Genomic DNA, 141061 nt, shown 5'->3' on the forward strand with positions numbered 1-141061 from the left:
AATAGAAAACTAATTAATTAATGTAAACCCATATTATAGAAAATTTCCAACAAAAGAGAGATAGAGCATGAAGCTTCAATAGAAAGAACTCGAACATGGAGAGTTTTGAACGTGGAGCAAGGGGGAAAATAGATGAAGCCCAAGTGAACGAGTTTTCTATCATTTCAGCCATGTCAAATAAAAAATAGTATTGTTTTCCTTCACTTAATCCACATTAGCGTCACTCCAGCACCATTTGAAATTCGTCGTTCAAGTCACCAGTGATTTCAAACATAATAACGAAAAGCAAATATGTGACATGAGTACAATTTTGAAGTTTTTTTTTTTTATCATAAAAAGAGCTTTTAGTAAATGTGTCACAATTGATATAATTAATAGTTTTCAGTGTTATGACAAAGGTTCAAAAAAACTCTCTTTTTGGTTTTATGAAATGCATGAACTTTGACTTTTCAAATGTTAAATATCTAAAATCTATCAAAATACACAAATATTATTGTCCATAAAATTTTCAGCGACCTTCAGTTTAAGTGGTCAAATATCCGATCCGCAACCTGAGCGAATGAGTCATAAATGTCTAATCTAATTCTGAGTGATCTTAGTTACTATCCTCAGGTGACGCGCATTAATGAAACTATTTCCATGTGTTCGCGAGAGCTAGTGGAGCACGAATTATGAAATCGAGTATGACCGGAAGAAGCAAACAAAAAGATAGCACAAGAAACAGGAATCGGAGAACCTTTTTGGTGGGGAAGAGAAACGGGTCACCATCACAGCTGTGACCTTCTCGTGTTGTTTAGTCCTTAAGGTTGGGGACATTTTGCTAAGAGTGGTCCTCTTGGCCAGGATTTGAAAAATCTCGGAAGGACGAAGTTGCACATAGCGAGGATTAGTGGCCCAATTAACGAAAAACCTTAAATTTTCTAAACCTCCGACATATACACGGAGAGAGAAAGAGAGAGAGAGAGAAGAGTATACCCTCCTGCGATCACACCCCACTTCGACCCGAGTGTCAAAGACCATACCCCTGTTTTCTCATTTGCGTGCACGAAGTCCGTACCCTTCTATGAAAAGAGAGTGCTCTTGAAGTGCCTGGTGACTTGACCAGGGTGAGGTGAGGCCCAATGCAGCAGTAAATCTTAAGATTGAACAGTTGCGACATGCTAGATTTCTCGCGAAATCATGATATGAATTCACAACTTTATGAGTCACAAGTCATTTCTATGGGACTTCACTTGTAGAGAAACAACAAAAGGTCGTATTCATGGGAAAAGTGTTAAAAAAACCTAAACCTTTTTTATTTATGTCAATTTAGTTTTAAACATTTTTTGATGTCAATTTAGTCCTAAATTTTTTTATTTAGTGCCGATTCAGTTCTTTCCGGCCAATTTTTTAGCCGGATTTTGCTAACCTGGACGCCGGCACGTGATGACCCGATCAATGCTAACGTAGACAACTTTTAATAATATTTTAATATTTTTTCTTTTTTTCTTTTTTCCTTCCCCTCCTCCAGCGACCCTTGCCAGACACCTCACTAGTGGCCGCAAGGGCGGCCTCGCCGGCCATCTCGCTAGTGGCTGCGAGGGCGAGCCTCGCCCATGGCCGCCGCCCGACTAGCGAGGCTCAACCTAGCGTGAGGCTAGCGAGGCTCGACCTTGCCAAATCGCGGCCCGGCGCGGCGCGAGGGCGAGCCTCGCCATGGCCGCGAGGCTCAACCTCGCCAAATCGCGGCCTAGGCAAATACGCCGGTGAGGGTGAGCCTCGCCTCCCAATGCGAGGCTACCCTCGCGGCCACCGGCAATGGCAAGGGCAAGCCTCACCACCCGGTGCGAGGCTGCCCTTGCAGCCACTAGAGAGGTGGCCGGCGAGGTCCGGTGAGGTTGAACTCGCCGGCCGTCGCCTCTAGCCGGTCGACGAGGTCTAGCGACCAATTAGAGGAGGGGAAGAAAAATAAAATAAAATATATATTGTTCAAATATAAAATATTGTTCAAAGTTATTCACGTTAGTACCGATTAAACCACGTCAGCCAACCGGCATCCGGTTAGCAAAATCCAATCAAAATTGGCCGGAAAATGACTGAATCGGCACTACGTAAAAAAGTTTAGGACTAACTTGGCACCAAAAAAAGGTTTAGAACTAAATTGGCACAAATACAAAATGTTTGAGACTTTTTTAACACTTTTCCCTCATATTCATGGTTATGGAAATTATTTGATGAAGTTCTGTTCACGACCTTCTTTCCCCGCTCGGATTATGAAATAGGGAGATTATGAGCGCACAGCGGCAGAACGGGAAACAATGAAAAAAGCAGCAACGATAAGGTTCACCCGGAAGAACACCAAATAATTCAAATGAATTGTATCAGGTACATAAATTTCAAATTTGATTAGAAAGGCTTCATTAAGTATAGAAAACAATCTTCCCAGACTTGGGTTTTAAGAGTGAGCGCCGAGGATGGATCTAGAAGTTTCTCTTGGTTGGACAAGATTTGATCGTTTAGAAATTAAATAATCAATCCACCATACATTTAAAAAAAAAATAATCATATAAGTTTTGTTTGTCCATGGTAACTATGTTTTAAAATGAAAGATATCTACTTTTCACGTAGCTGTATATTTCCAAGAAATTTAATGGAGGCGCGAGTTGTTCCTTAGCCAAAAGTAACTTAGTAATAGTTTAAAAACTTTGAACATATTCGAAAGTTTTGCCGAAATGAGGCAGGGCGAGAGGCCCGCTACTCTAAAGCTAAGTCCGTCCCCGGTGAGATCTCAAAGCCATCAAGGTAGAAGAAAGTCGATATCTAGCATAAATTCCAGAATTACGCTTCCTCTAACATATTTGACATGACATTTTTCCAACAACTATGTTACCTAGTGTAAAGACATTGTTTAAAGCAGGAACTGCTAACAACACATTATGTTATCACCAGCTAAAGTTATTGCAAATGTCAAAATTTCTAAAAGGTACGTTTTGCAGAAGAATTATATAAGCCAAAAAATTTTCATCATTTGACCTTCATATTTGAATTTTAATAAAAATAATAATTAAATAAAATAAAAGAACTAAATTTATTTTTAAAAAAAAACAACAGTAAAGCGTTTGGCGAGGGTCTGCAACCCCTCGCCCAACTCTTGGCCCGATTGGGCTAGGGCGATGGCCCTCACTAGATCCAGGGGACCTCATCAAATCTAGGGGACCTCATCCTAGATCTGGGATGTACAATTTGAACGAGGGCCGCAACTCTCATCCTAGATTTAAATGAGGGCTTGTAGGCCCTCACTGACAATCGATCAAGGTCGTCGACCCGTACCCAAGGCAAGATGATCCTAACTTATCCTTCCCTCACTATTGTTAGCCCTACTAGCAATGGTGGGGCGATGGTGGCAAAGGCTGTACAAGTCCTCACCGAATGCCACACCTTTAATTTTTTTTATTTGTTTTTTTAATTTATTTTAATTAATATATACATTAGAATTTGATTTTTGGGTTAAAATAGCGTGGTTTTGCATTTTTGTTCTTGAGTCAACTTTTTAGTGTATCACATTGACCACTTATATTATTAAAAATATATCACACTGGATTTTTGGCCATATTTGCCAAACTTGGCACTTAAATGGCACCGTTTTTTTTTTAAATAATAACTAAATATATTTTTTGGAAATTTTAACACTTAACCATCCACCTATGTCAAATTTTGACAATTGCGCTATACTTTAGCCTGTATGACCTATGATTTGAAAAATACCTATATCACTAATTAGAACATTATACTAAGGGTGATTGGCTTCACATTGGGTAAATTCTAGACCTAAAACCTATCCCTGGAACCTCTCATATTTCTCCGATCTGATTCCACACCTGAGAACCCTCTTTTGTTCCTTTTTCTTCTTTTCATTTTCTTAGCAAAATAATTTGCCTATGATACAAGCAGGGGAAAACAAAAACAAAATTTGCTATAGGTATGTTATCCCATACACACGACCTTTCCTCAACCTTAGAATAGGGTATGTTATTCCATACAAATGGCCTTTCCTCAACCTTAGAATAGGGATTGCCTATTGGTCATTAAATTTATTTTCATTTTTTGACTCATATCATAGAAAATTTTAAGATAGCAAAATTCTGAAGGCAAGTACAGAGCATACTACCAGGATTAGTCCGCACATTCCTAATTTTAAAGAATCATACCTTCCAAAAGGGAAGAGAGGAGAGAGTTTTAAAGATTTATAGCAAACCACACAATATTACTCGGTAGTATTAGTCCGCACAAGGAGAGAGTTTTAGAGATTTATAGCAAACCACACACTATTACTTGGTAGTATTAGTCCGCACATTCCTAATTTTAAAGAATCATACCATTCAAAAAGGAAGAGAGGAGAGAGTTTTAGGATTTATAACAAACCACACAATATTATTTCTAGAGAGGGTGTGTTTTGTCCCTTAGCATTTACAAGCATTGTCTTACACAGGCAAACACTTTAGTAAAAGATGAACAATAAAAATCCCTTGTATCCAAAAGCGACAACCCATAAGATGACACGTAGTCACATGCAAGTATTAACGACAAAAAGTTCAACACACTATATAAGACCAATTATAAAACTTCATTCCTCCTTCGTCCATCAAGATTATTGCTTCAAATTCTAACTACCTGAAAACAAAACAAACAACATAGTTAATCACTCAATGATAGTTTTAACTAAGGGCGGGTCAAGAATGAGCGAGAGTTGCCAGGCTCAAACAAGCGACAATGAGCCGCAAGGAGTAAGGAGGGTGAGTTGTGCGCGCACGAGAGAGAGAGAGAGAGAGAGAGAGTTATGAAGTGTCCGAGTGAGGTGGGAGCCTTGGAGAGAAAAGAGATAAAGAGAGATAGAGGAAAAGATGCCAAGAAAAATCTAGGGTTTTTAGGCTTTATAAAACTGGTTCCAAAACCGGTCTACTTCTCAAGTGGTTCTTCACTTAGAACTAAGAATCGGACCGGATCAGAAAATCTGAATCGTGAACTGGACCGGTTCAAAATATTTAAAACTAGGAACCAGACCGATTCTAATAGGTAACTGGAATCGGAACGATTCTCAGGGTAGTCCAGTCCAGTTCACATGTAGAACTGGTCCCAATTGCACAGCCCTAATTTGGACCGAAAGCAGTGAATAAGTTTACTCAAATAATACATGGCAACAAGATGTTCAACAAACCTGGGGACCAGCGATAAGCATTGAGCTCTTCTTCCAGCTGCAGACTTCTTGCCAATTGTTCATCACTACAACATAGAAGTGTTCGCACTCTTAGCAAAAGGCTCAAGTAGTTAAAATGTATTTAATTTATGTGCCACGAAGAGAGAGGCTTTAATAAACAAGAAACACTCAAACTGAAGAGACATATCTTCGAACCAAAAAGTTCCAAAAGCTTATGCAGAGAGCATGAGACTACTAAGAAATAACGATTCCTTCAAATGGTGCGGTGCAAATAACAAGACCACTGATGTCACTTGGCAAAATACAGTAAGATTGTTAATATTGCTCGACCTAGTCTAATCCATCTAAAATATAAAACCATAAGAATCTAATAAGTAAGGATTTTTTACTTTGTGGTCTCTACCGAAAGTGTTGCATCGTTCATGCTGCCAACATAGTCCTGCAGCACATGAGGGTAATATGGTTGAAGGTCATGGCAAAATTCAGAAAATAAGATAAAAATAGATACATCTGTCCTGGCCATGGCATTAAGCTCATCCCATGTATCATTTGTATGACTCACCATCGTACATTCCTTAAAATTGCTGGACACGTACACGTTGCCCCCTTTGACCTGAAAATACAGTGCCAGTGCTTAAAAGAAACATCATGCAGAGCATCCACATGGGAAAAGGCAACATAATTAGTTCAGTCTAATGACACACACACATACACACACATTGAAAGATCATCTTTAAAGTAGCTTATTTGCCGGAAAGACTAACAGTAACAAAATGCTGTATAACACAACAACAAAGAAGGCATGTGAGGTGAAGTATAGATTGTTGGGAGGGTAGGGGGATATACTTCAAGCATCACAAGTGAAAAATAGAGTTTCAAGGGGAAGTCCATCCCACAACCTATAATTGGGATGGGTAAACTTGAAAAGGTACTCTATTCACCTTCCTAAAAACTAGGATAGCACTCTCATTCAGTTTGGATCCGGATATGAGAATATCAGAAAGTGTTCACAGTTGAGCCAAGTCATGTAAAAAATGTAATACTTGTAAGGAAAATCAAAAGTTTGGAAAGGGAGAGAAATGACAAATAAAAATATAAAATAAAAATAAAAATCCATCATGTTTAGTAGCTGTCGCATAATTTATGACTGCAATTATCATTAATCAAATTGCATTACTTGTTCATAACATATATTTTCCCCCTGCAATTCTCATTAATCAAATTGCATTACTTATTCATAGCATATCTTAGTTGTGGTAAAAAGAGAGAAAATCCCATCACTTAAAAATGTCCATTTCACTTAACCATGTGAGGTTACAGACGTGAAGTAGAACTAGAAAACTAGTCCTGTTTGGAACAAATTTCACCTTCGTTTCAAAATCATTGAGTTCACAACCAAATTTGGCAGTTACCTACCACCATCATAAGAATAGGTTATGCACTGATTAAATGACCTCACCCTTTTCTATGACCAGATTAAATGGTCATAGCTACGTCTTGGATTCACTTAAGAAATCCAAATAATGACACTCAAAAACCACAAACCCAATAAAACAGCTTCAGTTTCAAGGCAGGGAAACGGATGAAATCAGAACAACGAAAAGTTCTCAATTACAATGGAATCACACTTCTTACCTTTTCTAATTTCTCCCACACATGATTAGGCAAAACTAGGAAAGATTTGTCTGTAGCTAATAGATATAGTTCACCTTGATACTGCAAATGACATGAAAATTAATTAAAAAGAAATTTCTTCTATCATCTGGCACAAACAGATGCAATGTCCAATGTTCACAGTAACAATAAAAACATAAAAGAGATACAAAACGAAGCCCATGACTGACCTTAAACATGGTACTGAAATGTTCGTTATGAAAGAGCACACAGAGCTCTCCTTCTCCAACATCACGTCGTAGACAAGAAAGGCTGCATTGTTCATGGAGAATTATTATTCAGGATAGAAAATTCATCCACATAGTCCTTGATGGCCAACTGATAATTGATAGAAAAATAATAGAGGATAGCAAATTCATACACGTACCCATAGGGGGTCAGACTGGCTTTGCTCTTCACGAATTTCTGGAATAATTTTCCTAAGAGCAAATTTGACAGAAGGAGATATAGCATCATGACAAACTTGAAAGTAAATTGAACGTCCAGTTGATTACAAAACCTCTTACTCTTTTCTGGGGTCATATTTTGGGCAACAAGGTCATCCTCAAGCTCATCCGCAAGCTCATCCGAAAGATCATCATATGACTTGGATCCAATTGCAATTGCAGTATCATCCTAAGAAAGATGTAAATAGAAGGATACAAAGGCAAAGGCAGCATTAGAAAATGTTGACAGGAGGGAGGAGGACAGAGAACTAAAACTAAGGGGAATTTAATCGAACTCTAGATACCAGAAAAGGAAGTGCAGACTTCTTTCGCCTGCCTATGCAAGGGGCTAAGTACCAAAATACAGAAAGATCATATACAATACTTCTATCCTAAGAAGAATTTGAATGCAATGAAATGAGATTGGCAGACATTTGATCATAAAGCAAACCACAGTGGTTTCCCCATGTAATCATCAAGCAACCTAGAGTTGGTTTTTTGGTTTTCGAATAAATCAATAATCCGAATCAGCAGAAGTTAAACATCACCCTAGATAGAAACTGCTTGTAATCCAAATAAAAATCCTCAAAAGACAAATAGTTTCCACCTTTGATACTAAAGCCACGAATATGCTGCATCTGTTAACCATTTTAATAATAGACAGCAAATGAGGATTATCACTTTCATCCAGATGAAGCATACATTCACAAGTCACTTGAGAATTTGCACCTAAAAAAGTCACAAGGCAATTGGTACAAAAGCACAGAAACTGAAAAGTTAAAGCACCTGGGGATTGACAATGCAACCATGGTAGAGTGGAATGCGCAGCAGATGAAAGATTTCAAGTTCTGGGGTGTTTACAAAGTCCTTTATGCTGCAATTAAGAGAATATATCCATTTAAAACCTATAAAAGCATAATGATGCAGGCTACTACTTGAATACTTGTCACAAAGTCAATTCAACCTGTGGAACTTTATATTTACATAAAGGCCAGTCGCAAGACCAGTAGCAGTTCAAATGGGTCCTCAGTTTCCTGTCCATGATATTCTTCATAGCCAGCATCCTCATTCTGCAATATTTCCAAAGAGGGAAAAAGAAGAGAATTGACATTCATCATAAGAGAGAAACACGAGACTTACAGGGGACAAGAAAAGGCCATTACCTCAATATTGCTATTGGAATCAATCAGTGCATTGCCCACCGAATTCAGCAATTCTTTTAGAGAAAACTCATCTCTATTTTGATCCAGCACCCCCATGCCTCGTAATATAAGACAATTACCTGCACGATCCCAACATTCCCTGAGTCGCCATCACCCAGAATAAACTCTTCACACACCACCGACGCACCCAATAAAATTGCACGAGCTAAGAGAACTTTCTTGTATTGTCATGAAGCGAACGCGAACCACACCAAACTCCCCTCTCGCCGATTTCTTAACCAGACCCAGTTACAGAATCCATGATCGCCACGTTGGGATCGCAGCAACTAAAAACGGAAAGCAATCAAATTCAATTTCATCCCCAATGAAAACACCAGTCCCACAATCAAGCAAACAAAATTAATAATAAAAAATAATAATAATAATAATCACGTGTGAATTTTTAATATACGGTAAGAATAATAGTTTATTATGAAGAATAAAAAATCAAATCATAAATAATTATGAATTGTTATCAAACCCCCTTCTTTTCTCAGAATTTATGACTTATAATACATTGATCCAAGTATTCTGTTTATGCTAGCAAAGATGAAAGCATCGATTGGGAAGCCAAAGAACGGCGAAACCCTAGAGACCCGCAATTAAAGAGGACGAGAGAGAGAGAGAGATGTTACAGATCGGCGAGGAGAGAACAAGGGCCATTCTTGTCCTGAAGGATGATTCGCGCCCGCTCACGGAAGAATTTGATGAGCTTCGTCTTGTGGAGGCATTCTTCCTCCATCGCCTCCGGAGGCGGAGCAGCGGGGGTTGGCATGGCAGCGCGCCGAGGACCGGAGCTTCCCGCGGAGGAGGAGGAGGCGACGCGAGCAGTGGACAGGAGACATGCGGAGGGGACTCACGGCGGGTTCGGCGGGAGGGGAAGGAGGGAGGGGAAGGACACCACTGCAGAGAAGCCAAAAGGGCCAAAGGGAGGAGAGCTAAATAGAAGTAGTACGGAGGAGGAGGAGGAGGAGGAGGATGAACGGGGCGAAGACGGAGGGAGGGCCTTTTGCCCCTCTGCCTTATCTTCGCCATGCCCGCCGCCGTGCCGTGCAAGTTAAGCTAGCGCCAGAGACGACTGTTGGTGCGTTTTTTGTGTTAAGTGGAGTGAATGATGGGAGTGGAGTGGCAACCTCAGCATGAGCTCTAAATTTTAATTGGTCGAGATCGAATAAAATGGGACAGCAGCAATTTTGTCGATTTCTGGACCGACCAAATGACCGACCGAATCCATTTTAAGATTTCGATAGAGGAAGGCGAGCGCACGGAATCCAGAGCCTCCACGAATTCCATCGAAATTGATTCTGCTTGTTCCTGTGCACCACTACCGTGACTAATTCAATACGACCGCTTTTGCCACCTGAATTTATATTGTTGACAAAGAATTTGAATAGTGTTTTTTTGGGGCCACATTTTTGCGTCCACCCGGGAGTTGAAAGTAGGCACGAGCGCGACTTCCTGGACAGGGACCATCGGTTTTGGCATTGATTAGCCGACATTTGCCCTTTGCAACCAAGCGGAACAGCATGTCCATGCGGAAGAGTATGAACAAAGGCGGACATCATCGTAGCAACAAGGTGACTTTCGGATGGACCCGATCGATGACGTGACCCAGGCAACTCGGGTCGAGCATCAGGCTAGAAAACTTTGTCTCCTCTCCGTCCTGCCCGTGATTGAACAGAGCAAGATGATATGAGGGTGTTCTTGGAATTTTCTGATTTTCTTGACTTTCATATATTTGGTTTATTGAAAAAAAAATCAGTCAACAAAAAGTCATTCATAATAAAATAAAATATGAATATTCAAGGTTAGGAAAATGAATCCCTTAACATAAAAGAAGAAAATGTGTTATTGGGACAATAATTTCCTAAAAAGTACTTTTCTTTATCATGAAATCTTTGCCTAAGATAAACACAGCTTATATATATTAAAGCGTATAGAGAGGACTGACTCCAGCACGACAAATAAAGATTCGCAGTCATCTGTCGGAGCTAAAAACTTTACGTAATCTACCCACTTGCCCGGAGAAAATTCAAAAAGCATCATCGAGACTCCGCTTTTGTCAAATCATGTCTATCTTGTTCCGATAAACACCGAAATTTGGATTAGCTTGCCAGCCTGGCGTAGGCAAGGGGGACGGACGGCAAACGCAAAGCAACCACTTGGACTTTTTGAGTGGCGTGGCATGGGCCACGTAGAGCGAGAGTCCGTGCGGTGCCGAAATTCGGTACAAAAGCCATCCGCCGTGTGGGTTCATGTTGCTTCCATCCGAACCGAGTCGATGAATATGTATGCGTGTATTTTGTCGGCCGGACTTTCTTTGTTCGTGTGGCGGACATTACATAGGGCACTTATGAGATTCAAGATTTATGTACCTGATATGTAGGAAAAGATATTGGCATGAAGTCATTGTCGTTGTGACTTGTTAGTGGATAATTATAACATTCATGAACGGCTTAATATTCCTGAATCTCGATTTACTCCCGTGCGTGTGGAGGTGATCTGAGTATACGTTACCCTAGTTCTATTTGCTACTATTTCTCTAATTTTGAAAAAGAACATCTTACCAAGCCCATGCCCCCACATTGATTGGCATTTTGAAGGGTTGGGTTGAGACCTTTTTTTTTTCCTTTTGCAAAGATATTGCAGCAAAGCAAACCAGCTTTGCTTATCTTGGCATGAAGTTTGGCATGGGTTTCGTTTATTAATGTATTCTTTTGCGTTGCATAGCCCCAGTCCATCATTGGACCGCAATGTCTAATTCGTTGTTTATATTCCAAACGTGCGGATCTATCATAAATCTCAAGTGGATTTCTACTTTTCAATTTTCTTTTTCCCATTTTATGAAATGCGTGGACTTTGACTCAAAATACACAAATATTATTGTCCGTAAAATTTTCCGTGACTTTCAATTTTTTTGGCAAAGGAGTTCTAGAAGAATTGGTTAAGGTGACGCCCATTAATGAAACTATTTCCAAGTGTTTGCGAGAACTTGTGGAGCACGAATCATGAAGTCAAGTATGATCGGAAGAAGCAAACAAAAGATAGCACATGAAACAGGAATCGGAGAACGTTTTTGGTGGGGAATAGAGGTGGGGTCACCATCGCAGCTCGTGTTCTTTAGTCGTAAGATTGGGGACATTTTGCTAAGAGCGGTCCCTCTTGGCCAGGATTTGAAAAATCTCGGAAGGACGAACTTGCACACACCGAGGATTAATGGCCCAACTAAGGAAAACCTTAAATTTCTAAACCTTTGACACAGAGAGGGAGGGAGGGAGAGGAGAGTGTATCCTCCTGCGATCACACCCCACTTCGACCTATGTGAGTGTCAAAGACCGTACCCCGATTTTCTCATTTGCATGGAAAGAGAGTACTCTTGAAGTGCTTGATGATTCTCGACCAGAGTGAAAGGAGGTCCAACACAGCAGTAAATCTTAAGATACACTCGCGGCATGCTAGATTTCTCGCGAAACCATGAGATGTACAAGTCACAAGTCATCTCTAGGGGACTTCACTTGTACAGAAACAACAAAAGGTCACTATTCATAGTTACGGAAATTATTTGATGTTCTGTTCACAACCTTCTTTTCCCCGCTCGGATTACGTAATAGGGAGATTATGACAACAAAAACTGGTTCCATCGAAGGAGCACACAACAATGACAAAAGTAGCAACAATAAGATTCCACCCAGAAGAACATCAAAGAATTCAAATGAATTGTATTAGGTACATAAATTTAAAATTTGATTAGAAAGGCTTCATCAAGTATAGAAAACAATCTTCCGAAAACTCATTCTTGAATCTTCCGTTACTTACATATCCAGATAAAGCCACCCAGCTTAAAGGGCCATAAGGTAATGTTTCTAGCAAAGTGAAACTGCCCAAAAGACCCGGTCACACAGATTCCTCAACTAAAATGAGCTTGGCCCTTTTACACTGTCTATTTCCTTTTCACACGAAACGACAAAGAAAGCAACACACCTCATTCGTCTGATGTCAAAATGGTAGAGGGATATCCAAGTTTCAACACTACAACACGCATGTAAGGAATTTGGAGCTCACACTCCTTGTCAACATCGATGTGACAAAACAAGACCAGCATTGAAACAAATCATCAGTAGCAAGAAAACCCACTGCATTAAGTTTTCTCAAATAATCAAATCCAGCTGCAGTATAGATGGCAGCGCTGTTCCCAACCTCTCCCCTCATATAATGTAAGAGCATATAACATGCATTCCCAAACTATCAAAGCCTTGAGTCACATGGCTCCATCTGTATCTCCTCAAATCCCGTATTATTCATGTATTCCCTTTCTATGCGATGATCCACATATTTCCATGTGATGCTTCATTACAAATGAAACAACAAAATCAAAGCTTCTTGGCTGCTAAAGGAATATGCAAGTCCTAGAAATCTATTTACAGCAGAAAATCAAAGATTGGGTGAAAATCCACATATATTTCCAGAAAGGTTGATTAATATCGTGACATACAATTGGAACAAGGCAAACCATTTACAACATGAACTCACCTACAATGCACACTGTTCACATAATGATACATCTATCCTTTGATTTTGCATCAGCCCTGTTCGAAGGTGATGGATTTCTCCCTCCATATCTTCCTACCTGCAGAGCACCATTAATGGCTGGTATAAGTCACGCCCAGGGGAAAAGTCAAATGAACACTATTTGATTGCATTGCAAATCATTATCCTTCATTAACATGCAACTGTAAACTACATAAAAAGACTAAAAATTCCTCAAATCAACTACACATGTATCTTGCAAGTTAGTTTCTCAGCCATGCAATATCACAACCAATATTCTAACTTCTATCATCTTCAAGATGTCATCGTGAAGGCAAAATGTTATCACAGATTAGTAGGAGGTCAAGGGAGAGAGCCACTCCATGAGATACCTAAAAGAATTGACCTAAATGAGAACTGGCATCTAGATTAAACAAGCAGCCCACTCCACCTTCACCCGCAACCCAACACCTCCAAATTGCTGTTTCATCAAATATGGAAGGACCATCCAAAACATAAGAAGTTGGAGCTCATCCTTAAATTCGACAAATTCTTGAACATGACAAGCTCCCCTGCCAACTTTCAAACCCCAGACTTGGGATTTAAGAGTGAGTGTCAGGGACAGATCTAGAAGTTTCTCTTAGTAGGGACAAGATTTGATCATTTAGGAATTTAATGATCGACTGCTCATATACTTAAAAGTACCCGAAAAAATTAATATTATATAATTTTTGCTTGTCCATATTGACTACGTTTTCAAAATTTTTGAATTGTATTTTTACCAATTTGTAGGGGAAAATTAAAATGAGAAAATATTTACTTTTCGTATAGCTGTTTATTTCTGAGAAATTTAATGGTGGCACAAGTTTTTAGGCCAAGAGTAATTTAGTAATAGTTTGAAAACCTTAACATATTCCAAAGTTCTGACGAAATGAGCAAGGGCGAGAGCCACCGCTACTCTAAAGCTAAGTTGGTCCCCGGTGAGCTCTCAAAGCCATCAGGCTAGAGGAAAGTTAATCTTGAGACAAGCGAAGTTCCGTGTTCTACATCTAACTTCTATGATTCGACAAATATGTACTTCCTTTTGTTACCTGCACGCATAATGTATTTGGACAACAACGAGAATGGAGTTCTTTAAGGTGGCACAGAAAACCTGGCTTGGGTGACTTTAGCAAGCAACTATGCAAGATGACCCAGTAAACTAATGACCACAAGTAAAGACACTGCTTCAAGCATGGAACTGCCAACAGCACATTATGTTATGGCTTATGACATGAAAAAGTAATTATATCTCCAATTAGAACTTTATACCAAAAGCGGCTAACAAGATTACTCAAATAAGACACAGCTACAAGATGTTCAACAAACCTGTGGACCAGTAATCAGCCTTGAAGAACCAGTTGGCTGTTGTTGCACATTATTGCGTTGTGGTTGTTGTCGCTCAAACTCTTGTTGCTGCAGAGCCATTGCCAATTGAAAGTCGGAACTACAACATTGAAGTGTTTGAACTCTTAGCAAAAGGCTCAAGTAGTCAATATGCAATTAATTAATGTGGCACGAAGAGAAAGGGGCTTTAATGGACAAGAAACACTCAAACTAAAGAGACAGATCTTCAACCTCCAGATAGTTCAAAAAGCCTAGCCAATTATCAACACAGTGTTGCAATTATGCAGAGAGAATGAGAATGCTTTTCTGAAGAAATAAACTATTTCTTCACATGGTGAGGTGCAAACAACAAGACCACTGATGTCACTTGGCAAAATCCAGTAAGACTGTTAACATTGCTCGTCCTAGTCTAATCCATCCGAACTGTAAAACAATAAGAATCCATTAAGTTAGGATTTTTTACTTCATATCCAAGCCTGCATGTGTTGTATTGTCGATGCTGGCAAGATAGTCCTGCAGCACATGAGGGAAATATTAGTTGAAGGCTATGGCATAATTCAGAGCACATAAGATTAAAATAGATACATACAGCTGTGCTGGCCATGGCATTATGCTCATCCCACGTATCATTTGTAGGACTTTCCATCTTAAACTCCTTAAAATTGCTGGTCATGAACACGGTGTCCCCATTGACCTGAAAACACAGTGCCAATGCTCAAAAGAAACATCATGCAAACCATCCATATCCGAAAAAGCAACATAATCAGTTCAGTCTAAATTCAAAAATCATCTCAAAAGTAACTTATTTGCAGGAAAGACTACCAGTAAACAAATGCTGTATAACACAACAACAACAAAGAAGGTATGTGAGGTCATGTATCGATTGCTGGAAGAGTATGAAGAAATACTTCAAGCTTCACAAGTGGAAAACTGGGATAGGTAAACTCGAAAAGGCACTCTATTCACCTTCCTAAAAACTTGGATAGCACCCTCATTCAGTTTGGATATGGACATGAGAATATCAGAATGTGTCCATGGTTGAGCCGAATCAAGTCACAAATGTAATACTTGTAAGGAAAATCAAAGTTTGGAAAGGGGAGAAATTACCCAAAAAAAAAAAAAAAAAAAAAAATTCCATCATCGATCAAATTGCTTTTCTTATTCATGACATATCTTTGCCCCATTCGACTTGCACAGTTATGCGTAAAAAGAGAGAAAATCCCATAACTTGAATAAGTCCATTTTTCTTAACCATGTGAGGTTATAGACGTGAAGTAGAACTAACAAATAGTCCTGTTTGGAACAAATTTCACCTTCGTCTCAAAATCATTGAGTTTATAACCAAATTTGGCAGTTGCCACCATAAGAATAGGTAATCCACTGATTACATGGCCGTACCTTTTTCTATGACCAGATTAAATTGCCTAAGCTACGTCTTGGATTCACTTAAGAAATCCAAATAATGACACTCATCAAAAACACCTCAAACCAGATAAAACAGCTTCAGTTTCAAGCAGGGAAAAGGATGAAATCAGAGCAAACTGATGAAAGTTCTCCTCGTGTGACAATGGAAAACATGCTTCTTACCTCATTCAATTTCTCCCACACCAAATCAGGCTGATTTAGGTAACCTTGGTCTGTAGCTAATAGATATAGTTGACCTTCATACTGCAGAAGACACAAAAATTAATTAAAAAGAGGTTTCTTCTCTCATATGGCACAAACAGATGCAATGTCCAACAGTTCACAGTAACAATAAAAACATACAAGAGATACAAGACGAAGCCCATGGCTGACCTTAAACATGGTACTGAAATGATTGTTACGAAAGAACACACAAAGCTCTCGCTCTTTAAGACCATCTTGTAGACAAAAAAGGCTGCATTGTTCATAGAGAATTATTATGGAGGATAGAAAATTCATACACATACCCATAGATGGTCCACTGATGATAGAAAAATTAAGGAGGATAGCAAAGTCATACACATACCCATATATGGTCAACTGATTGGCACTGCCATTCAAGAAATTCCGCACTAATTCCCCTAAAAGAAAATTTGACAAAAAGAGACATGGCATCATGACAAAGTTGATAGTAAACTCAATGTTGCAGTAGATTACAAAACGTCTTACCCTGTTGTGGGGTCATTTCATCCCTAATAACATTATAGGCATCTTCAGTTGCTTTGTCAGCTTGTTTAGCAAGAACCACCTCGCCTTCATATATAGGTTCTCTATCTTCACAGGCTGCTGTGCCAGAATCCAAAATGCATTCCTCTCCCTCATATATGGGTTCACTGCCATCAATGCTGGGTGTATAAGGTTCAGCAACATCTACGTGCTGCAATTTGCCACCAGAGGCATCTGAATCAACATTTGGCACAGAGACTCTCAAAAATCCCGCTGCGTCACATCCAGTCTGATGATCTGCTGCTTCAGCAGTATAAACTGGAGAAGCTGGTTTATCTACCTTCCCATTTAGTTGCAAAGATAAAATCGAACCCTCATCCATAGCACCATCCAGTTTAACAGGAGACAATACAGAAGGTTTTTCAACCTGGACTGAAGTGTCGACATCTCTCAGGTCAATCAAATCATCCTGAATGGCAGCATCCCCACTTTCTGCATGCTTAGACTGATGAATGTGGTCTGCGACATCCGTCTTTAAGGATGGAGGAACTACTTCCCCCAGACAAGTTCTGGCAGTCACTGGATAGTTCTCATCAGTCAGTGTAACATCAGCAACCACAAGAGGTGGTTCCAGCTGACGAGAGATATTTTCAACACCACTAGAGTCCTGTAATCTACCAAGTGCATCTGCATGCACAAACTCCTGGGCACAACTACCTTCGTCAAAGTCGCTAGAGTTATTAAATGTGCCATTATCCACGATGAATGAGTTACTTGACGAATTAGGTCCTTCAACCTCGACATCTTTAAAGCTATCATCAGCTCCGCTTTTTCTTCAAGATCCCCCTTCCTTGCTATCTGGGGTTCAGACCCTGAACGTGGAGAACCATCGAGTGAGCTGACCTTTGAAAGGGATGGAGAAGGCACTCCAAGAGCTGCAGTAGCTGCAGCAGCAAAATCAACACAATCTTCTCCACTGTCTTCCTTATGTTCTTCCATCATTCTTGTTTCTAGCGCAACAAGCTCACCCATAAGGGCATTATACGACTTGGATCCAATTGCCATTGCAGTATCATCATCCTAAGAAAAATGTTGATAGAAAGATACAAAGGCATAGGCAGCATCAGAATAAATTGATAGGAGAGAGAAGACAGAGGACTAAAACTGGGGGGATTTACTCAAACTCTAGATTCCAGTGTAGGAAGTACAGACTTCTTTTGCCTGCCTATGCAGGGACTAAGTACCAAAATAGAACAAGTGCCCAAGAAGAATTTAAATGCAATGTGAGACCGGCAGACATTTGATCATCAAGCAAACCACAGCAATTTCCCCATGTAATCATCAAGCAACCAACAGTTGGTTTTTGAATAAATCAATGATAATCCAAATCAGCAGAAGTTGAATATCACCCTAGATAGAAACTGCTCATAATCCAAAAAATAATCCTCAAAAGACAGAGAGTTTCCACCACTGATACTGAAAGCCACATAGATGCCACATCTGTTAACCATTTTAATAATAGACAGATGGTCACACCTAAGTATCTAAATGTATTAAGGTCCCTATCCAATGCTATTGAGGACTATCACTTTCATCCAGATGAAGCCGACATTCATGAGTTACTTGAGAATTTACTCCCAAATAAGTGACGAGGCAATTGGCATAAAAGCACATAAACCAAAAAGTTAAAGCACCTGGGGATCAACAATCCATCCATGATAGAGTGGAATGTCCAGCAGATCAAAGATTGCACATTCTCTGGTGAATTCAAAGTCATCTATCCTGCAATTAAGAGAATATATCTATTCAAGACCTATAAAAGCATAATGATTCAGGCTAAGGATTGAATACTTGTCATAAAGTCAATTCAACCTCCTGAACTTTATATTTACGTCAATGCCAGTCGCAAGGTGTGGCAGCAGATCAATTGCATCCGCAATGTTCTGTTGTTGATTTTCAACATAGCCCGCATCCTTATTCTGCAGCATATCAAAGAGGGGGAAAAAGGAATAGAAGATTAACATCCACCATAAACAGAGAAACACTCAAGACTTCCAGGGGATACGAAAAGGCCATTACATTAATATTGCTGTTGGAATCAATTAGTCGTTCGGCCACCAGAGACAGCAACTTTTCTTGAGAAACCTCAGCTGCATCAGGATTCAAGTTCAGGCTGTTCCGCAATAGAAGAATATTACCTGCATATGATCCCATATAAGAACATTCCCCGAGTCACCATCACCCACATAAAACTCTTCACACATCACCGACGCACCAAAAAAATAAAAATAAATAAACGCATGACCTAAGAGAACTTGTAATACGATGAAATGAACGTGAAAGACGCCAAATTCCCCTCGTGTCTGTTCGAGTACTGATTACACCACCCGATTTCTCAACCAGGCGAAGCTAGAATGCCCGATTGCCCCGGTTGACATTGCGGCAATTGAAAAAGAGAAGCCAGGCAACCGATTCGATTTCATCCCCAATGCAAACGCCGACCGCGAACCAAGCAAACGAAGACCGCGAACATCAATTGGAAGCCAGACAACCGCGAAACCCTAGAAGGACCCGCGAATAAAGAGGACGACCGAGCGAGAGAGAGAGAAGGAGACGTTACAGATGGCGAGGAGGGGGCAAGGGCCATTATCGTTCTGGAGGACGATTGGCGTGGAGCGGCCGAGGAACTGGACGAGCTTCGTCTTGTGGACGCATTCTTTCTCCGCCGCGTTCGGCGGCTGAGGCTGAACCTGAACCTCCTCCTGCTGCTGCAGGTGCTGCGGCGGCGGCGGCGGCGGCGGCTGCTGGTCCGGTCGTCCCGGCTGCTCGTCCGCCGCGGACGACGGCGGCGGCGGCGCGGTGGAAGTCGCCATGGCGATATCCCGAGGAATCGGAGGCCCTTTTTCCGCGGAGAAGACGACCGCCGGATCGGGAACGAGGACGGGGGGATTCGCGATTGGAACCAGCGCGAGGGGTGAAAAAAGTCGTTGAGCCGGGCGAAACGGAGGGATTTATAGTGGGGAGGGAGGGAAGGAAGGAAGGAGAGGAAGAAACAGAGGTTACTTAAAGAAACAAAAGAGAAAAAAGAAGGGAGGAAAAGATGAGGATATACCGCAAGTGCAACGCCTAAAGGGTTCTTTCAATCTCGTTCCATTTTTTATGACCTTATGAAATAAATAAAATATCTCATTGTGCACCAAGGCTAAAAGCCCCATTTAATTATGATTTACCCAAAAAAGGGCAATTTCTTCCGTATTTTTTTTTTTCTTTTTTTTTTCTATTTAATTTTTACATATCAAGCGTGTACATAAACGGCCTCGTCATTTGCAACTAGACCTAAATTTGGTGTCAGTAGAGCTTTTGAGACATCGATCTTATTCTTCGAGATGAGTAATTTTAGATTTCATTGCTTGATTTGAATTTTTTTCTTACATCGAAAGATTTTTAAAATTTTTTTTTTTATGTAGTAGTTGCAAATGGACTACCCATGATGAGGGAAGGAGTGGATTCGTTGAATTATAGGCTTCTCTCTTACGCTTGCAGAGTGGATTGCATCATTCGTATACGCGCATCGGACCGAACCTGTATTATATACTTGGCCGTTAAGCAAACGAGCGTGGAGGGTCAAAGTCAAAACGGCAATTAGAGTTGTGTAAATCGCGATCTTCCCCTTCTCTAAATGCTCGACAGGTGTCTCGAAACGTGCGGGGGGAAAAGAACTATAAAAAAAAATCGAACGCGTTCGAGCGTGCGAGATCGATCGATGACTCTGAAGCATCCTATATCGCCTGAGGTTAAGATAAAGACAAGGGACAGTGTACCTGTTTTGTCTCATCTATGGGTAAAGCAGAAACGCACGAGCAATGCGAATACGAAATGGCGGTCTCGGAAAAGGCTCCAGATGATGGAGACCGTCTGTTCAATTATTCCCGAAGGGGCATTGCCGAAAATGGACGGATACATCGATGACCCCATTGAAAAAATTTCATGCTTTTTTATTTGAGGATCATCAATTATATTTAGAGTTTTTGGGAAAAAGAGGGTTGATGGTGACTTTCACTTTTAAGTGCGACCAAAAGAGTTCAAGAATTCATTTAAAATTGATTCAAGTTACATCATACATCAGTTTTGAGGTGACAGACTAAATCTCGCATTTCATTTATTGAGTTCGGTGTTGTCATTATTTTTTATATATACTTTCTTTATTAAAGAGACTTATTGAAACAATTCATTTTACTTTGATATAGTTACTTTTGAACAAACGACACATGAAGATAATGTTGCATTGGGAGTTTTATACTATGAACAAACCAATTAAAAAGGGCTTGAAATTAATAAGAGTACAACTATAATATAATGGATAAATTCTATCGTTCTATCAGAAACGTCTAACCTTACATAAGTAAAGGTCTTTTCCTATTCTTGCACTAGAAAAGGAGTTCATTTGCATTTTATAGTAAGATGTGGCTAAACCAATGATATAATTGTGCGAAATTTGTCATTCAATTATGTTTTAGTGATGCTTTTAACAAGGCAAAAGCCATTCATGGTAGTCAAATATGCAAAATTTGGCGTTTAAGCTACATTGTAATGAGCATTTAATGTTTGGATTGAATATGCAACAGAGATAAAGGACTAACGCATGAAGAAAACTTATCCTAAAACCTCCTGTTTCTGAATTTATATTAATAAAAGGGGTTAAAAAGATTTCCTGGCCAAGAAAATAGCATCAGCCCAAAAGTTAAGGTACACATGTATTTACTGGCCCAAAAACAAAAAGTACACATGTATTAGGGCCAAGGGAAGAGGGACAACTTCCTAGACAGGATCATTAACTAGGCCGGCTTTGCAACATGGGCTTCGTAGGCCCAAGAAACTCATCAAACGTATCATCTGGTAACCTAAATACACAAATGTACCATCCCCATAACTCTCCCAAAAAGAGGTCCACTTCACTTTAACATCTTCTATTCAACCTGAGTCAGGCACGGCAGCCTCCCGAGAAGGTACATTCAAGACTCTTTTAAGTATTCCATTGGACGAGCACGAAAAGAAGAGAAAATCAGCGTAGTATATGCACATTGGGTGAGAAGAATTCGTCTTCTCTATGCCCTGCCCAAAATTTAAGGGTGTGCTTTTTGTCCGAAAGAATTTCCCGCAAATTAATTTCTAGGACTTTCATGTGTTTGGTCTATTGAAAATGATCTATCAACAGAAAATCATTTACAATTAAAAAATATATGCACGTTTAAAGTTAGGAAAATTGATTCCTTAATCTGAAAAGATGAAATTATTTCCCAAAAGAGTATTTTTCATTATCATGAAAGTTCTCCTGAAACAAACACACCTCGGCATAGTTATTATTATTAAAGTGAATCACTCAAGACCAATAAATCAGGAATGGGTTGTGCTTGTTCAAGTGGTCGAACATGTATGTCTAGTATATCGATTCGAAAATCTCCAGTTGAAGTATTGCACAGAGAGCAACATATATGAGAGTCCCAATTTAGTTCATATACGGCTCTTGAAAGTAAGTTAGAAGAGAAGACCATTAAAACTTATGCTAGAACGCCCACTAGCTAGTGGACCATGCGTGGATGGTTGGAGAGCCTAGAGCAAAGTGACCCCATGGATGAGAAGCCATTGAAGAAGAGCTTTGATTACATTGAAGGATGGTGCAGCGAAACCAAGGACTCGAGTGGAAGGGAAAACAGCCCACAGACTGGATCATCTCATTAAAACACCGGTCCTTCTCTAGCAGTGCAGTTCCATGCTTCATTCCTCTTCAGAGTTTGGCTCTCTTTAATTGGATTTAAGTTCTCTCTCCGTCGTTTTGAACAGCTCGCTCCATTTTGAACAACTGGGGTAGTTTTTGTTGGTGTGATCCTGCGGTCTCTTAGAATCCAACTCCCCGGATGTTCGAGTTTGGACCTGAGGGTAATCGTTGCTCCTCCTAAGGTCATCCGACACGCGGGATCGCATTGCAGATAGGGAGGTTGAAATTACATAGTGTGTTACTTTACTTGCATTCGCGCATCGGATGGAAATTGTATCTGTTAAGCAAGACAACATAAGTATGAGCAAAGAGGGTCGAATTACAATAGCTGTCGGAGTCATATAGATCGTGTTCTGAGACCTTTTCCCTTCTCTAAATACTTGACAAGTTTCTTGAAGCGTGTGGGCGGAGAAAAGCCAAAAGAAATCAAACATGTTTGAAGCGCGCAAGATCGATGACTCTGGAGAATCCTCTCGCATAAGGTAAGATAAAGACAAGGGAAAGTGTTCCCGTTTTATCTCATCTATGGCTGTGCGGGTGGGAGAATGATTCTTGCGCAGAGTACCCACCAAGCGGAAGCACATGAGCAATGTATACAAAATGGCGGTCTCAGAAAAAGCTTAAGATGATGTAGACCGTCTGCACAATTAATCCCGAAGGGGCAATCTCGAAAATGGACGAGTACATCGATGGCGTCTGTTGAAAAATTTTCAATTATTTATTTAACATAGACCGATTATATTTAGAGTTTTGGGAAATGCGGGTTGATGGTGATTTTCACTTTTCAATGTAATTAAATATTCCAAAAATTCATTTAAACTTGATTTGAGTTATCACTATGCATTGGTTTTGAGGCGACGGATAAGATCTTGCCTTTCATTTCTTGAGTTCGGCTTTGTCATTATTTTTATATGTACTTTAGAAAACAAGTCTTGATTAAGGATACTTAAAACAATTTGTTTTACTTTCATCGGTAACTTTTGGGCTGATGCATGAAGAGAACTGTTGGATTTAGTGGAAGCGTGCATGTGGAAGTCTGTGTAATATATGGCAAGGGATCTTAAAATTGGACAAGCGATGAGATGGGATAGTTCAAGGATAAAGAACATGGGATATAGTTTATCTAGTTGATGGAAATGGTAGTACAAGATGCTTTAGTGATGGAGGAGTATTTCATGGTATAGAAACTATCTTAGCTCTACTCTTCCACACGGTGGGGGTGTAAACCTCACACACCAAATGGATGAACTACAAGCCTATTTATAGGCAATTACAACCGACTCAGCCACCGCCCTATACAACTAGACAATTATTGGACCTTAGATAACTCATTTTAGTTGACATTTGTTTTGTCTCAGAAACCTTCTTCAACTAGGCTACTTCTTCTCTTGCACCTACTTAGATAGCATATTTCTAGCTGGAAGTTCAATGGTTCTAGTTGGTGTGCACGTTCTTGACTCTTCTTTCTTCATTGTTAAGCAGCCATTTTAAACTTATTTTCAAGGTTTCCTCAAGCTATCCACTGCCTAAGACTTTCTTCAAGATTACGCTAGTTGGCCACTTCTTGAGAATTCTAGAGAATGTGGAAAATGGATCACAATTTCCAATGAGAACTTATTCTAAAACCTCCTGTTGCTGAATTTATATTAGTAAGGGGATAAAAAGATTTCCTGGTCAAGAAAATATCATCAACCCAAAAATTAAAGTACACATAGATGTATTTACTGAACCCCCTAAAAAAAGGACATGAATTTGGGCCAAGGGAACGGGGGAAACTTCCTAGACATAATCATCAACTACGCCAGCATTGTAAGATGGGCTTCACAGGCCCAAGAAACTTATCCAATGTCTCATTTGGTAACCTAAATATACAAGTGTACCATCCCCACAACTCTCCCAGAAAGATGTCCACTTTATTCTAACATGCTCCATTCAACCTCAATCTGGTATGGCAACCTCTCGAGAAGTTAGATTCAAGACGTTAAGTATTCCCATCCAATGAAAGGGTTTGAACCTTCTATCGCCAAAGGCGAAAAGTCAATGTAATTGCTTGTGGATGCGGATTATGTCCTAGGTATATTTCAACATATATACGGAATCTTGGGTGAATTACGCGATGCATGAGTAGCTAGCTTTTTCAAGAAGTGCCTCTTTTGACCAGCTTGAAAAGCACATCAACACATAATTTGTGTAAGACTTTTCTTGATGTAGGCTATATTAATTGATATTATAATTTACCATTTTATGAATTAGCATAATAGATATAAGGATACTTAATTAGTCTAATATGAGTTGGCTAGTGTAGGTTGGGTTAAATTTGGCTCATAATGAGAAGACTTGACAAAAAAACTCTATAAATAATGCTCAAATGTCTCCTTTAACCCTAATGCACAAATATCTTCACGAGCGCTTACTAAACACTAAAGATGATGGGCAATTTTATTAAGCCAATGACATAGAGGGCAATAAAGGAAAAACTCTTAAATTTGAATAATCACTATTCCACAAAAGAATGATGGATTCCAAATCAAGTGTGCAAATCTCTTTACTTGATTACATATATGTTCTTAATTCTAGTTATGGAGATTTTGGGGTATGCTTTCATGGTTTACAATTCCAGCCTAGCAAATGGAATAGGTTTGGGCCGGGCACAATGCAATTGCTTGTTCAATTGATCAAACATGTATGTCTAGTATATTGATTCGAAAAACTCCAGTAAGTATTGCACAGAAAGAAACATATATGAGAGTCCCACTTTGGCTCAAATATGTGCTGTTGAAAGTAAGTTAGAACAGGACCATTAGAACTTACGCTAGAACCCCAACTAGCTAGTGGACCGTGCGTGGATGGTTAGAGAGCCTGTAGGAAAGTGACCACATGTATGAGAAGCCATTGAAGAAGAGCTCCGATGCTTTGAAGGATTCAAGGACTCAAGTGCAAGGGATGACAGCCCACAGATAGGGATATTCTCATAAAAGCCAGTCCTTCTCTAGCAGTGCAGTTCCATGCTTAATTCCCTTCTGGGGGTTGGCCCTTTTTAACTAGATTTAAGATCTCTGTGTTTTGAACGGTTCGCTTGATTTTGAACGCCTACCTGAAATTTTATTGGTGCAATCCCATGGTCCCTTAGAGTCCGACCTGTTGAATGTTCGAGTTTGGACCCGAGGGTAATTGGGTCTACTCCTAAGATCATCCGACATGCCGGATCGCATTGTAGTTGTAGATAGGGAGTCAAACCTATTCACCTCGAAGCGCGTGCCATAGTTGTGGGTGGTAGGAACTAGGAAGCTTTTCCATGGTAGAGTTCCCCAAGAGTCCAAAGCCTATCTAGCAGTCAGGAAGACCGGGAGGACCGCATCCTCGTTTTGATGGAGCAATGGAACTCAAGAAAGCTCGCTCCTCTCCGCACCCGCCGAAGCCGGGGACTTCGTGGTACGCGTTCTAATTCACCCGAGACATTGGTGCATGTGTGTCTTGATTAGGTAAACGATTTTTAGGTCTCTAATGCCTCGGTGAGGCAATATCGACGGGGCTCGCTCGCCTCGGACTTCGCCTCTTTGCAATTTTAGACATGAACTTTTCCATGATGGTTACAGAGAGTGGCCGCGTCCGGAGTTGTCCCCCCCCATTAAATTTTACTTGTTTCTTTCGCGCATCGAATCAGTGAAAACTTCAATTCAGAAACTGATCCGTACCCTCTCTTTCTCTCTGCATTTAGCAGAACAAAGCAGAGAATATATGCTTGCCACATGGGAGGAGGGATGCTGGCCTATTAATGGCCAGTCTAAAGACGCTCCCCCTCCCCTCCTCTTCCTTCTAGGCCTGGACCACAAGCAAAAGCGACGCAGCGCCAGACACGATGGTCATCTACTCCTGCGTGCGTGCTCGACCCGAGTGCGAGTAATTATTCTAATTCTCCTCCTGATCGCCACCTCTCAACCACTCAAATATCACATTTCCCATATAACTCGACACGAATCATGAAAGCCCTCGTTATAATATGCCACCGCTTGTGCTATCTGGGGCAGGGTGTTTATGCAAATAAAGACTCGCCATCGTATTATCTACCTGTGACCTCGGGGGAGGATTCAAAAGCATCGTCGAGGCTCACTCTGTCGAATCATGTATATTGCATATCAGGAACGGCGAGAATTAGATTAGCTTGACGAGCCTCGCGATGAGGAAGTACAGTTGATTTTCGTGGGCTGTGAGGGATTCGTATGATATTTTATTCCCAGTTTTAGGTTAAGGGGAGTGTGATTCATTTGAGTGGGGGTGGGAAGAGGATTAGATGGGACGGAGAGCTCAACTCAAGGGGCAAGAAGGACCACAAACTCAGAGCAGCCACTATGAACTGAGCCTGTTCTCAAGACTTTGGGCAGGCCACTCAGCATTCAGCTTTCCAACGCTTCCACTTTTGAGTGGCGGCATGGACCTTCGAGGCGTGGAAAAGCCATTTTGAAAGCCATTCATCGTATATCTTATATATACATACGGTCTCTCTGAAATAGCTAGTACGAGTACCAGGGGTGTGAATAGGTATATAAAAAATTTCTCGAAACTTGCACGATATTTAAACAATTAAAGAATTTGCAATGTGTTAAAAATTCAATCGCAAGACGAGTAAAGGAAAGAGAGAATTGAACACTCGGTTTATAGTGGTTCGAGCATTATTTCTCACGTCCACTCTTTTCGCACCGACAGCCGATTGGTGGATTCCACTATGATCAAAGAGTTGTTACAAAGTGTTGATCTTCCTTGATTTCTAGGTGTAGATGATCTACCACACTCGCTCAAGGCGTTACCAAGTATAAACACTCTCTCGTGTACAATTTCGCTCGCCTCGACTAACAATCAAGGATCTTCGACTGAATTTTTCTCGATCACACACTTAAAACAACTAGAACATCTTCCTTTTATATTCCTTCATGCCATCATAGCCGTTGGCACTTACCAAAGGAATTCCTCCAATCTACCCGTTGGACGGAATCAATCAAGAAGATCATCCGAGCTATTTAAGGAATCGATGATAGCCCATCAATCTGTTCGCCCATACAATCGGGATCTCGGTTTCAAGAATAGAATAATCCAAGATTATTTCGTTTACCATCGGATCTTCAATTGATCTTAGATAAGAATTAAAGAATCCGAAATGATTATCCAACCAAAGAATCTATTCCGAGGGATAGAATCAAATCCTCAACCATAAACCTCGACTTTGGATTTTCTTCAACACTGGATTAGAAAGACTGTCAGTGAGAATAATTTTGAGTCTTGAGTCTTGAGTCTTGAGTCTTGAGATAACAAAGTCTTGAGACTATAAAAGCTTGAGACTTTAACTATCGATATCCAGACTTAGACGATAGAAATGTTTTGTCGGCTTCAAAATATTCGGAAAGATTTCTCCAACAATCTCCCCTTTTTGATGGTGACAAAACTTTCTTGAAGATTTGAACAACTTTGACCCGCAAAACATTTCTCAAGCAATATGGCTAACTCATAAAGATTAATAAACAACCGGACTCGCATCCACAAAGAAATTGGTTAGTCTTTCATGAGTAATACCATGTAACAATACTTGATATAAATGCAACCGAGTCAAGCATCAAAATCCACAACCAATTCGATCTAACACTCAAGTTCAAGTTCTCAAGTCATACTCAAAAATAAACATAAACACAAAAGTCACTTCAAATAAAGTTTTAAAATAATGTTTGTTCAAATTGGTTCTCTCCCTTTTTGTCATCATTAAAAAGAGGGTGAGAAAGGAGTCATGTCGCTGGGAATGCGCACTATCCGGAAATCCCCAATTGACTGGACTACTCCTTCGAGCTTCTTCGGATCTTCTCGAGATGAGCTACCTCTTCTCTCTTCGCATTGGCTTGAAGTTGCAGAGCAAGGTCTTTGTATTTATCTTCCAGAGAGACTCAAGATGCTTGTCCAAAGATGCTTCAAAGCTTGGATTTCACATCCATTATATATATCGATTACGCATTTCCGGAAGAATATTCATGATACTACGAAGATCTAGAAATCATCCGTCTGTGTGCGGCATTGGCTTTCTCGGATGGTGTGTGTGCGACGATGGCGCTTCCGAACGGTCCGCAGATTTGGAATCGTCGTATCATCTTCTTCGGCAATTGAGAGACCCGAACGTCTTCGGGTCTTCCGGAGATTGTCTTAGATCTTCAGACAGATGAGGTGGAGACCTCTCTTGCTCGCTAACTCCCCGTCTCTAGGACATCGAAAGGGAAGAGTGATGATCATGCTCTTGATTTCCCTTCTCTCAGTTTATCGTCAGATCATTTCTTTTTCTTCTTCCTCAACTTCTTTCTCCTTCTCTCTCTGTTCTTCTTCTTCTCTCGCTCTCCGCTGAAGTTCGTCGGATAAGACACAAAACGTCTTGTTCTTGTTAGTGCTTTGGAATAGTGGGATCTTCATTATCTTCATCCTCATCCTCATCCTCCAGAATAAGAGTTCTTTTCCTCTTTTTTTTTTTTTCAGAAGAGGACAGTTGGGTCTGATGTGTCCCTTCTTTTTACATTCGAAGCAAACTACTTCTTTGTTTGGTTCCTCATCATCAACGACTTGGTCTCATGTCTCTCGAGAACTTTGTTTCTTTGGGATGAACCTTCCGCCTTTTCTATTCGGTTTTACGAATCTTCTTATCATGAGGGCGAGCTCCTCATCATCCATATCATCTTCGAATCTGCATCATCGAAATCATCATTTGATTTTAGTGCAATAGATTTCTTACCTCTTGGATCTTCGTCTTCATTAATTCGTTCCACTTCGTAAGAATGAAGAGTTCCAATCGGGATTCGTCTCTACGTATAATGGCATGATTCTTTGCGTCTCTCTTATTGAAGTCTTTATATGATTCCAATCCTTGGAGAGTCCACGTAGAAGCTTGTTCACCTTCATGGGATCAGAAATTTTTTGTCCTTGGTTCTCAAGACCATTGACAATATCGTAAAAACGACTAAACATGTCGGTTATTGATTCTCCCGGTTTCATTTTGAAGGATTCATATTGACCAAGAAGAATGTTAATTCCGGTCTCCTTCACTCGATCTGTCCTTCATAAGTGATATGTAACCCGTCCCAGGACTTCTTTTCTGTGACACAAGAAGATATTCTGTTATATTCATTGGTGACAAAGCACAATATAAAAGAATAAATTGCTTTAGCATCGAGTGCTTGTCTCTTGTTTATTTCTTCTTGAGACATTCCGCCGGTTTCAACGGTTTCTTTTCCTCTTTCGGTGATTGATGCAGCGGGGAGTGATTCCTTTTCCACTACGTCCCATTCCGTAGAGGATCCTTTGATCGTAGGAAAGCTTTCATCTTGTTTTTCCGGATGTTGTAATCCTTTCCATCAAGTAGGGAGGTCTGGTATTGCTTTGCCCCTCCATCGCCCCGGTGCTAGCATACTAGCCATGGATCTTTTACTCAAAGTAAAACACTTCAAACAAAGTAAGAACACGGGCTCTGATACCAATTGAAATAGCTAGTACGAGTACCTAGAGGGGGGTGAATAGGTATATAAAAAAATTTCTCGAAGCTTGCACGATATTTAAACAATTAAAGAATTTGCAACAGTTAAAAATTCAATCGCAAGACGAGTAAAGGAAAGAGAGAATTGAACACTCGGTTTATAGTGGTTCGGCTTGATTCAAGCCTACGTCCACTCTTCGCACCGATGCCGATTGGCTGGATTCCACTATGATCAAAGAGTTGTTACGGTGTTGATCTTCCTTGATTTCTAGGTGTAGATGATCTACCACACTCGCTCAAGGCGTTACCAAGTATAAACACTCTCTGTGTACAATTTCGCTCGCTCGACTAACAATCAAGGATCTTCGACTGGAATTTTTCTATCGATCACACACTTAAAACAACTAGAACATCTTCCTTTTATATTCCTTCATGCCATCATAGCCGTTGGCACTTACCAAAGGAATTCCTCCAATCTACCCGTTGGACGGAATCAATCAAGAAGATCATCCGAGCTATTTAAGGAATCGATGATAGCCCATCAATCATGTTCGCCCATACAATCAGGATCTCGGTTTCCAAGAATAGAATAATCCAAGATTATTTCGTTGACCATCGGATCTTCAATTGATCTTAGATAAGAATTAAAGAATCCGAAATGATTATCCAACCAAAGAATCTATTCTAGAGGATAGAATCAAATCCTCAACCATAAACCTCGACTTTGGATTTTCTTCAACACCGGATTAGAAAGACTGCATCGGTGAGAATAATTTTGAATCTTGAGTCTTGAGTCTTGAGTCTTGAGTCTTGAGATAACAAAGTCTTGAGACTATAAAAGCTTGAGACTTTAACTATCGATATCCGGATTTGGGGATAGAAATGTTTTGTCGAACTTCAAAATATTCGGAAAGATTTCTCCAACACTCTCTCCACTTATTAATTTAAATTTTCAAATTAGAGTTTCTAGTATGACATGAGAACTAGGTTTCTTCCCAATTTTTCTCTCATATCATAACTAGATTGCGTCATCTCATTTGTCATATTATATTATCGGTTTGCACCTCAAAAGGACAATCTTGAGTTGATTTCTTTTTGTATATCCTACCTAAACAGCGCACTCATTTATAACTCGTGCTTAGGCGTTGATTCACGCATTAAAGTGGTGATACGATGTCAGAATTCCACGTTGCTTTGAGTTGGACGTGTGTAATCTCGCCAATGAATAGCTTAAGTTATTCAAAGAATAGCAGTGCACAAAGTCATTAAATACTGACACCGTAAGATCATATTAAGTTTAGATCGGGTCGAATAATCCTCAAACTTCACGTGGGTTGTTTTAACCACTTTGTGCATGGAGAATTTACCCATATAACGAGGTAAATCCTTTTTTCTTACTTGTCCATGAAAAGAAAAATAGAGACGAATGTAAAAACCACCCTCGACTTAATTCCACAATTTGCGTCTCCCCAACCTACATAAACCTATTTGCTCTAATGGATACCCGAAATCTATTACCAAATAGTGAAATCCAATGAGGAGAATGGTGTACCTTGGAGGGGGGAAATATCAACTTCGTTAGTCATATATGTGTGAGAGATGCAACTTGAAATTCAATGCCATAGTAGTCGTAGGTGTTGAAATGTAAGAAGGGTATGATGACACTTGCAATTTTCCCGACAAAAGAAATATCTATCCACAAAAATAAGCTCGAGCTATTTTCCCCTCATTTTTGACACCTGACATCCCTTTTCGTGTTGAATGGATTATATTACCTCTTGCAGGTCTCACTCTTGACTTAAAATTATTTGCTACATTTTTGTCTTCTTCTTTTTCTTCTGTTTCAATTTTACTAAAAGACAGAACTACTCATACCATTTTCGAGCATTCTTTCCCCTAGTCGCTTCTTCCACACCCATTACATCAACATTTCCTTCGTGTTTGTCTTTTTATGATATTATTCTCCATTATTGTAATATGAGTAAGCACTAATGATATATCAAATTATTGTTTACTTGATTTCCCTAACTTATCCTCATGATCATAAATTTGACTTCAATATTATGGTTAATGTTGCATTATACACAATTTACTCATTTTTTATTATATTATTTTTTGTAGTGCAGTCACTTTGGAAGACAACATTATTTTTTGCTTTTGGAAGACAACATTATTTTTTGCTTAAATGTATTTGTAGATGATGAAACTATAAATGGGGAACAACAATTAAGCATGTCGACAAGTTTATTTGAAACTTTACTAGGTAATTTTCTAACACGAGAGTATTCTTCGAATAGTATGTGGGTGCATCTTCTTACTCAAGGTTATATTATCTTTATAAAAATATCAAAAAGTGACAAATATGTTCTTCTTGATTGCGATAGGGGAGGTGATTATCGTGATCAACATAATATTTCTACTACACGTCAAAGAAAAAAAAGACCAAATCTCATTTTATTGACTATCCTTTTGAAGTATGTTGTTATAAACAAAAAAATGGATGAAGATCACTTAAAATATTTAATGCATCACACAATAAGTAATTAAAAATTTGACTATTATATTCACTTAATAAAATGGAAATTGAGTAATTAATATACACGGATTCAACATAATGACACATACTAAAGTTATAATTAAAAGCAATGTGCACTAAATCCCAATAAAAAAGAAATATAAAAAAATTCATTAACACAATAATTAGTTAGTTATCTGCCAAATATTTTTTTTTTAAAGGAGGTACCAAAAATTTGTTTCAAATGGAGAAAGAAAAAGAAAAAAAAAAAAAGAAGAAAAAAAAGAAACAGTAATCTTAAATCAAGTGTAGGCCCCATATTTAACCAATGTTGTTTGAGAGAAATATGAATAGTTTCATTTTTAGTAAAATTGAAACAAAAGAAGAAGAAGGAAAAAAAAAAAAAAGACAAGAAATAATTTTAAGTTAAGAGTGGAACCTATGAGGGATAATGTGGTTAATTCAACATGAAAATGAGTGTTAGTAACCAATAAAAAGGTGAACATAGAGTAAGCCCAAAAATATTGCTGATCAATTTCGATTGTCAATATTTGCATGTTTAAGCAAAGAAAGGTAAATTTAGGAAAATGAAGACACACACTCTCAATAGAAAGAGAACTTTTTACAAACACTGTTCATCAAATTGAAGATATGGATGAATACGTCAAAGAATATCTTTTTGTTGATGTTATATGTTATATGTCATATATATCATAATCACTCGTGAAGTGAAACTATAGATGATCAGACTATATGAACGCGAATATGACTAAACCAAATTCTCCACCTAACGTGGCCTTTGTCATATTTGGCATAAGGCCTAAGTTACATATAAGTTGAGGAATCTTGTGTGACTAAAAATAATAGTTGTTAGCATTATTGTCGTTGATAAAGAGAACTTGGCCTATCAAGTGACTTTCACACGGTTCGCAGTCTTCCAATCGGTGGAAGTGATGTGAGTTCAAAACAAAGAAAGAAAATAAAAAGGGGTATATTCTACCATTTAGTGGAGTATGAAATGACATGAATTCAATTTAAATCGTAGAGAATATCTAGAGAAAACTTTTCCGTGATCATAAAATCGAGCAAATCTTGCATATTAAATTATGACTAGTGGAAAAGTGATGACCGGACGGATCGGTTGAGTTTGAGAATATTTGAGGATGAGAATTGTGGGTTTTGCCACGGAGAGTGCAATTGATCACTCTATAGTAATCGAGATCTTAATGATTGTCCACGCTTTTGGGCATTTTCCCTCCTAAAGAAGTCCTTTCTTTTTTGATTGTGTGATAAATAGAAATTCTAGTTGTGCAACCAGTTGTCCATTATGAGTACCTATTCTTACTAGCATAAATATCATGAAAATAATTTAACACAAGAAAAATCCACTAAAGATCTGAACATCGTATCATTGGTAATTTTCTTAGTTAAGAGTCGAAATTTGTGCCTCTATAGAAAAAGTTTATCTTGTATGATACACACTCTTATTTTGAGGGGAAGGAGATATTATTGTTTAGATTACAAATAGTTGAAATACACAACGTATCTGTGGATTGAATGATGTTCAAGTTCTTGATTTCACTATATTTCAAAGATCTAGTGAACTTCGTGCCTGTCCGATGTAACTTTGCTTTTTAGTAGTTGTGCTGACCTATAAATACATCATAAGGACTATAATTCGATATGAACTTATAAGATTAGCACTGAGTAAGTGAATTTTCTCACCGGAAAACATATTTCTCAAGATGTATATGTAGGGAACTTGCTAAAGACAATTAATTGATTAGAAAATGATTCCGGAATTTATTATGAATTGATTGAAGTCAAGTCACCAATTTCGACAAGAAGAGGCAAAACATAGAAAAGAAAAAAAGGGACAGATAAAATGTCACTCTCAATACAGAAAATCTTGGCTTCAACAATTAAATAGGAAAGGGACGCGCGTACCCTCCGGTGGTCCTCAGATTTCAGCACGTTTAGGGCACTGGAGGGGGAAAACACCACCAACTAAAAATCCAAAAAAAAAAAAAAAAAAAAAAAGAAAAAGAAAAGATTCTCGTTTATAAAAAAAACTTAAAAAATAATTAATAATGCTAACAAAGAAAAGAAAATGCCAAAAGGCCCACTGAGGATATTTTTAAAATGCGAAAGGAGAGACAAGTGAACGGAAAAGCGCCGCTGGTGCGCGGCACATGACACATGTCCAGCCCACGTGACACAGTACCCGATCTCTCAGAGCGCCCGACGCGTGGCGACATCCCATTGGCTAGGTCTCCGAGACGATGGTACGGACGCGCATCCGACGTGTCCATAAGCCTTCCGTACGGACGGGGGCGTAGTTTCCCGCAATAACTTTTATCGTCTCTCTTTAGAATTATTCCTTTCTTCTCTCTCTTTTTTTTTTTTTTTTTAAATAGAAAAATAAAGCCGGGGGAAAAAAAATTTGAAAAAAAAAGGGGGAGGAGCGCGCCCCAGAGCCGAACCGGGTACGTGCTTCTCAGGCTGGGTGCCTGTCTGGGTTTCACCGGATACCGACAGGAACGGTCACCGTCTGCGGGGTTCACGTGGCCCCGTGCCGCCCCGAGGGGTTACCGGACTGTAAAGCTGTCAGTCGAACTTTGCCCTAGGCGGTTTCTTCCGAGACGGTAGCACCGTAGCCCCCGTGCCTCAAAACCTCTGTTCATAGGCAAAAAAACAAGGGGCCAAACAGGATATTACGTGTCACGAAACGATTCGCGCCATGAGAAGATTTGTGACTTTTACGTAATCTCAGTGCTACGATCCACACCGTCCATCGCATGATATCTAAACCTAGCCCCGTCTTATTTTTCATTCAATAATCTTTTTTTGATCTCGGTGATGTTGTAAAAAGATTATTAATTCCACTAGGAAAAGAAAAGTCACAGCAAAATTTAAATTTTACGGTTATTTTATTGTGTATATATAAATATAAATTATGACTCTACTAGAAAGATATTTTATCCATCTTAAAATTAGTCATTGGTCCGCATTGCTTGAAAGAGAAGAAAACTCAATCGCAATTTAAAAAAAAAAAAAAAAAAAAACACTGAGGGGAGGGGATAAATCACAAGGCTTAATGTTTTAAGAGATGATAAATTGGGAAACGAAATAGTGCAGTCACCTTACACCCATTTTATAGGTTCGAGAGACTTAGGGCCATGGCAACTAATATCGAAGCCGATGCAAGCAGAAGTGATTAACTTAGAGGTGTACTCTAGGTCAAACGATGCCAATGGCGGGTAAAATAATAAGAAGAAATCCGTGAGGGATTTCCGGTCTTCCGCTCAATAATTTCGAAGACCATACCCATTCAGTTACTTTATTCGTAAGCATTTTCTATATATACATGTATATATAACAATTATCAGTGAGATATAGATATATATATATTTTTATCACCAATGTAGCAAAAATCCCATGTCTATGCATACGTAAATAATACATACATATCCTCTCGTGAATTATTATTCCGCATTTTCATGGGGTAGAGTTTTTTTTTTTTTTCCTACAGGTGGGGGTGTTAAGGGAAAATAAAAAGTGATACGAGAGAGAGAGAGGGCACAACTCGCCGGCGACACCACATCCACACACACGCCCAGAAATACTCCGCACTTATTCCCTGTTTCTTTTCTTTTTCTGGGAGTGCCTGTTTTGGCTGTGGCCTTGCCAAAAGGAGAAAGAAAGACGTCCGCTTTTCCTCCTCCTCCTCCCCCCCTATCTCCACCCACCTTTCTAGGGTTCATATAGGCTCTCTCTTCCAAAGCTCAAACCTCAAAGCTCAAGCTTAAGCTCGCAGGCGTAACCTCTCCCTCCCTCCTGCTCAATTTTCCTGCCCCGAATCGCCTAGGGTTTCCTGGATTGCTTTCTCTCTCTAGAATCCTCCGTTTCTCTCTCAACGAGCGCCTCCTCCCGGCGCCGTCTCCGATTTCCTGCTTTCCGGGACCTGATCCCCGCGACGCCCCCCGTTCCGCGGCCACTCCGATTCGGAGCTTCGATCGAGCGCTCGTCGCCGGCGATCAGTTCCCGCTCTTCTTCTTCTTCTTCCGATCTCTTTCTTTTTCTTCTTTTTTTAGTTTGTGGCTTGAGAGAGCGAGAGAGAGAGAGAGAGAGAGAGAGAGAGGGACGGGGGAAATGGTGAGGGGGAAGACGCAGATGAAGAGGATAGAGAACGACACGAGCAGGCAGGTGACGTTCTCGAAGCGCAGGAACGGGCTGCTGAAGAAGGCCTTCGAGCTCTCCGTCCTCTGCGACGCCGAGGTTGCACTCATCATCTTCTCCCCGAGGGGCAAGCTCTACGAGTTCTCGAGCTCGAGGTACGTTTTAATTTGATCCGCTCCCCCTCTCTTTCGTACTTGAATCGCGGGATCTCTTTTTCTTTCTCCCGAGGATTATAGATAATCTTCAGCCTTTGATTCGATGATCTTGGGTGCGCACTTAAACCAATGCAAAAGCTTCGCGATGAATCATGGATCGCGACTTGGGAACAGTGGGTAGGACTGGGGCTGGCTTTTAATTTTGCTGGACCCGAGTTTGTAGGAATCATCATCATTTGGATGAAGGAAAAAATGACGCAAGAAAAAGAAGGGAAGGAAGGATAAAACCAGAAATAGAGGATAGGCACATAATAGGCAAGTACTATGTCTATGCACTATGGAGTGCACAGCCTTGACACAAGGCTCTAGCTGTCAAAAGTGCTTCTTCTTATATCTCTCTCTCTCTCCCCCGTTTGGTTTCCCTTTTGGTACAGCTTGAATGGTTAGTGTTCTTTCCCTGGCGAAGACTAATGAATGCGGTTTTGGGTAGAGAAAAAGGAAAGACTGACTTGACTTGAATGCTATTTTCATCAGTTGGGTTGTTGTTTTTCTTGGTTCAATAAAGGTATCTTTTTATGGCTTTCGTTTACAAGAATGGCAATTTTTACCTTTTTGTCGTTGTGGTGTGTGCATGAGTCCTTGTTTTTGGTCAGTGTCCAAATGTCTCACAGCCTCGTACATACATTGACAGATAGGACCGGTGACATGAGACATGAATAATTTACACAGCACGAGACGAGTGACAAGACCCGAAACACTGAAGATGACTTGGTTACGGTTTCACACGTTATGCTTAACTCATAGAGAGAGAGAGAGAGATAGTCAGTCAGTCAGTCAGTCAGTCATGAGTCAGAAGTTTACTAGGGATATGCTTGAGTTTAAATCAAGAGGATTTTATGACTTGCCTAACCTGTACGTACAAAATAACTTAGGTATATCTGCATCATGGTCCATTGAAGCAGTGCATTACCCTACAAGCCACTCAAGTGGTTTTGGAACTCTGTGACCGTATGACCAACTGGGGCATGGCAGATGATTGCTCTTTGGTTTTGTTTTTGTTACTGTTTTTCGTTTCTCCAAGTCATGGCAGTTCAAGGCATTGTAGCTTTGATCTCCAAAAACCGTACAACACCCTTATATGTGTAAAATTAGCGGGTGACCATGACTATTTATCAGTAGCTTTTAGAAAATGACAATGAACTTGGAATGTTAGGTCTGTTTCCTTTGGGGGCCGGGGGGCTCTCGAAGAAGATGGACTTGGTGGTGTGTTTACCAATAAATACTGAATATGACATTAACTTTTCCATGATTTTTGTTTAATTGCCTCTGAAAAGAGTGGAACACCTACACCTACACCTCCCCCTCCCCCTCCCTTTCCCCCTCTACAAAGACCCCCGAATCCATATAAATATCTGTGCACATTGTTTTTGGCGCTATTAGCTTTATGGGTATTATGTGTTTGAATTGTGACCACATAATCTAATTTAATCCTAACTTACTCGGCGCCTTCTTAATGCGGAAACTACAGAAATCCAAGCCACGTAGGACTCTTTAGTTCGTTCCTTTTGACTATACAGTCGAAAACTCTAGTTAAAACTCTAGTTTTGGCAATTACTGTGGACAGTGGTCATTTCGGTTTCAAGGGGGTTTTCAGTGGGCAATGAGCCAATGACGAACAATGGAGATTCATTTTTGAGTTCTCCGACATGCAAATTAATTTTGATGAGTCCACATGGTATTATTTCATGCATGTTTCGGATTGCAGGCTCTCGGGTTTTTCGGTGCAATGCTCAAACAGTAGCATAGTGGTATCTGAAAAAGAAATTTGAGCCTTTACAAAGTTAATATGATCATCTAATGTAATGCAAAACATGACTTTTTTGGTTCACTTCTCTCCATGACCTTTTCTACAGCCCCTAAAAGCTTTCTAAACTAAATTTTCTTATGAGAATGGTGGAATTATTCCAATGATGTTGAGTTGTATGTCAGCTGATTCAATATCTTGCCCTAAGGTCTCCATTTTATATGAAAATAAAGCATATATATTTATATATATGTCTTTATCAGTTTCTTTGTATACTGTAGTTTTTTCCTTTGGAAAGATCGTGTATTGCAGTTAAGCTCTCTGATTCGTGTTTACTAAGTTGGTCTGAATCTTCAGTCACCTATTAGCTTATTATTATCCTCCTTGGACCAATCTGAGGAGTCTCTATTGAATAAAATTAACTTGAAGGTGAATTTTGCAATATTTTGAGGACATTGTCATGGATTATGCGAGTGGATTGATTTGAAGAAAATAATTAGCGAGAGTTACAATTAGTTTTGGAATGACAATAAAAACTTAGGACGCAAATGAGCATGCCATAAGAGACTGAGAGAATAGCCAAGTTTAATAAATTTTATATTTTGGCATTCAAGTCCAGTTTGAATAATCAATGAATCATACTAAGTCATACTCAGGCTTGAAGTACTCAGATGAGCAGCTTGTCAGCCTAATTTATTCATAGTTGGATTATAGAGTGTTTGATTTATATCTATATATAAGTTATAACCATATTACTGTCAGGACTTAATGACAATATAATATTTCTCACCATGATACAGATTTGAGTTTCTATGTTAGCTCAACTCGAGCTTTTATCAAAATGCGTTTTATCAAAAGTGTAAACATATAATGATTAGTTAGAGTGGAGCATGAGGTCGAAAATCAAGCTGTCATTGAGCTGAAGTCTGATATCGAGCTTTGAGTATTTGAAGATGAAGCCGACCTCAAGTAGAAAGTCATGTTGAGTTGACTCGTACTAAATAAAAGTTCCATGAGTGCATTTTGTCGTAAGGTACATGTGTGCTCACACATGAATACATGTGTATATTTATGTGTGTGTATTATTGTAATTTGGTTAGTTATTTAATTTGAGTATTCTGCATCTTTGATATTCTCTGATCTGATCAAGAAGTATCATAACATTATTTCCCATCCAATTTGTTCGTGTTCATGATGATAATCTATATATTATCATCAATAGATTATCTTCTTCCGGCTGGTGCTTATAAGTTCTTTTTCCATATGAGGGAGTTGAAAATGCCATATGCATAAGGTGTCAAAACTCAAAAGCAAAGCTACTAAGCTAGTACTGTCATGACGTAGAGCTAATGAACAAGGTAATTAATTGCTCTGGCACTTGAGTCTTAAGACTGATTAGTAGCAAGATGGCCTGAAATTTCTCGCAGTTATAGCTATAACCCCCACTTTTCTTAGACTGCATCGAACATACAATTTCTTTTGCGTTTTGGCTGTCGTTTAGTACGAAGTTCATGCATTTTTGTTTAAGTGTACGTTCTAGCTATGATTTGTAAATAACACTTTGCTCTCGCGGGGTGCTATGGAAATGCAGCTTGAGCAAGACAATAGAAAAGTATCAGAAGAGAGCCAAGGACATGGGAGCCAAAACTGCTGAAATTTCTATGCAGGTATGCTCCAACTTGAATATATGCATAAGACATATTTTAATGTCACCAATTATGTCTTTGGGATGGTGTGTCCATCCAAATAAATTTTATCCGGAAATGTTTTTGACCTGTAATAAAAGTTGGTAATCAGAAAACTACCATATAAACGTTGGTAATTAGAAAACGAATTATTAAGAGTTGGTAACTTGAGAAACCTTTAATTGTTGGACATTTAAGCACTTAATATCAAGTGAGTCTTTAAGGACTGAAAATGAAAATAAATTCTTATTCGATAACTGATGATAATTGAATAGAAAAAATTATGTTTTCTTAACAAGCATGGAATATTGAGCATTAATTGGATATTTTGACGACATAACCGGTAAGATTTTGCTTTTCATTGTATATTTCATCGCTTAACCAATTTACTAAACCATTCTTACTTACTACATTATGACTTAACCAATCAACTAATTTGTGCCTATTTAGTGATTACAAAACACACTTAATGACCCTAAGTGCTCAAACTTTAATTTTTAGCACTTAACGTAATTTTCCAACTCATCCTTACTTGAGTTGATAATTTAATCCAAGTTGGTAAAAAATAATTGTAAATAACTAAATAATAAGGTTTGTAAGTTAATAAAATAGTTGGTCACTTAAGAAGTTGGGAAATAATGCAACATAGGTGGGTGAGTTCTTATGAAAAAATTGTAATTTCGAATTGACAAAACAAATATGAATAAGTGACTCCAATAAGAGTTGATAATATAAAGTTAGTTGGTGATTTAATCAGATTAAAGTTGAAAAAATTCAGGTTAGTTATTTGATATAAGATCCAGTATATTAAGAATGGTCTTAAGCTAGGCAAATTAAAGTTGGTAAGTTCTTATAAAAATTGGTAATTTGGAAATACCCCAATAAATGATGATTATGTGACTCGGATAAGAGTGGGTAACCAAACAACTAGTTAGGAATTTATACAAAGAAAAATTAATAATTAACTCAACTTAGATTAGTAACTTAGTACATGAGTTAATAGTTTGAGAACTCGGCAAGTGACTCAAGTAAAACTTTGTAAGTTATTATAAGAAGGCATAGCCCCTTCTCTATCAAAAGAAATCATATTCTCATTGATAGAAGACATAAACTAAAGAATTGACCAAATTTGCTTGACATAGAGGCAATCAAGAAAGCCGCATACGTGAAGATATAACATACAGAAAAAGGGGCTAATCCAACCAATCTTTCTTGTACAATGGAAAGAGCCACTAGTTTATTTTCCCATTGAATCAAAGTAACTAAAAGTGTGTGTTCATGAGCCCATGCTAAAGTTCGGTAGTTTCAAAGTGACCTAGCAAATGTCCTCAGTAACTCAAATAGAGTTTTAATTCAAAATTAGTTGGTAATTTAATTGGAAAAAAGTAAGTATATCACTCAAATTAAATATGGCTTTGAACAATGATTAGTTTAGATCACTAGCAAGCCACACAAAGAACAATCGATAAATTCAACAGTTGGGTGGAAGGGGTTGAGGGGAGGGGGAAAGGATTCGAAAATGTGAAAGGCTGCTAATGCAAGATCTGTTAATTAGAAAATGACTGCTTAATTGAGAGTTGAGATACCTTGGAGCTAGTCGAGCCATGTACTCAAGTGACCCTAGTGGTGTTCATTAGAGGTAACTTTAAGGGTGCCTGGATAATAGTGGTTGGCCAAGTTCTGATTTAAATGAGAGAACTTATGGTTTGTGGATTTGGACTTTTTGGTGACTGATGATGAGAAGAGTAATATATATATATATATGTATGTATTTTGGAAAAGAAAATAATAAGTTTGTAAACGTAGCTACAATAGTTATTGGAGGTGTAACTTGAAGTCAAATAACATCACTCAATGTGCAAAAACAGAAAGTAGTCTTAAATTGGAGGAGAAAAAGTTATTGGGCAAAAGATGGGGAGTTTTTTTTATTTATTTATTTATTAGTTTTTTAATATCCGTATGGATCCTAAATTATACGATTTGACTAGGGTTTTGGGATATGAGAATTGTGGGGACGATAGCAATTATCATGCACGCATGCTTAATTAAAGAACACAACTTGTGTAAATTGTGTCCTTTATTGACGAGATTTATGTTTTTAGTAAAAAATTGTTTTTTCCATGAAGGTTGTGTTAAGAAATTTTCTAATGATGTCACAAATCACGCGTAATTATTTTTTTTTTTGTTTAGTCAAAAGGTCATTATGAATCTGGGTAAATTGTGTCCTTTATCGACGAGATTTACATTTTTAGTAAAAGTTTGATTTTTCCATGAAAGTTGTGTTAAGAAATTTTCTAATGATGTCACAAATCACGCGTAATTAGTTTTTTTTTTAGTCAAAAGGTCATTATGAATCGATTAGTGCCTTCTCTTCTAGCCAACGTGTCACAATTCAAACTAGTAGGTAAATTTTACTAGTGGTCACCAAACTGCAGTAGATTTCATATTGGGGCACTTGCTTTTTTGATCTACTAATGCACTGAATTTCTCACTTATTTTCAATAGATGCATTATAAATTGGTTACATTATTGTCATGTTAGCAATAACTGGGAAATTGTCTAAATTCTGGTCAAAGTACATCTATGACAAAGAAACGAAAGTTTAGTTCTATTGAATTATTAAGCTGAAGTTCAACTATCATATTGCAATATTCACTTAATTTCAGTGATCATGAGTGGAATTTATCTAAAAAAAGCTGTTGCATTTCGCTTTAATGGAGGGATAACATTCAAATAAGAAAGAAGCCTTCAATATAGTGTGCTGTTGCACTTTCGTTTAAATTAATTTATCCCTGTATTCTTTTAATATGACGATTTCAAACGTTTTATCACTGATATCAAATCTGTGTGTTGATAATTCGAAGAAGCTTTCGTTCAAATAACACCTAGAGAGAGTTGAGATCGTGTACATAAAGAGAAACATGAATTTGACACCAAATGCAAAATCTCCCTATAGTTAAAATTCATCAACTTGATTGTCAAATCTTGATAACACAAAAGGAGTTCCAAAACTTGAACATAATATATTTATATAACCTAGGCACAGGCCACAAAGACGCACCCTAAAATTATTTGGGATTTTTTTTTTCTTGGGTGGCAAATAGACTTAATAAACTAGCTTGTGAGAATTCTTCTTGTTCTAACTTTTGGAAAGTTAATCACTTGGGTAAGTATTATCTTGTGGGGAGAGAGAGAGGATTGTGGTGCATGGGTTTGTTCGCTTGTGTATTTTCTGTCATCGCCATTCACCAATTGTATTGAGAAGCACTATCATGGAATCTGAAGCCTTAGCAAAGAGTGACAATCACCATGCTTGACATGCAGCATTCCAAGGGTGACACTCTTGACATGGAAAAGAAGATCGAGCATTTCGAAATATCTAGAAGGTCCAGATCTCATATCTTGCTTTCTGTAAATCTTTTTTCAGCACGGTAAATAGACGTGTCAATAAATGATACGTTCATGCGACAAACAGAACGAATCACAATCTGTATTGTTAGTCGGGCTTATGTTATCTTGGAAACACTCAAATCTTGTCCTCTAGATCTGTATAACTGTACATATGCCTGCATTGGACAATACAGAAGACTCTTGGGAGAGGGTCTGGATTCCTGTTCGGTCGAGGAGCTCCAACAAACAGAAAACCAGTTGGAAAGAAGTCTAACCAAGATCAGGGCAAGAAAGGTAAATTGTTTCCCCCAGTACCAACATCATATTTGACTTCCCATGTTCTTCTATCCCACAATCCGAACGAAGATATCACCGGTGAATAGCGGTTGATTAACTATCGCATGATCTCATGCAGAACCATTTAATTAGGGAGCATATTGAGCGGCTAAAAGCAGAGGTAAAGATCCCTATAACACTGCCTCTGCACATGGACATGTGCTCTGTCTTTGATTATTGTTTCCTAGTTGTATGGACTAGTAATTGTTTGACATCTCTCTCGGGACATTCCGTAGGAGCGGAAACTACTGGAAGAAAAGAGAAAGCTACTTCAAGAGGTGATTCATGCTTTTCCTCTCTAAATTATCCTCTTTTATCAATCAAGCTAGACAAAGAAAAAATGTTCATTACATAGACAGGATGTCCGCACCTCCGGTCAATCTGTATCGTCGAATCTGGTAGTCCCACGTGTCGATCTGGTGGACCCCACCAAATCGGATGGTGCGTATTCATTTAGGCGTAGGGCTGCAGTGTATGCAATTAACTTACCAGACAATCCTGTAGAGCTCAGTAAAGTCCCAGAGTGGGGGTTGAGTTGAATTACTCCATATTTCAATAGTGTTTATAAGGTAGGTCCTAGATATTCATGGTTATATTTAATGACTACTGAAAGCAATTTTCTCTGGTCCATTGAAGATTGAATGCGGCAAAGGATTGACCCCGGTCTCCAGCGAACCGCCTCGTGAAGAAATCCGCGCGGAGTCTATGGATGTTGAGACCGAGTTGTTTATAGGGCCACCGAAAAGATGAACCGCTCAGTTGCCCGTTCTGCGATTGCTCAAAATAATGACCATAGCAACGGAAACGCTTCTTCTGCTGCTCTTTTCTTCTTCAATCGTGAGGCAAAATAAATTGAGAGTGAACATGTTCATTAAAGTTTTAATTCACGATGAGTGTATACTTTGTTGTTGCTCGATTGGCTGAAAATCTGTATATTAATTACCCAGACGCATCATTTCATCTCCCTCTCCCTCTCTCTCTCTCTCTCTCTCTCTCAGAGGGGAAGGGGGCTTCTAATGTTTTTGCAAGAACACACCCGAAGTATCAAATCACTTGCTATTCATCTACAGTCTTCATAGTCGCAGTCACAGTCAGACATGATTTAAGCGACAGAGGAAGGCCAAGCGTAAGAACAAGCACGTGAACCTCGAAAAGCGATACCAAGAAGTAGCATCTCAACCATGAGGTTCTTTTTGACAAACCACGAGTCGTATTACAGCAAGTACCGACGACGTATGGACAGGGAAATCAAAACCACTTATCGCCGTCAAAGCCCAGAAGAGGACATGGAGGGAATTACGAGAATTTGCCACCGTGGAAAGTTTTAAATCATAATCCGTATGATAATATACATCTGAAGGGAGTGGTTAAAAGGAATACATAACCCCTCCCACTATACATCTGGAACTAAAAATGATAAATGAAACTAATTGGATGACAAGGACGAAAGACAACCTAGTCTCTCCTATTCACATCTTACGCTAGAGATCACCGCAAATCTGCCAATATTCGTGGGATTGCTTTTCTTGGATAATCTTGCAATCTGTAATGTGTGATATGCCATTCTGCATCTTCCAGGGTCAAGGAACTAGAATGAATGACAAGTCGGACTGAGAGGTAACTGTCTGGTCACCGAATCGTAGTTCTTCCGAAGAATGAGGATCCAATTTCACTGTCTGTGTTCTGCAAAAACAGAAACGTAGATAAATTCATGTTGCCAGGATTGTACCGTACCCAAAACAAGCAAATAAGGCAGCGAGAAGAATAGGCCGACAACAAAGGTAGCTAATTAAGAAGTCTTAGCCTAAGACTAGGAGATGTGCCGGAATTCATGGCATGGTAAAGAGAACACTGATCAGGGCATGCCAGTAGTCAGAACACTAGAATAATGTGACTATCTGCAAGATTTGGGCCATCAATTCTAGGAACTAATCTGAGGTAGGCTAAGAATAGTTTGACAAGTGCTAAGACAGTCCATAAAATTCTGACAAAATCTTAACAAATGTAGCCTACCTGGGACTTCGGGGAGGGGAACACGTTCCAAAACCTAAGTGTTTCATCTCCAGCTCCAGTGACAATTGTCTGAATCAACAATTTTGGAAAAGAAGATATTGCATCAATAAAGTGCGCCCATTCTGTGAATAAAATTACAAAAGTATAAATAGCATGTGTAATGTATCACCTGTCCATCTGGTGAAATAGCAAGGTAAAGTACTCTGTATGTATGTCCTGTAAGTGTTGCCAACTACAAAAGGAAAGGGACTCTCAGAATAAAGGAGAAACTCAGAAACTTGACTAATTCATTACTGGTGACTCCATACCTTAGACATGGTGGGATATCTCCAAACTATTATTTGGTTTTGAGAGTAACCATGGGTGCTGACAAGTTCATTGACATTCTTGGACCACACAAGGTTGCATACCTGCAATGGGCGACAAGACAAAAGGGAGTAAATTATCTTTTTATGTGTACACAGTGCAGCAGGTGATTTGACACCATTCATCTTTTCAGCATAGCAATCAAATTCTGTTTCCTCATTACATAAGAAATTTGATAAACTAAATAACCCATATTAGCTTGATTAAAAAAAAAAAAATAAAAATGACCCATATTCAGATGTACAAGAATCAATCATAATTAACAACTGCAGTCCACAACCAAGAAGGCATATAAGTAAAAGCACAAACTTACAACTGAAACCATAGTCATTCACATAAAGTTAGCTCCCACAAACAGGCAGGTAACCAAATGAACACTACGAGAATAGTATGTCTAACCTGGCTGCCAGTATCAATACAGCTGAGTTGTGAGTTAGTGGTTGTATTCCAGAAGCGAATACAACGATCTGCAGTACCACCACCAGATGCAAGAAGTCCATGAAGATGCGGAGACCAAGCAATTGCTTTTACAGCTGCCGTGTGCTCACTGTACTTAAGCACAGGCTGTGTTGAATGTTGATTCCACACAAAAAGCTGTAAAGGAGATCAGCAGGTAAATGTAATGTAGTTCAGAAAGAAGAAAGCCAAATCACCACAAAAAAGCAACAAGAAATGAAAGAAATAAAGACAGAGAAAAAAAAATAACTTACTCTGTTATCATTTCCACCAGATGCTAGTTCACGGTTATCGTAAGACCATTTAAGTCCACACACCTACATCAGAAAAGAATGATCAGGCAGACTGAAATTTTTCTGTCTAGTCAGTCTATTAGAGTGTAAAAAAACCCACAGGCTTTTGCCTCTTATATTGGTGGTATCTTGCACTTCTGATAGCAGGCTTTTAAGAGAAAATAGAAAATGAAAATAGGCTGTATAAACTCCAAACTATGTCCATAAGTATAATAGAATTGAATTGACCTCAAGTTCTGAATGTATAAAACTCTGACCTCTGACTTATGTCCTGCAAGTTTACTGACAAAATCATCCTGTGTGCGTATATCTCTTTGAAGAATACTCTTGTCCCTGCTACCAGAAGACAGCAGTGATGAACTCCAAGCTAAGGCGCCAACCCTTAATCGGTGGCCTTCCATAGTTCTGACCCTCCTGCAGCGCGATGCATCCCATACCTATGCAGAAGTCATTATAAAATTACAAAAGCAAAAAAACTAGGCAGTCCAAGTGAAACAGGTTATGAAGCAAAAAACTAATCATGAGAGAAACCAAATTACAATAAAACAAAGGGAGCGATCCGGTTATTCTGTTGATAACTGAAAGAATTAAGGAGACTCACTAATTTAAACTATCATCCTGTTGAACAAGAGAAAACTGTGTTTGATGCATTTTGACAGTTAAATGAATGACAAAAATCTGTAAGTCACTTATCTACAACCAAATCATCTCAGCCAAAAACCTCTTGTTTGTACTAGTCTGTCACATATCAATGGACAAACCTCACAGGTATACTAGAACCAAGGTTTTTCCTTTCATGAAGGTTGGGGCCAATGTTTTGAACCATTTTCAATCATGTACCATGGACAGTGAGATGAATTTTTCCTAACTTGATAAGAGCTTAAATGACCACTGCAGAATCCTATATTGTTCATTTTAAGAGCAGCTGAACTGGACAAGAATCAAAGCCGTCGCCATCCTTAACCTTGTATTCTCCTGCAGCACGTCTGTCATCACTAAAGAGTACCTTGTATCTGCCTCAGCAAAATCCACTAAACTTATGGGATTGTACTAATAATATGGCAATTGGTCAAAGAATGAGGGAATCTACTATCTGGTGTCTCAAACCATCTGGGTCATTTAATGGGACTTAATATTCATCACATCCTAAGTGGCAATGCATTTCTTTGCACTTCTAAAGTTCTACTAACTCCAGTGTAATTAATGCTGTGAGGATAAGGCAAAGCCAAACAAAAAGCTGAGGTAAACTACTGCCAGTACAAAGAAAACGGAATGAGCACTCTTTCCTTGCTATGGCTTCTTGTGGGATTGATAGCATCAGTTTGTCCAAACTACTCATGCCATGAAGTAGTGTAAAAGAATGACATGAACAGTCTTTTCCTTGTATCTCTATATTGCTATGATCTTTCTTTGTTCAATTACAATAGCTTCGTTATAGTTATTTTTTGTGAGGTTTTTAAACTGTATTTGCAACAATAGCAAAGTGCATGGTAGACTGATAGATAAAATTCGATTATGGGCATGACATTGAGGTTATGGTGATACTCATGGAAAAATCTAATCAATGCCAATTGTATCAATCATTTGAAAGAATTATGCACCATTTAATAAATGCTTTATTTATGAGGGCTTCCCGTTCATTTGGTTTTGAAAATTCATCTGATTCTTACGAGTTTCATGCTCCTTCATCCATAAAGTATGCCCAGCTAAAGCATTAGCACGATTAATGCATGGTACGGGTACCAGAGATCAAAGTTATATTTTGGTAACTCTGCTGGCCTCTTGAGCTAGATGCAAGGTTTGGTTAGAGTATCATTGACTGTGATATACAGGCTCAAGAATCACAAGTACATGGAGTCAGATAGCAAGAAAGATTTTGATGGCGCTGTTAAGCCCGAAAAAGGAGATGAAGGATCCTATCCAAATCAATGGGATAAATCTTAAAAACCAAGTGAGACTGAAGGCACAGTCCATCCTGCAAGCACAGCATCTTTGTTGGAGGTCTAGCATAGCACCCATCCTACGACTGATTGGGCTAGTTAAAACCACTAAATCACATGCTAAATCCATCCCTCAAATTCCACCTACTCTTGAGTCTATTGCAGAAACAAATGCAAGCTCCAATTTGGCTGACCAACATCAACCTAAGTGACTTGAATTCCCAGCCCTTCCAATTAAGCAGAAGAAAGTTTCAGAAAGCAGAGAGTTCTAACCTGGAGTTTTCCATTGCTAGTTCCAACTGCAAGATGTGTACTGTGCTGTGCCCAACCAACTGAACAAACGCTATCATCAATTCCTAAGTCACATAACTTAGTCACCTGCAAGAACATACGCATGAAGTCAGGACATACCCTAATCGACAAATAACAACTTGGAGCCCATTATGATGGCAGGATCCGAACTTAAGAAAGGGACTGCACTTCAAGAGAGTGTGTGAAGACTCACCTTGCTGCTGCAAGCATTCCATAGATAGACACAATTCCCCAGCCCCACGGCCAACACATTATGTGAAGACCAGTCCACAAGATTCAAGTAAAAATCATCTTGCAATGCAGGCGCATCCAATACCTAAAAGAACAAGCACACGATCATCTAAAATTAATCCAAGAAACACAAAATCTCCCGCTTTAAAAGGAGGTTCTTTCTACAAATCCATAACTACAACTAGCAATTTTCCGAGTGAATAGACAATCCTCCGTGGTTTCGGCCACACCCTCCTTGTTTCTTGCCGAAGTAACCATCAGTTTCCTAATCACACCATACTGAATCGTAAGAAGGCCCCTCCAAGAACCAATCAAGAAAGCTCCTCACCTTGTACGGCGACCTCGGGACTTTCCTCGCGGCCTTCACGGGGCTCTGGCTAACCACATTCCCCGCGTCCTCGAACCCGAAAGGCGAGAGCGCGTGCAGCGACCGCTTCGTCTCGGTCTTGTACCGGAAGATGTTCCGCCCCACCACCGGGGACTCCTTCCGGTCCGGGGTGTCGGGCCCGAACAGCGCCGCGCGTAGCAGCGCATTGTACGTGGACGACGAGGCCTCCTCCTTGCTCTCCGACGCCGCCGCCGCCGCCGCCGCGGGGGAGGAAGCGGAGGAGGAGGAGGAGGAGGAGGAGCAGCAGCAGCTGGCCGACTGCGGCGAGGGCGAGGACCGTATGCCGAAGAAGGCGAAGTTGGAGCCGGATCGGCTGGGGATGAACCGGTCGGAGTAGATTGCCCTCGACGGCGACTGGCTGTGGGCCGAATTGATCATGCGGCTCACGTGATCGGAGGGCGGGGTCGGGGCTTCGAGGGCGAGGGCGTCGCGGGGCATCGTCGGGGGCAGGTTGAGCTGCGCGCGCGGCGGCTGCGGCGGCGGCGGCGGCGGCGTGGCGGAGCCGCCGTCCATGGAGGACTTGCGAGAGAGAAAGAGAGAGAGAGAGAGAGTTGTGGGTGAGGAGTGATGGAGATTCTTGGCGATTGATGGAGTGTTAAAAATTTCGTCTTTTTTCTCTCTCTGTCTCTCACTATTTCCCGGGAAAAAAAGTAGGTTTTTCTTGCGCCAAATTTGGGTAGATCTGGGAAATTCGGGTGCTGACCAGGGGCTGCAACGTCTTTTCACATTGGCTTTTCCTGAGCTGGGAATTTGTCAGCACATGGAACTTGGAAGGTCTCTCGTATCGGCAAAGATACTCCTACTTTTGTATAAAATACCTCTGCATATACGATTTTCAACGATATTTATTGTGAAATAATTATTCCTTCTTTGAACCCATTTTTTTAATATAGTAAAATATTTCTTTTTTTAAACTTGCTTTATGTCTTCTCTTAGATCAATCAAAACAAAATTGGTATTCTAACGACTTCTTGTTGGATAAAATGAATTGAATTGGTAACAAAATTCCATTATTAGATGATAAGTTTTTATAATTTTTTTTTTTACTATAAATGAACTTGTTATAAAATGTAAGCATGAGTATTTGTAATACAATTGCCGTGAAATCACGATCATATCATCTTACGATTCCATTATGGTAACATTGAACCTTTTTGATGCACTCTTGAGGAAGACGGCGGTATGTATCTGTTGATGTTACATTTGTTTTTATTGAAGTCGACTTCTCAAATTATCTATTGATGATGGCTAAGCTCTTTCATCATATTGTCATTCATAATTAGGCGAAAAAGGTTATTGATGTTGGCAATGGAGACTTGTACTTGACTCATGTTGCGCATTAGTAATTAACATTGGTTTGACATGCCCTTCATGTTCAGAATGGAATGTAACAATGACACTTCGATGTTCATCAATGAATCATTCAAGGACTAGCATCATCACAAAACAAAATACTGAGACTAAGATCGAATGCCTTTTAAAAAATATGGAGATGAAAGTGTAATATTCTATTTACATATTTTGTATATGTCGTAGACGGGTGTAATGTAATCTCTTGCACGAAATTCATGTAACTGTCTTCACTTCGACATCGAATACAATGATAAATGTTGAATCTGTGCACTAAATCTGCAGTTTCTTATATGTGGGTTTGATGAATCTAATGCTATTCACAACATTATGGTAATTCTGGAGGTTACAGCTAACTCAAGATGACAGTTTCCAGCAAAGGCTATGCAAATCATCTATTAGAATATTTTCTAGTAGGAATCATTGGCGATCGACCCGTCGGCTGTGAATCGATGCATCAATGATCAAAATAGTATCTCGGGAAACTTCTTCACACCAGAAGACTTCAGAATGAAAGACCCGTATGTTGACAAGAGGGTGCGATTATTTGGACGGCGAATGCAAGGCGCAGCTCGCTACTTTGTGGCGTTATTGCCGTGCCTGTTCATTCTGATCTCCGCCTCTCTTGTCATGACAAGCCTACACGGCGACCGCAACTAATTCACCAAACTACACAGAACAGCCACAGTCCCGCGTCACCTGGTTCATGAATATGCTAAAACATGATGTTTCGATTGATAGCAGATGATGTTATGGAGATCAGGAGAAGATAAAGTCTGCACTTAAATCTTGCCATGCTAACAGATCAAGAACAACAAATACAAAGTAGTAATGACTAGAATCAATTGCTTCCTAGAGACATGAAGCAGGAAGGGCAAAAGACTATCCCTCCTCTAATTTCAGACGACAAAAATTCGATGAATACATTCAGCTCAAGAACCAGAGCTTTTTGTTCCTCTGTTTGTTCACACAGTACATGGGACCGCCCGCGAAAATTTGAGCTCCAGCATCCAAACATTCTCTTAGCCCCTTCCTATTTTGTCGTCAGCTTTTAAATCTTACAGAGAAGCAATAGCTATGTGTATTTGGCAATGTCTGAAATTTCGAACTCTTGATCAAGTAGGAAAAGGAACATACTCATGCTCAATGATGGGCACAGTCCTGGTGACGGAAGCAGTTGGTGCTCTTACATGGCCAACCATTGAAACCTGCAGTGCCTCTTCCTCGTAAGCCCTCCTCTCCATCTCTTCCCGCCTCGATTTCTTCTTTGCTTTCACGAACAATGCCACAAAAAGCAGGCTGAGCAGGAAGACTCCCAGCATGGACCCAATCGATCCCCCAACTGCCACCTTCCACTTGCTCACTTGCTTCCTCATCTGCACTGGCGGCAGCTCGGTCACCAGCCCAAAGTGCCCCTGCCTCGTGGCCAAACAGACTGAAGGCGCGACCTGATTGGCCAGTGTCAGCTTCCCATTGGATTCGAAGTTGGCACACATCGGCACGACTCCAGGCCTGTGATCCAGTGTGGCAACGCCAGTGAAGTTCACTGTGATGGGTTTCTCTCCGGCCGTGATACCAAGCTCGAACGCTGCAGTGGCAGGGTTGGAATTTCCATGGCTACCGGCATTGTAAGCTAAGAGGCCCAGCACTGGAGAAACTAGCTGGTACCCAGATAAATCATAGTTGGAGTAATATATGGAAGACCAGTTGTTTTGCAAGATTTGCCTGATCAGCATGACTCTTTCCACGCATGGTTGGACTGTCACTCCGATGCCCAAGTGGAATTCTTTCACCTGCGCGCCATACCTGCGTAAGCTGCCACACCGGAACTTCACAGTGTCAACTCGGATGCCTGAGAGATTCTTCGGCAGGTTCACAGCATGTATCACTCCGGTCTTGATCTGCTGGCTGCTGGATTTAAACGTGTAGTCACGGATCAGAAGATCGAGGACATGCGGCAATTTAATCTCTTGAGCTAGGACATTTTGTGGTGAGGCTAATGCCAGGACAAGAAGCAAGAAATTGAGAGGAAAACGAGATCCCATTATATGATGAGAGACTGCTAAAAAAGAGTGTTAGGTTTCTTCTGCTTCTAAAATTAGTATGCGCTCACTGATCACCTCTCAGTACAGGCGCTAGAAGAGGTCCAAAAAACCTTCTCAGAGCCAACTTCTTCTTAGTTATAGATAGAAGGAGAGAAGTTGCAAAGAGAAAAGAGCCTGCACTGGTTGAGGGAAATGATGCAGAAACACTTGATTGAAAGTTAAGCAAGTCCAGAGAAAGAAAAAGTCTGAAGCTTGTTTTGGATAGACAGAAAAGACAGGCATGTTTTCTCATTAGGTCAAAGTTGAAAGGTTTGATCCGACAGGGTCCTACTTTCATCTACAGGGTTGAGGATGAATGAAGCACTGGTAAATCGCAAGTTTTTTTTTTGGCATTCGAGATTCTAAAAAACTAGGCGTCACCACCACACAACCTTCATTATGCAGATTGCGTTTTCTCAGCAACTTTTCCAGGAAAGTAAGAACCTCTGTAAAGCTTTTTTTCTTTCTCCAGTTGTCAAAGGTCACACCTTTTACCTCACTGCATGATGCAGTCATTTGCTTCTCTCATGGGTAGCTTGAGTTCTTCTCAATCGCGGACCTTTTTTTTCGCAAGGGGAAGTTTCTGCAGAGACAAATCTTTACTTTGTCTAAAGAATTCCCAGAAAGAAGGAAAAAAGAAAAAAAGAAAAAAAAGAAGAAGGGATTTTCAAATTTGGGGTCAGTGGAGCATGTTGAGAGCAATGATTGGGAGGGTGGGTGTATGATGAAAGTTCATATGATCAAGAAAATAAAATATTTGGAAACCAAAAAGAGAGAGTTTTGGCATGCTCAAGGAAAAGGTAGGATGCCACGCTTGCTTCATATGTAGTTGATAAATATGTTCCCCACTACACCAACCTTTGTGGGTCTCATGTTGCCTCGCATGGCCCTTCCAGTTGGCTCCTGTTCAGCAGACCCGAAAGTTTCACATGTAGGTCAAACATCGGAGTTGTAATATTGTCATTCATCAGAAAGTGTTTTCTCAGTAATCTCTTTCCGTCTTCTTCTCTCCACTGGAGCCTCAAACTCGTTTTATACAGGAATTTAGCCAAGAGGATATCCGAAAGAAGTGTTCGAATTGTGGAGTCATCGAAAGGATTCTCTTTCCTTCCCATTTGAACCCCTTCATCAAGTAGTACACGTGGTTGTAATGACTATTACAGACGGATAAGTATATCTCCTTTTAACACAACAAAAATTACAAAGGTGGCCGCGCAGAATTCCTTGAACGACCTACTACTCCAGGAAAAAGAAGATGAAAGGGGGGATTAGCTTATAAAAAGGAAAGTAACAAAAGGGGAGCATATCATTAGTGTTGACTCTCTGCCTCCCTCTCTCTCTCTCTCTCTCTAGTGGAAATTGACAGTGGCTTGGTAAGTCAACCCTACGTTCCAGTTGGCAGGAGCAACGTTGTAGGCAATGATGGTCTCTCGGGTGGTGTAGGAGGTGAGCTTGAAGGAGAGAGACTGGCCTCCAAGGCTTGAGAAGGCTTGGTACGAAGCGCCCCAGTTGTGGCTCATGCTGATCCAATCAGTCTTGCTTCCTTTGACCCACATGCTGGCGATGTCGCCCCCTCCTCCCACATTCATCACGTACACCAAAAGCCAGTAACCGTTCCCTTGGAACTGGAATCTGAGCCCTCCTGGCTTTATGCAGGGTACTCTGCAAATATTGCCACAGCTTTTCAAGTCACGAATGGATTTGGATGTGAACCTTGGTCGGGTATTGAGTGCGGCCCGAGGGCGAATTGTCACATGCATGTCTTTAAGGAGTTCATTATAACCAGAAGCTGTGTATAATTTAGTGCCATACACTAAGTAGGGGCTAGAGAAAATGTTGGTGTTTACCTTCTATACATGACAGGGACAATGCCGGCCTTCCACTGAGCGATCTTCATGAAGGCGGGCTTGGACATGTCAAAATGGGTGCGGGGCGGGTTGCACCACCCACCGTTGTTGGAGTCCTGGGACCAGTTGGGTGGGCAGAGGTTGGTGGCCGTGACAGTAGTGAAAGGTGAGCCGCTGAAGCACCAGGGCGACTGCACGCACTTGATCTGGTAGCATGTCCCACAAGCGTACCCATCGTTGAAAAGGGTCGAGCTCAGAGCCGCCGTCGCGGTGCCGTACCCATTGAGGAACAAATTCCCGTACCCACATGCCCCTCCTGGAAATTGGAAACGGAGGCACGGTTGATTTCTCTAATGAATAGATATGTACTTCATGTTTATGTACTTAAAATGATATCAGTTACAAAAATACTTGAACAATGGACCAGAGAGGATGGACATAACAAAGAAGTATGGCCATTGCAAATTTGCAATGCAAATTATAAAAGCAATTGATTACATGGAACAACAGCCGTACCCATGGTCTCGGAGGCAGTCTCGTCCCCATAGAAAGTGGCATGAGCAAGGGACCATGGGCTAGGTTGAAACCCCCTGGAGCTGGGAGCATAACCATAGCTCCCGCCACCCATAGCTGAACCATATTCACCAACTACTGTGGCAAGCATCAATGCCAAAGACCACAACCTCCATGAACGAATCGAAGGAGCCATGGATGGTTTGGTCTTGCTGGTTCTCGGGCACGACACAGAGTGCTTCCCACAAAAAATTATGTACACTCGCAAGCACATAACCCAATTTCAATAGCGCCCTCTTATACATATATATATATATATATATATATATATATATATATATTTGGTTCTACACAAGGCGTAGAGAGAGAGAGAGAGAATGTTGAACTTCGTGATGCCCACGAAGAGGTTTGGCCCCATGTATATTAGTCAAAAGGAGTAGGTTAAATATAAACGAATTTGGTTTTGCGCTATGGTGCTTAGGATATTTATTGTTTGGAGTCAACTATTTGATGGTTAGACTGGTTCGGGTTTGAGAGAATTTGGATGGAAAGGAGACAGCAAACGTGCGAGGCTCAATGTCTTACTTGGTTGAGGGCCTTAAGGCGTGGTCGCAAGTTTTCTACGATGCATATGTTTAGGGTTCGAGAAGGGGCAAAAATTAGGAACATGATCAAAACCCCAAAAAGAAAGTGTTCGAAAGTTGCAATTAGTATTTCTTGGCTTATTTTGCTCAAGCAACGGAAAGTGAATGTATCTTATAATGTGGCAATTGTTTAAATTTGTTCAGCTTTTCAATCGATACTGAATCACGAGTCAGGTTAGATCTGAAGCCGAAAGCCAGGAACTAGATAGAGAAGCCATCGTCGCAAAGTAGAAGCTAGTTATTCGGCCACAGGTTAGGAGGAGACTACGCTGTTGTCATCACATATTGTTGCCTTCTTCTTGGTTTCGATATTTAGATAAAATTTGATCTGTGACGGAAGCTTGAGTAAAATTCAAATTCTTAATCTTATCTGAACTTCATTGGGATTACTCAATGACATGCTAATGAGAAAAGGAAACCCAAAGCTGAAGTTCAAGAAACTTCCTGTAACCAAGCTACTTCTGTGTACCAGTCTCAAAGAGAAAGCGAGAAGTTGAAGAATTATTATGGCAAACTGAGGCTGAAGTACGAGAACTTTTAGATACATGATCTTTCATCCAAAAACCATTTGTACGCTCTTTTCTCGGTGCTAATTAAGATGCTATCATAGGTATTTACTGGCAGCATGTAACTGAAATTCGACATATTAACATCACTCGCAATTAATCATTGTTATACTGACAGATATTGTACAACTGTCTTGTTTCTTTCTCCTCAAAACCAAGGTCATGACGCGGTAGCAATTTTCTCGGCTTTCCATAACACGGTGCATGTTGAATCTGAATCTCGCACAGGCACGTTCATCTTGTAAACACTTGAGCTATAATTGACCCTGCGTAATGATGAGGGAATCGGAACTATTGAGCACTACTATCTGAATTTGATGCAAAAAGGAACGGCAAAGAAGAATGAGGGGGGGGGTTGGTTTGGAATGGTCTGTGAGGATATTACAGCGCGGACTTCCGTCAGAAAACCTGACAGGGTTAGGAAAGAAAACGAAAAGCTTGAGCGCTTAAGTTACATACCTCTCATCAAGCTTGGCTTCCCTCGGGCAACGTAATCAACCGTGTTTTCTTGTCATACACCAGTTCAGTTCCGCAGCTGAAGCAAAAAAAGAATAAATTAAAATACCGGCATGGACCATAGAGAACTAGTAATTACTTGATCGGAAAAACAGTGGAAAGCAGAGTGAAGGATGCGGTAAAACATAGCACAGGTCGAGAAAATATCTTCCAACTCACTTTGAGCATTTAATATTGTTAGTTGTACCACCGTTAGAGATGGACAGTATGGTGCCAAAGAAGGAGACATTCTCTGTGCCGCAGTTGGGGCAGGCACCCTGCAATCCCAATAATCCTTATGTACAGTTCCATTATAAAGATTGCTGAAAATGTTAAGTGATGGATTATGATGAAGCTTGACCTTTAAGATGAGCGAGTCTTTCACAATCACATTCGTCAGTGATAGAGCCAGCCAGACTATGACTGGCACAGCCGCAAACCATGTGAAAATGAAACTATATGGCTCCGGCAGCTGGAGGAGTGAAATAAAAAGTAAGTAATATAGAGTCACAACATGGAAGCTGTGAGATATCGAATATTAAGCTCTTCTGAAGGGAAAAATAACGGAGACAGCGTGAGCTACAAGTCCACTGAAGCAAGCAGCTATTTCAATAGACCAACAGCTGCAGAAATAAAGGGACAAAAAGAAACGATTCCCGATTACCTCCAAAAGATATGTGATCTCAAATCCAGTTATATCATCCAGGAAGAAGAACCTTAAAGACCACGAAAGAGCGGGTTAGGAGGAAAATGAACTCCGTTGGCAAAATGGGAGTAACGTGAAATGATCTTCAGGTTACAAACAGATGTTGGTGAAACGAAATTCTACTTACAGTCCAAGCGCAACAACAGTCGCTGGGACATTCAACAGCAACATCTTGAAGTAATCAACAGAAAGGTCACTGTAGACCTATCATGGGAGGATTAGTCAGTAATGCCTGAGCCTATTGGAGGAAAGAATATACCGAGTACTCAAAAAGGAGAGGGAAACACAGAAGAAAGATAAACCTTTCGGCTGCGGAGACTGCATCGTGGGCCTTCGACAACGATTTCGCTTCCCTCAGTCTACCAAAAAAAAAAAAAAAAAAAAAGCAGAGGCGATGAAACACATATTTTATTGGAAGGACAAGAAGGAAGGATAAAGCATGCAAAGTTTTGCTTAATCTTGATTATCACCCCCAACATGCAGTTTCTGTTGAAGAAGCAAGCAAGTTTCACATTCCAAACACAGTTCATGGTCCAAACAGGGATATAACATATTGTCTGTGGTATGGATGTTCATATTTCTATATGGAGCAAGGTGGTGCAGATGCTCATTGAATGAAGCTGCATCAATGGCTTATCGAACACGCTGCACCAGTTCTGTCACTCAATGTGCAATCTTAATGGCTATCTATCCTCAGAAACAGAGAAGCTGATGATACTAGCATCTATAGCTGCATTCCAAACTGAGAATTATGATAGTGACCTTCAGTTTCAATTTCAGGTCGTCATATTCTTGATCACTCATAATTGGATTGCCAGACACGTAGGCCATTGAAGCTTCCAAAAATTTTTGCTCAGCAGAAGCTGCATCACACATGATGCGAAGAAGTCAGCGAAAGTGCATCCGATAGGTTTCGACAAACAATATGATGATTATGCAACAGTTGAATTGTCTGGCTCAATCACTCATTTCGGAGTATACATAGCATGACAACGCTGCTTCCTTCCCACATGAGCTCCTCCTTGAGATTGTCAAATTCCTCGTTCGACATGACTGCTTTCCCTTCATAGTAAAATGCCTGTATAACAGCAGCAAATAGTGTATGTATACGGCGAAACAATGCATACCATAAAAAATAGATCTCATAGGGAAGAAAAAAAAAAATCGAAAGGTACTCAGGTTCTTCCATACTTGCATTGCTTGAAGAAAGTCTTGTTCAAGTTCACCAATGGACTTCTTCTCTTTCTTGTCTATGCTGCAATATGGCAGAACATTGCTATCTTCGACATCGGACTCTCCCTCTTCTACCTTGCCCTCTTCTACCTTGCCTGAGAAGTGCTCAAAGGTCAAAACGAGAGCCGCCTGTTAGCCATAATCAGACATTGCCAAGCTAAAATCTATCTACGCCCAGGAAGCCTTCTATCATCCCAATTGACTCGTGGCGACTTCAGTTTTGGCAAACATGATTTTCGAGAATGACCCAGACCAGCCAATACGGTGATCTCAGACCGCTAGCTGATATGTAATCAGATCATGAGGACTTAACTGATTCACTTTCATCAATCTCTAAAAATGCGTGACCAATTTCTCCAAAAGAACCTATGAAAACAGACGATGTCGCGATTTGTATCATATAAATCAGCCATCCGACTTTTAAATGGAAAGCAAAATGAGTCCACATCCTAGAGCTCTGATGGGAAGCCGCACAGCTCCTATCTTCGCCGTGATCCTGACTAATTTTGTGTCGCGCATAAAATTTCTGAACCGCCGCATCAGTAAATCACAAGCTACAACTCTCAAAAACTCAAGAGGCACGAAATCATGCCATCGGAATTAAGGGGTCTACGACCATACTGACCTTGTTGATCAGCAGTAGCCTTCACCGGGATCACGAGGACACGCCCCCGGACCCCCAGCTGCCGTCCATCGAAGGGTCGGGCCCTCGAAGAAGAGGAAGAACATGACGCCGCGCCGGAAACGGACGACCCGAAAGCAATCGAGGGCTTCCGAGCGGGCCTAGTGAACAGACGGTGGCATGTCAGGGTAGCCCCTAACTTGGTGGTGGCCATGTCCAAATACCAAGTCAAGGGAGAAGCTCGGCTTGTACGTGGTGTGAAGCGAAGAAACTGAACAGGCCAGGAAGATCAGCGTTAATTGACGGCCAATTCATCGTTTCTTTTATTGCATCTCGCATTTCTTGAGTTGATATTTGGAGGGAAAGAGAGACAGATTGTGAAGATAAGGTGGCGGAGCAACGTGTGGAGGGAAATGCAACGGCAACTTTGTCCCTTTGCCTTCGAAAGACCAAACGGTAATTTTCACTGGTAACCTCAGGCTGCCATGTCATGACGTTTGTGATTTTAAGGAACCCGGAATTGGATGGAAGGAGGACACGTGGATAGATCCCATCGACCGCATCCATCGACTGGATGACACGTGGGTCGTCTTGGGCTAGATTTGATCTTTCAAAGAATTCATGGGATTCTTCATTGATCTTATAAGCATACATGGGCCTATATGTCCGATTTCTCAAAAGAGAAAAGTCATTTATTTTTTTTGAGTAAATACCACAAAAAACTTCAAATTATACTCATTGTAACACGAATACCCCAATCTTTTCTTGTGTAATAAAAAATCCTAAATTTGTTCACTATAACATAAATACTCCGAACTTTTTTTTTTTTAATGAAAAAAATCCCAACCTATACATATGTGACGTGTATATATATCATCTATTTAAATTATATTGAGGATGCATTTGTTATGCTGGTATAAATTTAGGATTTTTTATGACACAAAATATAGTCATGAAAAAAATTTCATGATACTTATGTTATTGTAAACATAATTTGAGGTTTTTCGTGATATTAATCTTTATTTTTGGGCGGGTTCTGGTTTTAAGTGAATTTGGGTTTGGTTTGATTTAGATTTGTTCTGGGCTTACTTTGGTCTATATGAGTTTGGGCTGAATTCGATTTTGGCAGATTGGGCTCAACATAGGTGTAATCTGAATTGGGCTCATTAAGTTAGAAGTGGAGACGGGCCGAATATAAAAGCCCGAATTTTGCCCATCTTTGGACTGGGCTCCTGGGCCAGCCTCATCCCTATTTGCGAAATTATTAAAAATTAAATAAAAAATTTCCGAAAAAAAGAGGAAAAAGTTCAGAAATTACATTTTGTTTAGTTTGGTTAGATTTCTAGCGTTAGTACTAGTGTAGGGTTAGTATTATATTTTCCTAAAATTATAATGAAAAGGTGAAAACTTTGGATAAAAAATTAAACTCAAAATTGAACGAGCTTGTAAGGCTTCATAATAGGGTTTTGAATGTTCTTAGAAATAAATATTAAGTCGTTGTTTATGTATTTTCATTTCGATTTTTCTTAATTGTGCACTTTTGATACATTGATTGTCATCTTCATTTTTAGCTTGGTTAGGATAAACCTTAAGATCGTGATAAACCCAAATATATTGCACGAACATTTAGCAGATGAGAACATTAGGACTCATGTTTATTGAAAAAAACTACATGAATGCCTTAGTTAATAAATAATCAAATTTAGGTACCAAATGGACACTAGTAAATACTAATGTAATTAAGTTCTTGACTGAAGATTTTTTATTGCGTAAAAAATGAGGTATTCTCACAAGTTTTACTTAGTTTCTAGCTGACTCCAGTAAGCTAATCACAACTCCTCATACAAAATACTCATAGGGTCAATTAAAGCTAAAGGTGTCAAAATGAGTCTTAAGTCCATATATGACCCATTTACATCATAAATGAGTCATATATGAGTCACTTAAATTTCAAAGTAGGTCATATATGGGTCATTTACATTTTGAAAAGACTAGTAAATGGGTCTTAAATGGGTTGGACTTAAAAGCTATTTCCAACCCAAGCCTCACACTCTATTCTCTCCTTTAACTTTATAAAAATGTTTTTTAATATAAAAATCAAAATTATATTTTTATATTTTTTTTATTTTTTTCTTTCTTTCTTATTCCTCCTTCCTTAGTTAGTGGGGCGTTTGTTTTCATTTCTTTTTTTTTTTTTAAACAAATTTTCTATTTTTTTTTGTTCCCTGAACAAAAAAAGGAACAAAACGCGTTTGGGTGCGTTTTTGTTCCAAAATTGTTTTTTTGTTCCCAAAACACATCCAAACATAAACAAGAAACAAAAAAAATTGTTTCTTGTTTCAAACAAACATTTTAGAAACACATTTCTTCTTATTTTTTCTTCTTCTTTTTTTTCTTTTTTTTTCTTTCTTTTTCTTTGGCCGGTCCGCGACCGACCTCGCCGGGGCCGGCGATGCCGCCGAGGGCCGGCGACGCCGTTGGGGGCCGGCGTACTCGCCGGAGCGTCAGCTGGCTCCGGCGAGGCCGAGCGTTGCCGGCCCTTGGCGAAGCTCCGCTCGCTTTGGCCGGGTGAGCTCACCCGGATCCAACGAGCCCGACCTCGCCTCAAACCGGCCGGCGAGGCTCGGCGTCGCCGGGCCACCGCTGCCTCGGCTCCCGGCGGTGGCCCGGTGAGGCCGAGCCTCGCCGGCCGCCGGCAAGTGGCTCGGGCTCGCCGGATCCGGGCGAGCTTGAGCTCGCCCAACCAAGGCGAGCCCGACCTCGCGCCGGCCGGGCGAGCTCGATCTCGCCCAGATCCGGCGAGGCCGAGCTCGCCCGGCGGCCGGCGAGGCTCGACGTCGCCGGCCACCGCCAAGTCGGCTCCCGGCGGTGGCCCTAAGGAGGCCGAGCCTCGCCGGCCGCCGGGCGAGGGGCCGGGCGAGCTCGATCTCGCCCGATCCTGAGCGAGGCCGAGCTCGCCTTGGCGAGGCTCGGCTGGCGAGGCTTGGTGTCGCCTGGTAGTGGCCGGGACACCGAGCGAGGGCGGTGAGCCTCGTGGGTCGGGCGAGGCCGCCGGCCAAAAGAAAAAAAAAAAAAAAGGAAAAAGAAAAAAAAAAAAAAAAAGAAAAAAAGGAAAAATAAATAAGAAAATAAGAAAGAAAATAGAAAAATATTAAAAATAAAAGAAATAAAAAAATTATACAAATTTACCAAACGTGTTTCGTTTATTTTTTATTCACGGAATAAGTTTACCAAACACGTTTTTTTGTTCAAAAATTGTTCCTCTGAACGAAACACTTTTTTCTATTTCTGTTCCTCAACAATTTTTAAACAAATGTTACCAAACACGCCCTTAGTGGCTAACACAACAATGGCCAGTGACTCGACCAAGTGAGACTTGAGCTCATTAGATCTGGCAAGACTCAAGCTTGTTAGCATCGAGCAAGCTCAACCTCGCCCGTGGCCGATTACTTGCCATCATTGTGGCCAGCAAGAGATCGAAGAAGAAGAAAAAGGAAAAAGAAAAGAGAAAAAGAAAAAAATTAAAAAATTAAAAATATGATTTTAAAATGAATAAAAAATAATTAAAAATTCGATTTTTTTAAAAATATTTTTTTTAAAAAAATTATAAAATTGTCCATTAAATTTGCATTGCATTAAAATGTTTTAGCAATACAATTTAAAAAAAATATCATAGCAATAAGTTTTCTTATGTTTAGTTAAAGGTTTTTCAAATTTTTTATTGTTTACTTTACTTTTTAAATTTGATAGAAGGTTTATATGGGTGGGAGCGGATCAACCTAAAATATGGGTTAGGTTGGATATGGATCCGGTAAAGTATGAGTTACGAAATTTACAATGTATGAAAATGAGTCAAAACGGATTAAATAAGTTAATATAGGTTAGACCATTTTCGATCTGACCCAAACCTGACCCAACTCACTCTTTTAACGGCCTTAATTAAAGCTAAAATTGAATATTCTAACGTTGCACAAGGTATGGGCTTAAAAACGCCCATGCCTAATTGAGGTTGTGGGCTCCTCTCTCAAGCGATACCCCTAAACCTAAGTCCTTTTCGCCTTTGGACGAAAAGGTAGGTCGAGACAATGTTTAGAAAAACGAATGAAACTTGAGCTTGTCTAGGATCTATATTGGTCAAGGTTCAACAACTTAATTAGGAAATTGCTAGGAACTCTTCATTGAAAGACTTTCAAAATCTTATGTAGACCTTGTTGACACCTAAATTTTGGCGACCCGATTGGTCATTTATGGCACAAAAATTAGGGGTTAATTTTAACCCCTACAAAAAAATTAATCACTTAATTGCATATCATATAATTTTAGATGCATTTATTTATTATTGGGCTGGTGATGAATGGGCCTGAATTGGTGGTTATGAGCTTTAAAATTGACAAGTTGAGCTAAGCTCATGGAAAGAGGGAATTAGCCCGAGCCCGTTATTTTCTGATGACTGAAAATTAACTTATGAGGTTGGCAATTTAGAGTTAGAGCCTCAATTGAAAAATATAACATATTCAAGAGGCTAGAGCTCTCAAGGGCCGAAGCTCTCTTTCCTCCGTGGTTCGGATGATTCCATCTCGGTGCTTGGCAGTTCCCTTGATCATTAGCCGTTCCTTGTGTAGCCCCTCATTTGTGAAGTGTGACACCAGTGGTTCCTATTTGGTGTATATACGCTTCGATCAGCATCACAGCGGGTGACCACAATTGAATCAAGAGCAGACGGTGATTGTTGGATTATTCAATGGCCTGGTCGAAGTAAATGACAAGTTTCGAGTGGGGGTTTCTGGTCATGATCTCACGGCTTGAGCAGCAAATTTGGTGACCAAACATTTGGTCAAGCACACGCACGTGAGAATAAGTTCTCCCTATCGCCATCGTTTCTCCGCAATATCTTGTCCCCGCACCTTGAAGTTTTGTTTGCAGATTTCTCAAGCTGCGAGATACTATCACTTATAGCACTCGCGAAGCTCCTCCATGTACGATGGTTTTCCTTGCAAGTTGTTGTCCTGGCAATGCTTTGCGGCTTCAGCAGAGTAGCTATCGGTGGATTGCCTCGGAGGTTCCATACTGAGCTAGTTTCCTGTTTTTCAAGATTCCCCATTAACTACCGGGCCGAGTAACCATCGGACAACCCCTCCTAGTCGACGAAGTCGAGAATCACTGCTGGTCACTTCCACGAGCCATCACTGCAAGCTGCACCTTCCTTGGTCGAGACCCCATAAACGGCCGCATAGAGAATTACCAACCGTCTACCCGTTTCGAAATCAAATTCTCAATTAGATATTCGTGCAATCTATTTATATATTCTCAATAAGGACAGGCGCGGGAATGAGATATCGCAAGCTCATCTTTGCAAGATTCGGAATCGGAAAAATTCTAATCAAGAACTTTTGGCAATATTCGGTCAATTTTTGGGTTGTTGGATGATCTAATGGAAAGGAATTTTTTGCTGATCTTATGAATGTAAACGTGCGGCAGCCGATTCTATTGTTTGTAGGAAAGAAAAGAAATAAAGGAAAGAAAAGGATGCGGATGGGTTACAATTTTTGCATGGTCAAAGGTGAAAGGAACTCAAAAAAGAAATCGTGTCTTGACCATGCAATATGTGATTTTGTTTCGTTTCTTGGTGAGCTCATTTCTTTTGCATATAAAGGGGCGCTCACTTTCGATCAGTGGGGGGATTTCCGAATTTCAGAGAGACACACGTGAGAGAGAGCAGACACAAGGAATCTCAACTAGCTCTTGGCCGAGACGCTCCTTCCACGGCTAGACCTGTGGTCGTGCTTCTGTCTCCATCACCGCTACATCGTGCTGCTGCCCTGGTGAGGTGTCAACGACGGCCAAGCTACTCCCTGCACACGTGCCACCTGAGAAGTCAACCGAGTCCGAGCTGTTACACCCCACCGCACTACTGCTCTGATCGTCATCCCGAGCCTTGTCCGTGACGAGCTATTGCTTGATGATCCTTGCCGAGCTTCCATCCACGCCAGCCTCGAGTAAGACGCTGCTGCTTTCAGTCCGCGTCGCTCCTTCCAGTGCCAACGTGGGTGACGTTGCTGCTGTCACTTATCTAGGGCGTCCTTACTACTTGTGCTGATCCGAGAAGACCCGTATTATGACGACTGAGTTGCCGTGACCTTGCACCAGAAAAATTGTAGCTGCTCCATCCTCCCGTCGACGGCGTTGCTAGTCTCGCATCACACCGAAAGCCTCTTGGCGCTCTTCACATTAAATTTTTTGTGCCTCTGCAGGTTAAGAGGAGAATTCCAAACGGTGGTAAAAAAAGCTCTAGTGGAGTTTATATTAAACTATAGTAAGCCAATCCGAAGAGGGGACGTCTGGCAAACAAGAAAGTCCACTTGAAGACTTTCGGTTGTGTCGGACAAAATCGACGCAGCCCTCACTAAGCCGAGAGCCCTTTCCAGGTCGAGTGCCGCGAGCGATTCCCAAAGCGTTATCGTGAGCCAGCTACCGTGAAGCAAAGATGATCGTGACTCCTACGATCTGATACCCGTCTAGACTAGGAAACAACAATCAAGGTAGGTACAATTCCCATCTAAATTAATTCTTGAATATTTCCTTTGCTCAATTGAGGTATTGCATTCTTGATTAAACCCCCGAATGATGTTATCTTGTCCCATGTTTCCCGAATAGTATTTCAAATTAGGGAAATCTTCTTAATTTCGCAATGTATATATGATTGATGGTCCGATTTCACGCTCGAAATACGACCTGCGATCGTACGGAAAAATCACCAATCCGATCTCACGCTCAAGATACGATTCATGATTTTATTTAAAAATTGGCTAATTTGATTTCATGCGCGAGATACGATTCGTTAATTTATTTCCCAAAATTAAATGGACATGGGTGATATCTTGCTTGATTTGTTGCCGTGCTGTTCTTGATGTCCTTATTTGTTTGCTCTCGTAAAAGAAAAAATATTTGAGTTATATTAGATGCATGTTAGGATATTACTTGTTTTAGGGTTTGCATATTTAGAATATGAATTTAAAAAAAAAAAATCAAAAATCAAAATCAAATCAATCAATTTAGGTTGTTAGATTTTTAACTTGGATTGCTTGTTTAATTATTTGGCAATTTTAAATTTCGAAATTAATTAAAAAAACAAAACACAAAAAAATCATCATTGATATGTCATGTAGAATTAAGGCATTCTTTATATAAGGATAAAATTGCATGTTTCATTTTAAGTTTAGATTTTTTTTTTTTTTTTTTAAATAGATTGCATCTTAGGCTAGAGATTGCTAGGTTAAGGTAATATCTTAGTTTAAATTAGGATTTAGTCTGACCTGATCCTTAATATAAGCTGGATAAAATTTTAATCTAAATAGTTAATCTTTGCATTTTTCTTAATTTCGAATTTCATAAAAAATAAAAATGTCTTAGAATAAATTAGTTCCATTCTCTAGGATAGATTGCATTTTTTAGGAAAAATAAAAAATGTCATGTAAATGTCATATATGATTAGATTCATGAAATGCACGTCATTAGAGATTGTTATTACGTCCATTTAATTAGAAATTGCATGTCATTAGAATTAGGTCATTTAGTTATATTGTATCGCATAAAGCATGATTCTCATTAATTAAGTGAAAACAAAAAAAAGAAATTGCGTGTTAATTAGAAATCATATCTAGGATTGTCAATGTGAATTTTGATCTAATAACACGGATGCTTTCGTTGCTATGAGGTAAGTTTTGCAATTTATTCATTACTTTTCTTGGATGTTAAATTGGTGGTTTGCGTACCCGTATGATCGCCTCACATGTTAGTAAAATAGCTTAAAATTAATTCAAGATGCTTGCCAAACATTTTTTTTTCAAAATAAAAGAGAAAGGTACTGAAAGGGCGTTAGAGAAATTTAGTGTAACCAAGTCCCCAACTCATAAATCTCTGGTTTGTAAGAGTAAAGTAAATTTCCCGTTACTTTACTTGAGTTTCTAATCGACCCACCAAAAATAGATTAGTGGTGACTTTTAATTAAAAATCAATTGTATGTTAAGAACTTGAACCTAAGTTGCGAATTGGTATGGGCTTGTGAGAGTCCGAGTTAAGTCTAGGCTTAACAATCCATTAGCCAAACCCTAGGTGGTTCATACCCGAAAATCCGGTTGCGACAGCTTGACAACTCCACTGGGGACTTGAGTTGAAACTCTTAGCGGACTTTGGCCAATTTCTTTTTGAAAAAATATTTTTGTTTGGCAGCGAGGATTCCAAGTACGTCCTTAACATTTAAGGTATTAAATGTTCTTGCAGATTGGGAGGTATAAGGGGAGTAGTGATTGTTAATCCTTGTCTTGTAGGTTGGAGTTGGGGGTGAATGTTTTGAATTCAAATTATTGAAGTGTTGTTTGATATAAACTGTTGTGCATGCCTTGCATTTGCACTACACTATTGCACACACAACCCACCGCCGGACTTGTGCCGCATAGGATCATTTAGGATGGTGTTGAGATGGATACCACTCCGACCGCATGCTCACGGTACGAGTCGCCCATCTCAATCCCGAAATTTCTTTCATGGTGTCAAGAGTACCCACCTCGGTTCGCATGCCCGCGACTCGGGTCGGCTCTTTGACCAAACCAGAGTCATGAGGACTCGACATAGTCCACAAACCCATGGCTAATTTGATCATCCTTGTGGCTCCACCTTGTTAAGCTTATAGACTAGAAATCGAGCCACTTATCATGCACATGTCTATGTGATTGTCATTGATTTTCCTTGGTGAAGTAAGTCTTCTATCCCTATGCCACACAATTTATTTTGTCGTGTTTTTGGTCCATCCATGACAATCTAGGTTAGCCATTTGATCTAATTCCTTTGTCGATTAGAAATGAAATGAGGAAATTGCCATGCAATGAATCATTTGCAAAAGAAAAAAAACTTTGGAGAATTTGCTTTCAATTCATGTCTAGGAAATTTGATCTTATTTGGGTGTCTATTTTTATTTTCCTAGTCCATTTTTAGGAAATGCCCATTTTGTACGAACTTTTTTATGAATAAATGAAAAGAATAGAAAAATTGATTAGATCATTGTCATGGATTTACTTTCTATTTACCCTCATGCTTATGTTCATGTTCATTTGAATTATGTGATTATGGAGCGATCCCGCTCACCCATCCGCTCACCCATCCGTTCACCCATCCGTTCATGATCGAGAGTTAAAATGACGAATTAAAAAAAGCTAATCTCGTCAAGCAAAAGTGTTACGATCTATCTTTGATGAGAAATTGCAACTCCAAGGAGAGAGCCAAGAAAACTTTTTTGAACCATCTCATTTTCTGAGGTAGCCGAATTTGATGTCATCATGAAGAGACTGGTTACATATCTAGAGGAAAAAATATCTCACCTGAAGGGTTCACATCACAAGATCAAAGAGGGTGAAGAACACATGCTTCATGATCCTAAGTAGTTCAATTTCCTCATTTAATTAGGGGCACGCATCTTCTCCCGCGTGGGAATTTTTATCGTTTTTTAAGGATTGATTTCAATTTCTTCTGTGCTTGAACATCACATTCCAATAAATGTAATTCGATTGATGAATATCAATAAAATTACAAGTTTTGTTTTGAGGACATGATAGGGTACACCAAACCAGCCTGGTGACGATATCCAACAATGAAAAGAAAATATCATCCATGGAAAAATTCTGAGGACTAGGTTTCTTCATACTTCCTCGTCAAAAAAAAAAAATCATTTTTGAAGCCATTTCCAAAAGCATGCATTAGGTTACCCTTGTTTGTTTTTCTAACTCATTTACTTCATGTCTCAGAGCATAACAGAGAGGCGTTTGAAAGTAACGCGTCAATTTTCAGTTATAGTGGGCCCATTGATTTGGGAACGTACATCCGAAGGAGAAATAGGCATGGGGGCAAATGATCATTTCCTAACTGATTGTGATGACATCTCCCAAGTGTGAAGAAGACATTAAACACTACTTATCCTCTTACTTGTCCCGAGCGATTTCCTTGCACATCAATAAGAAACTGCGGGCAAGTCAAAAGAAGATTATCTAGATTCCAAAGTTTGACGTGTGGCACATCTCATTACAATTTGTGTGAGATGTTGTTAAATTGTAGTGAGATGTTGTTAAATTGTAGTGAGATGTCGTTCTCGAAAGCCAAATGAAGTTTCTCATTTCCATGAGAGAATAATGGAAGAAGTCAAAAGAGGATCATCCATCTTGGATAAAATGGATACATTGCATTCATGAATATAATTAATTTTGGAATTGACACTCTATTTTTTTTTTTTTGGTAAAAGGTAATTATATAGAAAGAGAAAGGCCAATACAAAAGATCGGAACCATAACCTACACTCTAAAACGAAGAGTGAAGGGGATCCGATGTAAAAGAGAACAAGAAGAAACAAGAAAACAAACAACCAGCAAACCGACAGGACACCATACAGCAACGACGACCCTCCGAATTCAGCAAGAAGGCAAAGAACGGAGAACGAAAGGCAAAGCGAGTGGCTGGACGATTAGTGAGTAGAGAATACCACCGGATCGAATCCCCAACATCTTTGGAGCCTTTGATTCCTTGGAGAAGGCGGGACCTTGGAGAAGGAGATAGCTTTGTCCCTGACCGCCTTAATAAGATGATTTTTAAGGGCAGGGATAGCTATCGCCTCACCCCGGAAGATGGCAGCATTCCTCATCTTCCAGATCATATGACATAAGGCCTCAAAGGAGAACCGAACCATCCTGTGATAGAAGTCCTTACCACTAAAAAACTTCGTAGCCCAGGTAAGCAGCTCCTTCCGGGTTCTCGTTCTTCCGGGGGATGTTGCACTGCGGCCCAAAAGAAGGCCGAGAGAAGCCAAGGTGCGACACCCAAAGAAGAGATGATCAACAGAGTCCGGGTCTTCATTGCAGAAGGCGCAAACACAATAATCAATTCTGCCATAAGAAAGGAGCATCGACTGAGTGGGGAGGCGGCCTTTAGTTATAAGCCACAAAATAAATTGATAATGAGGCGCAAGGGCATTATCCCAAACTAGGGAGGCCCATTGGACCGGATTCCTCTTAGTCCTGATGGATTCCCAAGCCGAGGCAACCGAGTATACACCCGAGGAGTCACAGCTCCAAATGAATTTGTCCTGCACAGATGATAATAACGGCAAAGCAATTGACCAACTATCCAGAAGAGATCTAAGTGCTGCACCAATCGGAGTATAAAGATTAGCAACTACTTTGCAAAGTCCGGAAGGCCTATAGAATCCTAAACGATGAGGGAACAAAACCATCCGAGGGCCACACGGTAACCAATAGTCATGCCATAGTGAGATAGAATACCCATTGCCAAAGACTCACCTGAACGATGAGCGGAAGTAGGGTCTGAGCTGCAAAAACTTCTTCCACATCCAGGAGCAAGTCCTTGGCCCTGCTTAATATTCTAGATGCCTAGGGAATTGACACTCTGTTCTTTTCCTTGTAGATGACGAATTAGAGCACTGCAGATTCTAGTAGTGACATGACTGGGATAAGATCTCAATCTGAGCCAAAATGGATATGCAATTTGAATTTACTTTGATGTTACATAGTATCATATTCATGCACATTCTCTTGTGCAGGGGCAAACACGGATTTTCACTTTTGATTAATAGAGACAATTCAAGGACATCAATTACTGAGACAATCCCTTCGTGGAGCAATCCCCTGAATGAATGCCCTTCATGGAGCAATCCCCTGGATGAATGCTTAAAACCATATTTTGAGTGCAATAAATTGTTTGTTTTGAAGTCACAAACTCTTTTCATGCTTAAAGTTGCTAGACTCTTTTGAAAAGAGAATTTTCATATTTATTTAGCTCACCAATTTCATGTGGAGATTTGTCAAGATAGACAACTCAATGGAGTGACATCAATGTTTAAGAATGCTGAATGAGACGTATCAAGATGATGAAAGGCAAGCATGATCCTATACATAGTCCTTTACTTATACACTTGTGAGATGAGTGTAGGAAGTTCCATATCTGAAAGGTAAAGAGTTCTCTCGCAAAAGGTATGATGACCAAAATGATGATGGGCAATTCATTTTTCTATCCCAAACACAATAGGCAATCCATTACTTAACCCTTTTGAGCCTCATACACTTTTGAAGATTTCTTTTTTATTATCCCTGTCAAGAACCACTCCACATCGGGGCAATGGAGGGTAAGATAGCACCATAATGTAAAGAAAATGGATTGAAATTTTCTTGCTCTCACTTGCATCAATCTTCTAGTCATGCTATTACATTGAATTCATGTGGTAATTTAAGTGCCTTACGATGACGAAGAACATTTCTTTTTTTATCATAAACACTTATATCTTTTGCATAACCCACTTGAGCTTGCAATTTCATTTCTTTTAAACCCAGTTGATGATCATCCCCCACACTGGGGCAAGGCAAAAGACAGATGAAGACCCTTGAAAGTTCAAGTGTCATTCAAAGTGTAATTGCTTGACGCATGCATTATGTGCAAGAAGTGAAATCAAAATAGAACTAAGGGGTATGAAAAAGCAGTAAGCCTGGTAAAAGTAAGGCCAACTCCCATGAAAAAAGAGTGAAGAAAAAATGAATAAGAACTAGGGGCATGAAAAAGCGGTGTATCTGGTAAAAGTAAGGCCAATACCCATAGATAAAAAAAGAAAGTCAAGATAGGTGACTGTCAATTGCAAGAATGGAGCAATACTTAAAGAACTCAAATATTGAGTTTTTATAATTAATGGGGCACTTCATGAAGACAATCCCCGATGGTGAAAAAGAAAACTGGTGCCAATGCCAAGATGATAATCAACTTTCATCCTTTATACACATTTTGGACCTAATGATCATTCATTTTTCAACCCATGAACCCAGCCTACGTTACGTCCCTTACAAAGTTTCTTCAAATTAGGGCACTTGAATTAACATAGGAGTTCATATGTTTATAAGCATCGCTCAAAGAAATGCGAGCAAAATTATTTTTTTCTCATTTTGCAGGGTTCTTAACTTGTAAACTTGGAGATGATTATAGAATTGTTCTTTCAATTGCCTTGACTCGAAGAGTCCATTTGTTAAGCCGTTGACCAAGCCCACATTATGGTCCCTGTCAAAGACCTCTCAGATTGGTAAGATTGTATTGCTTGCGAGAATACTCGGACCCATGTCAATATGGTGAGATTGAGTGATTCTCATAAAATAGCCTTCTAAATGAGGGTGAGTGAAAGTCCGTCATTTAGTATTCTTAGGAAATCCATGTCACGAGTGAAAATTGTCTTGAACAATGAATCTCTCTAGTGGAAATTTGGGTGATGCAAAAGTTATTATGCATGGACCTTGATTGAATTGATAAAAACTTCAGTAGATTTTGAAGTGTGCATTACAAAATAGTCTTAATTGCTTATTTCCTTGGTAAATGCATTTTTGCTCTAAATCATGTCTGATAGGTAATGCTTTCTCAAAGACCCAAGAGCTCTTGACATTCAGGTTCCTTTGAGAATGTCTCGTGATATTAGGAGATGAGAAGCCTTCACGAACATTCAAGGTGCATCCTTGATGTTCCAAAATTTATTTCTATCAGGAGGTGAGAGACCTCCACAGGATACCTAAATTTTAGAAGATATATCCCCAATAATCAGAGATATCACCAGGTAAGTATATCTCTACCCATACTTTAAATACTTGTCATTGTGCAGGTATTCTCACTCAAGTGCATTGACACTTGACTTGGTCAAGCTGTCCCTTTATATTGACCAGGCGTGCTTTCATAGCTCACATTCCTTTTCATCGACCCGGCGTGCTTCCGTAGCCCGGTGTCCATTTATATTGACCTGGCGTGCTTTTGTAGCTCAGTGTCCATTTTCATTGACTCGGCGTGCTTCCGTAGCCCGGTGTCCTTTTATCGACCTGGTGTGCTTCCGTAGCCCGGTGTTCATTTATATTGATTTGGCGTGCTTTCGTAGCCAGGTTCCCTTTTATCGAACTGGCGTGCTTCCATAGACCGGTTTTCTTTCATCGACCTGGCGTGCTTTCGTAGCCTAGAGTCCTTTACACCGACACTCAGTTGAGTTGTCTTCAAAAAATTTTCTTCAAATTCAGTATGATTAAGGTGACCGAAGAATGGTTTGAGTCCTAGTTAGACAATCTGTGTTGCAATGCTAAGCGATCGAAGAATGGTTCGGTATCTAGCGAAGCAAGATCTTTGTTTAGGCGATCGTAGAATGGTACGGGTCCTAAACAATATTTATTGCTCTAACAGGCAATCGTAGAATGGTACGGGTTCTGGAAAAGCAATTTCCTCATTCAGGCGACCGTAGAATAGTTCGGGTCCTGAAAAAATATTTTTTTGTCAAGGTGACCGTAGAATGGTACGAGTCCTAGATAACACATATTTCCTCATTCAGGCGACTGTAGAATGGTACGGGTTTTGAAAAATCAATTTTCTGTCAAGGCGACCGTCGAATGGTACGGGTCCTAGACACAACTAAATACTATCATACTAGGCGACCGTAGAATGTTATGGGTCTTGGGAAAACAGTCTCTTTGCAAAGTTATGTTACTATTCTGGACGACTGTAAAATGATACAGGTCCTAGACATATAACACAAACTATCTTGAATTACTCTATCCTCCTTGAAGGTAAGTTATTTCAGATAGGTGCATTTATCATTTGCATTTCCATGCATCATATATATTGCATTCAAAAATGGAATTCAATTTCCAACAAAAATCATTCAAGGCATGTGCATAGTCAAAATTTAAGTTTCAATTTGTCTTTGAAGGTAACTTCTTCGAGCTCACCTTCAAAGAGGGGCAGACCTTTTGACAAAAAAAGAAAAGAAGAAGAAGAAGCAAATCTCCTATGTAGAATTGTCAAACAAGAGGGTTGGGTTGAAAATGGTTTGATCCGCATTGACTAATTTATATTCATAGCATATTTAATGATCCATATTGAACCTGATCCAAAATCCATTTTAACCGACTTTTCTCTTTAAATTATTACTCTTTGAAGAATGGGTTGCTCCATATACTTGTCAAGTTAGTGAGGGAGCTTGGGAATCAAGTTATGGTCGGGACATGAAGGTGATGGGGAAAGTTTCGGTTTCCTCATAAGTGCAATTTGTCGTAGTAGTGTGATGTTGCGAGCCAAAAATTGAACAAAACCTAACAATGGCATAATTAGAGTGAATGAATGGAGGAGGTCGCAAGTCACAAAATCAAAGAGGAAGAGAGAAGAGACCAATGAAGAAGGAACAAAGTAAGCTAAGCCGAGCTATTTATTGAATGAAATCCATGTGGATGTTTAACCAAATCACTAAAACCTATTTATTATAAGGTTAATATATTGAAAAACTCTAAACTGGTACTCTTTTGACAAATTTATCATAAACCTGGTACGCTTATAATAAATTCATCTTTTATTAGTTTCCGTTAAATTTTTTCATCAAATTACTGAGTTAAATGACACGTGACAATGAAGTAGTATACTAGTTTTGGATTTTATTATCTCCTTGTTATAGTTATATCACTTTTGTGATTTTTGTATTATTTATTCAATTTAACATGTACAAGATATTTGTCACAAATATATCAATTTGATGTTTGTAGCGATCGAACAAATTAGTTTGAATAAATTTATCATAAGCATACTACTTTCAGATTTTTTTATGATTACTTGTGATAAATTTATTATAAGAGCACTAGTTTGGAATTTTTCATGATAAAAAAAAATTAATTTAAAATAAATTTATCATAAAGTATCAATTTATGATTTTTTAAGGTATTAACCCTTTATTATAAGCTTTTAACGTGAAACGTCATTATAACCTATATCTTAAGTTTGACGTGGACCTTTTAATAAATGTGATTAAAAATCCGGGCACCCGATGTTAGGTCGTTGGAACAAGAAAAATTGAATGTCATTTTTCATAGTTCCTCCGTCGTCAACTTTATTTCCCCGTCCTTTCACCGACCCCCACAAGACTTGTGGGGGTCCTCTTTTCTATTATTTTTTAGTCTCTTTTGTTTTCATCTTTTTGTGTTTCTAGTTCCTCCGTCGCCAGCCGTCATTCCCCACGTCCTTTCCTTGCACCGATCCCATCAAGACTAGTCTGGTTTTCTTTTCTATTTTTTTAGTCTCTTGTTTTTTCATCTTTTAGCCTACAGAGTGTCACATCTAAACTATGTTCTGTCCAAATTTGTCTCCGAAATGACGTGACAATTCTACGTAGGAAATATCGCCGATATATAAGAGAATTGATAACTTTATTTTCAACGGAAGTGAGCTTACAAAAACTGCATCAAAATTTAATTATCAATAAAATCTAAAATCCTAATCAATTCAAATAGAACCAAATGTGCACAAAATATGTCAAAATTTAATTGACAGGACACTTAGGATATACAGTAAAGATACGCACCTGAATTTAATTGATAACAAGAATTTGAAAACTATAACTAAATGTGTAAGAATTGAAATATAACACATACATGGTGATCTTTTTATAGATGAACGTTGATATTTATAATCCTTGTGATATAACTATTTGGGAGAAGTCCTTGTGCAGTCATAGCCACTAACTACGCTTTCATATCTTTGAGAATCTTGAGCCCATATTCTCGTGATCTTATGATCTTGTCTTCAGGCGGATGCTCCCTTAAAATCGTGTTTTGATCCTTTGTGTCTATCTCGCCACATCCATTATTACTTTATGATTTACTCGACTTTGTTACTTTGTTCGCTCGTCATTTCAACTTCAAAATCAATAATTGCATTTTGATGCCCTCTAAGCATCCAGGCTTCTCTTGGTGTTTCAATTGGTAATCTATTGACATTTTTAATTGATATCTTCGTCGGATAACTCTATTACGACAATTGCCAACAATATGTCATTACGTGTTAACATTTGATTAATGGTCATCGATACTAATAGTATTCTTTTATGGTTGCCGACAGCGGCTCGTGTGCTTAATGATAATTTTTACTCTAATTGCAGGCCTATCCATATTGACGACCACGTGAATTTTTCCTGCAAATGGGTTGAAATGTAAACTTTTTGGACTTACCATATGATGCTGTCTACCCCCATACAAATTTATAGTGTTTGACCTGGAAAGTAACAAAGTAGGTCTCTTCCCAGCTTCTTGCATGGAAAACAATGTCCTCGCCCATAGATTAGCCAGCACTTCACATTGGTATATCTTCTTTCTCTTTTGCAGATTGTTCTGATGAAATGCTACCTCTTGAAACCAGGACAGCCTAGAAGAAGAAAAACTGCTACCTTCGGCCCCTCGTTTTCATGTCACAGAGAGAGAGAGAGAGAGAGAGAGGGTGTGGTTGGTGGTGGCTCGTGCTCTCCAGCTCTCGGCCAACTCACCTGTCTCGCCCGCCCCAGATTAGGTTGTGGTCATGGAAACGCCATAGGACGCCGACCGTCATGTCCATTTCGCTTCCCAAATTCAGTGGCCTCGCCATGATAGCGAAGCTCCGCATGGAAACGACGTGAGATTTAACGCATCCTGGTACCATCTCCGAGTGTTCTTTTCAGAGATTGACAAGGGAAACACGCCAGGCAAGGGCAATGCCCACAGCAGCCCATGCATCCATAATCAATCAATTTACCTAGGTTTTTAACTTGTAGGGCATGTGAACAAATGACCTATCCTCTTCTTATTTTCATCATACTCATTTTATTAGATAAAAAATGGTTGAGAGTTAAGTACAATCTATGAGCTCTTTATGCATCACATGAATCAAATGTGTATGTCCGCTCCCATAAAAGATGCATTGGATCTATGTTTATGGTTCGAAGGTACATGATCACTCTTCTATTGAAGTGCATGCCATGGAAATTGAAATTTTCGACACCATTGTTATCATTATTATTTAAAGTACGATGCATTTCAATAATCATTATCACGGAATGATGAAACAATAGGGCATGTGAACAACTGACCTATTCTCTTTTTATTTTCATCATACTTCATTTTATTAGATAAAAAACGTTGGAGAGTTAAGCACAATTTATGATCTCTTTATGCATCACATGAATTAAATATGTATGTCCGACCACATAAAAAATGGTCACATGAATTTAATGTGTATGTCCGCTCACATAAAAGATGGTCACATGAATTAAATGTGAGATGAAATGGTCTGGTCTATGTTCATGGTTCGAAATTTTCAGCACCATCGTTATCGTTATTATTCAGAGTATGACCCATTTCAATAATCGTATTCCTATCCTCTTTTTATTTTCATCATACTTCATTCCAGTAGATAAAGAATGGTCGAGAGTTAAGTACAATCTATGAGTTCTTTATGCGTCACATGAATTAAATTTGTATATCCACCCACGTAAAAGATGGTCACATGAATTTAATGTGTATGTCCACTCATAAAAGATGGTTACATGAATTAAATGTGAGATGAAGTTGTTTGGTCTATGTTCATGGTTCGAAGGTACGGGATCACTCTCCTATTGAAGTGCATGCCATGGAAAGCAAAATTTTCGACACCATCGTTATTGTTATTATTTAGAGTATGACCCATATGACCCATTTCTAATCATTGTTATATAGGGCATGTGAACAACTGACCTATCCTCTTTTTATTTTCATCATACTTCATTTTATTAGATAAAAAATTGTTGAGTGTTAAGTACAATCTGTGAGCTCTTTATGTGTCACATGAATTAAATGTGTATGTCCGCTCACCTAAAAGATGGTCAAATGAATTAAATGTGTATGTTAGCTACATAAAAGATGAAACGGTCTTATCTATATTCACGGTTTGAAAGTACATGATCACTCTTCTATTGAAGTGCATGCCACGGAAAGTGAATTTTTTGACACCATCATTATCGTTATTATTTAGAGTATAACCCATTTCAATAGTACAGTGCAAATAATGAAACAATATGACTTCATTTATTTTGCAAAAAATATATGATTTGGATAGCATTTCATACAAAAAAAAAAAATTGCTCATACCACTTGAAATGTTGAGGCAATTAAAAATGCTCTCACTATTTATAATAATTTATATCTAAATACTTTCGTGGACAATGAAAATATATTATTTTTAATTATTTTTATAAACGATGCAAGCAATCATATTTATTTCCGGCGAAATAAACTCACCGTTAATTTCTTGCACGCGCTTGTATTTGATTTTCAATATCATCGTTTCGTGAGAACATGAACAGCTTCTAGAAGAAGCTTCGGAGGACGGGCCTGCACTCGTTTGATCACTTCCCACGCTACGTACGAAATTGACAAGACTTGGATTGCTTCTGGCCGTGAGATGCTAATTCGGTGTCCTTAAAAATGAATACCAGCCCCGGAAGACTCTGGCATCTGGGAGATTTGCTGTTGGGCTATCCCGGGCTGTCAGCATGAAACTGAACAAGCGATGGGTTAGATGAAACGTGAATGTCACCTTGGTAGGTGGCTTCGCCTTCGTTGAATCTACAACAAGCGCCTTTTGCCTCTTTTGCGCCCGTTTCCTTTTTTCCATTTCTTGCGCATCATCTGCGGGTCTTAAAGTCAACAGTAAAAGAAAAATAAAAGAGAGAGAGAGAGACAGTAGGAAACGCGGTGCAATTCCGTTCACCGTGCTGTTCAAAACCTTATTCCTAGCAAGTTTGATCGACAAACTTTACTCGGATCATATCATATGCTCAGCGTTTCAAATATAAGATTGACCTCGCTTTGGTATTGTCAAGGAATATTGAGCCAAAAGCATTCTGAATACGGCATCAGCTACGCATCTACTAATCAAGACGACAGCGCGTGGATAATAAGAGGTTTTTCCTAGACTAATCTGTGCTTCAAACTGTCAAATCATGCGAATTCCTCATCGTTTCACCCTTTCTTGCTGGAAGGACGAAGAGTCATGCGGTGACGGTTAAGAGGGCGCTTCCCTCCCCATGCTTTCGACCTGCCATTCAGCTCACTCACCACAGTGTTGACCTTTGAAACTCTTAGAACGTTTGGGTCTGGTGCGAGGCATCACGTGTTCAACTTACCAGGAAATTAAACACGTAATTCCTCTCTCTATCTCGAAAGTATTTGGTGGCTCTTGCTTTCTCACGGTTCGCAAGAATTATCTGGACCCATCTCCTCTTTCTCGATTCCCTCAGATTTCGATTGGCATCCTCTATAAAAACCCCACGAGAAGTTGGAGCTGGACCATATCAGATTTGGCGTTTGCAACATTGTGTTTAGAGAAAGGAGAGAGAAGGCAAACACGCCCGTTTTCGTTTTACTAAGAGAAGATGGTGAGCGTTGTGGCTGGTAGAGTCGAGAGCTTGTCGAGCAGTGGCATTCAGTCGATCCCGCAGGAGTATGTGAGGCCGAAGGAGGAGCTCACAAGCATTGGCGACATCTTCGAGGAGGAGAAGAAGCATGAGGGCCCTCAGGTCCCAACCATCGACCTCGAGGACATAGCGTCTAAAGACCCCGTGGTGAGGGAGAGGTGCCACGAGGAGCTCAGGAAGGCTGCCACCGACTGGGGCGTCATGCACCTCGTCAACCATGGGATCCCCAACGACCTGATTGAGCGTGTCAAGAAGGCTGGCGAGGTGTTCTTCAACCTCCCGATCGAGGAGAAGGAGAAGCATGCCAACGACCAGGGCGCCGGGAAGATCCAGGGCTACGGGAGCAAGCTTGCAAACAATGCCAGCGGGCAGCTCGAGTGGGAGGACTACTTCTTCCACCTCGTTTACCCTGAGGACAAGCGTGACTTGTCCATCTGGCCCAAGCACCCGAGCGATTACACGTGAGCGAAGTCGAATCCTTTCATTTGCGCAAAAGGCAACACGCAGTTAGAATTCGTATTTAATTGAATGGTGACCTTGGTCATGAACAGGGGAAAATTCATGGTCCTTTCCATAATCACAAAATGTTGCTACCGCTGTCTTCATTGCTCTCCGGGTCCTTTTCAAGCTGTTTTTGCAAGCTTTAACTTGTTACTTGTTGCCTGTCAACGTGCAGAGCTGCGACGAGCGAGTACGCCAAGCTGCTGAGACAGCTCGCGACCAAGATCCTGTCAGCACTCTCAATCAGTCTAGGACTCGAAGAAGGGAGGTTGGAGAAGGAAGTCGGCGGGGTTGAGGAAATGCTGCTCCAGATGAAGATCAACTACTACCCGAAATGCCCCCAACCAGAGCTAGCCCTAGGAGTCGAGGCTCACACGGATGTGAGTGCCCTGACTTTTATCCTCCACAACATGGTCCCTGGACTTCAGCTCTTCTACGAGGGCAAGTGGGTCACGGCCAAATGTGTCCCCAACTCCATCATCATGCACATTGGGGACACCATTGAGATCCTGAGCAATCGCAAGTACAAGAGCATCCTCCACCGCGGGCTGGTCAACAAGGAGAAGGTGAGGATCTCGTGGGCCGTCTTCTGCGAGCCTCCAAAGGAGAAGATCATCCTCAAGCCGCTGCCTGAGATGGTGACTGAGGCAGAGCCTGCGCTGTTCCCTCCCCGCACATTTGCTCAGCACATCGAGCACAAGCTCTTCAGGAAGAACCAGGCCGCATCGAAATGATCGGCATTTGTTGGGCTCGTAATGATTTAGCTGCACTAGCTCGAAAGAAAACTTTTTTTAAGGTGTCTGTGAGTTGATTAAATGTGTTATGTGTCACTGTAGCAGGTGGGGGCTGATCTGGTCTTCTGACCTGATTGTGTTAAATAAGATTCATGCTATCTCATCTGTTTTTAGTACCACCTTGTCAACTATGGAAAATAAAAGGATTACCTTCCATCACACAGAGGAAAAGGGACCCTGTTTAACATAAAAATCAGATGCGACCTAACGGCCTTCAATCAATCATTACGCCAGAGCCTAAATCAGGCATCATCTCTCATGAAACCGCTACATGTTCCTCAAATTAGAGAATCACATGATTTTATCACCCAGAAAGTTGTATCAAGAATGACATTTACAGAAGATAGGGATTAAAAAGGAAAATCCAGCAATCCGTAAACCGTCGGTGACCATGTCACTCCTATTTAACGAAAGGCATGATGAATTGTCGTTTTACTGAGATTCTGGGAGAAGTTAAAGACATAAACTATATTGAACTCCCTTAACACACTCAATTGCAGTAAAAAACAAAGTGAACTCACTGTTGTGAACAGTAAATGGAAAAGGGAAACAAAAAGCTATAGCAGCATTTTCATAAAAGAAAATGGCTAAAAAGAACAGAAGAAAAGAGTCACCTGTATAATAAGCTTTCCACGAGGCTACGGACAACAAGTATTCCAACGTATAATTCAGATGTATCATCAAAAAAATATGTATCAACTCATGAGTGCTTCGTGGCACCTTGGGCCAACGATGGTTCTATCATGTGGAAACTTTAATGGAACTCTAGCTTTAGCTGGTCGTAATCAAGAAACCACCGGTCCCCCTCTTATTTTTTCTTTTTTCAGCAGAGCCTTAAATGCTTAGGAAGACTCGCTTTCGCTACGGTTCCGGTGGGTCCCCTCAACCAAGCCAATCTTAGGGAAAATGGAATTTCCGCAATGACTGCAAATCCCTTGCATTGTACATCCAGAATAGGCCCAAGAAAACATCATCCCAAACGGATATTTGACATATTCAATTAACAGAAACTGAATTTCCAAGAAATTGGTTGACAGACGGTATTTAGATAAAGATCCTATTTCCCATCGATGGCTTGCCATCGATGAAAAAGCATGATAGCCTTAAACAGCACACCCTTTGTTTCAAAAGAATATTGCTAGTTTATTCAAGCATATATAAATGGCAGTAACACTCCCATCAGCTGTTGACAACAAAACTGGGGCAAGAAAGAGCATTTCTTCATAATTGTGCTCATTACATTGCCCCATCATTCATATTGCACTAGTGACCTCAAAGGTTCATTTGAAAAGAAAGCTTTCAGGTTGCCGATTATGAGTTCCTGCACTCCTTCTAAAGATTCTGGGGTGAAGACGGCGCGATGTGGAGAGAGCACAACTTTGTCCATCACAAACAGCTCATCCGGCACCTTGGGCTCGTGCTCAAACACATCGAGGCCGGCCCCACCAATCTCACCTCGCACCAACCGCTGCACCAACTCTTTCTCATCCACCAGAGCCCCGCGCCCAACATTTATGATTATGCCTTCATTCCCAAGTGCCGACATTACATCCTTGTTGATTATGTGGCGAGTATCTTCTGTCAGCGCACAGCAGAGAACAAGAATGTTGCTATTTGCTGCAAGGTCATGGACATTTGCATAGTAAGTGTATGGAACGTGCAGTCTTTCTTTTCTTGAGTAGTAGGCAATGTTGCATCCAAAAGATGCCAGCCGTTTCGCAGTCTCGGAGCCAATACTTCCAAGCCCAACAATGCCAACCCTTTTTCCCCCTAACTGCAACGTTTGACATTCGGTTAGGACAACACCAGAAAATTTAATTTTGTGCAAAGCAATAAGAAGTCGTTGAGGAGTTGATGTGAGAGATGTTGCTATCACTTTCAGAACCAGTTGAAGGAACTTACACTCCTAACCATTCACGTGCTTTTCTATGCATCTATGTAATCATGTAGGCTACATTAAACATATAACGGCAATCATAGGATGTTGCAATGTCGAATCTGTATAATCTCACTTGGTGACTCAGTGTCCGTCAATCCCTTCTTCCTCGCATGTTTACATCCGATCCTTGTACTGATGACAAGTGAATAACATCTCAAGATCCAGTAAGGTCGCTAGTATATCGACAGTGCAAATATTCACCAGATATCACCACCATACAACTAGTGAAAACATGGCAGCTATAATATAGACCCACCTGTTTATTACAATCTTACAATTCAGGTCAGATACGTAATATAGCTCGAACTGTTTGGATAAAAATCTCAAACTTTCTCTAGATTATCCCCTCACATCCATTGAATCCCGATTTACTCACCTTAAACAGGCGCTATTTAGTGCTCTGCTCATCTAATCATGTCGAAACCGCCAAAGTGAAAAACGGTATCTTGATTAGATCACTCAATTAACATTCATATTGATGTGGGAAAAAAGTTCTCTGGCCGATGTATTTTGATTCCAGTCACTCTTTCATGTATGATGCCGAATTTAAACAAGTCCTTAACAAGATACGAGATTTGGACGATGGTTTTGTCAGTTACCATGCTAACTACTATGCAACTTATAGCAAACTTACCATTTCCAGATCGAGCAGAGTACTATCGTATTTGGAATGTGCAAGCCTCGAATTGCTAAAACTAAAGTTTAAAACGGACCACTCTGCAAAAAATCTAAAAAGTACGGACTCGGCATTCTGCCCAGCATCTCAGAAATTAACGATGGATAAGCTGACCGACCTTGAAACCGAGGGGGAGCTCCCCCTGGACCGGCCACGACCCGGCCCGGACGAACCGGTCGCCGTGCGAAACCCGTCGCATCACGTCGATCAGCAACCCCACCGCGTAGTCGGCCCCGTCCTCGCAGAACGCGGCGCTGGCGTTCGTGACGGCGATCCCGCGCCGGCGGCAGTAGGGGAGGTCCACGTGCTCGAGCCCCGCGCTGGAGACGACGACGAGCTCGAGGGAAGGGAGGAGGTCGAGGGTCTCGGCCTTGACGGGGAGGGCCGGGGAGAAGAGGCAGAGGAGGGCGCGGACGGCGCGGCAGCGGCTGGAGAGGAAGGAGCGGGCGGGCTCCGGCGAGTCGAGCGGGTCGAGGAGGCGGAAGTGGGCCCCGAGGCCGGCGGTGAAGGGGAGGGCGAGGGCGGAGGGGCGGAGGAGGAGGACCTCCGGGAGGAGGAGGACGCCGTCGTTCTGGGGGGAGCTGGCGTCCATCGTCGGATCGTTCGTTGACCGACGGTAGGTTGGGTGTGCGACCGACGGGCGATAATGCAAGTAAGGAAACGCGACTCGTAAGCAACAACCACCGGCTTGCTTATTTTTTATTATTATTGTTGTTTTGTCTGTACCAGATTTAATATTAGACAATTGTCCTTCTTACAAAAAAAAAGTTATTTTTATTCGACCGACGGGCGATAATGCCGTTAATGATCCACGTTGGATTTTTTGAGGTTGACATTCTTAAATTTACTAAGATAATATATGATGCTGCTGACGTAGCTGTGAAGACAAAAGGGAACTTTTTACGTCAGCGGTTCGTCATTTGTTTCTTGAACTCTTCTTTTTCATTGGTTTTGAATTGAACTAGAAGACGACGCGCGAGTGATCGCGTGCAAAAATAATAATAAATTTTACCAAACCAAATTACCAACAGGAGCTTCTCTTTTTCTGTATGAGTAATCAAATAATAAAAAAGAATAATGGCAATTTTGGATGTTTGGAATGAGACACCAATGAATATCGGAGAGAGAAATAATAGAAATGCAAGTGCTCTTTGGGTTGGTGTAACTATAAGTCCAAAGTCCACAATCTTTTAAAATGGTTGGACATGTACATAGCTTAACCAACATTAAATGAGGAACACAAGAAAGCCCCACAAACCGAAGAAAAAACACACAAACAATAAACGAGACAGTTAGAGATAAGATCTCTCATTTTCAATATGAAAGCATTTACTCCTTGTTGAACGGTGGAGGGGCTACCCAAACATGGCCCACCATAAATCGTACTGATATCCTTTCATTTTAAATCTTCTTTTAACACCCATCGGAGATCAAGCATTTTGAAGAATACTAACAACAAATCTGACGTGCTCAAATCTTCAACAATCAATTTTATATTATTTAACACAACCTTGAAAGTAATTAAGTAGGATTTGGATTTTACTATAGACAAGTATTCGGATCATCCCATGATTTTTCCAACGGGGGAACCTAGCTAGCTAACTCATTATGCATTGCCAAAATTGTCATATGGAAAATTGGAAATGCCTTTATTAAAAGGTTAATATCATAAAAAAAAAACTATTAATAGTATATTCGTGACAAATTTACTTAAAATTAAATTTTTAATCATAAAAAACCCCAGATTAATATCATTGCAATCAATCCACTTCAAACTAATTTTTTAATCATAAAAACTCAAAAAACTAGTACATTTGTGACAAATTTACCATTATTTAGTTTCCAATAAATTGAATTAATATTACGAAAAAACCATAAATTAGTAAACCTACAAAAAGCAAAGAATAAAGCTCTAAGTTGGTACACCCATTAACTGTCACGTGTTATTCAATTAGACAATTTCACAATAAAATTTAATGGAAACAAACGAAGATAAATTTGTCACAAGTATATTAATTTAAAGTTTTTGGTGGTCAACGAATTAGTTGAGGCAAATTTGTTACGGGTATACAAGTTTAAGATTTTCATGATATATTCACTATTTGTTTGAAGGGACCAAATTGAAATAGTTTTACAATTGTGGGGGGCTAATTTAGATGGGATCCTGAGACTAATCGGATAGAGGATGATCGATCCAAAAGTACAAGGGCCAGGAAGCAAATTTATTCATGAGAATCATTCGAGAGATGTTGGCGTTTAACAAAAACCTTGATACGGCTCCTGATGCTTTATTCTCACCCATAAGAATGACCCGCTCCGCCCCCACACTGCCCTCCCTCGCCTCGCCTCCCGTGTTACTCGCCCTGGACAAGGCACGACAAGGGCTGGCCCGAGAAGAAAGCCTTCAGGTTCGACATGGTGAGCTCCCCCAGCGCCTCAAATGATTCAGGAGTAATGACCGCCGAGTGCGGCGACAACACCACGTTGTCCAGACTGAACAGCTCTTTCGGCACGTTGGGTTCGTCTTCGAACACGTCGAGGCCTGCGCCACCGAGCTCCCCTCGCACCAGGAACTGCACGAGCTCCTTCTCGTCGATGAGACCGCCTCGCCCCACGTTAATTATGACCCCTCGATCTCCCAGAACAGTCATGACCTCTCTGTCGATCACATGGCGGGTTTCTTCAGTGAGGGCGCAGCACAAGATGAGGACATCAGAATTGGCAGCGAGATCGCGGACGCTTGTGTAGTAAGGAAATGGGAACGATGGCTTCTTACTCCTCGAGTTGTAGGCGATGTCACAGCTGAAGGGCTGTAGCCTTTTGGCGACTTGGGAACCGATGTTTCCCAGTCCCACGATCCCCACTCGCTTTCCTCCTAGCTGTAACAATACAAGCACGAAGTCATAATCCACTCGGATTCTTAGAGAGTACTTTCTAATGAAACTGAAAATGGAGCTGCAAAAATCAGTTTCACTTGTACAAAATGACTGCCACGCGAGCTGCTTAGGTGCGTGGGACAGAGGGCTCATAGTACCTGCTAGCGCAGCTATGGAGTCGAAGGGAAGGAGCCTTCCCTATAAGATGTGCTTCCACATCGTGAGCTTTAGTGCACTAGTTGTCGAATCCCCCTTCCAACAAGGTTTTGGGCAGGAGGTGTTTCACGATCAGTATTGAAAATGAACGGAGAAGTGGTGGAACATGCAGAACCACATATTGGAATACTCCAGTGCAGCACGAAGCCACTGACGCTGAGTCGCGTAGCAGGGGAATACTATGACTATAATGGACTATAATGAGGAGGACGATGGACCCGCTCACGATCTACTCACTTTCAAACAATTGCACTCAAATGATGAAGCAGGGATTGATACGACGGCCTTAGCAATCTATAGGCTGGTGATTTCCCTAAAGCTCTGGGATATGTGGATGATCGGGTTATCAATCTCTTCTCTCAGTTCAAGCATGGAGTCAATCCCATACCTGTTATCCTTTCAGAGACTTTCCGGTAAACCTCATTTATTTAACCTCCCCGTGACCACTCTTTCCACTGCAAGCTCATCGCCTGATCTAGAACTTAGGATTTCAGCCAGCCTCGGATAAAAGGAATTCGGTAAGCATATAGGCTCTCTATTCTATTTGAAGCCCAGTGAGCACTTTCAGACGATCAATGGAAACATCAGTTCCAGACACTACAACCAGTGCCCAAACTAGCTCAGCAGGAAAGGCATGGTAGTGTTGAAAAGAAACTGTAATTACAAACATATGAAGGTAAGACTCTGTCTCAATGCCATAACCAGTAGCAAATATACTGCTCGATGACCAGAAATGGGACACTTTTCACAGATATGGAAAGTTAGGTACTACTGATGCCTAGAAACCATGCACAAATGGACTTTTTGTCCGTCTTGATCTTGTATCAGCAATGCTCATCATTAGATCTTCACATAACCACCCGAATCTTCGTTTAGAAGAACTAATGGCCAAATTTCTACACTCAAGCTCATGTATTTGACCTCCTGTTAATTTGGCACTGCATCTGCAGTTGCATGTGGATCAACTTCCTAAAGGATGGTACCACAGATGTGCATACTATAGAATCGAGTGATGAAAGCATTTGAGAATACAACAGTGCATACCACTTCTTATCAAGTCCCAGATGCTCTGACTAGCTTCTGGACTCAGCATCAGACCTACCAATAAAATCCACAGTAGTAAAATAGCAAGCATTCACTGATCGTCAACTAGTATCCCTGTCATTGCCACAGAGGATCTTCTTCCATGAATATTTCGTCACTACATTAACTCACGGCCAAATGCCCCTGAATTCTCCATTGGAGGTACAAACATTATAGTGGATAATAGTATGAACACTGAACATACCCAGTTACTTTGACAAATTCAACTTCCTATTTACCAGCCAATTTCATGCTAAATCCTCCCACCAGAGTAACCAAATCTATCACGTGAACTCACGCCACTAGACTGGCACACGACTAAACTGCTCGATGACGATCTACACTTGCCTTGACCAACGACAAATATGTTCTTATGCATCATCTGAACTGCAGTACCGGTCCATGCATAATGGACAGAATGCAGACAAAAAATATCTTCTTCGTGCATCTTCAACTACGCAACTGAACTCACTGCTTGAACACCAAAGAAAAACAGGAGAACTAATAGACCAGGATCAATTGAGCAGGCTTCAACCACCTCACTCTCTTCCTAAAATGTCCAACACGATGCATTATGCTGAAACAGCCAATACCTTCCGACGACCTCGAAATATACCCAAAAGGAAAAAGCTTTCAATTGATTCCGACCAATACAAGACTACCCAAAAGAAACTTTGCTCGACAAAAGCCGTTGCTCACCTTGAATCCGAGCGGGTAGTCTCCGTTCTTCAACCACAAGCCCTCCCTGAGGTACCGGTCGGACGCCGACATCCGCCTGAGGACGTCGAGCAGGAGCGCGACGGCGTAGTCGGCGACGTCCTCGGCGAAGGCAGCCCCGGAGTTGGTGACGGCGATGCCGCGCCGGCGGCACTCGCGGAGGTCGATCTTGTCGACGCCGGCGCTGGTGGCGACGACAAGCCGGAGGGAGGGGAGGAGGCGGAGGGTGTCGGCGGGGAGAGGGGTGGGCCCGACGCAGACGAGGGCGCGGGTACGGCCGGCGCGGCGGGCGAGGAAGGCGTGGGCGGGCTCGTCCGGCGAGTCAGTGCGCGGATCGAGGACGGTGAAGTGGTCGCGGAGCAGGGCGAGGAAGGGAAGAGCGAAGGACGGGAGGCGGTGGACGAGGACGTCGGGACGGCCCGACCCGGGTTCAGCACCGGGTTCGGGCTGGGAAGACATTCTTCGGTTTTGCCGAAGGGTCAGGGCGGGAGAGGGAATCGAGGCCGCGAGACGGAGAACGACGCCTACAACCGATGCGCCCAGCTGAAGCTGAGCCGGCGGGGGGCCTCTTGTCGTTTCTAATGACCATCTGGTGATGAACCTTTCGTGATCTCTGAACAGGGATGATGTTTTGGTCCACTTTCTTTTTTCTTTTTATCAATCTTTCTATAATCAGAGATAAAAAGTTTAGTAGTAAAAGCCCAAACAAATCAGTAAAGCTTAGCTAGTGACACGGCTCAAGGATGAGCATGATTCAAGACGTCCAAATGATAGGGCCTTGACTCATAGAAGGGTCAGCCCACGAGCTGCCCATGAATGATCCACGGGTGACCCATGAGTAATGCGCATGCCGGCCCATGAGTAACGCAAGAGTGAACCTGTAACCGTTTGGCTCCCTCGTCTTAGGCAACCCTTCGGTTTCCATGGACTAAGCTTATAGACTCATGGCAAGTGTCCTTTGAGTTCCCCATGGCTTAGGGCCTCTTGAGTTGCATGTAGCCTTACGAAGATTGCAAATATTCAAATACTACCATTGGATCGGCGAGGGATCAACGGTTGAGATTAAATTCGTCCCTACATAAATAAGGGCCTCTCACCTTCAACTGTACACTCTAGTTTACGAGCTAATACAACTTGAGCTTCACTCTCATACTTCGTTCTTGTGAGTTGAGTGTATGTTAAGCTGACTTGGAATCAAATCTTAAGGTCACACGGGTGTGGGATCGTTCACAATCGACTGATCCATGACAAGTGATATTAGAGCCTTTGTTCCAAACGCAATAACTGATCCTCCTTCTCATGTTGCGATTGCTTAAGGTGAAGACCATGAGGATCATACAAGAACGGTAGAGAAGGCCACTTGGTCAAAGAAAAACCATGCTATCTTGAACTCAAGGGATCCAAAAGGTGACCTAGATAATTCAATGACAGTTATAGACGAGACTGTCATGGACATCCAAGGGATGGTGGATGACTTGAACCAGATTGTTAAAGGAGTGGAAGCCAGAGGGGAGGAGCTCTTGATTGAAGTGCAAGAACTCAAGTCCGACATAAGAGAGCTTCCCGCCAAGGTTCTGGGGTCCCTCATTCATGAGTTACAGTAGCGGGATGAGACATGGGAGGCCATGATAGCGGCCATGCGCGTGGAGCTTAAAGGTAAGCTTGCGAAGTTTGAAGCGGCATGCATAAATGGGGCAATCACTGTGTAAGCGAACCAATGTATTGATGCACCCAAGTCAAGAGAGTTCAAGGGCTTGCGAGTGGTCAAAGACATGGATAACTTCCTGTCGTACATGGAATGATACTTCTAGGCCATGGGAATTTGATGATGACATATCTCGAGGAAACACCGCATCCATGTATTTAGTTGAAAATGCATTGTTGTGGTGGTGTTGTCAGTTGAATGATAGGTGTGTCAACCCTATCATGACATGGTGGTTCGTTGAAAATTTTCGACGGAACTACTATCGCGCATATGCGGAAGAAAAAGCTTGCGATGAACTCAAGCACCTTGAACAAAAAGGCAGAGTTTACGACTATGTGAAGCGATTCTCGGAGCTATTTCTCCAAATCTCGTCCATGAGCGAGATGGAGGTGTACCACCAGTTCATGAGTGGACTCAAGCCATGATTTAAGCAAGAATTCAAGCAGTGTGTGTGGTGGATTGATGGCTACGTTCGTGACTGAGTCTCTCATGGAGTACAAGTCACCATCATGGAGTACAAGTCACCATCCACAACAGAGTCCAATTCTCATTTGAAGGACAAGGCCAATGGTGGGTGAGATTGAGGAAGACTTAATCACCCGAATGGAGGCAAACCATTAGCGGTAGTGCCTAGGACCCAATCGGAGTCGAGTGGATAGAGACAAAGGAAGGTATGTATGTATAGGTGTTTCTACAGTGATGGTCCTCACATGACTCGTGATTTTCCTAAGAGGGGCAAACTAGCAGTCCTATGCAAGGAGGACAAATCGCAAGGGAGGCACAATTGGGTTTGATATGCATCCTTTGTTCGATCAAAACCAAGAAGGTGAAGAAACCCAAAGGCATGATATTCGTGGATGTGAAGATTAGAGGTATCACGATGAGTACACTCGTGGATATTGAGACGTCCAATCTCTTCATATCTCAAGAGGCCACAAAGAAGCTGGACCTTTCGGTCGAAAAGGGAAGAGCCAGTTGGCTCAAAACAGTGAACTCCAGCAAAGTCTTGACTAGCACCATGGCTAGGGACGTGGAGCTCCACCTTGGTCCATTGACTAGCAAGGAAAACATTGAGGTAATCCCCCTTGACGATTATGATTTTGTGTTGGGTCTCGAATTCCTTGATAAGATCAATGCGAGTGTTATGCCGTTCGCAAATTGCATATGCATCTTCGACAAGTGGTGCCAATGTATGGTCTCAATCCATCGCAAGTTGGGATGCGATAAAAAAGATGTTATCGGCCATACAGATGTTGAAGGGAGCAAAGAAGGGTGATGTGACCTTCTTAACAACGTTGAAAGTTGAGGACGCAAAGGGAGGTTATGCACCAAAGGAGGTGATCCAATTCCTCAATTCATTCCAAGATGTGATGTTGCTCGAGCTACCCAATAAGCTTCCCCTTGAAGAGAGTTGGATCATCGGATTGAGCGTGTGCCCCATGCTCGACCGCGGGCAATGGCACCCAAGGCACCCTATTGCATGGCCCTACTTGAATTAGAAGAATTGTGGAAACTACTTAAGAAGTTGCTCGATGAGGGATATATTCGACTGTCTAAGGCTCCATTTGGTGCCCTAGTCTTGTTCCAAAAGAAGTATGATGAATCCCTTTAGATGTGCATTGATTACCGAGCATTGAAGAAGCTCACCATTAAAAAACAAGTATTTTATACCTCTCATTGCGGACTTGTTCAATCAGCTTGGGGAAGCTCAGTGGTTCACCAAGTGGTTCACCAAGCTCAATCTTCGATTGGGGTACTACCAAGTTCAGATCACTAAGGGGGACGGGTCAAAAATTGCATGCGTGATGCACTATGAGTCATATGAGTTCCGTGTCATGCCTTTCGGCTTGACTAACACACCGACCACGTTATGCACTTTGATGAACAAGGAACTACACTTGCTCCCTAATTGGTTTGTGGTAGTTTACCTTGATGATATTTTTGTGTATGGTAGGACGCTTGAGGAACACATCGAGCGCTTGAGGTAAGTCTTCCAATTCTGGCGGAAGAATGATCTGTACTTGAAGTGTGAGAAGTGTGCCTTCGTGCAAAATGAAGTTCTTTTTCTTAGGCACATCATTGGGGGATGGATGAGTACTGATGGACATGGCCAAGATTCATGCTATTGTTGAATGGGAAACACTGACTAAGGTGACGAAGCTGAGATTGTTCCTTGGTCTCATAAATTACTATTAGTACTTCATTCGAGGCTATTCATACCTCATTGTGTTACTCATGGAATGCTAAAGAAATAATGGCCGTGAGAATGGATGGATCAGTGTCAAGAAGCATTCGATCGGTTGAAGTGGGCCATGACTAAGGATTCGGTGCTCATGCTACTCGACCATGCCAAGTCATATGACGTAGAAACTAACACCTTTAATTTTGCTATCAGTGGTGTCCTTATGCAGGATGGGACCCGGTTGCCTTTGAATATCGAAAGTTGAACAAAACCGAACGACAATATATAGTCCAAGAGAAAGAAATGACCACAGTGGTACATTGTCTTCGTACATGGAGGCATTATCTTTTGGGGTCCCAGTACGTCGTAAGGATAGACAACGTGGTCACAAGCTACTTCCAAACCCAAAATGGCAAGACTTCTTGGCTGAATTTGATTATGTGCTAGCTTCCGGGGAAGTCCAACTCCATGGCAAATGCCTTGAGTCGAAAGATGGAATTGGCCAATATCGTGAGTCGATCCAACTATCTTGGGATTGATCGTATCAAGAAGGGGTTCAAGCACGACCAAATGGCCGAAGCACTCATTTGATACATGCGAAAGGGGAAGACGAGACAATTTTGGTGTGAGGATGACTTCCTATATATTAAAGGACGGTGGCTCTATGTGCCACTCCATGGGAAATTAATAAAGGAAATGTTGTACGAATGCTACGACTCCAAGTGGGCGGGCCATCCTGGAATCCATTGCATCATGGCACTCATCGAGGATCAATATTATTGGCCTCATATGTGGGATGACGTTGTAGCATACGAGGACATGTCTGGTGTGCTAGCAAAATAAAATAGAGCAACGTCTGTTGCCAAGGCTCCTTGAGCCGTTACCCATCTTAGAGTGTACATGAGAAAATGTCTCCATAGACTTCATTGTGAACTTACCAAAGTCCGAAGGATATCGGACCCTCATGATCATTGTGGATCGCTTCTCCAAATATGCGATGTTCGTAAAAACAACCGAAGATTGTTTGGCCAAGGAAGTGGCCAAGCTATTCTTCAAGCTTGTTGTCAAGTAATGTGGAGTGCTACGCATGATAGTGAATGATTGCAACCCTCAATTCACCAAGCCGTTTTGGACCAAGCTCTTCAAGTTGTTGGGGTTGAACCTCAATTTCTCCACGAATTTGCATCCCCAAACTGACACGCAGATGGAGAGGGTGAATGTGCTCATAGAAATATATACCTTTGGCATTATGTGAGCACCACGCGAGTAAATTGGGCGAGGCCAATCGATGTGGCCCAATTCTCATACAACTTGCAGCGGAGTGAGTTCACAAATCAAAGCCTGTTCAAGATCATGATAGGGCAACAACCGCTCACACCGAGCGTGGTTGACTCGGGCTACCAAGGAAGTAGTCTGTCAGCCTACAAGTTCACGAAGGAATGAGATGAATGAGTGGGCTTGGCACAAGCATGCCTACACAAGGCCGCGAAATGCATGAAGAAGTAGGCCAACAAAAAGCGACATCATGTAGAATTCTAGGTCGGGGACCTACTACTGGTCAACTATACCTAGTCCTTCGGTATCGAGACATGCATAAAGGGTTGATCCATTGCCATGAAGGCCCATTCTAAGTGTTGCAGTGGATCGGGAAGGTTGCACACAAGCTGGACTTGCTAGCCAAACTCAAGGTACATCTCGTGTTTCACTTGAGTATGGTCAAACCTTTCCATGTAAATGAGGAAGACCTAGACCGAGATAAATCACAATGAGTGCCGCTTGGACAAAAACCTCGTACTATTGAGACGTTGAGTGCATCATGGCGAACCAAGTCATGCGAAAGAGGTATTGCACACCAAAGAATGAATACTTGATCCAATGGAAGGGCCTTTCAGAGAGTGAAACAAATTGGGAACCATCCGAGACTCTGTGGCAATTCAAGAGGCACATAGGTGCATTCCATGCCGAAGATGCGATGAGGACGTTGCCAAATAGGTGGGGGAGATTGACATGGCCCAATAACAAGCATGATGCAAGATGTTCAAATGATAGGGTCGTGTCTCATACAAAGGGCCAACCCACAAGCTGCCTATGAGGCCTATGAACGACCCATGGGCAACCCACGAGTAATGCACACATCGGCCCATGAGTAACACGAGAGTAAGCCCACGATCGTTCAACTCCCTCATGTTAGGCAACCCTTCGATTTCCACAAATTGACCTTACAGACCTTATGGTGGGCGTTCCTTGAATTCACCATGGCCTAAGGCCTCTTGAGCTACATGTACCCTTGTAGCGATTGTACATATTCGAATACCACTATTAGATCAGAGAGGGACCAATAGTTGAGATTAGACTTGTCCATGTATAAATAAGGGACCCCACCCCTTTAGCTATACACTCTAGTTCACAAGCTAATATAACCCGAGCTTCACTCTCATATTTCGTTCTTGTGAGCTGAGTATGTGTTAGGCTGACTTGGGATCAAATCCTAAGGCCACATAGGTATGGGATCGTTCGCAATCGATTGACCCATGACACTAGCATCACGGTGCACAAATATTAACATGTAATATAATATTGAGGATGTGTTTCTTTCGTGTAAAATATTTTTCGGAAGAATATTTTTCTCATTTTTCGACATTACATTTATTTAGGAAAATGAGTTAACGGAAAATGTTTTCCTGATTAATGAAAAATGTTTTTCTACTAAAGCTTAAATTCAAGAAAATGATTTTTTTTTCTTTAAATGAGTCAAAAAACATTTTATCAAAATATGACTAGTTATTGGCATTTTGATTCGAAACTCTACACTTGGGTATGGGAACTCCAAAGTTGGTTCCTAGATCCCTGCGTTCAAGACCAGGTCTCTTGGTGACCGAGCCTGGGTCCATTAAGGTGAGGCTTGGGACCTCGATGCTCGGGCTTAGGCCCCTGGTGCCCATGCTTGGGTCTATAAAGGCCAAGCCCAAATCCCTAGTGCCCACAACCAATACTCCAAGACTTGAACTCTGGTTCATAAAGGTCGTGCTTAGGTCTCCAAGACTCGAACTCTAGTCCAACCCCTAGGTTGGGTCCATAAAGACCATGCGTGAGTCCTCGGTGCTTGAGCTTGAGTTCAGGATTGAGGCTCGCCTGTGACCATTGTCGGGCATCACAAAAGCTTGGCAACCAAATGGACGAGAGAAGGAAAAAAGAATAAAAATAAAAATATTTAAAATTTTGATTTTTTTTTTTGGGCTTGAGATAGAGTCATGCGGTTGAAATCAAATTCCAAAGTTTTCTATCACGTATTAATAAACAAACGAAAAATCATATTTCTTTTTCAAAAGAGTTAATATCCTGAAAAACCCTAAATTGATACATCCATGATAAATTTACTTCAAATTAATTTTTTGATTATCAAAAACTCAAATTGGTACATTCGTGATAAATTTATCCGAAATTAATTTTTTTACTATCAAGAACCCAAAATTGGTATACCCATAACAAATTTACCTTAAATTAATTTTTTATTATTAAAAATCCCAAATAGATACACCTATGATAAAGTTATCCTCTATTAACTCTTGTCAAATTTTATAGTTAAATTTGCTAACATGAATGACACATAGTGGCATGTTATGGTGATGTTGTAAATTCATGATTTGATCGCCTGAAAGTGATTAAGCAGGGTTTGGATTATACTATAGACATGAATTCAGATCATTCCATGATTTCTCGAACGGGAAAATCGTGCGAGCTAACTCACGATGCATTGCCCAAATTGTCATATGGGAAATTAGAAATGCTGTTTAGTTATGGCTTAATACCATGAAAAATCATAAATTGTACACTTGTAAGAAATTTACCTTAAATTAATTTTTTAACAATAAAAAAATCATATACTAATATGTTTGTGACCAATCCACTCCAAATAGTGAAATATCTATAGATATCTACAAATTCCTGGAGTTGCCCTTTGAATGCTAGAATTTTACAAACTCTGTTTGGCCGACAAAAGCCAATTATTTGCAATCTAGGTCTTGACAGAGAAAGTTCGTCACCCCAACTTAGGTATCTACCCCCAACCTAGTATTCTAGCAAGTTTCACTGATGCTCCAACATCCAATCTATAGTATTTTTTTTAGACAAGTATCATTCGAAGACGTAGAAATTCTGACAGTTGCTACATTTGTAATAAGAAAGGCCATTTTGCCAAGAATTGTCCAAAAACCAAAGGAATACTCTAAAAACCATTCTGCTCATCTAAGGAGCTATGGATGCAGAATTTGTTTTTGTTGGTAAACCAGAAGATCTCCTTGAGATTAGAAGAAGATATTTTTTTGAAAGAAAGTGTTGCTCTACGAAGTATGAAGTATGAATCGGGGGATCGATCCAAAAGTACAAGGGCCAGAAAGCAAATTTTCCTCCCTAAATATTCATAAGAGAATCGTTTGAGAGACGTTGGCGTTCAACAAAACGTTGATTTAGCTCTTGATGCTTTACTCTTCACCCATAAGAATGCACCACCCCGCCTCGCCTTGCCACCTTGTTACTCGCCCTGGACGAGGCATGACAAGGGCTGGTTCGAGAAGAAAGCCTTCAGGTTTGACACGGTGAGCTCCCCCAGTGCCTCGAATGATTCTGGAGTTAAGGCGGCTGAGTGCGGAGACAACACCACGTTGTCCAGACCTAACAACTCTTTCGGCACGTTCGGTTCGTCTTCAAACACGTCGAGGCCTGCACCACCAAGCTCCCCTCGCATCAGGAACTGCACGAGCTCCTTCTCATTGATGAGACCGCCTCGCCCCACATTAATTATGACCCCTCGATCTTCCAGAACAGTCATGACCTCTCTGTCAATCACGTGGCGGGTTTCTTCGGTGAGGGTGCAGCACAAGATGAGGACATCAGAATTGGTGGCGAGATCGTGGACGCTTGCGTGGTAAGGATACGGAAATGATGGCTTCTTGCTCCTCGAGTTGTAGGCGATGTCACAGCCGAAGGGCTGAAGCCTTTTGGCGACATGGGAACCGATGTTTCCCAGTCCCACGATCCCCACCTGCTTTCCTCTTAACTGTAACGATACAAGCACAAATTATATAATCCACTCGGCATCTTAGAGAGTAGATATTCACGAAACTGATAATGCAGCTGGAAGAATCAGTTTCACTTGTAAAAAGATATAACAGGAAAGGCACGGCAGAGTCGAAAAGAAACTGTATCTGTAAGTACGAACATCTGAAGGTAAGACTCTGTCTCAATGCAACATATGACATCCTTAGTAATCAGTAGCAAATTTACTGCTCAATGACCAGAGAAGGGACACTTTTCACAGATATGAAGAAGTAGGTATTACTGATGCCTAGAAACCATGCACAAATAGACTTTTTGTCCATCTTGATCTTGTATCAGCAAAGCTCATCATAAGATCTTCACATAACCACCCAAATCTTCGTTAGAAGAACTAGTGGCCAAATTTCTACCCCCAAGCTTGTGAATTCAATATCCTGTTAGTTACATTTGACACAGCATCTGCAGCTGCATGTAGATCAACTTCCCAAAGGATAGTACCACAGATGTGCATACTATAGAATCAAGCGATGAAAGCATTCGAGAATACAACAGTCATACCACTTCTTATCAAGTCCCAGATGCTCTGACTAGCTTCTCGACTCATCATCAGACCAAACAATAAGATCCACAGTATTAAAATAGCAAGCATCCACTGATCATCAACTAGTATTCCCGTCATCACCACAGAGGATCTGCTTCCATGAATGTTTCATCGCTACATCAACTCACAGCCAGATGCCTCTGAATTCTCCATTAGAGGTACAAACATTATAGCAGATGATCCTTACCAGAAAAAAACATTATAGCAGATGATAGTATGAACACTAAACATACCCAGTTACTTACTTTGACAAATTCAAGTTCCTATTTACTAGCCAATTTCATGCAAAATCCTTCCACCAGAGTAAACAAATTTATCGCGTGAACTCGCGCCACTAGACTAAATCAGGCACACAACTAAACTGCTCGATGATGATCTACACCTGCCTTGACCGACAACAAATGTCCTTAGGCATCATCTTCACTGCAGTACCGGTCCATACATAATGGATGGAATGCAGACAAACAATATCTTCTTCGTGCATCTTCAACTGTGCAGCTGAACTCACTGCTTGAACACCAAAGAAAACCAGGAGAACTAATAGAACAGGATCAAATGAGCTGGCTTCAACCACCTCACTCTCTTCCTAAAATGTCCAACACAATGCATTATGCTGAAACAGCCAATACCTTAGGACGGACGACCTCGAAATATACCCAAAAGGAAAAAGCTTTCAATTGATTCCGACCAACAAAAGAAACTTTGTTCGACAAAAGCCGGTGCTCGCCTTGAATCCGAGCGGGTAGTCTCCGTTCTTCAACCACGAGCCCTCCCTGACGTACCGGTCGGCCGTGGACATCCGCCTGAGGACGTCGAGCAGGAGCGCGACGGCGTAGTCGGCGACGTCCTCGGCGAAGGTGGTCCCGGCGTTGGTGACGGCGATGCCGCGCTGGCGGCACTCGCGGAGGTCGATCTTGTCGACGCCGGTGGTGGTGGCGACGACGAGCCGGAGGGAGGGGAGGAGGCGGAGGGTGTCGGCGGGGAGGGGGATGGGCCCCACGCAGACGAGGGCACGGGTGAGGCCGGCGCGGCGGGCGAGGAAGGCGTGGGCGGGCTCGTCCGGCGAGTCCGTGCACGGGTCGAGGACGGTGAAGTGGTCGCAGAGCAGGGCGAGGAAGGGAAGAGCGAAGGACGGGAGGCGGTGGACGAGGACGTCGGGTCGGCCCGACCCGGGTTCGGCGCCAGGTTCGGGTTGGGAAGACATTCTTCGGTTTTGCCGAAGGGTCAGGGCGGGAGAGGGAATCAAGCTGAGCCGGTGGGTGTCCTCTTGTCGTTTCTAATGACTGTTAGGTGACGAATCTTTCGTGATTTCTGAACCGGGATGATATTTTGGGTCCACTTTTATTTTTCTTTATTTCTTTTTATAATTAGAGATAAGAAAATTTAATCGTAAAAGCCTAAATAAATCCGTAAAACTTAGCTAGCATCACGATGAACAAAATTAACAAGTAATTTTAAAATTAAGGTGAGCGCATTTGTTTCGCAAAAAATATGTTTCGGATGATCATTTTTCAACATTTAGTTTGCTTAGAAATATGAGTTAATGAGGAATATTATCCTTGTCAATGAAAAATATTTTTCTATTAAAGCTTAGATTTAGAAAATTGATTTTTTCTTTAAACGAATCGGAAAACGTTTATCAAAATATAACTAGTTATTTACGCTTTGATTCAAAACTCTACACTTGGACATAGAAACTCCAAAATTGGTTCATGGATTCCCACGTTCAAGACCAGGTCTCCTGGCGATCAAGCTTGAGCCCATGGAGGCAGGCCAAGCTTAGGCCTGGGCCATTGGTGTCTATAAAAGTTAGGCCCAAATGCCTATTACCCACAGCCAATGCTCCGGCACCTGTACTTGGGTTCAAAAAGGCCATGCTCAGGTCCCTAAGCTCTAATTTTGGTCCCAGCACTTCATAAAGACTAGGAGTGAGCATTGGTTCAAGATCAACCCTAGACCGGCCCAACCCTGCCAATTTTGGTCCGGTTCCCAAGGAGATTAAGTCGGTCATTAGTTCTAAAATTCCTAGACCAACACTGTGTGGGTTGGTCCTCGATCATTTCGGGTCGGTCCAACCCGGACCAATTCTGACTATATATATATTACTTATAATTTTTTTATATAGAGAAAACACCTTAAAATAAACGGCGTCAACAGTATTAAACAGCTATTTAGTGATGAGTTCAAGTAATTTTACATTGTTCTTTAATAACTTAGATTTTTAATGTTTTTTACAGTGTCAATAATCATAATTTACAAAGGAAGAAAATGTTTTTATGAGGAATCCTCATGGCATCCAAAAATGTATAAACAGCTCCTTATGGCATCATCCTCTAGTATTCATTTTCTTCTGTCTTATTTGTCCTCTTAGTCTTCAATTTGTCAAAATCGAAAGAAACAACTTCTCTGCTTACCACTTGACACTCGTCTCGCTCGCTTTGGGTCACTTGTGCCGCTCGCTGCTCGATGCTCACTTGGCTTATTGCTTCCCGCTCGACATTCGATGCTCATTCTGTTTGATGCTCACCCCACTTGACCCTCACCGCTTGCCTTTCTTAGCCAACCTCGCTCATCATCGAACCCATTGGGTCGGTATGGTCCTTAGTTGCCCGTTTAAGGAGTACAAAAATTGAAATAAAAAATTATTGGTTGGTCTTGGGTTGACTCTGAAATCAGACTGAATCCATTGGGTTAGTTCGATCCTCAATCGCTTTTTTAAGGAGTACAAAAAATGAAATAAAAAATTATTGATTGGTCTTAGATTGACCTTGAATTGGACCGAACCCATTGGGTCAATTCGGTCATCAATAATTTTTTTTAAGGAGTAAAAAAAAATGAAATAAAAAATTATTAATTGGTCTCGAGTTGACCTTGGAACCGGATTGAGGAACCGGACCGAACCCATTGGGTCGGTTTAGTCCTCGGTCCCAAGCTTAATAGGGTGGGTTTTCGGTCTCAAAAATTGAGAATCAGTACTGTGTGGATTTGTCCTAGGGTTAAGGGGCGGATCGGCCCAACCCAGACCATACTCACCCTTAATAAAGACCATGCACAAGTACTTGGTGCTTGAGCTTGGGTTCAGGATCAAGGCTTGCCTGTGACCATTGCGAGGCATTGCAAATGCCCGGCGACCAACAGACAAAGAAGGAAAATGAAAAAGAATAAAAATAAAAATAGTTTATTATTATTATTATTATTATTATTATTATTATTATTATTATTATTATTATTATTATTATTATTATTATTATTATTATTATTATTATTATTATTTTGCTTGAAGTAACGTCTTGAGGTTGAAGTCATTTTCCGAATGAGATGCAAGCACTAGAATAGTTTTCGGTCACGTATCAACAAAAAAGAGAAAAAAACCATTTTTCTAGAAAACAATTTTTCAGAATTTGAATGAGCTTGGTTTCCAGGAGGGTTCACTTCTAGTTCGGTACTTGGGTGTTCCAATCATCACTTCAAGACTTAGAAAAGTGGATTGTGCCGTTCTAGTTATGCGTATCACATCCAGAGTGCAATCCTGGACTATACGATTCCTATCCTTCGCTAGTCGTCTTCAACTAATTAGGTCAGTTCTCCATGCCATTCAGGCCTTTTGGGCTAGTGTTTTCATTCTTCCCGCAGCAGTGCTAGATGAGATAGAGTGGAGTCTTAGACAATTCCTGTGGAAAGGACCTCACTTGGGGAGAGGAGGTGCCAAAGCCTCCTGGGAAGACGTCTGCCTTCCTAAGATGGAGGGGGGTCTAGGTATCCAGAGACTGCGCAAATGCAATAAGGTGGCTATGCTTAAACACATTGGATCCTTTTCTCTGATAAAGAATCTTTATAGTGCATATGGATTCACTCGACCTTCTTAAAAATGAGGAATTTCTGGGTGGGAAAGAAGCTAACTTTGTGTTCTTAGGCTAGGAAGAAAATTCTACAACTAAGGACAAAATTCCGGCTATGCTTCCATTGGAGGATAGGCAATGGTCTCGACACTTCACTTTGGTTTGACAATTGGCACCTCAGGGGTCCTTTGAACTTCATATTCACAGACTCACTTATCTATAGATTTGGTCTTTCAAGATAGGCTTCGGTGGATGACCTTTTTTTCTGAGGACGACCATGCTATTCAGTCAGTGATTGCAACTTGGGGTTTGCTGCTCCCTTCATTGACTAATGCTAAAGATCAGTTTTGTTGGAGGGAGAATTCCTTAAGAGTGTTCTTAGTGGCCTCGGCTTGGGAACTCATAAGGCGAAAGAAGGATTGAGTTAGATGGAATGGTTTCATCTGAAACAATGCCATCCTACCTCAATATCAGTTCAACCTTTGGCTCATTAATAAGCGAAGGTTGCCTACTCAATCCCTTCTCATGGCCCATGGTAGGATTGATGATGCATCCTGCCCTTTCTGTGAAGAGAAGCCTGATTCTATTGATCATTTATTTTTTGGATGTCGCATTACGTGACGTATTGCTTTCTTTTGGGCGACCAGGTGTGGACTGCCTTAGAGTAACAAGCCTTAGGAGGATATGCTGACTTGGGCCACCACCTCCCTTGCGGGTAAGGAGTTCCACAAATGTATTACCCGTTTTTCCTTTGGTGCGCTCTGTCACATCATCTAGAAGAATATGAATGATATCATTTTCAGGGGTGAGCCCATCTCTATCTCGACCATGAAGAAGCACATTCTCAAAGTCGTTCAAGATAAAGCTCTCACCTACAGGAATGTGGACTACTCCATTAGAAACAGGAAATTACAACGGTACTGGGAGTTAGATCCCTCCATCTTCTCCTTTGCTATTTGATCTCTGGCTGGTTAGGCCCTTGGTATTTTTTTGGTGTGCCAGCACCTCTTGTACTGGTTTGGTTCTTTTGCTTGCTGTTTGGCTTTCTTCTATCAGCTTCCTTCCACTCTTTATGAGCATGTTCATTGAGAGTGTAAGTTTTTGAAGCCAAGGGTTGAATAGTTTTCCTTCCTCCTTATATCTATTTCTTACCTTACCAAAAAAAATAAAAATTCAGAAAGTATTTTCCTTTCTCGTGAAAATTTTCTCTTTAATAGGCATATCATTAGGGTGATAATTGAAACATTAGATGAATTAGATGGAAATATTTGATGAATTAAATGGGCAATATAGAATTTTGGAAGCAAAATTATTTAGACTATTAGATACTCTTAGTGAAGTTTGAAGATGACATGCCAAATTCATGACTTAGCTTCTAGTGACAAGTGATTAATAGATACCTATTGTGAATGTAGAGGGCCAAGTGAATTGGTAAAATTATTCTCAAAGAAGGAAAGAGAATCGGACACTAAATTTATGTGGTTTGATCTGAATATCAAAATCTTCGTCCATGAGAAAAGCAGCATAGAATTCCACTATAGAAACAAGTGGGAAGAAGTACGCCTTAAGTGTCAAAACTTGACACAAATGGATACTTAAATGCCAAAAGTTAAGAAAGTGACACTTAAGTGTAATTTAATAAAAAAAAAAAGTGGGACACTTAACTACCACTTTCGGCGAGTCCCGCCAGAAATTCTACGTAGTAATTTTTTATTATTTTTCTCGTCTATGTGACTCGCCGGAGAATTGAATCAGCAAAGAAATGCATAAAACGATGTCGTTTTGATGTGGATTTGAATTTTAATATAAATATTAATTAAATTAAAATATAAAAAATTAATTAAAAAATAAATAAATTTATTTTTAAAAAAGGGAGGGAGGAAGAAGGTGGCCGAGGGTTAAGCCCTCGCCGCCACTGCCTCCCACCATCGTCGAAAAGGGCCAGCTAGGGGTGATCGGGTCTAGGGTGAGTAGGGTCTAGACCTGGACCCTGTACCCAACCCTATTATAACCAGTTCCCTTTTCTGGACCCTATACCCAACCCTGTTTGTATTGGACCATGTACCCGACCCATCCTATTTTTCTGATCTGGTTCCAGGGTTAATCCTGTTTCCACTAGAACCTGTTTTGCAATCTCTCGATATCCTATACGATTTCGAATTTTATATTAATACGTGAGAAAATAACGTAATCCTTTTAATTTATATTGAAACATTAAGCACTTATAATAAATCAATACATAAAATTTTTGACTGAACGAAAAATTAAGGATCCACATGGCTAATTATAATAAATAAAATCATAAGACAAAGAATTAGTAACAAACATGAGTCTAATATTAGTCTTATTCCCACTATTGCTACATGAAGCTACTCATTTGTGCAAGCATAACTCCTCCTATAAAAGAGAAATTAGGCAAGCCAATCTATGTGATACATAAGAATTTGGCAAACACAAATATCGTCTGTCCATCAGACGGTGCGAGAGGGAGCCGGTGGGGGAGGGAAGCAAGTGAGGAAGATGAATGACAAAGGAGGAATGTCGCGCGTGTTTGAGAGAGCCAAGAGGAAAAACATCATGTGATTGCGAGAGTAAGAATAGAAATCGGGAGAAAAAAAAAGGATTTTGGACCTCTACTTATAAAACTGATCGGAGAACTTGTTCCAAAACCAGTCCAGGAACTGATTTCCGGGTAGGTAACTACTCGGAACCTGTTCTTGGACCGATTTAAACCGGTCCCGAATTTTGGGAACCAATTCTTGGATCGGTTTCAACGGGAACCAGTTCCTGACCCTGTTTTCCGGGTGGGCTGGTCTGAGAACCGAGTATATCCAATCCGGTTGCACACCCCTAGGGTCGGCAACGATGGTGGGAGCCAAGGGCTGGTGACCCCGACCAACTCTTCTCCCACTATCGTCTTCCCTTTCCGATAGGCGTGTCAGGAACCGAATTGAAAACTGAACCGAATCACAAACTGATAACAAAAACCGAATTTTAATGGTTTGATTTTCTCTCCCGACTCCCATCTCCTCTAGACCACTTCCTCGTTTGATGCTCTGTTTTGCTCTGTCTCAGTTCAACTGAGGGGGGACTCCTTGTTCCTCGTTTATGCTCGTGTTTAATGTGAAAGAATCGTTTCTGAGTTGACCTTGAGCATTTTTTTTTTGTTGTATGTTGATTTTGGCTTGAGTTTTTGTTTCGGATGTCTTCGGACGCCCCCACATGTTCGATAACCACTAGATGTTCGACATAATGCCCGAACTAGATCCGTCTTGGCCTCATTCGGTTTAGGCTGAAAACAAACCAAAAAGAAAGAAAAGAACTGAAAAGAAAAACAGAAAAAACCAAAAGCTAATGAGCAATGGAGGTGGTCGCGGAGGAGAGGAGAGAAGTGGTCTTTTAACGAGAAGCAATCGAGTCTCAGTGAGATTGAAAAAGCGAACAGATGGGCCTTGGACTTTGGGTGGCAAAAGAAAGATAAGAAAAAACCAAGAAAATGGATCTCTGGCGAAGGCAAAGACAGCACCTAAAGTCGCGGAGGAGTCCTCGAAAAACGATGATAAAACTTGAATAATGAGAGAGAGAGATGCTAAGATGCTGAGCTTTTTGTTGGGCTTTTACACGTTGTTTAAGTGGTTTGACTCGTAATGCCTGCACGGGTAATCACGATGTCCCGCATCCACACGCGATCCATAGCCATTGTCCTCGCTGTTTCCAAGCGTCCCAACTTTTTATCCGCTTCATCCAGCCAAAAAATGAAAGAAAAGAACCGAAAAGAAAAACAGAAAAAACTAAAAGCTAAACCAAAAACCAAAAAACCGAAAAACCGAACCGAACCCAACCGAAATTTCGGTTCGGGTCTCATTCGATTTGATTCAGAAGTTTTTTTTAACGGTTCGGTTCAGTTCGATTTTCAAAAAAACCGAATCGAACCGAACCGTCAACACCCCTACTTTCCAATTAGGGCAGGGGGAGGCGGCGGTGGTGGCGAGGTTCAACCCTCGGCCCGCCTTCTTCCTCCCTCTTTTTTAAATATATATTTTTAAATGTTTTAAATAAGTTTAGCTTTAAATTAAATTTAATTAATTTTTATGTTAATTATTTACTACGTCAACGTGCAGAACGGCGTTGTTTTGCACTTATCTTGTCGAAAAATCACTACGTTAGCATTTTGGCCGGATTTTCTCACTATTGGCACTTAAGTGATCCATTTTGCTTCGATTTTAAAATTTAAGTATCACTTTTCTAACTTTTGACACTTAAATAACCATCCATGCTAAATTTTGGTACTCCAAGTATCCGGCACTCGAAAGAAGTGATATACAAGAGATTACAATCATTCGATCACTTAAACACTCCCTCGGTTTTTCAACCTCCAATTACACCCAATAACTTACACAATATTTAGCTTCTCACAACTCCTAGTGAAACCTCACTTAAGAAATTAAACAAATTCTACTCATAAGAAATTAGCGAGCCAAAACACTATAGGGTGTAATTACGACGAGAAATTTCTCCATCTATCAAGAGCTTTTACCTTTTCTTTAATAAAGCTCACACAACTTCTCTCTTCAAGTTCTTTGCTCTCATTCTACCTTCTTCGTCTTCAGACATTCTCTCCATTTATAGTAGGATGGTTGTGAAAACATGACAAACGACGCCTATCAAAAGATCATTAAGATTCAACTTATTTAATGCAAACGAGAGGGGCTCTTCCTTTTAGTGCTTCATCATTAAATGTAGAGAATTCGGTGCCAATCATGGAGAGTTCGCCCACTAAGGATGACAAAAGAGAAGATGACATTTGGTGCCTACCAATATCTATGGGTATGCATGTGTCACGGCCCGAAAGAAAGCCGATCCAAGAGGTTCCTATGGGCCAGCCATGACACATTTATGGACCCAACGACTCTTGGCTTGTATCTCGAACACTTAGGGTTTTCTCGAGTCTTCTAGAATACTCATAGGGGCTAGCGATACGGTAATTATATTCATATGTAATAAATATGGGTAGTTGGTAGTTGGAGAGATGTAATCTACCGTTAGATTGAGGAGAGATCTACGGATACGGTTTACCTTGTACTTGTATAAGTAGGGATCTCCTCCCCCTCATTTGCATCATCTTATTTTCACAAGTGTATACAATCCAGAGCTTCTCTCTCTAAAGAGTTTCTCTCTTCACGATCATTATGAGTGAGTGTGAGTAAGGCTAACTTGGGAGAAATTCCTAAGGTCGCATGGGTAAGGGAACGGTAGATCGATCAGCTTGTGACAAGTGGTATCAGAGCGAAAGTTTGTTCCAAGTGCAAGCACAATGGCTGATCCATGATTTGATGATGCACTTGCTATGGGTGGTGACTACGCTGATTGTGGATGGAACACCAAGAAGGGTGCTGCCAAGGGCAAGAAGAACCGTAATGGTTTGAGTTCAAGGGATCCAACGGGGGATCTTGCACATTACTTGACGAAGCTAGAGTTGTTCGTCACCGATGTCCAATGATCGGTCGACGACTTGACTCAAACCGTGGACGAAGTGGACGCCGAAAGGGAGGAGCTCGTTGCTGAGGTGCAAGAGCTCAAAACCGACATGGGAGAACTCCGACACGAGTTGCTAGGGACCCTACGGGAAGAGCTCGAGCAACGGTACGAACCCTTGGAGGCCACAATGGCAACCATGCGCGCGGAGATAGCGGAGCTCAAAAGCAAGCTTGTTGAATCGGAAGTTGCACGGGTGAATAGGGTGATTACCGTGCAAGGTCCACGAGTGGACACACCAAAGCCAACGGAGTTACGGGGCTCACGGGTGACCAAGGACGTGGATAACTTCTTGTGGTACATGGAGCGGTACTTCCAGGCCATGGGGATCAACGATAACTAAACACGGGTAAACACATTGTTGTGGTTCGATGTATTTAGGGATCCTATCACGATTTGGGGTAGTGCATTGTTGTGGTGGCGACAAAACATTTCTATCACTCTAAGTCGATTAGATGATAGGTGTAGGGATCCTATCACGATTTGGGGTAGTCGAGGTTTATGGTTGAGGATTTGATTCTATCCTCTCGTAGATTCTTTGGTTGGATAATCATTTCGGATTCTTTAATTTTATCTAAGATCAATTGAAGATCCGATGGAAAATAATCTTGGTTATTCTATTCTGGAAACCGAGATCCCGATTGTACAACTTGATGGGCCATCGCTTATTCCTTAAATAGCTCGGATGTTTGATCATAGTGGAATCCAGCCAATCGGCCTGCGAAAAGAGTGGACGTAGGCTTGAATCAAGTCGAACCACTATAAACTAAGTGTTCAATTCTCTTTCCCTTACTCGCCTTTGCGATTGAATTTTTAACTGTTGCAAATTCTCTAATTGTTTAAATATCGTGCAAGCTTCGAGAAATTTTTTGTATACCTATTCACCCCCTCTAGGTACTCGTACTAGCTATTTCAATTGGTATCGTGAGCCCGTGTTCTTACTTTGTTTGAAGTGTTTTACTTCGAAGTAAAAGATCCATGGCTAGTATGCTAGCACCGGGCCGATGGAGGGGCAAAGCAATACCAGACCTCCCTACTTCGATGGAAAGGATTACAACATCCGGAAGAACAAGATGAAAGCTTTCCCTACGATCAAAGGATCCTCTGGAATGGGACGTAGTGGAAAAAGGAATCACTCCCGCTGCTGCATCAATCACCGAAAGAGGAAAAGAAACCGTTGAAACTAGCGGAATGTCTCAAGAAGAAATAAACAAGAGACAAGCACTCGATGCTAAAGCAATTTATTCTTTATATTGTGCTTTGTCACCAACTGAATATAATGAATATCTTCTTGTGTCACAGCAAAAGAAGTCTGGGACAGTTACATATCACTTATGAAGGGACAGACGAGTGAAGGAGACCAATTAACATTCTTCTTGGTCAATATGAATCCTTCAAAATGAAACCAGGAGAATCTATAACCGACATGTTTAGTCGTTTTGGCGATATTGTCAATGGTCTTGAGAACCAAGGACAAAAATTTCTGATCCCATGAAGGTGAACAAGCTTCTACGTGGACTCTCCAAGGATTGGAATCATATAAAGACTTCAATAAGAGAGACGCAAAGAATCATGCCATTATCTCAGAGACGAACCCATTGGAACTCTTGAGTCTTACGAAGTGGAACGAATTAATGAAGACGAAGATCCAAGAGGTAAGAAATCTATTGCACTAAAATCAAATGATGATTCCGATGATGCAGATTCAAGATGATATGGATGATGAGGAGCTCGCCCTCATGATAAGAAGATTCAAAAACTGAATAGAAAAGGCAAGGTTCATCCCAAAGAAACAAAGTTCTCGAGACAAATAACAAGTCTGTTGATGATGAGGAACCAAACAAAGAAGTAGTTTGCTTCAATGTAAAAAGAAGGACACATCGACTCCAACTCGTCCTCTTCGAAAAGAAAAGAGGAAAAGCTGAGAAATTTCAAAAGCCTTAAAGCCAAACCCTGGAGCGATGACGAGTGTGAAGAGAGTGATGAGGAATATGCCAACCCGTGTCTAATGGCGCACCGACTCGGACTGGATCGACTCGACAAAGAATTTGAGGTAAGTGATTATAAAATCCCTGTCAAAAGTCTCTAAATATATTGATGAGTTATGTTTTAGTCTTAAGACTTCTTAAAAGGATTTCCGAACTTAAAAAGGAAAACTCGCTTTTAAACAAAAGGAAAACATTTTAGAAGAAAAGGTAAAAAATTTAGACTTGAATGTTTCTACTCTTAAAGAAAGTAAAGACAATCTTTCAAAAGAAAATGCTTTCTTAAAAACTGATTTATCAAATATTTCAAAGAAATTTTCAATAGGGTCCGAAAACTTGAAAAAGTCCTTTCAATCCAAAGACCTTACTTTAATAAGTCGGGTCTAGGTATGACAAAATGAAACAATCCCTTTGATTGATTTTCCGAAAGTAAAAGAAAGAATTAAGAAAAGACCATCGAGAGGCTTATAAAAATCATTTCAAAAGAGTTTTTGTAAAGCCCGTAGGTCGAAATGCTTTAAGGTGTTCTAAGTGTAACAATGATCATTTTGAAAAAGAGTGTCCTATGGTTTGGAAGCTCGTTAAGAGAGTATGGCCTAATAATGCTCATCCTACTAACACGAAAGGACCCAAGAAAATTTGGGTACCAAAGAAAGCTTGAGACTCTTTTTTTGAATGCGTGTCTCGTCAAAAAGAAGGTAAAGTGGTATCTTGACAAATGGATGCTCAAGACACATGACAGAGACTCAAAATGTTTCATAAAAGCTTATTAAAGTAAATGGTGGAAAAGTTTCATTCGGAGGAAATAGCAAAGGAAGTATTGTGGGATTCGAATTGCGAAATTGGAAATCTCACAATAAGCAATGTCTCTCTAGTGGAAGGACTCAACTACAATCTACTCAGATTAGCCAATTGTGTGATACCGGTTACAAGATCTTTTTTCAAGAAGGCATATGTTCCGGAATAAGCAAAGATTCGACTCGCTTTCATGGGTCGAAGGCATGGAAACATCTACCTCCTTGATGTAAAGCCAAATGAAGAACAATGCTTAATCTCAATTCAAGATGAAGCAATTCTATGGCACAGAAAAACTTGGCCATATCAACAAGAAGCAATTAGCCAAAATCTCTTCAAAACAGCTTGTTCGAGGTCTACCTAAACCGCCATACCAAAAGTCGACTTATGCACTCCATGCATTCTGGGAAAGCAGTAAGAAATTCATTTAAGCAAATAAATCATGTATCTACTAATTATGTAATACAGTTGCTTCATATGGATCTCTTCGGACCAACAAGAACCCGAGCATTAGAGGTAAGAAATATTGTCTAGTAATTGTAGATGATTACTCTCGTTTTACCTGGGTATATTTTCTGCAAATAAATCAGAAACCTTTTCGTACTTTGAAAAGTTTGCTAAAAAGGTTCAAAATGAAAAAGGATGTGCTATTTCTAGTATAAGAACAAATCATGGAAGTGAATTTGAAAATCAAGATTTTACGAGATTCCTGTGATAAATCCGTGTTAATCACATGTTTTCCTCTCCGTATACTCCAGAGCAAAATGGAGTTGTGGAAAGAAAGAATAGATCTCTTCAAGAAATGGCTAGAACACTTTTTAATTGAAAGTAAAATTTCTTCACGATTTTGGGAAGTTCGTTTTAACTGCTTGCTATATTATAAATAGAGTCTTTCTAAGACCTATTCTTGACAAAACCCCTATGAATTGTTCAAAGGTAAGAAGCCTATTGTTTCATACTTTCATGTGTTCTTTGCAAATGCTTTATTTTGAAAAATGCAAATGATCGAGTTGGTAAGTTTGAAGAAAGATCGATGAAGGCATCTTCCTTGGATATTCTACATCAAGCAAAGCCTATGAGTCTACAACAAAAAAAGCCGGTCTGTGGAAGAATCAATGAATGTCAAATTCCAAGACTCGAAGGCAAGATGAATCCGGCGACTCGCACGAAGAGACCGAATCCGCTCTAGATCTTCAAATGTCTACATCTCAAGAAGCATCTCGATTCTGGAAGTCCATCATCAAGACGCTCATGGAGAATCAAATAAAGAAAGAGATCATCAACCCGGTAACCTGGAAGCACAAATCCAGTCATCCCAAAGATCTTATTATTGGCGAACTTAATGAAGGAATCCGCACTGCATCAAAAAGGCATGAAGAATCTAGTGCTGTGGCTCTCATCTCTCGAAATTGAACCAAAAAGCATAGAAGAAGCTTTATCTCGATGAAAGCTGGATCGAAGCTATGCAAGAAGAGCTTAGACAGTTCAAAATCAATGATGTTTGGGAATTGACATCTAAACCAAAAGGTAAAATCGTTATTGGAACCAAATGGGTATTCAGGAACAAAATGAACGAAAAGGGAAAAGTCGTACGAAACAAAGCAAGACTCGTGGCCAAAGGGTATACGCAAGAAGAAGGAATAGACTATGACGAGACTTACGCACCCGTTGCAAGGTTAGAAGCTATTCGTCTATTACTTGCGTTTGCTTGTTACAAAAATTTCAGGTTATTCCAAATGGACGTCAAAAGTGCTTTCCTAAATGGATTTATCCATGAGGAAGTTTATGTGGAACAACCGCCTGGATTTGAAGACCCAAAGAAGCGACTCGCCTTCGGACCGAAAAGGCTCGTATGGTCTAAAGCAAGCACCTCGAGCTTGGTACGACATCAAGTAAGTTTTTATTACAAAATGGTTTTGTCAAAGGTAAAGTAGATACTACTTTGTTTATCAAAAAAGAAAAACAAAACTTTTTACTTGTTCAAATATATGTTGATGACATTATTTTTGGATCCTCTAATGAAAGTCTTTGCAAGAAATTTTCTAAGTCTATGCAGGATGAATTTGAAATGAGTATGATGGGAGAGTTAACATTCTTTCTTGGACTCCAAGTGAAACAAATGAAGGAAGGAACTTTCATCCATCAAGAAAAATATGCGAATGATCTTGTCAAAAGGTTTGGATTGGAAAAATGCAAAAGATCGACATACCAATGTCATGTTCTCAGAAGATAGACAAGGATGAAGAAGGGAAGAAAGTAGATCAAAAGTCTGACAGAGCATGATCGGTTCACTTTTTATCTTACGCTTTCTAGACCCGATATTTTGTTTAGTGTTTGTATCTCTGCTAGGTTTTAATCAGATCCTAGAGAATCACATCTCATTGCGTGAAACGAATTATCAAATACGTTGCTTCATCTTCAAGCATCGGTCTTTGGTATCCAAAGAGGGGAGACTTTAATCTTCTAGGATACTCGGATGCGGATCTGGCCGGTTGCGAGTCGATAGAAAGAGCACTTCCTCGAACTTGTCAACTACTTGGAAACGAACTGTCTTGGTTTTCGAGGAAGCAAAGCACCGTAGCTCTTTCAACGACAAGCGAGTATGTAGCTTTGGAAGCTGCTGTTCGCAAATTCTATGGATAAAACAACAGCTACAAGACTTTGGCATTGAAGACTCATGCAATGTAAATCGATGTGACAACACCAAGGCGATAAATCTCACCAAAAATCCAATCCTTCATTCAAGAGCAAAGCATATTGAGATTCGACATCACTTTATTAGAGATCATATTCAAAATGGAGAAATCTCGATTCAATTTGTTGATTCAAAAGTCAACTAGCGGACATATTCACAAAGCCTTTGGAGAAGAATCGTTTGACTTTATCCGCCGAGACTCAACATTTTGAAGCTTGAAGAAGTTAAAGTCTAGAGACTCACCAACTCTAAGACTCGATCTCTTAGACTCTAAGTCCCGAGACTCGAGACATTCATGGCTAAAGACCGTAAGTTGTATTTCATCTAAAAGGTACTAATTGTCATTTAGTTATAATTAACTCAAAAGGTACGATTTTTGTTTAATAATTTTGGCAGTTATCGATTTTGAAAAGAAGTAATCGTTCACTTTCCTTGCACCGATTGAACTTCCTTTTCAAAAACTGAGTTATATATATACGCTTTTTTCCTTTCCCAATTTTCAAAACCCTAAAAAGCACTCTCCTCTCGATAATCTTTCTACTCTTTGTTCATCGTCGAGAAAGTGGTCATTTTTCTTGGGAAAGCAAGTGAAGGAATCCTCCAATAGACAAAGAAAGATGTCGTCTTCGAGGAAATCATCAAGAATCGCAAATGTGGACCACAAAGAATGAAGAAGGGACCGACACATTTCGATCTCACTCGAGGAAGAAGACTTACCAAGTCAGCCGACAGTCCGATTCGCTCTCCTCCACGTCATTCAGCATCTCCCGCCCCCACAAAGTGCAAGTCATAACTGGAAGAAGAGATAATCGAGGATGCCGACCCAGCAAGAGTTCAAAAGCCCTCCCTTTTTGTATAATCTTTATCGTGCATTGAAAAGCACAGTACTCCATTGAACTATATAGATGACTTCCTTAAGGACAAAAATTATGGGAATGAGTATCTTTCTCTCAAGAAAATGGAGGAATGGGGAATTGCCCTAAAGGAAAAGCAGAGGAAGCACTTGCGAACATTCCAAGAGATCCGTATGCCGACAAAATCCGATTGACGGAACGATGATGACAAAATGTTCCTTGAATTTAAACCTAAAATGGGTGTGGCGGCAAAGGTGAAAGGAAATCGGATGGATTTGTTTAAATCCAAGGATCGGAAAAAGTGTATTACAACTGCTGAAAAAGAGGGGTAATCAACCCTAGAAGTGTCGATTTTGACTTCCTGGATTCCATCAACTTGAACCTAAGAGAGAAGTTGAATTTGCTTCAACTTGAGACTTTCCCTCGCTCCGACTCTGGCGACGGTATGATCATCCGACCGCTTATTTCTATTCAAATCTTAGCTTTTTGGATGCGAATAGAATTTCATTCAAAGGTTCGAGACAAAGTCTATGTGGTAGATGTGAATATGTTGGCGGACATAGTTGGAGTTGAACGGGACGCTATCTCCCAATCAAAGTCTCACCCGCCGAACTACTCGGATCTTGTCAAAGATAGGGATGTAGATAAGAAAATTATCTATTCCAGGATGAATGCCATCAACATTGTGCTTCACAAGATTGTGATCAATTGTCTCAGACCTAAGTCTACTTCAAAGACTTCTGTGTCTCTTTCTGAAGCAAAGTTGATGTATGCGATCAACTCAGACGGAAGTTTTCTCCCCGCACACTATTCTTTCCATATGTACAGAGTGTGTCAAAAGACAAAGGACAATTGCCTTATCCTGTCTCTGGTGACCAAGATCTTCTGCACATCTGAATATTGAACCGCCACATACTTTTTGTGTTCGAACGTGTGATAAGATGGTGGTAGGGCTGAAAATGTTAATGAAGATGCGTCTGCAAGAACTCTCTAAGGCAATGGAGAAATTCAAAGTGAAATCTCAGTCCGGCCTCCTTCAAAAGGGAAAGGAAAGAAGGCCATTGGTGCTTCTTCGAAAAGAGAGGAAAAGAACTCTTATCCGAGGATGAGGATGAGGATGAAGATGATGAAGATCCCACTATTCCAAAGACCGACAAGAACAAGACGTTCGTGTCTTATCCGACGTAACTTCACAGAGCAGAAGAAGAAGAACAGAGAGAGAAGGAGAAAGAAGTTGAGGAAGAAGGAGAAGAAGAAAAAGAACAAACATTGATAAACTGAGAGAAGGGAAATCAAGAGCATGATCATCACTCTTCCCCTTTCGATGTCCTAGAGACAGGGAGTTAGTGAGCAAGAGAGTCTCCACCTCATGCCGCCGAAGATCTAAGACAATCTCCTTAAGACCTGAAGAAGTTCAGTCCCTCACCCGGTTGCAAGAAGATGATACGACGATTCCAAATCTGCTGCGGACTGTTCGTAAGCGCCATCGTTCGCACACACACCATCCGAGAAAGCCAATGCCAAGATACTGGATGATTCTCGTAGATCTTCGTAGTATCATGAATATTCTCCTGAAATGCGTAACCAAATATATATTTCTGGACTGTGAAATCCAAGCTTTGAAGCATGCTGGACAAGCATCTTCGCCTCTCGGAAGATAAATACAAAGACCTCGCCTGCAACTTCAAGCCAATGCGAAGAGAGAAGAGGTAGCTCATCTCGCGAAAGATCTGGAAGCTCAAGGAGTAGTCCACCATTGGGGATTTCCAGATCGTGCGCATTCCTGCGTACATGACTCCTTTCTCACCCTTTTTAATGATGACAAAAAGGGGGAGAACCAATTTGAACAAACGTCTTGAGCAAAGCAAAAAGGGGGTGTGTGCAACTACATCAAGCGGTTTTCGAAGTTGCTACTCCAAATTCCCTTGATGAACAAGACTGAAGCGTTTCACCAGTTCATGAGCGGTCTCAAGCCATGGACAAAGCAAGAGTTGAAGTGGTACAATGTGGGAGATCTCACTACAGCCATGACTGTAGCCAAGTCACTTGTGGAATACAAGGCGCTTTCCACATCCCGATTGGACTCGCATCCGAGGGACAAAGCCAATGGTAGGGGAGATCAGGGGAGATACAATCACCTGACCGAAGGTAGAGCACCGGCTGACCCTTACAAAGCTCATGCAGAGTCGAGCGGAGGAGGGTAAAGGAAGGTATGCTCCTACAAATGTTTTTTCTGTGATGGTCCATACATGGCTCGGGATTGCCCGAACAAGGCCAAGCTGGCCGCCCTATGCAAAGAAGATGAGTCTAGGGAGGAATCGTGGTTGGGTTCACTGTGTCTCCTTAGCTCAATCAAATCCAAGACAAAGGAGTCTAAAGGACTGATGTTCATGGATTTAAGGATCGGAAAGTCCACAATGAGTGCGCTTGTGGACACGGGAGCATCTGGCCTTTTCATATCGAAATAAGTGGCAAAGAGACTTAACCTACGGGTTGAGAATGGAGCTAGGTGGCTCAAAACAGTTAACTCCAAGGAGATCCTTGCAATCGATGTCGCAAGGGACGTGGAACTGCAACTGGGGCAATGGAGAAGCAATGAGACTTTAGAGGTAATTCCCCTTGACGACTATGACTTTGTCATTGGGATTAAATTCCTAGATAAGATACATGCTGTTATATTGTCTTTCACCGAGTGGATATGCATGTTGGACAAGCGTTGTCAATGCGTGATCCCGATCCATCGTGAGTCAGACCGTGATTGATGGATTATCTCGGCTATGCAACTCACCAAGGGGGCAAGGAAAGGTGAGGTGACAATCCTTGTAGCCTTGAAGGTGGAGGACCATAAGGGTGAGGGGAGTGACGTCCCGTCGAGGTGACCCGTGTCCTTGACATGTTCAAGGACGTGATGCCCTCGGAGTTGCCAAAGAAGTTACCACTTAAGAGGGAGGTAGATCATCGAATCGAGCTGGTGCCTGACGCTCGATCGTCTGCCATGACGCCTTACCACATGGCACCCCCCGAACTGGAAGAGTTGAGGAGGCAACTGAAAGAGCTGCTCGATGCGGGGTATATTTGACCGTCCAAGGCCCTATTTGGTGCGCCGATCTTATTTCAAAAGAAGCACGATGGGTCACTCTGGATGTACATCGACTACTGGGCGTTGAACAAATTGACTGTGAAGAACAAGTACTCGATCCCATTTATCGCGGATCTCTTCGATAAACTCGGTGGAGCTTGATGGTTCACCAAGTTGGATCTCTGATCGGGCTACTATCAAGTTCGGATCGCTGAAGGGGACGAGCCGAAGACTGCATGTGTGATGCGGTATGGATTTTATGAGTTCCTCGTGATGCCGTTCGGCTTGACCAACGCTCTAGCTACTTTCTGCATGATGATAAACAAGGTACTCCACCCATTTTTAGATTGATTTGTTGTGGTTTACCTAGAGGATATTGTAAACTATAGTCGAACGTTGGAAGAGCATGTTGAGTATTTAAAACAAGTCTTCCAATCTTACGGGAAAATGAGTTGTACGTTAAGTGCGAGAAATGTGCATTTGCCCAAGAGGAAGTTCCATTCTTGGGGCACATCGTCAGGGGTGGACGTGTGCGAATGGACAAGACGAAGATTCAGTCAATCGTCGAATGGGAGTCGCCAACAAAGGTGACAGAGTTGAGGTCATTCCTCGGCCTTACCAACTACTACCAGCGGTTCATTTGGAGCTACTCGAGCATCACCGTGCCACTCACAAACCTCTTGAAGAAGGAGAAGCTGTGGGAGTGGACGGATCGTTGCCAAAAAGCATTTGATCGACTGAAGAGAGCCATGACGAAAGAGCTGGTGTTGGTATTGTCCGACCACACCAAGCCCTATGAGGTAGAGACTGACGTATCGGATTATGCTATCGATGGTGTGCTTATGCCGAATGGCCATCCAGTGGTGTACGAGTCTCGAAAGTTGAACGATATCGAGTGTCGGTATACCGTTCAAGAGAAGGAGATGACACCGGTGGTCCACTACCTTCGGATGTGGAGGCATTATCTCCTGGGATCCAAGTTCGTCGTCAGGACGGACAACGTAGCCACAAGTTATTTCCAGACTTAAAAGAAGTTGAGTCCAAAGCAAGCTCGGTGGCAAGATTTTTTGGCAGAGTTCAACTACGTGTTGGAGTACAAGCTGGGGAAGGCCAACTCCGTGGCAGACGTGTTGAGTCAGAAGATGGAGTTGATGAGTAGCTCGGTGAGTCGACAGAGTTGTGCTTGGGTCGATCGCATCAAAGAGGAGCTGAAGCATGATCCAAGAGCCCAAACTCTCATCGGGTATGCCAAGAAATGCAAGACTCGACAGTTTTGGTGTGAGGACGAGCTCCTCTACACCAAGGGAAGGCAATTGTACGTGCCTTTCCATGGGAAGCTAAGGAAGGAGATCTTGCGTGAGTGCCACGACTCGAAGTGGGCGGGTCATCCTAGGATCCACCGCACTCTGGCCCTCGTCGAAGATCGCTATTACTGGCCACAAATGCGGGATGACGTGGAGGCGTATGTAAAGACTTGTCTGGTGTGCCAACAAGACAAGCTAGAGTAATGATCGTCGCCGGGCCTATTGGAAACACTTCCCGTTCCAACTCGTCCATGGGAGAGTGTCTCCATGGACTTTATCGTCAACCTGCCAAAGTTCGAAGGGTGTTAGACTCTCATGGTCGTGGTGGACAGGTTTTCAAAATACGCAACCTTTATGCCTACAACGAAGGATTGTCCGGCCGAGGAGGCGGCCAAGTTGTTCATGAAGCACGTGGTCAAGTACTGGGGTGTGTCACAAACAATCATGAGCGATCATGATCCTCGCTTCACGGGGTGTTTCTAGTCCGAGTTATTCAAGCTGCTAGGGTAGGAGCTGAATATGTCAACAAGTTTGTATCCCCAAACCGATGGTCAGACGGAGCGGGTTAATACACTCTTTGAGATCTACCTTTGGTATTACGTGAGCACAACGCAAGTGAATTGGGTGAAGTTGATCGACGTAGCCCAGTTCTCCTACAACCTGCAGCAGAGTGAGTTGACTGGTCAAAGCCCATTCGAGATTGCGACTGGGCAGCAACCAAATACCTCAAGTGCTATTGCATCGGGTTATTGGGGGAGTAGTCCGCTCGCGTACAAGTTCGCCAAGGATTGGCAAGAGCAAGCCGACTTGGTGAGGGCGTGTCAACACAATGCCTCCAAGCGAATGAAGAAGTGGGCTGACAAAAAGCGACGACATGTGGAGTTCCAAGTCGGAGATCAAGTATTGGCCAAGCTGCACGCGGTTCTTCGATACAAGGACATGCATAAGGGGTTGATCCGTCGCTACGATGGGCCGTTTTGTGTGCTACATCGGATCCAAAAGGTCACATATGTTGGAGAAAACTTCCTTGAGTGTTTTGAAGCTGACAAAACATTTCCATCAGTCTAGTCTGAAGACCTCCATACTGCCAGACTCAAGACTCAAAGTCTATCCTCATTGATAGTTTCTAGACCGTCGAAGAAGACTTATCCAGAACTGGATGTTTCGTTAAGGATTTGACTTTATCGACTGGAGTAGATCTTTTGGTTGGATATAGCATGTCGGAATCCTTTGTTCTTATCAAGATTGATTTGAGAATCGTGGATTCGTTGATTGGCGAAGTATACTTGGAAGGTTCTACTTATGGAAATCAATATCTTGATTATATGGGCGAGCAGGATTGATGGGCTATCGTCATGTTCCTTAAATAGCTCGAAGATCTTCCTAATTGATTCTGTCCAACGGGTAGATTGGAAGAATTCTTTTGGTAAGTGCCAACGGGTATGATGGCATAAATGAGTATATAAGGAAGACGTTCCAGTTGTTCAAGTGTATGCGCAATAGAAGAATTCCAAAGTCTAAAGCTCATTGTTCTTAGTCAATTAAACTACTGAGGGAAATCTTGTACGCAAAAGAGAGTCTATATCATTGAGAGACCTTGAGGAAGTGTAGTAGAGTCTCTACACTGTGGATTCAAGGAAGAGCCTAACTATAACAACTCTTTTGTTCATAGTGAAATCCAGCCAGTGGGCTGTCAGTGCGGAAGGGTGAACGTAAGCTTGAATTAAGCCGAACCACTATAATCTCTGTGTTCATATTCTCTTCTCTACACTCTTTTACTTTGATCATAATTCGTTTTGAGAATTTCCTTTTCATAATCTATTGTTGATTTGCACTACACATGTCTCGTAAAATTGTTTCTACACCTATTCACCCCCTTTAGGTGCTCATACTAGCTTTCACAACATACAAGCTGGAGTTACCACCAAAGCTAAATGTACATCCGGTTTTCCATGTGAGTATGCTTAAACCTTTCCAGATTGATGAGGAAGATCTGGATCGATGAGAGTCTCAAAGGGCGCCACTTGGGGCAAAAACCTCGTATGATCGAGAGGTCGAGAGCATTTTTGGCAGATCGAATCATACAGAAGCGGTATTGCGCGCCCAAGTGAGAGTATTTGATTCAATGGAAGGGGTCTTCCGGAAAGTGAAGCAAGTTGGGAGCCCGCGAAGAGTCTTTGGTAGTTCAAGAAGGAGATCAATGCTTTCCACGCCGAAGACGTGATGAGGGTGTCGCTTGATTAGGTGGAGAAGAATCTCACGACCCGAAAGAAAGCCAATCCATGAGGTTCCTATGGGCCAGCCGTGACACATTTATGGACCCAACGACCCTCGCCTTGTATCCCCGACACTTAGGGTTTTCTTGAGTCTTCTAGAATACTCTTAGGGGCGGGCGATACAGTAATTGTATTCATATGTAATAAATGTGAATAGTTGGTAGTTGGGGAGATGTAATCTCTACCGTTAGATCGATGAAAGATCTACAGATACGGTTTACATTGTAATTGTATAAGTAGGGGTATTCTCCCCCTCATTTGTATCATCTCATTTTCACAAGTGAATACAATCCAGAGCTTCTCTCTCTAAAGAGTTTCTCTCTCTACGATACTTGTGAGTGAGTGTGAGTAAGGCTAACTTGGGAGAAATTCCTAAAGCCGCACGAGCAAGGGAACGCTAGATCAATCAGCCCGTTACACATGTCTGTGTCAAGTGCAAGCCTTAAAGAGAGAACAAAAATGGACGTGGGACTCATGAACACAATTAATGAAGATGGGCGCCCTCCAGCCCATGCATTTAAAGAATAACGTCCAACTTATGTGCTGCACGCTTCCTTCATCTACTTTTTCAAAATACATAAAAATTTCCTAGATTATTCTTGTGCAACTATCTTCTCCTTATGTGCACACTTATAACTGATCATCGCATCATATTTATTTATTTTTTTGGTTATTTAAGTTTTCTCTTAAATAAGCACATTTTTAGTGTGATAATCGAAACATTGGATGAATTAGATGGGCAATATAGATTTTTGGAAGCATAATTATTTAGACTATCAGATACTCTTAGTGAGGTTCGAAGATGACATGCCAACTCCATGACCGAGCTTCTAGTGATAAGTGATTCATAGATATCTGTTATGAATATAGAGGGCCAAGCAAATCGGTAAAATTATTCTAAAAGGAAGGAAAGGGAATCAAACACCGAATTTACGTAATTCAATTTAAATATTGAAACCTACATTCATGGAAAGAGCAGCATAGAATTCCACTATAGAAATAAGCGATACATCGACGATTATAATTACTCAAGCACTCAAACACTCACTTAGTATTTCCCAGTCTCCAATTACACCTAATAACTCATACAGTATTTAGCCCCTCACAATTCCTAGTGAAACCTCACTTCATGAATTAAACAAATTCTACTAACAATAATTTAATTGGTTAAAATACTATAGGGTGTAATTACGAGAAATTTCTCCCTTTGTCAAGAGCTTCTATCTTTTCTTCATGTTGGTTCACAGACTTCTTTCTTCAAGCTCTTTTCTCTCGTTCTACCTCTTTTGTCTTCATACATGCTCTCCCTTTATAATAGGATGGGTGTAAAGACAAGACAAATGATGCCTATCGGATCTTCAAGAATTCAATAAATTTAATGCAAAAGAGAGGGGTTGCCGTCTTCCTTTTAATGCTTCATCTTCTGCGACATTAAATATAGAGAATTCGGTGCCGATCATGAAGAGTTCGCCCACCAAGGATAACAAAAGAGAATATGACATTTAGTGCCCACCAATATCAATGGGTATGCATATTTATGTTATGTGCATGCATTAAAGAGAGGGGAAGATAAAATGGATGTGGGACTCATGAAGACAATTAATGAAGTTGCGCACCCACCAGACCATGCATTTAGTGAATGATGTCCAACTTTCGTTCTTCTTCCATGTTGCATGTTCCTTTTCTCTACTTTTTTTAAAGAAGTAGACAAAATTTACTAAATTATTGTCATGCAGCTATCTTCCCCTTATGCATGCACTAATAATTGATCAGCGTGTGATAAATAACGGAGTCGAGTCTCGTATACAAGCTTAAATTCGAGACATATTTTCAACAATTTTCACCTTGACTCGACATTTAAGTTAGGTCACAATCGCTTCAATGGACACCTTGCCACTACTCTTCTACAGCCCTAATGGGCTTAACCGCCATAAAATGCTTCCAAGTTTAAGCTACACTTAAACTTCATCATAACCGTGGACCTCATCAAGATGCCAACTTTGTCTGCATAATTATATTATCCAACATAACCTCTTGTATTATAGATAAAATAAAGCCATTATTACTTCTATATCTAAGAGAAGGTCGAACACGCACCTTTTCAAATTCAGCAGTTATAGCAATTGTTGACTTTACCGGCTCCACCTTGTTACAAGCATCATCCTTGGCGATTATTCCACTAGTACCGGGTACCTTATGAGTTTCTAATTGCAACTCCACCTTGAACTGAATACTGTCCAAATTTGTATTAACACTACTACAAACACTTCTAGCCAAAAGTATTAAAGACTTATCAAATGTAACTTCTCTACAATTAATAAGTCAATCTATATCTAGGCACCACAACTGATTGCGCCGCTCATCTTGTGCATAGCCATGGAATATGCATATTATCCTATCATCGAGCTTATTATCACTCACTTGAAAATAACACAGGCAACTAAATATTCTAAGAATATAGTAATCAACAACGTTACCTGACCACACTTCTTTAGGAGTCCAATATTCAGCAGCAGTTGATGGGAATTTATTCACCAGGTCGTGCTAAGCACATCAACCATGATTATCCTAGCAACACTAATACTAGAGATCTTTTTATGGGTCATCTCTAGTAATGATATGCTAATCAATTATACAAATTGTTGTGGTTTATCGGCATTAATGCGTGTTTTGCTATGTCCTCGTTCATGCAGAATTTATTTACCAACTCTGAGCAGACCTCCATGCTATTGTCAATCCACACATACTTGATCGACTTACTAGTCTTCGTCTTGATCAAAGCTCTCGACCACATGTTCCTAAAAATGACATCAAACTTGTGTATCGGGACAAACACCAAGGTCTTCCTCGAGTAGTCATTAGGCTCTCGAATAGATGCATCCGATGTTTCTAGGGTGAAACCTATCATTGTCTCACCCTAAAGTTCATACATGTCACTATGCTTGATTCCTTTTATTATCATCAAGACACCTCGAACAACCTTTAGAACTCCACCATTTGAAGAATGTCTACAACCAACTGAATCTAGGGCACCCAAGAAAATCAAGTTTTTTTTCATTTTTGAAACATGTCTTACTCCAGTCATTGTCCTCACAATACCATCATACATTCTGATTTTAACATAACCAACTCCCACAACATCGCACTTAGTATTATTTGCTAGTTGAACTTTACTATTGCTCGTGCACTAATAAGTGATAAACCAATTTATATTTGGTATAGCATGAAATGAACAGCTTGAATCTACTATCCACTATCAAATGACGAATCATCAGTAACAGACAAGACACAATTGATATCATCAAAATTATTCTCAGATATAGCTACAACACCATCTATAGACTCAACTCTAATTCATTTACCTTTTTCATTTTTTAGCTTAAAACAGTCTCTTTTACAATGTCCATTATTGCGACAAATAGGCAACCTTACTAGTTCTAAATTGGGCAAAAGATCACTTTAAGTGCCAAAAGTTGGCACAAAAGGACATTTAAGTTTGAAAAGTTATGAAATTGACACTTAAGTGCCACATTTTGAGAAAAGTGGGACACTTGAGTGCCACATCTGGCGAAGCCAACCGAAAATTATACGTGACATTTTTTATATTAATTTTCTAGCTTACATGGCTTGCCGGAATGCTAAATCAGCATAACACACAAAAACAACGTCGTTTTGGCATAATTTGAATTTTAATATAATATAAAAAAATTAATTAAATTAAATTTAAAACGAAATAATAATAATTTATTTTTATTTTTTAAAATGGAGGACGAGGAAGGTAGCCGGCGGTTGAGGGCTGAGCCCTTTCCGCCGCCGCCTCCTTGCCATCGCCGAAAGGTGGGGGAGGGTTGGCCGAGGCCGCCGAGCCTTGGTCGAGGGCCGACGACCCCAGCCGATTGGCGAGAGGGTTGCTGACCCTCGCCCGGCCGACCAAAGGGTCGTTGCACTCTAGGGGCTGCTGCCTTGTAGAGGCAGCAGCTAGGGTTTCGGGAAGTGGGTGACGCCGGTAACAGAGACATCAACAGATGATGGCGAGCGTGACGTGGACAGGCAGCAACATCAACTTTGGCATCTGGTGATTGCCTGGCATAGCAGCGATGGAATTCTCGAAGGCCAAAATCCGGGTGCTGGAGGGTCGGATCTATGGAAGGAAGGCGAGATTTGAGCGAATCGGGGGATAAATCTGCACTTATGTCGAACCTTTGCTACGTTGCTACCGCCTGACGCCGTCCCTAAGCCAATCCCTATCTCATGTCGTCACCGCTGCCGCCGTCGCCATCGCTGAGCCTCGGGCCGTCGAACGCCATCATCCCCCGCCATTGCTAGCCTTCATCGCTGTCATGCTAGGCGGTCACAAGACACCGAAGCTAATGTTGCTGCCCATCCGCGTCACGCTCGCCATCGTCCACCGTCGTCTCTACTACTGGCTTCACCCACCTCCCGAAACCCTAGTTGTCACCTCTGTAATTCATTCCCAACTGGCGACCCTCACTAGATCTAGGGGAGGGCCATGACCCTCACCCTAGATTTGGGTGAGGGCATGCAAGCCCTCGCCGCTAGCGGACGGGGCCACTAGCCCCGGCCGGGCTCGGTGGCCTCAACCGACACTCCCCCACCTTTCGGCGACGAGGGGGAGGCGGGGACGACGAGGGCCGAGCCCTCGGCCCGCCTCTTGCCTCCCTCCTCCTCCCCCTCCCTTTTTTTTTTGTTTTTAAATAATAATTGATTATTTAATTATTAAAAATTTAATTTAATTAATTATTATATTAAAATTCGAATTATACAAAAACGACATCGTTTTACGCACAGTTAAACGCGAAAAATTTCCACGTCAGCGTTTTGGCCGAATTTTCTCATTGGTGGCACTTAAGTGATCCATTTTGCTCCGATTTTGGCACTTAAGTGTCACTTTCGTAACTTTTGACACTTAAGCGTCCCTTTGTGCCAACTTTTGGCATTCTAGGGGTCTGGGTGTCTCCTAAATTGACTACGTCTATTTATAATCCTGCTAACACGAGTACTAGTTTTTCCTCTACTATCACCTACTAAAGTAACAGATACAGGTTCACTAGATTCTTTCCCACGAATGTCTTCACCTAGAATCAAATCACGAACCTTATTAGATGTCAAGTTTCTTGACCTAAATAAATTACCGATAACAGTAACAGTAGTATTCCAACTATCGAGTAATGATGATAATAGAATCAAAGGACGGACCTCATCTTTAAAGTTAATCTCAACCAAACTCAATTGGTTAATGATTTAATTAAATTTGTTGATATGTTCGGCAATTAACGTACCTTTGCCCATTTTTAAATTGAAACAAACATTGCATCAAATAAACATTATTGATTACAGTGGGTTTCTTGTACATATTCGACACGACTTTCATCAATCCTGCAATGGTTTTCTCCTTCATGATGTTCAATGCGACATTACTAGCTAACACCAGCCGAATAACACCCATCGCTTGTCTATCTAACAATTCTCACTTGGCATCTTTCATCGAGTCTGGTTTCTCCCTAGATAAGGGTAAGTGGAAATTTCTTCTGTATAGATAATCCTTAATCCACATTTTCCAGAAAGCAAAATCTTTCTTATCAAATCGGTTGATTCTCACATTTCCTTCTTTCATCATTACCAATTCGCTTTAAGTTAGTTGAATTGGCCTCTGATATCAATTGTTGTGAATATAAAGGGCTAAGCAAACCAGTAAAATTATTTTGAAGGAAGGAAAGGGAATTAGACACTGAATTTATGTGGTTTAGTCCGAATATTAGAACTTACGTTCACAGAGAGAGCAGTATGGAATTCCATTAAAGAAACAAGCGATACACTAGAAATTACAATCATTCAAGCACTCAAACACTCACTCAGTGTTTCCTAACCCCTAATTACACCTAAAACTCATTGTGTGTGTGTGTGTGTTTTTTTTTTTTTTGGAACAAAAAACTCACATAGTGTTTAGCCCCTCGCAATTCCTATTGAAATCTCACTTAAGGAATTAAACAGATTCTATTCACAAGAATTTAAATGGCTAAAACACTACATAGCGTAATTACAACAGGAAATTTCTCCCTTTGCTGAAAGCTTCTGTCTTTTCTTTAGGAAGGCTAATAGGACTTATCTCTTCAAGCTCTTTCCTCTCGCTCTACCTCCTTCATCTTCAGGCGCCCTCTCCATTTATAGTAGGATGGGTGTGAAGACAAGACAAACGACGCCTATAGAAGATATTCAAGAATTCAACGTATTTAATGCAAAAGAGAGGGGCTATCGTCTTCATTTTAGTGCTTTGTCTTATGGGCACATTAAATGTAGAGAATTCGATGCCGATCATGAAGAGTTCGCCCACTAAGGATGACAAAAGAGAAGATGACATTTGGCGCCCACTAACATCTATGGGAATACATCATTGTGTCATGTGCATGCATTAAAGATAGAGAAGAAAAATGGATATGGGACTCATTAACACAATTAATGAAGATGGGCGCCCATCAAACCATGCATTTAATGAATGATGTCCAACTTTCTTTCTTCTTCCATGCTGCATGTTTCCTTCCTCTAATTTTTTTAAGAAATAGACAAAAATTTCTTAGATTATTCTTATGTAGCTATCTTCCCCTTATATGCACACTAATAATTGATCCACATATGATAATTTTTTTTTTATTATTTAAGTTTTTTCTTAAATAAGCACATCCTTAGGATGGTAGTTGAAACATTAGATGAATTAGATGGAAACATTTGATGAATTAGATCGGCAATATAATATTTTGGAAGCAAAATTATTTAGACTATGAGATGCTCTTAGTGAAGTTTGAAGATGACATGCCAAATCCATGACTCAGCTTCTAGGGACAAGTGATTAACATATACCATTTACGGTTGTCATTGATTTTGTGATGAGGGAACTCTAGATTATAGTGAGAAAAGTCAAACAAATAAGTCATTATCTAATACCGTTCTGCATAAAGTGTCGGGGGTGTAACATGTACGCGAGATGAACAATCCAGATGCAGATATATAGGGGGCCGGAGTTGGAGTCAACATGAATTGATGTGATATGGCACGAAATTGGCTAATTTTGAATAGTTTAAGCGGGTTAATACGAAATGAGAGGATGGGAACTGCCCATTCTTCTTGATCAAGTCAACGACCCAACACAAAAGAACCTTTGACTTGGGGCTTAGAACGGGCTAAAAGGCCGATCCGTTTTTTTCCACAACAAGGCATTTGGATCCGCATTTGGCTGGGCCGGCCCTTAAGAGCATATTTCCGCCCTTGCCGTCTCGATTCTCTCCCCTTTTCTCATTCCTCTTTGAACAACATGAATGCCCCAAGAAAACATTTGTCGTTTTCAAATGAAAACATTTCCTTATTAAAGGCACTCGTTAACAAGACAAAAAGAATTCACATGAAACCTTTTTTTTTCCTTGCTTGGCTACCTTAACCCCGTGGTTAGCAGAGCAACGGCACCGGCCTGATTTCTGTTACTTGGGTTGAGATGTGGTGATCCATTCGTTCACCTTTGGTGGATTAAGTAGTGATGACTTAAACTGAATTTCTTGTAACAAGAGTAGAAACCTCATCGATTGGAATAATCGAGCCGATCACCCTTCTCCTCTGATCTTTTTACTCTTTATATAAAGAAGACAAACAGAATGAAGAAAGCTTGTGGTCAGTTGAAAACCCCAATCGATCAATGGCCTAATTCCCTTGAAAGCCCTCAATTTTTTTGTTAAAAAAAAAAAACAAAAAACAAAACTTTAGGTCCAATTTCAAATTTACCCCAAACTTTTTTTGTGTCTTAGAAAAAGCCACAAATGTTAGATCCAGTCCCAAATCTATCATGAATTTTGTTTTGTCTAAAATAAATCACTAACTTTTAATCTATTTTCAAATCTACCCCGTGGTATAATCCCAACTTAATGTGACATCTTCACATCAAAATAATTTTACATCAATAAGGTGAAACCGTTGTAGGATATGAAAATTAGGGACAACTAATGATGATTTTTGGGCGAGAGGGCTATTAAGAGCAGATTTGAGACTAAGGCTCCGTTCGTTTCATGAAAAATAATTTCCTAGAAAACGTTTTTCAGATTTTCCAGTGTTCGTTTAACAGAAAATGAATTCATTGGGAAAAACTTTTTCCAAGAAAGAAAAAAAAACTCTTCTAAATTAGAGGAAAATATTTTCCACTTTTGAAAAGTGGAAAACATTTTTCTCACTTGATCTCTCTTGTCTCACACTTCTACAAATCCTCACTTCATCCTCCCTTTCTTCTTCTTCTTTTATTTTTTTATTCGAATTATTTTTAAATTTTAATTTTCTTTTTTAATTCGAATTATTTTTAATTTTCTTTTTCTTTTCTATTTCTTTTCTTTTTTTTTTTTTCCTTTCTTTGTTTCCCATCTTCTTCTTTCTTGGCTAGTCACCGCTCATTGCTTTGGCGAACCTCGAGGTCGTCGATTTCAAGCTCACGCTCATCGATCTAGCGAGCCTCGAGCTTGACACTCGCACTCACCAATCTGGTGAGAGGCGAACCTTGTGCTCATCGATGAGCTCGAAGCTCACCGGTGGTCGGTTGCGGGCTGTCGCCATGGCCGGTGATCAACCAAAAAAGAAGGAGATGGAAACCAAAGAAAAAAAAAAAGAAAATAAAAAAGAAAGACCCACCGCGTGGTGGCCGAGTTGGTGGAATCGCACGTTGGCCACATGCAAGGCCGGGGTTCAATTCCCCAACTCGTCATGATGCGCGACTAAAGTGGGGAGCCGTGGGAGGTGGGTTCTGCGTTAGCACCCCCACGTGGTTTACGCGTAGCTGTTGTTGGTCGCGAGACGGTTCTACGGCCATAAAAAAAAATTAAAAAATTTAAAAAAATTAAAAATCAATTTAAAAAAAATATGAAAAATCCATTTTAAAAAATATAATAAATAAAAAGAGTATATGGAGGAAAATATTTTTCTCTGTTCATTATTTTTCTTACCAAACATTGAAAAATATTTTCCACTTCATTTTCATATTTCATCCGAACATCAGAAAATAATTACATTTTCCTAGAAAATGACTTTTTAGAAAATATTTTCTAGAAACACCACATTTTCCACAAAACGAATGGAGCTTAAAGTAAAAAATTGACGGTTTTTTTTTATTAAACAAAAAACATTCGGGGTAAATTTGGAACTGAACTTAATTTTGGGTTTTTTTTTTTTAGACAAAAAACATTTTCATGCATAATTGAGATTAGATTTAAAGTTTATGATTTTTTAGGAAATTAGGCCATCAATCGGGTGACGATGAAAGCATGTGCCATATCAACGGGCCACACATCCTTCTTAATAGCCTCTATTTTGATTTATTATTAATAGTTTTTATAAGGTCGTTTTGACAAACTCTATTTGCTTTTCCTAAATATACACTAGGGTTTCGTCTAACCAAAGACACGTCAAAGCCTACATCGCACATCGGCAATCATTACCAAACATGAAACTCAGACGTTAACTCCACTTCCTTGTACAAAGAGTAACCAGTACATCAATTTTTATGTAATTTATCAATGTTACAATAACCTATACTGAGTAGGAGCCTAATATGTGCTTTGACAACCCCTTTTCAACCACTTCGAGATTTCTCGCTGTTGATCCTGATCAGCCCATCCTTTCATTCCATCTGCTTTGACAATCCCATTTTGCAAATCGCTTGATTTAGGATTTACAGTGAACTCTAACACGTTCAGTCTCCCTTTACCCTAATAGTTCGATTTCTTTTCAATTTACTTGGACTTTTTGGGCAATCGTACAGTGGCAAGAAGTAAGGAAGATGGATTTTTCTTGGAGATATTGCCTCGACAAGAGAGAGAGACAGAAATCAAGCCAGCATGGACTCACAGATCATGTTCTTATCCGGATAACAAGACCGACGCAACAACGACTGCACTTCTGGTTCAGCGCACGTCGTGTCTGGTGGTTGACAAACAACCGAAAGAGGTTAGTCATATTGCTCGGAGAAATGCCTGGAGAGACATATCAGCGACAACCATGATCCATCAATTAATTTGTGGTTCTTTCGCTGCCGATTTGGCGAGCGCCCTACCAAAGGTTATATAGCCACTTTCCAAAGCAATTGGGGCCATATCACTTACTAACAACGTACATAATCACTTTCATGTTATTCATACGTTCTTTCGGAAAAATGTTTGCTAAGCAGTTACGAAATAGGACAATTTTGTATGTATAGCATATTACAGGCAAGAGATCAGGTGGCACAACACGTCAACGAGATAATTGAGGAACAAGAAAACAAGTAGAATAACATTTACGCAAAAAATTGAGTGGAAGTGCCGAGATTTGAACCATTGATTTATTATGCTCTAATATCCTATTAGACAAATCATTTCTTGTGGAACGTTAAAGTGTTAGAAAACAAACTAACAATTTTTACGATATCAATATTAGTGACCTGAATATACAAGTTGATTATCAGTCTTATAACGAACCAGAACGGTGAACTAATACTAAATCCATACATTGCTCAACCGTGATCCAAGTAGAAAACAGAATGTAAAGGTAGCAGATGCATGAGAAATCGAACACATCCGTTACGTACTTGAGTGTGCACGATCGAGCCCTATCTATCAAGACTGGCCAAACCAGGCAAGGACCACTAAAGATAGGGTAATCCATGAGAAAATGAAGTCATCCCATTAATTAATTCTTTGCAGCTTCCATTTGGAACCCATCCATGAGTCAGCCAATGACGTGGATGCATGAATTTTCCTAAGTATCTGGAAGTTCGAAACGGGAGTGTTCATTTCATTCAATGAATCATCCTCATCATCACATATTAAATGATGACGGGGTCGAAAAGGGCATGCAATGGGTGGTCAGAGCTTGCGCATGTCCGTGTATGTTGCTCATCTTTCTAAAATAATGAAATGGTAGGGTTGGGGGCTCCCCACAAGCCACGAAAAGCCATGTGTACAGAAGAGGTGAGGGAGGGAGATGGTCAGCTGTCAGTCGATGTTAATATCGATTTGATGGGAGACAACGAGCAGCTTTGAATGTATATTGACTGTCTGCCCACTGAGTCAAGGCCAAGAGGGCAAGTTGAGTCCACAAAATCCGATTACAGGAATGCTAGTGACGAGTACCCTAAGACTTTGCTGAGGATGTTTCTGCTAAGAGGAATAACTCAACATCAATGTCCTTTGCAGAGGGTATGCTTTTCTCCGGACCAGAGAGATGAGCTTGATTTAGTATTCATATACGAAAACCTAATTTAGGAAAAAGAATCTCAATGACAAGTGTCATGAGTGATATGCCCCTTTTTTTTTCGTGTTGCAGTAACGTGATTCTCGAAGAAATTTTCTTTTTATCTTTTATACGATAGTAAAAAAAGTGATTTTCATACACTCGGTTTATAATAATTCTGTCACGCGTTCATCTTAATTTAAGCCTTTTTCATATCGAAAATAGGATTGAAAACACATGTAAATCACGTTGTGATAGTATTTCCATGTGAAGAAATAAACTTTTCCATCAGATATCTAAATAAATTACTATATATTGTCCTTTGAAAAAAAAAATTGGATAGAATGGAAAATAAAAAGATGCAACCCTATATCAACTCTACATCATTCATGCAGCCGTCTCTCTCTAAACTCCATGGATTGAACAATTAACGCAAATAATGCATATAAACATGGACAAACAAGGATCTCAGCCCTTATAATTTTGACTATATATCTACAGCATGCTGAATGATAATTTGGTACTAAGGAGTAGGAAGAGAACATTATTTATCTACCGTCTAGGTTTAGATGCAGAAAGCACACAGGAGGCTCACACCATCCGTATGTATAAAAAAGAAAATAAAAAGTAAAGGAGATTAGGACTGTTTCAATTCTTATATTGCATGTCTGCGCGCCTGCGTGCCAGTGCTTCCTCGAAACACTGCCCAGTAAAGAATATTTGGGGCTAAGATTTATGTATATTCCCTCTTATTGCAGCTGTAAGATGACAAAATGGACCTTACTGTGTCATGGTCCTGTTGTCAGTCAACACGAAATTCTATTCCTAACGAGCCTAAAATCAGCTCACTAACCACGGTCTCTTTTTTGGCTTTTTCTGGATATTTTTTGTTCAGGTGTTACTAGCAAACATTTCCCCTATCTTCACTATGCCTAGCAATATCTTAGAAAAGTTGCATAACAGTCGGCATAGAGACAGCCAACAAGGAAAAGCAAACATACTTTTGACGACTACAAGTTCAGTGTATAATGATTCCGGTTTCTGATGATGCACACAGATTTTTTTAACTCCAGTGGAAAGATTGTTTCAATTTCTCTACCAAGATGCTTGTGTACAAGATTCGCCATGCTAATAGATAAAATCAATTGCTAAAATATGCATATGCACGGACATGTGATATGTCCTACGCGAGTGATATACACTTCCTAAGAGTTAATAGGAAAAAAAATGTCTCTTTTTCCCTTTAAGAGAAAGCATTACCCAAAAGCAAAGTCTTAGCATGCATTTACAGCACAACACCTCATTTATCCCAAGTAGTTGATGATGCATTTCCAGCAAATGGACCCAAACAAGTAAACATTAATGCTGATGCATGTTTGTGATCAATTTGATCAGATATCATGAATATATGCTTCACTTTTGTTTCTGTTTATCAATTTCAATCAGCTGCAAAGAAGGAAGTGGAATCCGTGAATGTTAAATCCTAATATGACCAGATGCACATGAAGGATCATATATATCTGCTATACACCACTGATCAGATGCCCTATCATTTACAGCAACCATGTGCATTAACTTTTATATACCGCTAATAAAAATCATGACGCCAGACTTCTGGTGTACGAGATTCAAAGTGATACAATTAGGCAGGCAAACTGTACATGAAAGCCAACTCAGCAGAACAATGTTACTCGTCTCTCAGTAGAGTACAGGAAGAATGTGCAAAACTTAATATATCACATTCACATATTCTAATGAAGCATTGTCACCAACATTACCAACTCCTGGCCAAAATTGCCTGGAAGAAGGACCTGCAGGATGTAAAGACATCTTCATGATTCGTGTCATCTAGAGGAAAGGTTCACAAAACTAAGATTCACGGAATCACTCCAATCTGAGAATAATCAAGTCGTTAACTTCATCAATTTCTGTTGCAGCTCGAACAAATTGCCATTTCCTCCTTTGGTTACCTGCATAAATAACCCCAATATAGGATAGGAGCTTCATCAATTAGTGGGTTAAAAGGAAATTTCAAATGAAACCCTAAAAGTATTGGCATTATATGCATTCGTTGAGGGATATTGAGGCTTAGGGGTACCTCGGCTTTGATGGAGTGAAGAATCCTTTCGCTCACTTCCGTTGAATTGCAGCTGAACACGTTTACTCCTTCTTCGGACAACGCTTTGAATGCTCTTGATAAGGGGAGCCCTTGTTGCGAGGCGGTGTTTATGAGAATTTCCACTCCTGCCATGCAAGACTGGACCATCACAGTGTCGCCCTGAGAGCAAGCGGTTCTTGAACATTCAGGTGTCTCTTTAGGAGCACCCGAATCAGACAGTCCCTTCAGCTCGTCTCTCCTGTCACTCAGCGCTTGGATCTTGTTCTGCATATGCCTTATGTAGTTGACTGTCTCATGAATGTGATCAGAAATAGACCTCTTTCCCTGCAAAAAGTGTCCTATCCCATTAAAAGGCAATTTAAATCCACACAAAAGACAGCACAGAAAGTGCTGTATTGCACAAACTTTCGCAAAAGAATTCGTAAAAATGAGTACAGGAGAACTAACCTTAAGAAATTCAATTGGGAGTTGTTTCCTTAGAGATCCATAAAGGGTAGCCATTTCTTGCCTCCTTTGCCTCTCAATATCTCTGTGTACGACTTTCTTGTTCTTGCTTGTGTTGCCATTAGGCTTCGCAACAGCCGTGGGTTTGTCGAACACAGAAGACGTTTTATTACCCTGTCGGCCATGATCGTCAAGCGTCTCGCCGATGAAGAAGTTCCCATCTGGAGGAGAAGAAAGTTGATATAGGATATCGTCGTAGTTATCGACTTGATGATGTTGTTGGTGGGAATCAAAGGAAGAGCATTGGAAGAACTCATCAGTTTCGTCAAATGGGATCGTGCTAGTAAAATAGCTCATGTTTGGGGAGCTCTCTCTCCTCTCTCTCTCTCTCTCTCTCTCTCTCTCTATATCTCTCTTTCTATTTCTATTGAGGTATTCTCTCTTTTATAATTGGGATGCTGCAGATATGTTTTTTTTGGGCATGATGAGATCTTTGATGGGCCTGATGCTTCAAGATTTTGTGGTTTTTGATGGACAAATGTGACTTAAAAAATGACCTGAGTTTGCTGCTTCCTAAAATAAAGCTTTAATATCTTTCTTCTGGAACTGTACATTTGGGGGACTGATCGAAACCCACATCATATTCACATGTAGAAAATCAGAATATGGAATTGGGTCTGATTCAATTTTTGGATTTCACACGTTTCTCTTGGTCCCCCCAAGAAATGGGAGTTGATAAATATATATTTATCTTGATTTATCGTCTGTGATATTATAAAAACTCTCAATTGATACACTTGTAATAAATTTATTAAAATTAATTTTTTTTATCATGAAAAACCATAAATTAATACATCTATGATAAATTTACCTCAAACTAAAATTTTGACCATCAAACTCCAAACAACTTCATAAGGGACAAATTTATCCTCCATTAATTTTTGTAAAATTTGATTAATATCATAACAAACGGAGGGTAAGACCTCAAACCGGTATATCTATCAACTATCATATGTTAATCAACTTCGCAATTTGATTATAAAATTTAACAAAAAATAATATAAGGTAAGTTTACTACTTGTGTACTAGATTAGGGTTTTAATTTAAAGTAAATTTGTTGCATATGTATCAATTTGTAGTTTTCCTTAGTGTCAACCCACATTATTTTAAATATCTTAGCACTTTTTTCTGCTTCAAACAGCATATCCTCATAACAAAGTGCAATCGTTTTCTTTTTCTTTTGGGTTGCTGAAAAAGAATTAAAATACTAAATCAGCTACTTGCAGACACTTTTCTGACAAAAATGGGAAATTATTCTAATTATTAAGTACATGTTTCATTCTGACCATTGGATGGATGGGCTAAGTAAGTTCAAATCACAAGGTGATCATCCCCTTTATTTGGAGAATCACCGTAGCCACCATTTCGAGTAGCTAGGTGATGACCAGCATTATGGTGGGTTGGAAAGTGGCGTGTACGGATACCAAGAGAAGAGAAGAAAACATGAGGCATCAAAAGTCTCTCTTGGACAGTGAGAAAAATGGGAAGATAACGTCTCTTAGTCGAGCAAAAATGTTTTATGTGAATTTATCCACAAAATCACACAGGTGGAGCCAGGGTGTTAATTTGTATGCCTTTTCGAATTAAAAAATGCAAGTACATTTATTCCATAAGTAAATCCCTATTGCATGCATATTAACGTTTCTTGATTTTTCATAATGCTCATGAAAAAAGATTTCCTAATTGACATTGGATAAAATAAAAGTCGAGCGAAAAAAAAAAATTACCCTAATTTGTGGATGGACCTGGTAAAGTCTGAGAAATTTCTTAGGAAGACAACATTATGGACGTGGATTTCCTGCCAAAATGAAATGATGCAAATCAACAGTGTTTTTATGTCTTGTTGAAGTGATCATTATTGAGACGAGGGAGCAGGATTAGGTGGGACAATTTGATGATGAGGACGTGGGTCCAGAGTGTTTAATGCGTCAAGAAATCAAAATCAAGAAAATCTGACATATGGGAATGCACGACAACACACGTGCGAACGATTTCAGGAGAAGCAGATCACCAGAAATGGCAGGGTTGTTTGGTTCCCTCTCACAAGCTACTTTAAATGTTATATCAATCATGATTTTATCATTTTGGTCATCCGTACAGATTTAAAGAGATATGTCAAAGTTGACATGGTCAAGAAAATCGGTCTGATGGGATCACTTGATCGAACCATTGTTAAAGAACGAAATATAATGAAATTATGCATAATGACTTGTACAATTAATTAAGGTGATTGGAGAGGTTCGTTCATTCAAAGATAATGAGACCGATATGCTGGAAAATAAATAACAACACTAGTTGTAATATCTCCCCAATAACATTTCTTGTGATAGTGGTTTATACTTTGCACTCTTGTATACATTGGTTAAAAATGGGTTACGACAAAAAGTGGAGAAGTTAGGGTAATCCACTCATATTAGGAGTTGAAATCAATCAAAAATTTACATTGTACACTGAGTGCATTTTTTTTTTTTTTTTTTTAGAAAATATTTTCTTAAAAATAATTATTTATATCGCTTAAAATAATTACTAAATGATCGTTTGTGAAAATTTTTGGATATAAATTATTATCGATAATGAAAATATTTCTCAATGACTAATTATTTCAAACAATACAAGATATTATTTTTATGAAAAAAAAATCAAATTATTTGTTTTCCACAAAATAAACAAAGCTAAAATCTCGCATTACACATTTATAGATTTGATGTAGGTTGTGATATCATATTTATATTCTAATATTCCCCATCATGCTTTGGCTGGACTTTGAACTCAAAAAATCTTACTCTAATACAATGTAAGATTTTGTGAGACTCATAGCAAATTATGTTAAAAGTTCAAGTTATTAAATGAATGCATAGTTTGATATTTAAATATTCTAACAAGACCATTACCCATCCATACATGCTCTGTGGAATGTGTTAAATCTCTACACAAGTCTCTTGATTGACTATTCATAAGATGAATTGAATTCTTAAATGAGTTGTATTTGTTGGGAGAAAGAATGTTTGGGATGCTCCATTGCGCAAAGGTTGTATTCCTGTATTCCTATCATTTGATTTGATTTGAAGGGCCACATTGCTAAGGAGGCTCCGAGTTGCTGCAGAGAAGTCAATTCAAAAACCATGCATTTATTCGATTTCGAGACTCACTAGAAAGCTATTCAATTGAATTCACATGTATATAAATCTAGCAAAATAGAATGAAAGCGGTCCACCATTTCTATCTAGACTTTATGTCTTTGTGATAGAGCAAACACTAGCTAGTTAGGCGCAATATCACTTGCTAATTAAGTTATGTCGGCAAAGTTAAGTTCGGCTTGTATCACCAGCTTATGATCGGTTTTGAGCATGCCTCCCGGTCTCAAAGAGAGACACGTTTAATGTTACCCTTGTTACTAAGTTCTCACGCAAGAGTTTAACAATTAGAGTTTAAGATAAATAAGTTTAGAGGACGCATGGTCTTAGTTGTTTGCTGGAATTACAGGTATTGTGATGCGAATATACATCATGAATAAGAATTTTCTTTTATTGGGTTTCAACTTGGATCCTTAAAAATGTTCGTGTATTAATTTGTTTAGTCACATGCCCACTCGGATAGCTCGTGTTTTTATCTGGTCAATGAAGTTATTTAGATGGGATTCCTCGTTATAATTGGACTAACCGTTTTTCCTTATCAACTTTAGGCCAATAATGATCACGTTTAAGCCGGTCTTTATCGGCGTAAGAAGGGTTGTGATTGGAAGTGAATCGTATGGGTAATCGCTGAACAGAATAACTGACATAATAACAAGAATGACAAGTAAGAGAAAATTGAGAGGGAGCGCTAAGATTAAAACTATTGACATATGCCCCGGTACCAAGTTAAATTTATCGCATTTTTCCTGATAATTTAAGATGTTAGGAAACATGCAAACAATGTATTATAGCAGCTTACTTAATAGTTACAAAAATGATATGAATGATGTCACAAAGCATTAGTTCTTCATCTAATTTGAGCGTTTCATACACTACCTTATTTCTCTACCACATGATGAGAGGCGGGTTATTCACGGATTCAACATGGGTTTTGATTGGAAAAATATAATCTTGACAGTACCTCATGTTATTAATATGTTGATCTTAGAATTATTTTGATGTTACCTCATTATTTTGTTGGATGTGATTTCGAATTGATTTTGTATTTCACATGTAGGACTCGACTTATATCGAACTAGGAGTATTTAAAAAAATAAAATAAAATATGGTAGAGGTATGTCATGGTTTCGCTTTCTAACAACTCCAATTCTTTTGACAAACGATTTTATAACCGGCCAATACAAGTAATCATAAGAATTGCTAGGACTCCATTCCTAGCTCCACAAAAACCTAGTTGATCCAACAAAAAATAAAGTTAAATGGGCTCGATTGTCGAATATCTTCTATCTTAACATGCTTCCCTATCAAAATTTAACTTTTTCTTTCTTTTTATCTTTTGCACTGCAAAATTCAACTTCTACTCCAAATTGGCATTGTTTTCACACAATTTGAAACCACTTTGCCCAATTCCGCCGTTTTCTATTGGTATTTGCTATATGTAGATCCTCACCAAATCAAAGAAGTCGAAGCAAAAGAAAAGAATTCTAAGTAGGCCACGTGAGTTGTATAGGACATCATTCACAAATAATTACGAAGAGCGTTATCAACATATACTATATTTTATCTGTTAAACTAATGAAATGAAATCTGCTGTATCTTTTAGTGGTGGCAGATTATTAGACCCTTGATTGCGACATTTTATTGTCCCCTATTAAACTTTCCCACCTAAGACAAGTAGACTGCCCAATTTGAAAGTGCACGATTGACTTTGCAAAAGAAATTGGCAACATCGGTATGAAAAAGAACGGAAAGATTCAGGCTACCCCTTCCATTCCAGATGACATGATTGGAGGATATCATTGGAAAACGACTATTTCATAACAACACGTATAAATTACATCAGAAATTATTTGATACCTAAGTCACTGGCGTGAATAGAATTAATCTTCATAAAAGATTCGGGAATATTAAATTAGGAAAAGAATAGACATGATTACCCAACAAGGAAAAACCACGTAGGGTGTCTTTTTTAAAGAAGAGAAAATTTGTCATTTTCACGTGGTCGTATGTTCATTTGTCAACTTGAGCAATTTGCTCCTTTCGTAGACTAGGACAATCATAAAGTAATTAACCTAATTAATTAGTCAATTAAGCAAAAGGGTCCAAACCAAACCCGGCAATGGAGATAGAGAGATAGGGAAAGAGATTCCCGCTTTTGAAGCAATTATTTCGAGTCACAGTCCAAATAATTATCAGGAAATATATCTCGGAAAAAGTCCTTTTTCTTATATTTATTTATTCTTGTGGCCGGCCAACATTGTACGCAAAATGACTAAGTCAAAGTTCATTAACAGTGAATCCACGACCATGACAACAAATTAATGTTCAACCAGAAAAGAAAAAATATGAACGTGGCCAAAGAAAGACCAGGCGAAAAGGCGCACGTGAAAACAATTTATTTTCCTACACATTCTATTGAAAAGGACTTTAGTTATTCTGCGGCATGAAGAACATGTTTTTCATTGTTCAAGGTAAATAATCATGGAAAATGTGTTATGGTATGTATGTCACTCGTTAATTATATCAGGTGTGTAAATCATATAATAATGCAGCGCTGACGATGTTTCCAAGTGCAAAATTTGGATACAACTAACTTAAATTGAAAGAAAGATGTGAGGTGATGTTTCTGTCAATCAAGATGAGTTACTATGCACATAATGGAAAGGTGTAGGGACCTGTGATAGATGCACCAAAGTACCGTATCTAGTGAAAGATTTTCTGTGGGATCACTGATATTATAAAAACAAGTGATTTGATATTTAAAATACACTAATCTCGCACACGTAGGTTGGCTTTTGATACAAACTAAAGGTGAAACTATATAGTACGTGAAACAAATGAGGAGTTCATAAAGAATTGAATTTAGGATTTTCTGTTTCAGTACTATAAAGTATTGTGTGAAACTAATATCAACTACTGTAAAAGCTTAAATTATTAGATGAACGGGTGATTTAATATTAAATATTCTAACATTAAGTAGGAAATAATTGATGGGTGATTTCACAAACTTGATTACTCGGATTTCTCGATAGTCATTCAGCTAAAATAGTGAAGTGGGTGATAAGAACGATGATTTAGTTTTTAATTCTTGGGAGAGAGTA

At 40.4% G+C, this 141061-nt stretch overlaps 14 protein-coding genes across 15 annotated transcripts; 3 read left to right on the forward strand and 11 right to left on the reverse strand.

Annotated features, from left to right (window-relative positions):
- Positions 1-4387: 4387 nt before the first annotated feature.
- On the reverse strand, positions 4388-7721 carry LOC104441817 (ubiquitin carboxyl-terminal hydrolase MINDY-2-like). 2 transcript variants are annotated; one of them, XM_039311651.1, is made up of 7 exons: positions 7236-7501; positions 7039-7120; positions 6830-6910; positions 5757-5807; positions 5584-5633; positions 5195-5259; positions 4388-4650 (listed from the first exon to the last, which is right to left on the reverse strand). In XM_039311651.1, exons 1-7 carry the CDS (start codon positions 7388-7390, stop codon positions 4643-4645), a joined length of 492 nt encoding a protein of 163 aa, XP_039167585.1. In that variant the 5' UTR covers positions 7391-7501; the 3' UTR covers positions 4388-4642. The 2 variants fall into 2 exon arrangements, with proteins under 2 accessions (XP_039167585.1, XP_039167586.1); XM_039311652.1 differs by lacking the exon at positions 6830-6910 and having other exon boundaries at positions 7236-7721.
- A 499-nt stretch (positions 7722-8220) lies between these two features.
- Positions 8221-9819, reverse strand: LOC108959084 (BEN domain-containing protein 4-like). The gene is made up of 3 exons (XM_039311650.1): positions 9131-9819; positions 8457-8575; positions 8221-8363 (listed from the first exon to the last, which is right to left on the reverse strand). The coding sequence occupies exons 1-3, from the start codon at positions 9528-9530 to the stop codon at positions 8274-8276; spliced, it is 609 nt and encodes a 202-aa protein (XP_039167584.1). The 5' UTR covers positions 9531-9819; the 3' UTR covers positions 8221-8273.
- A 2794-nt stretch (positions 9820-12613) lies between these two features.
- On the reverse strand, positions 12614-19608 carry LOC104441815 (ubiquitin carboxyl-terminal hydrolase MINDY-1-like). The gene is given in 13 exon segments (XM_039311649.1): positions 12614-13122; positions 14391-14508; positions 14872-14921; positions 14998-15102; positions 15996-16076; positions 16206-16287; positions 16399-16453; positions 16542-17333; positions 17336-17618; positions 18233-18320; positions 18411-18517; positions 18618-18736; positions 19159-19608. Coding segments are annotated over 13 exon segments (2214 nt in total). The 5' UTR covers positions 19412-19608; the 3' UTR covers positions 12614-13041.
- Positions 19609-35932: 16324 nt separating this feature from the next.
- On the forward strand, positions 35933-44922 carry LOC104441818 (agamous-like MADS-box protein AGL19). The gene is made up of 7 exons (XM_010055059.3): positions 35933-36658; positions 40054-40129; positions 43472-43533; positions 43732-43831; positions 43953-43994; positions 44110-44151; positions 44510-44922. Exons 1-7 carry the CDS (start codon positions 36477-36479, stop codon positions 44621-44623), a joined length of 618 nt encoding a protein of 205 aa, XP_010053361.1. The 5' UTR covers positions 35933-36476; the 3' UTR covers positions 44624-44922.
- Positions 44923-45131: 209 nt separating this feature from the next.
- On the reverse strand, positions 45132-50490 carry LOC104441819 (protein FIZZY-RELATED 2). Its single transcript, XM_010055060.3, has 10 exons — positions 49813-50490; positions 49447-49569; positions 49215-49319; positions 47259-47438; positions 46963-47025; positions 46652-46846; positions 46195-46296; positions 46056-46118; positions 45887-45955; positions 45132-45556 (listed from the first exon to the last, which is right to left on the reverse strand). The coding sequence occupies exons 1-10, from the start codon at positions 50383-50385 to the stop codon at positions 45503-45505; spliced, it is 1527 nt and encodes a 508-aa protein (XP_010053362.1). The 5' UTR covers positions 50386-50490; the 3' UTR covers positions 45132-45502.
- Positions 50491-51989: 1499 nt separating this feature from the next.
- LOC104441820 lies at positions 51990-53692 on the reverse strand. The gene has a single exon (XM_010055061.3). It carries the CDS (start codon positions 53265-53267, stop codon positions 52338-52340), a length of 930 nt encoding a protein of 309 aa, XP_010053363.2. The 5' UTR covers positions 53268-53692; the 3' UTR covers positions 51990-52337.
- Positions 53693-54573: 881 nt separating this feature from the next.
- LOC104443143 (expansin-A7) lies at positions 54574-55946 on the reverse strand. Its single transcript, XM_010056490.3, has 3 exons — positions 55670-55946; positions 55154-55469; positions 54574-54968 (listed from the first exon to the last, which is right to left on the reverse strand). Exons 1-3 carry the CDS (start codon positions 55938-55940, stop codon positions 54656-54658), a joined length of 900 nt encoding a protein of 299 aa, XP_010054792.2. The 5' UTR covers positions 55941-55946; the 3' UTR covers positions 54574-54655.
- Positions 55947-56784: 838 nt separating this feature from the next.
- On the reverse strand, positions 56785-60363 carry LOC104441821 (PGR5-like protein 1A, chloroplastic). Its single transcript, XM_010055062.3, has 11 exons — positions 59936-60363; positions 59269-59405; positions 59059-59155; positions 58840-58940; positions 58380-58436; positions 58205-58281; positions 58036-58087; positions 57733-57843; positions 57552-57649; positions 57336-57411; positions 56785-57142 (listed from the first exon to the last, which is right to left on the reverse strand). Exons 1-10 carry the CDS (start codon positions 60144-60146, stop codon positions 57342-57344), a joined length of 1011 nt encoding a protein of 336 aa, XP_010053364.2. The 5' UTR covers positions 60147-60363; the 3' UTR covers positions 56785-57142; positions 57336-57341.
- Positions 60364-80042: 19679 nt separating this feature from the next.
- On the forward strand, positions 80043-81697 carry LOC104441822 (anthocyanin synthase). The gene is made up of 2 exons (XM_010055063.3): positions 80043-80704; positions 80920-81697. Exons 1-2 carry the CDS (start codon positions 80202-80204, stop codon positions 81476-81478), a joined length of 1062 nt encoding a protein of 353 aa, XP_010053365.2. The 5' UTR covers positions 80043-80201; the 3' UTR covers positions 81479-81697.
- Positions 81698-82508: 811 nt separating this feature from the next.
- Positions 82509-84849, reverse strand: LOC104441823 (glyoxylate/hydroxypyruvate reductase HPR3). Its single transcript, XM_010055064.3, has 2 exons — positions 84272-84849; positions 82509-83312 (listed from the first exon to the last, which is right to left on the reverse strand). The coding sequence occupies exons 1-2, from the start codon at positions 84743-84745 to the stop codon at positions 82788-82790; spliced, it is 999 nt and encodes a 332-aa protein (XP_010053366.2). The 5' UTR covers positions 84746-84849; the 3' UTR covers positions 82509-82787.
- Positions 84850-86221: 1372 nt separating this feature from the next.
- On the reverse strand, positions 86222-89663 carry LOC104441824 (glyoxylate/hydroxypyruvate reductase HPR3-like). Its single transcript, XM_010055065.3, has 2 exons — positions 89028-89663; positions 86222-87032 (listed from the first exon to the last, which is right to left on the reverse strand). The coding sequence occupies exons 1-2, from the start codon at positions 89502-89504 to the stop codon at positions 86508-86510; spliced, it is 1002 nt and encodes a 333-aa protein (XP_010053367.2). The 5' UTR covers positions 89505-89663; the 3' UTR covers positions 86222-86507.
- Positions 89664-90469: 806 nt separating this feature from the next.
- On the forward strand, positions 90470-93183 carry LOC120292614. Its single transcript, XM_039310886.1, has 5 exons — positions 90470-90616; positions 91577-91825; positions 92001-92087; positions 92448-92734; positions 93162-93183. Exons 1-5 carry the CDS (start codon positions 90470-90472, stop codon positions 93181-93183), a joined length of 792 nt encoding a protein of 263 aa, XP_039166820.1.
- Positions 93184-97267: 4084 nt separating this feature from the next.
- On the reverse strand, positions 97268-99855 carry LOC104441826 (glyoxylate/hydroxypyruvate reductase HPR3). The gene is made up of 2 exons (XM_039311047.1): positions 99316-99855; positions 97268-97988 (listed from the first exon to the last, which is right to left on the reverse strand). Exons 1-2 carry the CDS (start codon positions 99790-99792, stop codon positions 97464-97466), a joined length of 1002 nt encoding a protein of 333 aa, XP_039166981.1. The 5' UTR covers positions 99793-99855; the 3' UTR covers positions 97268-97463.
- Positions 99856-133823: 33968 nt separating this feature from the next.
- LOC104441827 (transcription factor bHLH120) lies at positions 133824-135159 on the reverse strand. The gene is made up of 3 exons (XM_010055067.3): positions 134770-135159; positions 134302-134646; positions 133824-134173 (listed from the first exon to the last, which is right to left on the reverse strand). Exons 1-3 carry the CDS (start codon positions 135121-135123, stop codon positions 134108-134110), a joined length of 765 nt encoding a protein of 254 aa, XP_010053369.2. The 5' UTR covers positions 135124-135159; the 3' UTR covers positions 133824-134107.
- Positions 135160-141061: the final 5902 nt, after the last annotated feature.

The sequence above is a fragment of the Eucalyptus grandis genome, chromosome 4 (genome assembly GCF_016545825.1).
Source record: "Eucalyptus grandis isolate ANBG69807.140 chromosome 4, ASM1654582v1, whole genome shotgun sequence".
Taxonomy (NCBI): domain Eukaryota; kingdom Viridiplantae; phylum Streptophyta; class Magnoliopsida; order Myrtales; family Myrtaceae; genus Eucalyptus; species Eucalyptus grandis.

What these genes read in the sequence shown, in the direction of transcription:
- LOC104441826 (XM_039311047.1), bottom strand. Translation starts at nt 99,792, where the DNA reads ATGTCTTCCCAACCCGAACCTGGCGCCGAACCCGGGTCGGGCCGACCC. An exon ending in ACTACCCGCTCGGATTCAAG is followed by an intron (nt 97,989 to 99,315) that starts GCGAGCACCGGC and finishes GTATCGTTACAG; the next exon opens with TTAAGAGGAAAGCAGGTGGG.
- LOC108959084 (XM_039311650.1), bottom strand. Translation starts at nt 9,530, where the DNA reads ATGGCGAAGATAAGGCAGAGGGGCAAAAGGCCCTCCCTCCGTCTTCGC. An exon ending in TGTTCTCTCCTCGCCGATCT is followed by an intron (nt 8,576 to 9,130) that starts GTAACATCTCTC and finishes GGGATCGTGCAG; the next exon opens with GTAATTGTCTTATATTACGA. An exon ending in ATTCCAATAGCAATATTGAG is followed by an intron (nt 8,364 to 8,456) that starts GTAATGGCCTTT and finishes GAAATATTGCAG; the next exon opens with AATGAGGATGCTGGCTATGA.
- LOC104441827 (XM_010055067.3), bottom strand. Translation starts at nt 135,123, where the DNA reads ATGAGCTATTTTACTAGCACGATCCCATTTGACGAAACTGATGAGTTC. An exon ending in TCCCAATTGAATTTCTTAAG is followed by an intron (nt 134,647 to 134,769) that starts GTTAGTTCTCCT and finishes CACTTTTTGCAG; the next exon opens with GGAAAGAGGTCTATTTCTGA. An exon ending in TTCACTCCATCAAAGCCGAG is followed by an intron (nt 134,174 to 134,301) that starts GTACCCCTAAGC and finishes TTATTTATGCAG; the next exon opens with GTAACCAAAGGAGGAAATGG.
- LOC104441821 (XM_010055062.3), bottom strand. Translation starts at nt 60,146, where the DNA reads ATGGCCACCACCAAGTTAGGGGCTACCCTGACATGCCACCGTCTGTTC. An exon ending in ACTTTCTTCAAGCAATGCAA is followed by an intron (nt 59,156 to 59,268) that starts GTATGGAAGAAC and finishes GCTGTTATACAG; the next exon opens with GCATTTTACTATGAAGGGAA. An exon ending in ACCTGAAATTGAAACTGAAG is followed by an intron (nt 58,437 to 58,839) that starts GTCACTATCATA and finishes TTTTTTTGGTAG; the next exon opens with ACTGAGGGAAGCGAAATCGT.
- LOC104441824 (XM_010055065.3), bottom strand. Translation starts at nt 89,504, where the DNA reads ATGTCTTCCCAGCCCGAACCCGGTGCTGAACCCGGGTCGGGCCGTCCC. An exon ending in ACTACCCGCTCGGATTCAAG is followed by an intron (nt 87,033 to 89,027) that starts GTGAGCAACGGC and finishes GTATTGTTACAG; the next exon opens with CTAGGAGGAAAGCGAGTGGG.
- LOC104441818 (XM_010055059.3), top strand. Translation starts at nt 36,477, where the DNA reads ATGGTGAGGGGGAAGACGCAGATGAAGAGGATAGAGAACGACACGAGC. An exon ending in TACGAGTTCTCGAGCTCGAG is followed by an intron (nt 36,659 to 40,053) that starts GTACGTTTTAAT and finishes ATGGAAATGCAG; the next exon opens with CTTGAGCAAGACAATAGAAA. An exon ending in TTGAGCGGCTAAAAGCAGAG is followed by an intron (nt 43,995 to 44,109) that starts GTAAAGATCCCT and finishes GACATTCCGTAG; the next exon opens with GAGCGGAAACTACTGGAAGA.
- LOC104441823 (XM_010055064.3), bottom strand. Translation starts at nt 84,745, where the DNA reads ATGGACGCCAGCTCCCCCCAGAACGACGGCGTCCTCCTCCTCCCGGAG. An exon ending in AGCTCCCCCTCGGTTTCAAG is followed by an intron (nt 83,313 to 84,271) that starts GTCGGTCAGCTT and finishes CAAACGTTGCAG; the next exon opens with TTAGGGGGAAAAAGGGTTGG.
- LOC120292614 (XM_039310886.1), top strand. Translation starts at nt 90,470, where the DNA reads ATGACAGTTATAGACGAGACTGTCATGGACATCCAAGGGATGGTGGAT. An exon ending in CTAGCAAGGAAAACATTGAG is followed by an intron (nt 91,826 to 92,000) that starts GTAATCCCCCTT and finishes TCGGCCATACAG; the next exon opens with ATGTTGAAGGGAGCAAAGAA. An exon ending in GAACACATCGAGCGCTTGAG is followed by an intron (nt 92,735 to 93,161) that starts GTAAGTCTTCCA and finishes GTCCTTATGCAG; the next exon opens with GATGGGACCCGGTTGCCTTT.
- LOC104441817 (XM_039311651.1), bottom strand. Translation starts at nt 7,390, where the DNA reads ATGACCCCAGAAAAGAGTAAGAGGTTTTGTAATCAACTGGACGTTCAA. An exon ending in GCCAGTCTGACCCCCTATGG is followed by an intron (nt 7,121 to 7,235) that starts GTACGTGTATGA and finishes TGAACAATGCAG; the next exon opens with CCTTTCTTGTCTACGACGTG. An exon ending in ATTTTAAGGAATGTACGATG is followed by an intron (nt 5,634 to 5,756) that starts GTGAGTCATACA and finishes CATGTGCTGCAG; the next exon opens with GACTATGTTGGCAGCATGAA.
- LOC104443143 (XM_010056490.3), bottom strand. Translation starts at nt 55,940, where the DNA reads ATGTGCTTGCGAGTGTACATAATTTTTTGTGGGAAGCACTCTGTGTCG. An exon ending in GACTGCCTCCGAGACCATGG is followed by an intron (nt 55,470 to 55,669) that starts GTACGGCTGTTG and finishes TCCAATTTCCAG; the next exon opens with GAGGGGCATGTGGGTACGGG. An exon ending in GTCCCTGTCATGTATAGAAG is followed by an intron (nt 54,969 to 55,153) that starts GTAAACACCAAC and finishes CAATATTTGCAG; the next exon opens with AGTACCCTGCATAAAGCCAG.
- LOC104441819 (XM_010055060.3), bottom strand. Translation starts at nt 50,385, where the DNA reads ATGGACGGCGGCTCCGCCACGCCGCCGCCGCCGCCGCCGCAGCCGCCG. An exon ending in CTAGCAATGGAAAACTCCAG is followed by an intron (nt 47,439 to 49,214) that starts GTTAGAACTCTC and finishes ACTTCTGCATAG; the next exon opens with GTATGGGATGCATCGCGCTG. An exon ending in GATATCCCACCATGTCTAAG is followed by an intron (nt 46,119 to 46,194) that starts GTATGGAGTCAC and finishes TTCCTTTTGTAG; the next exon opens with TTGGCAACACTTACAGGACA.
- LOC104441820 (XM_010055061.3), bottom strand. Translation starts at nt 53,267, where the DNA reads ATGGGATCTCGTTTTCCTCTCAATTTCTTGCTTCTTGTCCTGGCATTA.
- LOC104441822 (XM_010055063.3), top strand. Translation starts at nt 80,202, where the DNA reads ATGGTGAGCGTTGTGGCTGGTAGAGTCGAGAGCTTGTCGAGCAGTGGC. An exon ending in AAGCACCCGAGCGATTACAC is followed by an intron (nt 80,705 to 80,919) that starts GTGAGCGAAGTC and finishes GTCAACGTGCAG; the next exon opens with AGCTGCGACGAGCGAGTACG.